At 43.5% G+C, this 129,824-nt stretch overlaps 2 long non-coding RNA genes across 3 annotated transcripts; both read right to left on the bottom strand.

The window, feature by feature from the left end:
- Window positions 1-16,653: 16,653 nt before the first annotated feature.
- LOC133214193 (uncharacterized) lies at window positions 16,654-28,199 on the bottom strand. Its single transcript, XR_009726030.1, has 4 exons — window positions 27,488-28,199; window positions 27,033-27,190; window positions 24,432-24,516; window positions 16,654-17,241 (listed from the first exon to the last, which is right to left on the bottom strand). It is a non-coding gene; the product is annotated as an uncharacterized LOC133214193 (long non-coding RNA).
- Window positions 28,200-28,837: 638 nt separating this feature from the next.
- On the bottom strand, window positions 28,838-95,105 carry LOC133214117 (uncharacterized). Of its 2 annotated transcripts, none has more exons than XR_009725993.1 (5): window positions 94,947-95,105; window positions 44,959-45,153; window positions 36,275-38,214; window positions 35,669-35,766; window positions 28,838-29,028 (listed from the first exon to the last, which is right to left on the bottom strand). It is a non-coding gene; the product is annotated as an uncharacterized LOC133214117 (long non-coding RNA). The 2 variants fall into 2 exon arrangements; XR_009725994.1 differs by lacking the exon at window positions 28,838-29,028 and adding an exon at window positions 30,711-30,970.
- Between the last annotated feature and the right edge of the window lie 34,719 nt (window positions 95,106-129,824).

Raw genomic sequence — 129,824 nt, 5'->3', positions numbered from 1 at the left:
AAACAGGTACAGATGTGGGTTATAAAGGCACTTTCCTTTATCATTATATTATAATGTCATTATTATACTGCTATCAAAACTGATGCAGCAATAAGAGAAACAGGCAGTGTGTATGGGGATGGCAGAACATCCAAGCAGGAGGCTAGCTAAGCAGGTTTTTCCATCTCCATAGGGTGGGATGTCTACTTCCCTCAGTTCCAGTTCAGAAGATATGAAAGACTTTGGACCTCATAAATTTGAGGGGTTTTAGGTCAGGAAAAAGGTGCAGTACCCCAAAAGCCCTACACACTTCTCCCCTTCCTGCACGTGCTGATGGATATTATTGTATTAGTTATGTTCCCTACTGGAAGGAAAACGTTTAGTAAAAAGCTGGGTTGTTCCTCCCCAAAAAATGCACTTGGCACTAATGAAAGATCTCCAGAAATGGGATGGAAAGAAAAGTTCCATTTTTGAAGCAGTACATTACATGTTGGTGTTTTGAAGACAAATGATAGCTTGACTCCATAACCTACCACCCCTTCTCAAAGCCATCAGGCAGAAACCCACAATTTCGAGGTACTCCCTCAAAACTCAAACAGAATCTGTGCACAGGAGTAAGTACCCAGGCAAGATAAAGCAACAAAGATTGTTAGGGTCAGTACTCAGAGCTGGAATCGGGGGAACATGTCAAAAAGGAAGGTTTCTGTAGGGAACAGATGAACAAGGAGTGATGCACCTGAGGTGTTAGGTGAAGGCATTGAAGGAGAGGTTTTATGGAAAGAAAACCCACTTGCAGCCATTAGTGCATTTATTATCATAGGAACTGGTGGCTAAAACACTGTGAGCTTTGTAACTAGTCTGAAAATTTACCTTCCATTATCATGCTACCAATTGAGGATGCTGGTTGCTGTCCCCCTGTCCCTGAGTGGCTGCACCTCTGTACAGGCACTGCGGTGGTCATGGAGGAGGCAGAACTGGGGCTCCCCTTGCTGGTGTCCTGGTGCCTTTCGAAACTGGAAGGTAATGATTTGAGAGATTATTATTAGTTTAAAATGCAATTCTTACTTTTTTTGTTCATTCCTCTTTTTCCTCCTTTTTCTCTATTGCTTCTCTCTGTTGTTGTGTTGGTTTTTTTTTACTCCACACTGTAATAAATCAACATACAAATGCACTGGATTATTTCCACCTGGAATGCTGGAAGACAAATAGTACAAAAGATCAGTTTGGTCATTTACCATATTGGTTTAGCATGGTAATACTGTTGGGTTTTTTTCAGTTCTCATTTCCAAACTGTAAACAAATGGTGCAAGAACAGCTCAAATACTCCCTGCTGAAGACAGTGCCTTGTGCAGTGAAAAGATCAGATTTGGGTTTTTGAAGACCAAAATGCCCCTTTTTGATCGAGAAAAATCAGGATTTTGAATTAGCCCAAAACTGGAAGCTGTGTTTTTGCCAGGCAGCAGAACCAGATGCACCCACAGCCACGTTAAATCACAAACACACACACACAGAGGGGAGGAAAATGCACATTAAATATGAAAAAGTATTCCTTTCAGGCAGAAGATAAACAGCCCTACTACAAATTAGCTCTCGGCCCCGTCAGGTGTGAATCTCTCTTGTCAATACGCACCAAATTCCCTGAGATAGAACCACATGGTCATGAATTTTATTTCTCTCCTGCTTAATTCCTAGTACCACTCTCCCTTGTGGATTTACTCAGGGATGATTTACAGTGGGAAAGGTGACATTAAACACGTCATTGAGCATGCAAAGATGCTGCACTCAAAGCAGCATATGCTTGACTTTGTTAAAAGATGAATGCTGTCAACTCCGCAGTGCCCACCAAGATCTGGCCTCCTTTTTCTTCCCAACAAACTTTGAGGAAGAGGCAGACACGAGCCTTGACACTGAGAGAAATAAAAGTTAATGTATTCACGACATGATTTCACTCGCAGCCCGATTTAGCAACGTCTTGTCTAGTTTGGATCTGCTGTTGCTTTTCCTAATTTACTCATTGCACAAAGAAAATAAATAAATAAGTGTACTATAGTCTTATTTATCCTTCTTTGGACATTTCTTTACCAGGCAGATGGTCAATTAAGAGCACTAAACAATGACACTGTTTTCTCTGTAAACATTTTTTCTCCTAATAGCCTAACAAATGAGAATCTGTGCTGCCATACTGCTGAATACCATCTTGACTTTCTAATTACAAAGAACTGGGTCTTGATAGTAACAATTACAGCTGTAACAATGATGCTGGTGCTTGAACAATATCGTTGGAGGCAAAGTGCTTATCGGAATATTCACAAATAAAGGCTTACATTTATGCCAGAGCTGGAGATGGGAGGTTAAACAGTTGGGGGTGGGGAGGTGGAGGAGAAAGGTTGAAAACATTGGTTTAGTAGCTACAGATGTGAATTTGAATCCAATTACATGGAAGGCAGTGGGGGGGAGGGGAGGAGCATGGAAAGATGCTGTTTCCTTCTGTTTGGCTAATCAATAGGTTAAAGGGTTAGCAAAATTAACATGTTAATAACATTCATGTTGCTAGTTATGCACTGGTCATAGCATTTTCAGAGAATTATGTCTTGTAATACACACACTGTTCTGCTTGCTTTTCCTTTTTCCCTTTTTTGGCTGAAATAGTGAAATGGTCAGTATTTTTCTCCCCACAGTGTGATGGAAATTGGCTTCTCAAGTCCCTCATTTACCCTACCATTCTTACTTAACTTCTTAAACCTGATCCTAGATTTGGGTCGGTCTTTTTCCTTCTTTGTTTAAATGTTCCCTCTACCCCAAAGAAAAGGGGCAACACAGTCCCTGAGCTCACCACTCATCCCCAAGCATGATGGCAAACTGCTGTATAGTGGGTGCCACATGACTGTCTCCTCCTGGAGGAGGCTCTGTTCCTTCACCTGTCCCCTCATTGATTGTCCTTTGTCGCCCCAATGCCACAGACTCCCCCACCCCTTGGCATTGCCCTGTGCCCACAGGCAGGATGGATTTCACCTCCTCCACTCCTTCCCTCGCCCCCATTCCCAGAGCGCTCCACCCGCTCTCGGAGCCGTAATTTAGCCCACGCTTATTAATCAGTGCACATAATTTGTCTCTAATGCTGTCAATTTCAGATGGCAACCTGACTTTCTTTTTGGAGGGGGCAGGGTCAACAATTTAATGAATCTCGTCTGCATTTTAATTCAGACCTAATAATGTGCCTCTGGCAGTTTTCTTGGAAAAGTGCAACGTTTTCCAGGATTTTCTTTCATCAAACCCAGCACAATGGGATGTTTACCTTCCCGCCTTGGATACGTTCAGCACAGGGTAAAGTTGCAAACAGACCTACCTTAATCAAACGGGAACGTGGACTAAATCTACTGGTTTAGCCTTTGAAGAGTTTTCCTGGGCACGTGCACAGCACAAGAATAGGGAAACGTGGGGCTGTGCGGTCACTTCTGCACAGATTAGTGCACAGGTGTAGGCAGAAAACTACAGACTTTAGTGACTCACTTTGCCTCATGACATAACCCTTTCTTTACTAATGGTCAGAGCATCCAAGGCACAGGTCCAAAAGTACTTATTTACTTCCATGCTTTTCCTTTTTGTCATTTTTACTGTTAAGGGGGGGGGGGGAACGTGATGGAAAAGGAAAGAGAAGAGCAGGAAATCCAGTCTTACTGATGCCACGGTGCGGATGAGTTTATCTAATGGCCATGGCAGGAGGCTGGAGCCTCATCGAGCAGCTCAGTGGACTTCCCTGGGTCACAATAAATACAACTCCCCAAACAAGAGCCTCTCAATCGCAGTGTCAGACATAACCAGAATAGACTCTGTTATTAGGAGCGATGTGACTTTGCCCGGGCGGGCACTGCACTGACAGTAGCTCCTTTCTGGATTTCACTCAGCCGCTGTCACTTGCCTTGACAACAAGGGAAGTTAATGTATTCACGACGTTACTGCACACGCATCTGCAATCCCCAGCATGTTGTATTGTTTGCCCCTGCTCTTTCGTAGTAGTGCATGCAGTGATTTGCCTTCTAGCAGCAGAAAATTCCTCAACTCCAAATTTTACCCTCATTTTGTTTGCCCTTAATAGAAAAAGACCCCCCTTTCCACGGCGCTGCCACTCTGCAGCGTCACAAACAGGAAAATGTCATATCCCATATTTCGATCAGCAGTGTCTTCAATGTATTTTTATGCATATCCTTCATCTTTCTCTGCCACATTATTTTTTCCCCTTTAACAGCTGCTTAGCATATTTTATGCCTTCTGGACAGTTTCTAAGCAGTACTGGAAGGGCATTGATGCAATGTACCTGAGTACTGACGGTAAAAACAGAGGGGTTTTATGTCCTAAATTGTCTTCTCGTGCTGGTACCCCTGTCTGCCAGCACCACAGGGTGCTTCTGGGGCATCCACTCTTCCACATCCACTCTTCCAACCCAGTGGCTCTGAGGTTTTGGTGTGCAGGTGAATTATCTGTCATTTAAACTGCCTTATCACTCATATTCATTACTGTCGCCTATTGGAAAACGCTGCTAGATTCAGGTGTCTGTCCTTACCACAAGGCAGCCCCATCTCCATACCATTAATACCATTAAACTTACACCATTTTCAAACCTAAGCTCCAGGTCTGGTAGTTAAATGAGACATACATACATATATATATATATATATATATATATATAAAAAACTATAATATGGAATAATATATATTATCAATACTATTACATATTATTATAGATTACTAGATCATTATTACATATTTTTATAAATTAGTATATACAATATCTAATATAAAATATTATACATATTTTATATATTATGATATAATATAATATCTTTTATATTAGATATTGTATTGCTCTTAGTACACACATCTCTCAAACACAGGGGTAAATTCATTAGAAAGATGCAATGGGAAATACAGTGAAATTCTCTCATTTATGTTGCAGCTCTGCATTCAATAGGTTGGTATTAATGCCCTTTGCTTGAGCTGGGGTAGTATCAGCGTGACAAAATCCAAGCAGAGTCACTTGAAGTGGGCCCTTGTTTTAAGAATTAAAAAAGAGTACTTTTGTTTCAACTCTTTTGGCAATTTTAATGCTAAACCACAAAGTACATTGAAAATGTGATGGTTCAGCTGCTGCCCCTTGCAGAGCCCACATGTGTATGCCTCAGCACAAACTACTTTTATTCCCATTACATATCTTTCTGAATGAGTTTATCAATCCAGACCAAGTGTTGCTAACCTTCCCTTTGGGAACCTTGGCACAGCCTCCATTCCTTTGGCTTCCAACTTTCTTCCACACACAGTTCCTCAAAATCAGAGTCCAGGTTGGTTAAAGCAACACGTTACTCCAACAGCCAAAGCTCCATCTGAAGCTCCATGTCATGGGCTTCATCTCACATGGCTTGAACCATGTAAAAGAGAAGCATCCAATCTAAGCCCACTATTAACAACAGTGGATTGGGCAAACCCAGGAGGAGCTTCATCCTGTCCAAAAGTGCCTAAGATAATCAAGATGGATAGATTTCACCTTTGGTGGATCTCCCTTTGGCAATGTCAAAGTGATTAAAGAAGCAGCTTGGCTTTTAGATGGCTGAAGTGGCATGAGATGAGCCTCACTTTTAGGTTGATGGTGATGGTCAGGTTGTTTGGTATCAGCACAGCCCCTAATGAATACTGGAGCTTGACAAGACCATTACATGCCCCTTAGCTTAAATTTCTTTGGCCGCAAAAGTCCTGTTTTAGCTAAAAGCTTGAAAGTGAGACAAAAGTGCTCAGGTAGCACTGTGGAGAAGGGAGATTCAACTCAGAAGCCTTTCCAGATGCAACAGACTATTAAGTCCTTATTGAAAAGAGATTCCCTCCCCTCTTGTTTTTTTTTCTTTCCTTTAAAGCAAGAGGAAAATAATGCTGGGAATTTAGAAACATGAATTTTTAAAACCCAATAAGCTACACTAACAATCTGCACAATTCCCTTCCCTTAAAATATTCATTTGGAAATGCAAGATTTGTGACGAGGGCAGGCTGGGTAAACAGGCCTGAACACTGTTCATGCAGGGGTCTCAGCAGTACCCCCCAAGGCCAATGCTGTCCTCAGCCTGCCTTGGCTTAACCCTGTCACACTTCTCCACCTTGTGTCTCTACATGGTGGAAAATAACAGGCAATGAACTGCATTTATGAGCATGGAAAATACCATTTTATAGCTGTGGGGACTGTTGGGCAGAGAGAGAAGGAGCTGTGCAAGCAGACTGGAGGACTGGAGTGACCTGGAAATGGGAAGTCCCAAGCCTAAAGCCCTTCTCATAGCCCTGGCAAACCCCCAAGAGCTTCTCTAGAAGCATTCTTTGGAGGAATGCATTTCCCTGAAGCTAACTTGCATCTGACAGAACATTCACATGTTGATAAAGAGGCATATTCCTTGGATTTGTTTTTCTAGGCACCTACAGCCACACCTTTTGCAATGCTCACCGTAGGATCACTATGTCTGCTTTACTGCTAGTACAAAGAGACACTCAGAAGCTCTTGGGAAAAAAGGGCATTCACACATTTTAATGAAACCTCTAAGAAAAGGGAAGAAAAGCAACTCTTCCGTAGCTAGATAAATAGTTTTAGGCTCAATTTCCTTTCTTTCCTCATCTCTCTCTTGCCCTGGTACCAAATATATGCAAACTGAACAAACACTTTTCTGTAGCCTGCTTTATGCTCCATGCTTTTGTCTTGTCTTTTTTCTTTATTATATCTTTTAGCTGTCTTTTAGACCCAGCCCAGTTTTCTTCTCCCTCTGCCTCCCTTCCCTTATATTTTGGTTCTGTGTGACTAGACTCCAGACTTCTTCCTCTCGCTGTCACACACAATGCTATTAAAATTAAATCCTTTTGTATAACTCTCTATTTCATTATAGGTCTTCAAGCCACTGCTGACATCCCAAGCCAGCCTTTATAAAGTTTTAGTTCACCTAAAGGCAAACTTCAGCACACAGTTTGCTTTAGATAAGATTCCTTCTTACCCCACCAGTACATAGTTCAGCTCAAAAGACTGCCATGTGAAGCCATAGACTACCCACAAAGTGACCATACAAAAGAAAGGTGCATGTTCCTTTCTTGTAACACAAACTATGTACAGTATACACACTAGCATGAGAAATTTAACTAACAGGTAGTCAACGACATGAGTAGCTTGTGGTAAATGTGCTTCTGAGAAGTGTTTTAACAGGGGAGGCCATTCCATGGAAGCACAGATGGAGCCTGGAGAGGCAGGAGTCAGCAGACCTGGGAAATCCACTGAAAACATGGAGACAAGTGGTAAAAACACGGGTCTCATGGAAAAAAAAAAACCATTCCCTGGTCTCCATTGCTACCAGTGTATTTTTTGCCATCCTGAAGATGTCAAATTCTTCCATGGACCTAAAAAGGACTTCAGTGATTGAGGAGAATGAGGCCTGAAGGAACCTGACAAAGAAATCAGTGATAAACCACTTCCCTGCACCAGAAATCCTGCTTTACATTTATAAAGGGTGAAAAATGTTCAGACCTTGCTGAAAACATCATTGGCTCCCAAGTACCAACTAAATGATGCTTTCTGCTTTTGAAGGAGAGGGAGGTGGCAGTTTAACAACCAGGTAATCTAGGATGTACTCTTCATACCTGGGCAAAGTTGTCATAACTCACTTCATGCAGTAGAGAGGATGAAGTTTAGCTCGTACTGAATAGACCTAACTAGTTAGCAGGAGTAAAGCCAAACATTTCTCACTAGTCTTCCAAACCATCTGTAAGGCCCATTTATTTTCAGCACCAAGTCAATGCTGTGACCTTTAAGTCCTCAGCAGGCTGGAAAGTGGTGACAGAAGTCTCAGCTGATACGTACATGACTAACAGATTCAAGGATGTTCCTTTGGGACAGCTAAGATAAGGGCTCAGGGCAAAACTGTCAAGAGAAAGAGGGAGGGTTTGAATGAGCTTCAAAGAAAAAGACTATACTGAACTCACCAGACACCAAGTATTCGTAGAGTACTGTGCAAGAATTACTCTTCTTTTTTTCTGCAAAAAAAACCCTTTTCTTGGAACAATTGAAGGTAGCATTGGTGTTACCACTATTAATAATAAGCACAGGTAAACATATAAAATGGAAGGAAGTTGTCAGGAGAGAGGACAAAGATGAGGCCATTGGCTCATATGCTGAAAGCGGAGTAAACACGAGAGGAAAAGTAGACAAGAACCATGGTACTTGGATGCTCCCCACCTTCCTGTTTACAGTGGCCAAGTATGAGATGAGGAAAGTACGAGTAGTAAAATATGTACCAAAGACGATAACAGCTGTGGTTAGAAATAGGATATGGGACTTCTCAGTATGCTGAAAAACTGAATGCCAGCAAAAGCCTGCAGTACATAGGAGGGGAGCAAATGTCCAGGTGAAACTCATGGAAGGAAAACCCAACAGAGAGCAAGCAGTTGAGAAGGAGGTATATCAGAAAAAGGGTGGGCAAATACATAGCCCAGCACTGGGTGGGAAAGGCAAGTTCTGATTCAAGCTCTGTTTGATGAAATGGGAATGGGGAGGATTTCAGACACGTTTTGCAACAAAAGGTCATGGCTACTGCCCTGAAAATAACAGTTTTGAGGTGTGGGCTAAGTCCCACTCCATACTAGAAGAAAGAGGAGATGTATAGATGTCTTTCCTATACTGTAAATGTGTCAGGGATGCCATGAATTCCTTCACCTCATGCACTGTGTTGCAGTGAAAGCTGGGTACTTTGCAAGATGAAAATGTTGCAGAAGCTCTAGGTGCAAATGCAGCTTGTGCAAAAGCCCTTTTATTCAAAGTGTGCTACTTAACAAAGTGGCTTGTGAAACCATTTTCGAGCCTTCAGCAATTTTCCCTTCTTGAAGAGAACATTTTAGCATCTTCTTCATGGGTTGTTCATAGATGTCAAGCCTCAGAGTTCACCCCACGGTGCCACCTGAAAGGGCACTAGAGGCTGTGGATCTCACATACAGCAGAAGCAGAGAGTTCATTTCACGTATTGCTTGAGCCCCAGTACCTAGTTCTGGAAGGAGGTGATTTTGCATCTGAATGAGACATACTAGGTACAAACCACAGACTACTTTCCAGAGGAGTTAATCTTCCTATCCATTATCTAGAGTAATTCAAAAAGCACAAAAAAAAATGGAACTGTTCTTGAAGAAAGAATTCATGTTCAGGTAATTACAAATAACAGACACATCTGGTTATCTTGATTGTTTGGGAATGTCTCAATTATCTGAGAATGTTTTCATAAGGACTCCCAGACAGTAAAACTTTCTCACGGCAGATTGCATTCACTGATGAAGAGGAAATTCAGTCGATCTAACACACTGAAGTGTGCTTAGACCCAGAGAGCACTTCCAGTCCCGTTGCCAATGGGCTTTATTTGCCTTTAAAAAAACAACAGACTATGCAATGAGAAATGGCAAAGCCCCACGCAGGAAGCAGCATCACCTTTCCTTCCCTGCTAGCTGCTGTTCTTCCAGCCCTATGGAAATGGAGCTGCTTTGTGTACTGATGGTTCAGCCATCAATGACAGCAGTGATGTTTTCTATAGACATCTGCCCCAAAGAGAGGTGAGTCAAGCAAAGGCCCTTGTCCTGCCGGAGGGCAATGCAGGTGTTCGGTGCCTGGTGAGTGGCACCCCTTCCCTTGCAGAGATCTCAAGTGTCTCTTGCCTGAGGCAGGTTCACTGCAGAGCAGCTCAGAAGCTCCTGCAAAGCTGAATTCACCTGAACAGGGCACCAGCTGCTCATGGGGGACCCAAAGCCAAACCCGACAGCCAAACCCCAGTGAACAAAGCCATTCAAGCACCTACAACAGACCCTCGCCCATCAGTGCATGTAGTGTCCTCCTGTAGACCACAAAACCCAGCAATTAGCCATTTGTTAATTACCTCCCCCAGCTCCTGAGCCTCTAAACTACATGTGTGCCAGGGTGCCTGCTCCCCCCACAGAGAGGCTTTCTTACACATCTGCCCCACAATTCATCCAGCTCTTCCACCATGGCCACAGGTACCTGGCTTTGATCTTTTCTGATAAGGGCTGAAGAGCCTCTCAGCTCGCTTCTGCTTGTAGCCTAACTAGCACCTTTGTGTGGAAGACATGACTGGGGTGAAATCCTGTAACTGCAGTGAATGTACCCCTGTGGCTAATCAAACCAGCAAGGAGGGGTGGTGCTGGGACTCCACACAAATCCCAATCAATATTATTTATCTGGCTGAACGTGCAAGCTGGTCGCGTCCCTTCCACCTAATGCCCACTCCCATCCCCTCCACCCTGTGGGTATCAGCAGGAGGGAACCTGATGTATGCTGGTAATTATCTGCTGCTGAAGAGAAGTGCTATTTCTCTTATTTTTGTAATGCAGATCAATGCACATGTCACCACTGAAAAGCTATGTCATTTAGGATGGAGCATTAACTGCTAGGAATGGATTTTGAAGCTCCCCACTTGTGGGTGGAATATTTTCTGGAGGAGCTGAGCCTTTTGAATTCTGAATTTCATTTATCCCACTGCCTCTTTAAGAGTAGTCAGTGGAGGAGAGGGTGTTTGAGAAAGTGACAGTTTGTCATCTCCTTCCCCAGCGAGCTGGAGCTGGGGACAAAGTGGTAGCAGGGAAAGAAGGAAACTGGCACGGGCAGGTTAGTGGGGGACACAGCAGGCTTTGCTGCAGGAAAGCAACAGCCCTGCAGCGGGCTGCAAGAAAGCAAACTGCAGGAGATGGGGCAATTCATGGGGGAGAGAAGGAAGGCTGTGCCTGTGAGTGGGATCACGGTAAGGCGCCAAGGGAAAGAAGAGGAGGAAGGCTTGAAAAAGGCCAAAATGGGATGCTGCACTAAGCGGGTGCAAATCTGGGAATCAACATACACGCAAGCACACAGACACACACACCCTTTCTGCATCCCCACACCCCTACTGCCAAAATTGCCACCTAGGAGCTGTGCTAGCATGGATTGTCCAGAAAGGAGCTGTTTGGTTTGAAGTGAGAATGAAGAATTTTCCAAGTTTATTTCTATTTCATATAGGAACGAAACAGAAACTTCTCCAGGTACTTGCTGAGAAAGAGGGAGCAAACTCTCCTAGTGGCCATCAAGCCCAGGTAAAGAGGAAAACGTGATGATCACAACTGGGGTTCGCTATGTGTACCAATAAAAACCCCCAAGTCTGTCAAAAGGAAAACTATAGTCATGTAAACACAAACTCTACTCTTCCAAACCTAACCGTTCTATGATCCTGTGATTCTTTCAACTGGGAATTTTTATTAGCTCTCCCTTACACCTCCAAGATAATCTGGTCACCATCAAACTAGAAAGCCACACAGTCACCCTAAAGTAAAGCTTGTGGCAAAGCAATAACGCAACTGCTGCTACAATACTGCTGTTCTGCACCCAAAACTGTTGCTGCTTCGATGAATGTGAGTCTCCCCACACAGGCTGCACACTTCCCCCTGACATGCAGATGCACACAGCCCACATTTAGGATGTTGACAAAAGTGGCTAAACCTGAGGCACGCTAAGCATTAATAAAATGTGACCCATACCTTTACGTACTTGCTATTTGCCATTGTTAAAACAGGCATTTGCCTTACTTTGCAGCTATGATTTTCAGAGCATATGTTCACTATGTACAGCTCCTCTTTGAAAGTTCTGTTACTCTTTGGAATTGCTCAAAAATGTCAATATTCTTTTGAGTACTTGATATTTACAGTTTGATATTTAAAGTGTGCAATTTGTTATCTAAATTGCATAGCACACATTCGGCTTCCCGACTGAATGACCTAACTTCTCCGAACCTTTCCAGCTTCCCCAGGAAAAGGTTTTGTTTAGACACGAAACACCTTTCCATGATTAGACAAATATCAGCTACCTCCAAAAACCACTGCGTGCAGGGTTATGAGCAAAGAGAAATAGAAATTATATATAGAATCCCACAGACATGCAAATAGTTATTCCTTCATTCACCTACACCCCATACGTGGTGCCCAGATTGGTTTTCTTTTATACTGATGTTGGGCTTTTTTCATACTTAGTCAGAAGAGAAGCCACATGGCTAGTTTGAAAGCGGATCAGATCCCTCGTTCATTTGAAAAGCTTATTTCTAAATAGTACTTGCAAATATGCGATGAGCATAAATTTGGAAAGTGCTGAAAAACGAGTTCTATGTGTCATAACACAGGGTGTTGGGTTTTTGAAGCATGACAAAAAGGCAAAGTCCTACCAAAAATCCACTTAGTGATGACCGACCAAAGGACTGGAGAAGTGACATTATTTCTGGCCACATTCCATGTTCCTTTTTGCTCAAGTAGATGAGCACATATGACCTCTTTGCAATGATTCAGGGTTTCAAAGCTGTCTCCTTAAGCCTCTCGATCACCACTTGTCCCTCCCCATTGACAAGCTGAGCACTTACAAGTTTTGAAGCCTCCTTGGCTTACTTTTAAATTTTCTTTTCCACATCTTATGCCAGCAGTTACCCAGAGGGAGAGAAAAAACCTCACCATATCCATCCTTCAAAAACTCTAACTTTCACTCTGCTAGTTCTAATCCATTATCTAGGCCCACTAATGTGTACTACATCATCAGAGGAGCAATGCTCTGATGATGTAGTACAGCCCATGTACATGTACATCATCAGAGTTATATCCTTCTGATCTGCCTGTGGGTTTAATAAGCATTCCAGATGGCTTGCTATGCCTGAAGCAAGAATGGATAATCACACAGCTCTACCCTCAAAACAATAATAAAATAAGGACACAGTAGCATAGGGGCTCATGCCTGCCAAAAACATTCAATAGACTGTATAATACAATAGTCCAATGTGATTGGTGAGGCACATTTATACCCTAGCTATTTACAGGTGAAAGAGACCTGGTTTTAAATAAAACAGAGGTTACAGATATGTGGTGTTATTGTTGTTATATACTGCAGTGAGGCTGCCGTGCCTGAGCCAGGCCCAGGGCTGTACCCTCAGATGTCCCCTATGCAAAGACACAGCTTCGGATTGGCAGGAGGAGGACGGCCTGATCTGAATGATGGCACAGCGGTGTTCCTCCAGAGCCATACAGTACCTGCATGTCTATGCTGTTATCTATTGGACTTGCAGGGTATCCATCAGCCCAGCGACCAGCCATCAAGTACAGTAGCAATAAGTGTCACAAAGCCTTTCTTACCCAAGTAAAATTACTCCTCGGTGGCGTTGCTTACAGCAGTGTGTGCCTGGCTGCTGATGTGCCTGGCGCTGCCATCCCAGCACTGGTTGTTGCAGAGTTGCTCCAAAAATGGCATTTTCCAATCGAAGATTATTACCCCTTTCCTTCCACGTTACTGTGCCACGACCAGGCAAGGCATGGAGTGCTATCCATTAGGTCCCAGTGATGTGCAGAATAAGCATCTCTGTGCTATTTAAATACTTATAAATGAAAAGTGTGTGTGAGGGGATGTTGTTTGTGAGAGGAGGGAAAAAAGTGTGTATGGACAAAAAAAGAAGAGATGGAGGCTCTGTTCTCTTAATCCTTTGAAAGAGTGAGAAGTGGAGGAAGAAGAAGCAAAGAAGCACTTTGGTTCAGTCTCCAAGAGTACCCTCTCTAGTAATAGGGTACATGGGACAAGGTACAGGCACAGTGGCTTGTACCCCCTCACCAAGAGGGGAGTGCACCCTCAGAGCTGCTGGAAGATGAGTACAGGGGTACTTTGATATCATAGAATCATAGGATGGTTTGTGTTGGAAGAAACCTTTAAGTGCACCCAGTTCCAACCCCACCATGGGCAGGGACGCCATCCAATCAAGAGGAATTTTGATGTGAACTCTAGCAGGGATAGGATTTCCATCCAGGGTTGCAGAGAAAGACCAGATACCCAGATAAGTACATCTTGTCTCCATAGGAGGAGAAGGTAAATCATCCCAACCCTCAACAGCTTTAACTCAGAGAAGAGTAGCCCGTCAACCATTTAGAAGTAGAAGACATCAACCATTTAGTGCGCCGATGGGTATTTTTTTCCCTGGCCAAACAAGTGGGTTCGAGTTTCGTTTTAACATTAAACGCTATTAAATGAAATGAATACAGCATGTTTCCATCGTACGTGTCGCTGAAGCTGCTGTGACAGCTACGAAGCTGCTAGGCATGATGTGTCAAGAAAATGTACCAGAAGAAAAGTACATGGAGCTACTGTCAAAAATACAAGCAGGACTGCAAACAGCATACGGCTTCATATGCTGTTGGAATCACTTTTTAATTGCACCTGTATACCCAGGCAGATCTTTAAGGGTTAACTGCACACAATGTAATGAATTCAATAATGATGAGTTAAAAAAGGTCTAATTAGCAAGTAACCACTTTATTATGAAAGGAAATGGTAATGAATTTAATAGCTCAAAATCATTAACAATATTTAGTTTGCTGGTACTTGTTCTCTATTATCCTCATTAATATGAACATTTAATATGTTTTAAAATGGATTTGTAATACTTTCTGTACCATGAGGTTACACTGACAAAAAGAGTGTAATTAATCTGTTAATTGTAATCTCTGTCTGTTTGTGCCCCAAATAGTAGCATATTTAGGTGTTAATATAAAAAAAAAAAAGAAAAAGTAATTAAAAGAAGGAAGTTTTTAAATGTAATTAAACAAAACCTCTTAAATTATAGGCTGAACCACTGTGAGGAAAAAGTTTTGGAAGTGAGACGTCTGAAAAACAGTTTCTCCTACTCAGATCTTTTCTCTTTCCTCATTAAAAGAAAGGCAGGGGGGGAAGAGAGAGGAAAGAAAGGAAAAGGAAATAGAAGCATTACTATTCTTTATGGACCAGAATATTGAAGCCTTCATTTCCTGAGCTGGAAACAAGGCTCAGGATTGTATCTTCTGGGACATCTGCTTATGAGTGGAATGTCTGGCAGGTGAAGGTGCCTCTCTGATGCTGTTCCACAAGTCACAATCCATGTGTGAGACCCTGTGGCAGCCCAATGAACTGGTTCCCCATAAGACACCCAAGAAACACCATTTCTTCCCACAGAATATCACAGCAATCCCCTCTGATCATCTAACCTTCTCCAGATCTCCCGCACCTCCTCTTCACATTGTAAACATCTCCCTCTATTTCCCCAAACCTGCTCTTGCTGCTGGCAATACCCCCAGTGCCATGGGGGCACCAAATCTGCTTCTGGCTCCAGTCCCCTTTCCCTCTAAGATCCTTCCCAACAAAGAGGAAAATGAAAAGCCAGACCCAGTCTGCTCTGTTACATCTTCCTTATTCCTGTCACACCTACAGTGGCCACAGTGCTGTGGAGCACAGTGGTCCCAGAGGCATGGACTGACACAAGATGTCCCTTCTACAGCATGTACCCCCTGGGTTCATAGAATCATAGAATGGTTTGGGTTGGAAAGGACCTTTAGATCATCCAGTTCCAAACCCCCTGCCATGGGCAGGGTTCAGAGCAGGCTCAGCTGGTGCTGGGCCCAGGTACAAATGAAAAGGTTTACAAAGCAACAAGAGTGGGAAGGACAGGAAAGAGCAGCCAGGCATTGATAGCTCCAAGGAAATACCTTACAGAATGAGGGGTTCCTGTGCTGACTTTCATTCTCCCTCTGGTACACATTGCCAGACAGGGTGACACAAGAAACTATGGCACAGCAGGGCACAGTACAGCATGAAAAGGCAAGACAAGGGAGCATCTGCCTTACGTAGTGCTGCCCTTTCACTCAGCTGTAAGGAAGAAGTTCCTGTGCCTGTTTTTATTCACTAGACCTGTCTCTAGTGAGCTGTATTCCTGTTTATAAAGCCAGCTTTAGCCAAAGCAAATCCCGACAAATTTTCTTTTGTGCTATATTGCATGTCAGTTTCTCCTTAATCCATGTGGAATTACTGCTCTGCCATTACCGTTTCCTTTATCCACCCTTTCCCTACCACATCCATTTTTAATGGCTGATTATAACCAATTAGGACCCTCTTCAAAATCCGTCCCATAAAAATGAAATCAGTGCTCAACCTTCCTTAATACCAGAAACTTTCGGAGCTGTTTGCTCTGTTTGCAGCACCATCTCCTCATTGAAAAAGGCCATTCCCATTACTTATCCATACACTGGTGGGCAGAGCACGGAAGGGCAGCATCCTGGCATCAGTGCCCCATAGGTGGGTGATCCACACAGCTTGGCACAGCACTAGCACCTTCCTATCTCTGGCAGTTGACTTGATAGGCTGATTTAAGGTGCAGTCACAGGGAGATTTCAGCATTATTCCTCTGAAATACTCCAGATCATTCAACCTCTTTGTTTTGTTTTGAACAGTGATGCTTGTGGTGCTTGGTGGAGGTGGGAGCAAAGTGCAGACACAGACACATGGTTACCCATGTTCATGGCGGCTCAACCAACTACAGAAACATTTAGTTGTGCGTGTTCCTGTGTCACTGTTCATGCTCCAGAGCATGTGTCCTGACCAAGAACCCATATCCATTCCACGCGGGCAGGCAGCCGGCAACAGGCCATTCTGTGTTTAATGGTTCTTCTAAGAAAAGGATCTAAAAGAAATGGTTGAAATTTAAGTGAAATATCTCATTTGCCTACAAATGACATATTTCAACTTTCCATTTTATGGGGGAAAAAAAAAAAAAAGTTGTGAAGGATTCTTTTTTTTTAAAAAAACTTATTACAATTTCCAATATTTTTTTTTTTTTGGATTGCCAGTGAAGAGAAAAATATGTGATTTGCAGAGCTCTAAAAATAACGAGTTAAAATAGTTTCTGCCTCTCAAAGGAGGCCTCTTAGTCCTGTAATTTCTGCAGATTTTGCCTTGCAGGATGGGTATTTTAAAGAATGATATAATGTCATTTCCATAAGTATCGTCTCATAATCTGCTGCCACTGTTGGAAATACAAGTTTAGAGACAGCTTGAGCAGTAGAAATACCAGCTCACCCAGCTCTATTAAAAAAATAACGTGAAACACTTGAAGAGGAGGAACAGGATATCTACTCCAAAGGTAAGCAAACAGTGCCAAACATTTCGAGACTATTTCTTTTTGATATCTGTCTTTGGCTGCATTTGCAACTCTTATGTGTTTGTCTGCTGCAAACAGCTCAGCAATGCCTGTTATAGGCTTGTTTATTCCTAGAAAGAAGATTTTAGAAAGAACACTCACATTTGGGCTGAAAGAATGCATAAAGTGTTAAAGTGCAGAAATAATACCAAGTGTCCAGCTGTAATAAAGGAGTGTTGCTCAAATTGGGGGTATTTACCTTCAGCTAATAGCAAAACAAAAGAAAACCAGCAAAGTTCTTAAAAATTCAAGTTACTCAAGCAAAGCATAAGAATAATCTATCTCCTGTCTAGTCCACCCCGTCTCTCTCACATCTTTCAACTTAATCTAATCATCTTTGCTCAGAGGGGACCTCCCTGGCCCCATTGCCCAGGACTCACCCCCAGTGCAGGGATGAAGCAGGAAGGGTCTAAGGGGAAGATGGGGCTTTGCTGCTGGAGGAGACCTCACCACAGTGCTCGGGAGTGAAACCACCACTTCCTGCTGTGTGGCCAACAGAGCAGACCTGCCCCTTCAAGATTAGCCACTTATGAAACAGCATTGGAGGCCCAAGAGTGTGCCTGAGAGAACAGCAAACATTTGTGGGTTGCAAGGAAAGAGGAAGAAGGCAAATACCAGATGGAGGGGAAAAAGAGACTAAAAAAATGCTGTCCTGATGGGAAATGGAGGAAACCAGACAGGAAAAAAATGGGGTGAAAAAGCACCTGATGTTTCAGCTACCATTTGTAATGTTTCAGGCAGACTTGCCCCCATGCACACTGGTTGTGCATTCCCATGCCCCAAGGCTATGCAAGAGAGCAGTGGTCCTGCAGCTACTACCAGGCTTACTCTTAACAGAGGGTCTTCCATCAGGTAGCACGTAACAGACCAGTCATCCAGATCTGTTTGAGAGCACAAGCACATTGCACACTGACCAAGCTACCCCTGCTTTCATAACTCAACCTTGTCATAAATAGAAAGCTTGCCCTAAAATTGTGGGAATTTTGGGAAAGAGCCTAAAGATTTTACATTGGACAGCTGAGCTGCCCTTCCTGGCTCCCTGCTCATGCTCATCACAAGAACCGCCGATCATGTGAGAAAGATTCAGGATTTATAGAAGGAAACTGAGCTTGGACCTTAAGTTCACTTGGAAAATGGAAGGTTTGTTCTTGGTAATAGTGAAAACAGATGCAGCTACAGCCAGAATGTCTCCCCCTTTCCACAGAGGAAAAATGACAGGGAAAGCCAAAGGAAAAAAACCATTTCTCTTGGTGCCAGCAAACCTCTGTTCTCTTCTGCAAAACAAGCAGGAAAGGACATAATATTTCTGCCCTGTGTTCAGATTTTATTAACTAAGATATAGGTATATATTATGCTCAACCTTTGCCTTGCAAGAGCACACTGAAATGTGTGGTTTGTATGATGAGAACAGTTTCTCCCTGACAGGCAGTGCTGGTTTCCAGAGATGGCTGATAGCCTGTTTCCTTCATAAGAACTGTTGCTCTTTAATCCTTGCAGTTGCTTTCCTTATCCTACCTAAAAGAAGGATCATACAGAGAGATGAATCCTTCCCTGTAGAGACACAAGACTATCTCCTCAGGAAATTGTACGAAAACCCTTATTGCAGAATGGGTGACCCTAACAAAATCTCTCTGCTTTGCGAACAACAGTGAAGAATCTGTCATTTACAGTAGTTTTCCTAATGGAAATAGCTCTATTTCTTAGACAAGAGCTAATTGAAAACAAACACCTCCTCCCCAGCTTGGGATGCCTCTCAAGAATGCAGATCCCAACAGTTTTCCCAAAGAAGAGGGGCCCCCAATGGCTCCTTTTCAGGGATACCTTTCCATCTTCTGAAGCACTCATGCAATGCACAGCCCTGAGCATCCCAACATTCAGATGACATAAGACAGGTTGTTCAAGTACAGCAGTCTCTCTATATCTATTTCCAAGCAAACAGTTACTGTTGTAGATACAGCAGATCTATTGTTCATCTCCAGATAATCACACTTATCTTCAGCACCTGCATAAGGTCTAAATATTATGCTCATTCTATGGCTCACAAACTTAGTTTAGTCGTTGATCTCTGGCTATGGAGCTGTAGCTCCTACTCTAGCCCTCACTAAAGCAGATTTCCCACTGAAAACTGAGTGATCAGCCATCGGAATTCTTACGTAAGCCCCTTTACTTCCTTCTTTTCCTTTAAGTCATAACTACCTAAGCTAGAAGAAAATGACAAATATCGGTAGTTTCTGAAAAGACACTAAAAGATTCCCCTCCCCAGCAATAATTTATTTTAAGCAAAAATACATTCCATCTAGACTTGCTTAAGACTCAGAGGTACATTTAACATACAACAGCATGAAGCGAAGGAGCAGCACAACTGTGCACTTGGCAGTGCACAAGTGTAATAATTTCCAGGGTAAATGGACTGGCAATTTTAGCCACATGGATAATATCAAGGCCAAGATGGCTAAATTCAGCCTGGCCTGCATCTGACTGAAGAAATTTGTCATAAGCAAATAGACACAAAGATGCATGTTGTTCCTGACTCCACCGATGACATATGCTAGCCTCCATCCTTTGGGTTATCAAGGCTAATTGTGAGCCGCCAAAACCACTGCAACATTGCAGGGTATTTATTTGCACAGTGCTATCGTGTGAACGGTGATTTCTTTTACTAAGATATAACTACCAAAAAACACCAGGAAGGAAAACAGAGTCATAAAGTTGCATAAAGCAATTAAGTCAATTCCACTACTCATGCCTAATCTGTCTTTGCATGCTGATCATTATTAACTTTGTTCCTTTCTGGGTACCCAACAGGGTCTTTTCAGCCTTGTTGTCTTATGTATAAGCCAGGAGAAGGTGGGAACACCCAAAGGACAATATCCCTTGCAAAGCTTGTATCATCAATGTAATTTCTCCGCTCATGGCAAGGCAGATTTTACTCTCCAGATCCAGATGCATCCTTGGGTGACTGCACTACCAAAGGAGTATCTCATATCTCAGCGTTTTTGTCGGGCTGATACAAGAACTGTTGCCTCAAGCAGTTTGGTCCTTGCACATGAGTTAATGTGAGTAAGGACTGTGCCTCCCTGAGATAACACAGGGATGATGGGTCCCCAGACTCACCGGTGATGAGATTTGTCTCATGCACTAAAAACACCTCTTAAAACCTCCTTTTTACAATAGAATACCATTAAAACACTGATGCATATCAAGAGGAGTGCTAGTCCAGAGGGAAATTCAGTGTTTCCAGTCTCTCTGGGAGAAGGCAACCACCTTCACATCCTTCTCACTGTATGTAAAATGTACCCCAAAGGAAGTACAACATGCATGCCCTTCTGCTGCTAGCTAGTGAAAACGCATGGAAATGCCATGGGCCCACCCCTCACCATCAAAGCATGCCCTATAGAATTTAATAAGCCATTACCATCTTCCTACTAGCTCCTTTGGTTCCCAGGGGAACCTACCAGTGACTCACAGGGTATTTCCAGAAAGTCTATGGAAAGTCTCTCTCACTGTCTTTGTAATTCCAGAGTCTTTTAAGGCAGTTTCTCTAACACGTTCCTTTATCATCCACTGCTCTGAGCATGGGCACATTGTGTAGGGCTTCTCCACAAAGCCTAGCAGGCAGGGGTTGTGATCCTGGCACCTCCACCAGCAGTAGTGGCTGCATCCTCAATCAGAGGATGTATGTACTCATTATCTGATATGTGAATAGACATGGCTGGTGGCAATGATTAGTATTTTTCTTTGGCAAGGTCCGTATTAACAGATCAAAATACTGGATTTAAATATCTTAAAATATGTAATTTTGTAGTAAATATGGGGCCCTGGTCCAAGCCTTCCATAGGTAGTGAAATGAGGTACTTCTAAAAGACGTATTTGGTGCCATGACCTTGAATTGCTCTCTATACACAGAGGAAAAATTGTGAATCTGTCACAGAATGTCTCGTGTTAGTTTAGTATGGTTTTGCCATATACATCTACATAAAAGTAATTCAATACTTTCTCTATATATACACACAGAGAGAATCCACAAAGGCATCCCAAGCACTCTTGAGTCATTTCCAGATTCCTATGTGCGGAGCAGGAATTTCAGTGCTCTCTTGGTGCAATCAGCAGCAGCCTATACCATAATCAGGGGGGTGAGGGGGGTCGTTGGTAGTCTTCTAAAATCTCAATCTGCATTTATAAAACCAAGCAACTACAGACTGTCTCTTATGGCATGAAGCAGAAGGAAAACCTAGACTGGTCACAGGCAGTACTTTACATAGCATTTGGGTGGTCTCGGACCAAGGGTATGTAGAAAAGGCTACATTAAACACTCTTTAATCACACAAGCAGTGTTTTTCTTCAATCACAGGTAAGAAACAGTGGAAAATTTGTCTCTGGTTACCAGCAATGCAGGCTGAACACACACCCCGAAAGGACTGCAGAAAGTATTTTGGTAGGGAGACTGCAACACCAGGAGAGACATTTACCCATGTATAATTTATACTTTTTAGGACACTCCTAACAAAGTATGGCTGTTTGCTTTTCCATTAGGGAGCATGGGAAAGGGGAGACCTCACGTGATTGGAACACCTCCTGTGTTTCAGTTTTCTCCTTTCTCTCTACTCTGTTCTCCACATCTCTTGGGGTTCTGATCACAGAAGTCTTTGGGAAAGTTTATTTTATCTACCCACAGAAGCTTTACCCATTGATGAAGGACTCATCTAGTAAGTTGACATCATCATGTTTTCATAACCTACTATTCCCTGAATCATCCTGGTCCTCAGCAGGGATTTTCATGGCTTGATAAAGCTAGTACTTATATGAATATGCTACCTGTGATAATAAATTAGTTCCTATTTAAGGTTTCTGATTAAACTTTGAATAAGGGTCAGGATGGGTTTTATAACTGTTACTTTCAAATGCAGAACAAGAGTAACATTCAAAGAGGTGGAAGCATAAAGGCGCTATTGTGTTCTTTATCTATACTATACATCTACACCACCCTGCAAGGGGCAATGCCTACAGACACCTCTACCTGGATGGCTGGAAACAGTTTCTACTAAGGTGTATTTTGAATATCTTCCAAGGCAATATCTGTTCTAATGAAAATTAGCAAGACTCCTTTCTTCTTTCCTCCTAAGGTGAGCTGTTTGTACAGTTCCAGTGTATCAGGTCCTCTTCGGGCACTCCTGGCTACGAAACACTCTGTTTCCCAGAAATGGAGGTTTACAGCTAGCAGCAAAGAGCCACGCAGAAATAACCAACTGTGCAAAAACACAACTCCTAAGTGCTCCCTACTTTCAACCATCAAAAAACCCCTGTTAAAAAAGCACAGGGATAGCACAAACAGATGTATCTTAATTCTCTCCTTCACCTCTGTGTTTAAACCCAGCCAGAATTAACACACTGCTGGTATCCAAAGGTGCAGACCTTGTTGTTCTAAACCTCCTAAAGTTGTATTGCTCTGGGAAAGGACAGGAACCATAAAAAGCCTTAGCTGGGAGGCAGCTTTTATACTCGTGTTCAGGCCTCTAGTAAGTTGTCCCACGAAATGTAATGAGACCTCCTGCTTAGCCAGGGCTCTTATTTCCATAGCCTGTGCCTGCAGTGCTCTTATATTTTATAAGCCATATTAACTCACCTCTTGCACCAGGAGGTTGGGGCAGTGGCATGCTGTCTAATAATGGAACATATTTGTTAATACTAATAGACATTTGTAAAACTACCACATGCCTTTTAGCCTTCAAGTCAAAGCACAGGATGCTTGCGAGGGTTGTGAAATGTATGATGTAAAACTGGGGATGTTTTGGTTACAACATATCTCATTTATTTTGACTGTCATCACCCTCCCTGGTATATAATACCTGCTGCATGCAGAGTGAAATATTGCAGATGTTTTCAAAATAATTCTGGGCTGGTGGAGAAACCAAAAGGTCTCTTGTGCTTAAGGTCTGGTTATTTTCAATTCAAAACAACCAGGCAACACAGTTTCTGTGTGCTGGTATTTTAAAAGGCCTGGATTCCTCTGCGCTGACTCATGCTTGCACTGCCCACCCAAAACCTTACCTCTGAGAACTTGTGGAGAGAGACTCCAGCCATTTTAATACCCTCAGGAGTGAAGAATGAAGAGTAAAAAGATAAAACTAGTTTTAACTATTCATTAGTTTTGGGTACTTCAGATAATTTGTGCAATGGCTTCGGGGGTTTAATTGAATCACTTTCCCCACCTTGTCTTAATTTTAATTATACAGCAATCATTTTTACCAACCTGTGCAAAGGAGCCATGTGAAAATGTGACATATGACAATATACATTTACCTAAGCTCTAGGACTACTCTGACCTACAGGCAATTAGCTACTGCCTCCAGCACTCAAACGACCAATTAAAGAGTTAACAAAATGCCCTCCAAATCACCTACATGTTCAGGTTTTTGGACTGCCATGAACATTATACTTCAACTGATGTAATTTTTGACTGACTGATTTACTAAGTCTGCATCTGCTCAAATTCTAGAGCCATGACTGGGAAACCAAGGAATCAGATTTGATGAGGTGCTTTCATTGTCATTAAAGTCGATCCCACCTTAGCCCTTTCCCTAACAAGACAACCTTGCAGTAGTCATTACAAGACGTGATCCCAGCTTGTCATCAGGGGGAAAAAATGGCTTGCTAGGTCAATGAGGACTGCACTAAGTTCATCTCAAGGATGTAAGACATCCCTCTGAATGGCTAGCAGCCAAGAACAAAAACTTAAAGAGTCACAAAGGATTGGGTTTTCCAAGACATGTCTCCCAAAGTTTTGCAGGTAGCTGATTTCGGGAATCCAGAGGGATTGGATCAGTAGTCACGAATTGACACCTTTACATCTGTTCATGATTTACAGTGTACTAGTGAGCATTCCACTGCAGACAACAGATCATTAACAGCCAGAAGTGCACGACAGAAGTGATCCCAAACCAGACAATTTCAAAGAAAACGTATTCAAGTGTGTTCTTGCCCTGGAATAAGGGAGACCCAGGACACTGCTAGTTATACCGAGGGGGAAGTGAAGACTAGTAATCTGTCCAGGAAATCCCAAGTTCCAGTCCTGCCTCCAACAATAACTCAAGTTGTGGCTTTGTAATCTCCTTTCCTCGGCTAGCAGTGGGGGATAACAACATCTCTTGACATATATTGTACATGGTGCCATGAGGATTGACATTGCTAAAGTGCTTTGAAAGTGAATGAATGGTCTGGGTGACCCACCAGGGTCTTGCATGTTGGGTATTCTAACATAATTCAGAAGAGTTCTGCCTTCTGTGAGCAATGTGGTTTCATAATGGTAGAGATTGATTTGCAAAGCCATCATAGCTCCTATGCAAGAAAAGCATGACTCAACAATAGAAAGTGCTGATCTATGAGGTTGGTACAGACCTGAGACTTCTATAGAGATTCTCAGCTAAGCTGATGCTGCTTCTCTGGAGCTGATTCACATCATCTGTGCCATGATCATAATGCTCTGAAGAAACTTTTCCTGGGTTTGAACAGAAGTATTACTGATTTGTCTTCTCTGGCCACAGAGAACCAAATTCTGCCCAGATTTACACCAGTGAAGTTCTGATGGCTTTGCAAGACCCAGTAGATGCTGCTCTTCTGAAACTGAAAGCACACCAAAAAGCCAACCCAATCTTTTGGGTGCCATCAGAACCTGAACATAGAGCTAACCAATCCAGAATGGGATTTCTTTTCCACCCTCTGTACTTTCATTACTCAGACAAGGCCTTCAGGGCATGTTGGCCAAACAGCTTCACTACACAAACATGTAGTAAGGTGAAGAGAATGACATTACAGAGATAAATGAATCAGCCCAGTGACTTAAGGCTACTTGTCTTCTTGCCTACTATGTGGGGTAACCAATGCCTGGCAGTAGCAACCTTAGCTCTCCTGTTTTCCAAGTCAGGGAGCATCACGGAGGTGATACACTTGGCCTTCAAGGGTTTGGGGAAATCAGTACTGGCAACATGAAGGACACTTAATGACAGAGTCAAAGAATGCTGTTTTATCAGTGGAGGACAGTGGGAAAACAGGTAGTTATCAATGGCCAGATAAGAAGAAGAAGAAAAGCAGAACAAAAAGCAACCTACAACCCCCCGAGTGCTTTATTTTGTTGGCTGTATTTGCTCTACAGTCCAGTGAAAGTAAAAAACATCAACTGCTTGACACCAGGGGCTTCTCTGCTTTGAAAAACAAGTAGACAAATTCAACAGTGAAGAGTCGGGATTCCATAGGGTTGTTTATGTATGGCATACATGCAAATGCATATGATTATGTAGAAGTGTGTCTGTGTGTAACGTAGCATTAACACCAATTCTTACAGCCTTATGAAATGGTATATTAAAAAGAAAGAGAGAAAGAAAGGAAAAGCAAGCTAGGTTTCTTTTTCCTCTTTTACAAATATGATGCAGTTTACAGAAGCATGGTCCTTTTTTAGGAGGAATTCTAAATGCATCATTCAAATATTGTTTGAGCTGAATACATGATATACATATCATGAATACATATAATCACAGCACAGTCTTTTGTGGAAGTTCTGAAAATAGCTTTGGAAAAAGCTGACCATGAGTTTCCATCTAAGGATTTGCATTTGGTTAACATGTGTGAACCGATTCCATTCATTTCATCCTCAATGGGAACTATCCTGCTGAAAAGTTTGGCCTGAATGACAGGAATCATTTATGTGAGTCTGATGTCAAGGACAGCATCTACAGCCACTAGATGAAATTGTGAGAATGAACTGGGGAACCCCAATGATCTAAAAATCCCTGTACTATAATAACTACTGTACTGCAAACTGCAGTCAAAAAAGATGAGGAGCCTCATGGCAAGTGAAGTCTTAAGTAATCTGCTGATTTTCCTATCATTTTTCCACCAGTTTCCCTTCAACAGGGAATGTTAAGATTGCTGGGAAGGCTCAAACTTCCTTCTCTCCAGCATCAGTCTTGAAGGATGTAGCCTAGCTTCTCTATTGCTCCCATTGCAGACTGTTGGAGAAAGAAAAGGCAGGGAAATGGATAAATTACAGTAAAAGGGGCAATGAGATGGGTGAATCAGAACCTCCACAACCACTCAGCCCTCAGCTGGGTGCATGGGGCTGCTGGGAAGCATCACACTGCAGCGGGAGGTCCACACTGAGGGTGTCTGGGGGTCAGAGGAGACATCCCTGCCCTCTGCAGATGCTGTGGGAACGGGTGAAACTGGAGGATGCGGGAAGGGTGGCAGGGAGGGCTGAGCGCTCTAAGTACCATGTTTCCTAGGAAACATGCTTCGACAGCAAATATCACATTAGTCCTGCCTTGTGGCCCAGCTCATGTGATGTCAAGAACAATTTCTCACAACTCAGCTCAGGAGGTTAGCAAGACTTGGTGAAATGTTCAGTGATTCTGGCCTGACTTCTCCAGCTGGGACTGAAACAAGAAACTGAGGGCGTTTGCATCGTTTTGGAGGTTTGTGACAAATTCCTAAGCAAACCTTTGACTTATTTATTTATTTGAAACGCTATGGTGGATTTCTCTCGTAGCCTCACAGGTTTCCAGAGACTGCAATCACTATGTTTACTCTTAAGCACTCCATTTAACAAAAGAGATATTCCAGAACTGAAAATATAGGGGGGAAAACGGAAAACCAAGCAATCTCATGGAAAGCCTCAGAACAGTTGGATCACTGTTTAGCTTGTGAACTGATTTAGAAAGCTCCCTCGTAGACTTAGGATATTACAAAACTTCATTTACAACTATCCTTACTAATTTCTGTCAGGTGTAGCCTGGAAATATCCATAGCCTGGCAGGTTTAACTAAGACAGGCATAAGCCCTGGCAGAACAACTCATGTATTAGATGCACATCAAGCCTCCAAGAGGGCTCCCACCAGCTCCTTAGGCTGGGGTTCAAGTACCTTGGACTGGGATGCAGCGTTTTGCATCTCAAGGCTGCACAACATTCTAAGGTTGAGTATTCTGGGGTTATGTGGTACCACAGACCACAATGGACCTGTTGTACACAGCTTCCATTCTTCTTCCTTGAATTCCTGCAAACAGGCCCTACTGGAAGGTAACCACAATGTGTTGCAGAGAAGTCCCACTGTGCTGCCATTTCTACTGGCTTCACATTTGTGGCTTCAGTGGAGTTTCTCTGACTTCTGTTTAAGAGAAAAAGAGACTAAAACTGAAAAACCTTCCTCTGGTGACACACTTCATCTCATACTTAGTGAGATATAAAGACCTTTTTAATAGAAAGTAATATATTTAAACAAATTAAAAATAGCCGCAGTAATTTCTTTTTAATCATAAGCTAACTTAGGTGTGTGACCTCTTTATTTCCTTTTGCTGTTTCTTATCTTCAGTGATTTGAGCCCTTGCATCCAGGAGGTTTTTTTTCCCCTCCTTCCCAGGGAAATGAGAGATGAATAGAAAAAGAACAAGACTGCTTGAGGTACCTGAGAAACTCCAGCATAGAAATAGGTCCATCTCTTCCTTTCATCCCATTTTAGATATAGGAGGCCTGGTGGATCAGCTTTTCCTTCAGGAAAGCCAGGATTAAAGAGGTCAGGTCAGCAGTGTGAGAATGCCTTTAAGAACAGTGTGGGAACACAAGACTTCCTTATTAGCACATTAATGTACTGAACCTGAAGCTCATTTAAACAAGATGGAGCCAGCTGACTTCTTCCCTCCTCAGCCTAAGTCTGCTGTGTCCTTAGAGCTGTTAGATCGGGCAAGTGACAAACCTCCACAGCCGAGTGCTAGTGGAAATCTCATAAAACAGAACAAGCACAACATTAGGATTTACTGACCACCGTAAAGATTTCTCTTAAGATTCAAAAGCAGAGGTTTTACAGGTGGGGAGCATGACAGCAAAGGGTCCAGCTGAGATTACACAAGGTGAAGATATACTGGACTGTTCAGCAGAAATGTGAGTCCCCTTGACCCGCAAGCGGCTTTGCAGGCAAACAGCCATTCCTCATGGACATGGTGCTCAACCCACACCATCATCCCCTCTGCTCCTGGCTCCCACAGCACATCCCAGGCTCCATCCCCAGCTTGCCTTCACTTTCCTCTCAGCCCCATGCCTGTCCCTAATAGTAACACCATCTCCTCAAATGAAGGTGGCTTTGTGGAGAGCTGGAGGCTGTGAGGAGAGGTGGGAGCTGACCCTCACCAGGTACAGATGATTCCACATGGGTCCCTCACCTCAAGGCAGCACACTGCCCCTCTGGGGAGGTGGAGTGAGGAATAGGCCTGTACTGAATAGTGCAACAGCAGTAAAATAGGAATAATAATAATAATAATAATAATAATAATGCTGTTTCTAATGTGAAACACGTTTCTCTAGATGTAAAATAAGACAGGGGTAAAAGGCTTTCAGATGAAAGAGGGGAGACTGAGATAAGATAATAAGAAGTTCTTCCCTGTGAGGGTGCTGAGGCACTGGCACAGGGTGCCCAGAGAAGCTGTGGCTGCCCCATCCCTGGCAGTGCTCAAGGCCAGGTTGGACACAGGGGCTTGGAGCAAGCTGCTCCAGTGGAAGGGGTCCCTGCCCATGGCAGGGGTTGGAGCTGGATGAGCTTTAAGGTCCCTTCAACCCAAACTAGTCTGAGGTTCTATGAAAATCAAGGACTTTAATCTTTCCCAGCTGACAAAGCCATGCTGCTTTATCTTGCATACTCTTTTTGAGCCTGGGCTACCCACCCTCACACACATGTACTGTACACATGTCATATCTCTGAGACATGCAAATGTTATCTAGCCCTGCCTGCGGGGATGAAAGGGCTGAGCACACCCACCTGATGAGGCAGCATCTCCAGAGCAGTCAAAGGGAGAAGGCTCTTCTTACATCAAAGTTGTCAGATGGGGTTGTTTTCTTCATACAGGCATCAACTTTTCCTTTCTTTCTTTTCATTTTCTTTAAAGTTAATTATATCCCAGAGCAGTAAACAGATCTTGTAGCACTTACAGCAACTGCTACTCATACATTAAGGACCTGAGCAAATGAAGATTTAAACTCTGGTAATGCATAAATAGACATGTCACATTTACCTGAGATACTTGGATAAACATGCCCCTTTTCTTCTCAGCTGCCTACAATAAAAACTAATACCTCATCCACAGGATGAAATGCATCCACGTGCACATGAAACCTTTAGGGTCCCTACCAGCATGTTTTCACCTGTTGAAGTACTGAGATGGAGAGGCAAAGAGCTAGATTAATACTAATGCAGACCTAAACAATATCTCAGTATCTTATAGATGAATGATTTTCAAAAGAATTATCTGTCCTTATCGTAAGGAAAAATCTATAACTCATTCTTAGCCTTTCATCACTAGGAGGAAATATACTGCAACTTCATTATCTGTTCTTATTTTTCTCTCTATGTGTATTTATCTCTCTGGCTCATTCTTTATCTATTCAGCCACCCGCGATCACACAAGTGCAAAGTTCATGTGGGGCCCAAGCCAGCCCTCCCATTTGCTCATCTCTGACCTCCAATAAGCAGCATACAGCTTGTTTTCATACTCTACACTGCATTTTTCCCTAGCTGCAGCTGAAATCCCATCCTCACACGATGTCTTTTTGTCCTGATGGGACACTGTGTGGTTAAAATCCACACAGAATCAATCTCAGCACTATAAATCTCAACAGGAGGGGCTGGAGCTGAGCCTTCCACCAAGCCCGTACATGTCCCAGCCTGGGGCTTTAGGTTGGGCATATTTTGAATTCCAGCTTGTTAAAGTTACCTGCTCCTGCACCCGTCTCCCCTCCAGCTCCCAAAGAGGGTCTAGGGCTTCTTCCAGCCCTTACCTCAGTGTTTTCCAACCTAATGATTAAGATGTGCAGGTACATTTCTGGCTTCCTGACCCACGAGGGCAGTAACCCTATCCGTACACCTTCTTCCCCTAGCGCACTGCACTGCTTACCCAGAAGAGCCGAGATCCCTCTTGTGTGCACACATGCGCCTTGTGGAACCTGAATCACTGGGATTTTGCAGTAAGATCAAATTTCAGCCCTGATAGTCATTCATTCACTCATTCATTCATTGAAAAGGATACATGGACTTCATCCTGCCCAAAAATGAAAGCTGTTTTTTTCCGGGGCGTATTGCATGCTGCAGCCAGTGACTGGATGCCCTGTTTGGGACATGTGTCCTTTGTAGAAGATTCCCCTATTACATCAACTCAGACATCAGCTAGCGAGAAAAATTCCAAGTGGGAAAGCATATGATTTCCAGTTTGGCACCGTGATACTACTGCTAATACAAAGAGTAAGCATTTTCTGCTATAGCCTGGAAAGAGTTTGCCAAAAGTCAGGCTTTTGTATAAAAATAGCTGCATGTCCACATCGCTTAGTTTCTCTCAGAAATATACAAAAAATACAAGCATTTTTTGATAGCTTTACCCTGCACTGCCCAGCCACATTAAGCCACAGTAAACTACATTCTTATGGTTGTCATAACATTTTGCTCTGTGTTGCTTGTGACACGGATAATCTATTAAGATATATAAGGTGCAGAATGGTGCCTTTATGTCTCCAAGTTCCTGCAATCTGCTGCAAGAACCCAGCACAATTACTGCTGGAGAGGTGCAGGAGCGACTCCTCGCCACTGCTGCAGCCCACCAGAGGGTCTGGGCCAGTGACTCCAGGCAGGCATGGCCACAGCCATAGGGGCTGTGGGGACCAGCCTTCCTCCCATTGCACTCACCCTCCTCCTCGCCTACCCCAGCCTGTCATCAATCTTACTAAAATGACAGCAGACAAATGTTAGCCTTTGCAAAGATCAAATGAAATCTATGGCTTTAGGGCTGTTCACCAAGGAGCAGAGTAGTCTACACCAGACACGGGCACCAGCAGTCACCTCCTCTGCATCAACCCGCCTTGAATCAGTTTGGCAGCCATCACAGTCATCTCTCCACAGGCAGCCCGAATCCTGAAATAGATTGTGACAAACTTTAATGTTTTAGCCTCTCCATAGAGTTGTTGGGGGATTTTATAGCAAGATTGCTCATTCGAAACTTTTTTGGGTGAGAGTTTTGAGTGTGTTTGGGGTGATGTTGGGAGGGGGATTGCGTTTGCAGTCACATTGACAGGCAGGAATTTGTTCGGGTTTAGCTCTCTGGGACCTTACATGTTCAGTAACCTGAATTCTGCAGGCAAAGGGGAGGGGAGGGAAAAAAGGAAAAGGGGAAAAAAAAAAAAGAGATTACTCCATGGCATAAATATGCTGTATGTGCCCTTGTCTCATGCAATTTCTTTACATCGATGTGCAGGAATATTTATCCCCAGTAGAAATGTTTAACTAATCTGGTAAATGTCAAGCCATATGGTGTACATTGTAAGGATTTCATCAGGCCTTTTTAACTCTTTGTGAAAGTCTCTCCCTCTCTTTCCCTAAGCTTCCCCCCTTCCTCTTTATTTTTCCCCCTTTGTTGCTGCCCCCCAGAGCCCATGAGGAAGGAGACAGTGTGCGGAGTGTTATTAAGATGAGTTAGATCAGGGGGGTGATACTCATGTTTTATAATATCAAGCAATATTAATCAGAAGTGCAACTCATGGGGCATCTTTTTTGCTGGGCAAAGAGACCCACTGCATGTTTTATCAGCAGTGACCTGCAGAAGAAGATCACTAATACTTATTTCGTTAGACAAACTCTCCACCCCAACAATACACAAAGTTCCGAGGAGCTACCTCATCTCTTATTGCTTCCTTTGAATAATCGAGTCTTTACAACAAATAAGCTGCACTTTCAAGTAAAGGAAATGTTTCTGTACAGTTACTATCTAGTGTATATCCCAAAAAGAGTGCGATTTACAATAAGCAGTATCAAAAAGGAATAAACCGTTCTATTAGTGCCAATCCTTGTTCATGGTTTTATAATAAGACATATCTGTTTTCTTCCTATAAATCTTGACTCTATTTTTAGTTTGCAAATAATGATTCCAGTCTTTGGCTGCCTGCCACTTCTGTGGAAAACTAGAATAGCCACAGCGCAAGGCGATAATATATAAGGAATAAAGGAAATTAAAGAAGAGAGGGATCTTGTTGAACTCTGTGTAGTCCATACCAGGACAGACCTGTTCGAGATAGTGATAAGTGATGCACATGAGCAGAATGCATCAGGGAAAGCAGGAGCAGGCTGGATATTCGGTCCAACTTCCACACCTATTTCAGAATCCTTTTACCCAAAACAAATCACAATGGTTTGTACCTATATGGGGTTTTTGCTGCATCACCAGTGCGTGGTCGCACCCAGCAAGCCCCTTCTGGGCACCACTGCTGCCTTTTCATCTTAGGGGCCACTGAATCTACTTTCAACATCTGAGTGCAGAGACAGAATCTGCAGGCAAAGGATTACAGAGCATTCCTTGCTATAGTACAGCCCAGGAATAAAAGAAATAACAGGAGAAACTATCACCTTCAGCCGTGGCCTCTGGACATTTTAGAGCTGTGGAAGGCTAGGGAGGGGGAGCTGCAGGTCAAGGAAAGGATAAGATCTGGGTGTCTGGGAATGGGGAGGGAGAAAGAGGAATGTGGTGAAGGAGGTAGAGAAGGAAAAGCAGGGAAATGACAGCATTCAGATAAATTTAGCTCAGAATCCAAACTTCAGGGGGAGGGGAGGCGTTTCCTGCCCCAAACCTCTGAACTTTCTGAGACTCTCCCATATCACGAGTGATTTACCTGTAAAGAGAACTGAAAAAGGGGCGGGGGGAGAAAAAGAGAGAGAAAATGGAAATAAACAGTTCTCTGGTGTTTAAACAATCCTTCCATCCTACTCCCCCAGGGTCAAATGTTCACGCACAAGGACACAAACAAAAAAAAAAGCCAAAGGAAAGAAAGGAAAATCACTTTAAAAAGAGGATTTTTACACAAATGCATTATCCCCATTGTACCAGCTGTTAACACAACGCGCCTTCCCCACATACCTGCTAGTTCCCTAGCTCCAAAGTATTTACTGGTACATCCTGCTTCACTTCACATCATTTTTAAGGGCATTGGTGAGTAATAGTATGACAGCTTTGTAGTTATCAGAACTTTGTTATGTGCAAGCATTTTGGAAAACACACAACAAATGCAAGGCTAAGCTGTAAACACACCAAAGAAACAGAACAAGAAAACAAGTATTAATAATGAATCAGAAGCACTAGCCCAAGAATTTTACTGTGGAAGCTATAAGGTGAATGTATCTATTAGCCGTATATATATATATATGCACATATGTATAATTTCTCACACTATCTGCCTGTATAGGCAGACTGTATAGCAGCCTCTCAGTATGCAGGAACTTGTTGACAAAGACTTCTGCAATAGCCTGTGTGATTTTGCATTATTTCCTTTAACTGAACCAATAAGAACTGCACTACTGCACTCCTGCACTCCTGACCTTTGCTCAGAAGGCTAATTTGAGATTAGGGTAGTCTCAGAGTAAGAAATAGGAGGTGCATTTTTAAAGCATAGAAACATTTGTATAGTAATAGAAGATTAAGGTCAATTCAGTACCAGGATCCTTTCAGCCCCAAACTGCTTTGCTCTTAAAGGGTACTTTGGAAGGACTTTGGTGAGACAATGTAGTATCTTAATATCAGAAAAGTTAAATTCACTCAGCTTTGTCTTTGTGCTGAGTGTTTTAGGGCTTGTAATAAAGATGCTGCCCATGACTTTGAGTTCTTGGTGTCTTTACAGTCACCCAGTAGGACATTCAGAAGTCCCTTAGGAAAACTTACACAAGAGCATAAAATATGTCATGCCAGATAAATGACTCTTTGTGGCTCTTATATTATTCTGGACTAGGACTGAATGTTGCAATACTTAAACCATGTGTAGTAGCCAGGGAATGAATGAGACAGGCTCCTCAGTGGGAGAAGGAGACCCCAAGTGATTTGGGAGAAGATAGGAGGAAAAATGTTTTGATTACAGCTGTGAACATTATGCCAATATACTAGACAGAGCCTGCTGCATGACTCTGTGCCAAAACACAGAGCAATGACTAAGGCCCAGATGAAAAAAGGGACCGAACAGCGGGGGGAGAGTGTGTGGTTTTAATATGTGTGGATTTACTCCATGTGTTCTCAGGCACAGTGATAAACAAATAGAGAAGCTGCATGCGGGGCCAACGGCAACCCAGGCTCCAGCGTCTGCTCCTGGTTCTGCTCCTGCCTCTATAGATTTGTGGCTGCTTGGGTGTGCTGTGCCTTCAGCCTCACCAGGATACACCTGAGCCAGCCATGACTTAAAAGAAAACCTAGTGAAGATGATAAGGAGTTTTCTTCTCAGGTTTCCCTTTCCCCATGTGCTCCATCAGCTTACATTTTCTCATGCAGAGGCTGGAGAGAGGGCAGAGCTGTGCTGTGCTTTTCACTGGGAACAGGAGGCAGAGACGAGCTGTTGTGCTGAAACTGTTCCCTTTGCCATGTAAAGAAGGGACAGGATGAAAAGAGCGAGCTGGAGACCAGATAACTGCACTGCCTTTCTGCAGTGCTGTATACAGAATACTCATATTCAGAGCTGTAATGTTCGAATAGGGCTGATCGTGCTGTCCTACACAAGGGCATTCATGAAGTCAGAAGGAATACTTCAAGCAGTGTGGCTGCAGGTAAAAGACCAAACAGTCACTGCTGCAACGTGGATTTAAGGTCTGTTCCCTCTATTTACACATGTAGATATTGTAACGCTGCTATGCAAACAGTCCTCTGTGGACTTTTGCTTGTGGATCTTATTATAACACGTTCCTGCCTATGAATGGCACCTTTTCCTCTGCAGTATCTGCTGTTGTGCCCTTTGTGCTTTACCTCCTGACTCTCTTCTGGTTTTGTTACTTTTTGTGCTGGCAGGGTTTAAAAAGTAGGAGATGAACTTTCCCTTCTCTTCTCCAAGTGATGCTCACGGCGTGTGAGCTGCAGTTGCATTGTATTCCCTGAACTTTGCAGCCACTGGAAACACGAACAGTATGTCAACTTGTTCCTGTCTTTGCAAGAGAATTCAAGGTCAAGCTGACCAGTGAACTCTCGTATTTAAACAGGGTAAGTCAATGCTCATCTACAGCACAGAAACTGCCTCTAGGAAAGATGTTAACCCTGTGATGGGCCTCCAGACAGCACAGGCCGTGTCATGGCTCTTAAAGCAGTTTGCTGCTGCTGTCAATAAGAGCTGGACATACTGCATATGTCTACCAGGCCTGAACAAGTGTCCCTTCTTTGGATGTGCACCGTGCACTGGAGGCCCTCAAGGGGTTAATACATGCCATTCCCGAGTTCAGTGAAGGGACAGGGAGAGCCGAACAGCGGGAATTTCAGGATGTTAATAGCCTCTTCTCTTCCGATTGGCCCAGAACGAATGCAGGGTACAGTAAATTGTCCTTGTCAGCTTAGCTCACATGATGATATGCTTTATTTCTTGACATGCCTTGAATCTGTCCCTTGAATTTATGTTCAGAAAATAAACACTTCCAGACGGCAATAAAGCATTCGGTTGTAGCTGGCTGTTGCACAGGCTCAAGCCAACCGAAGCCATTTGCTTTAGAGTTTCTAGAGCTTGCAAAGCTTCAGCTCTGTGCTTGTGCTTCCATCAGTTCCTGCCCACGTTAGCAAGTGCCCCCCTCCCTCCTCGGACCTGAGGGGATGTCCCAACTTACTTAGGAAAGCTCCAGAGAGTTTCACTTCTTTTCCATGCATCCTGAAAGGTGACATCAGGCACACAGACCAGCCCTCTCATGTCTCATAGAAGGCAACACTGAGAGAAAAGAAATAACTTAATGGTAGCAAATTGCACCATGAAGATATCAATGATTCAGAATATTAATTCCTTACCATTAAATCCCCCATAAATAGATACCTTTTTTGTCTGATGTGGCTGAGAAAACAGTCAGTGGCTGGAAGATGTTTAGGAATCTTACATGCAATAATCCCCAAGTGTTGCTGACAAACACCCAAATAGAGCTGCAGTGTTAGTTTGCAAGCAGTGATTTTATGGCTATCCTTTCTCTCCTCAGTCCCCCTCGATAACAACAGTTTATAACTGCATAGTAACAGTATAGGGGAGTTTGGCAAAAATCGATGGTAAATGCGCATAGGAGACAACAAAAGAGCAATACAAACAGAAAGAGCCTCGTTACAGCTTTAGTTTATTAGAGATGTGTGGATATTAAAATGTTTCCTTCAACCCAAAGGCACTAGGAGAAGAAATACCGAGTTATATCCACCACGTTTAGGTGTGGGCAGCCAGCACCCAAATACTATACCTGGAACACACCTGAAGAGTCCCATTCATGGGTGGTTTTCATTCTTCTTCCATTTGCCTTCACAATTTCTGTTCAAGCCCATTCCTCCTCAAAAAAGCACCCACGCAGGAGCCCACATGGGGCCAGAAGTAGCTTGTGTGTCACCTGAATGTGCCTGATAGTGAAACTATCTGGCAAGGAGTCTGGAGAACAGCTGGGCTACTGTTCTGTTCTAGATTATAAACTCATTAGGAGATAAGGAGGCAAAACCAGGAATGCTTCAGGTGGGCAGGAGTAAATTCCCATGGATTGCTTGTTGGTGGGAACAGCTGCTACAGTGCTAAACAGGCCAAAGAAAAGAGGTGACCACAGAGGTGGTGAATCTCCCATCTCACAAGTGGGGAGCTGGATGGAGAGCCAAAGCACCTAACATGGGGGACCAGCACAGAAGCTAGTAGTGGGGGACATTCACTGGGACAGTTTCCAGGCAAGACACACACTAGAAAGCATCCAAACAGAGGAGGTAAATTCCTCCTGAACCATTTCTTTCCTTTTTCCCACCACAGCACCAGACTAGAAGCCTCCCATGCATCAGGGATGTGGAGAATGTTCTTGTAGCTGGTTCAGCAAGGATGTTCAAGAGCTTTTATAATTTCACATGAAGCCATAGGGCAATTATGCTTAACCCCCTCCACCCTTCCCTTTTCTCTGGCTATCTTGCTTTATTCTGTTTCTCGTTCCCATCCTTCCTTTTCTCTTCTCTTCCCTTGATCCCATTCAGGGACTAATTCAGCACAGCACTGGCAGAGATAAGTTAAAACAATGAGCAGATTTGCAATTACAGAGCGTTTTAAGGACTGGAAATTGTGTGTGTTTTACAGTCATCTCTTGCCTGTGATGGGGACATTATCTTTGGTAGATACAGCTCCTTCCTTAGCTGCCGCAGCCCCACCCTTGTGCATCAAGTGAAATTCCACATTCACACTAAAGCGCTGCTGTATTTCAAACACATCCCATCGAAGAAGAACCCATATCAAGTTTTAAATGTTCGCTGTACTTTGGCCAGGGCTGATTATCAATGGTGTACATGCCTTCAAAATCCTTTGTTAACGACATACCCTTATTACCATAATCAAACACGCTTAGAAACTTGTCACAGATAAGCAAAATTCTTTACATTCTTTGCCCTGCACTTTCTCTTAGCATCTCTTCCCCATCCCCCTCGGTGACTGCTTAGCTTCTGAAGGTTAAGGGCTGGTAGTGCTGGATACTGAAGTCCTCTGTTTACCCACACAAGCGAAGAAGCAGCAGTCAGAGCTTCCTTACCCTGCCGCAGAAATGACCTGAACAGCGACCTGAAGAGACCACCCTCCTGAGAGAGGAGAGGTCACCCAGCCTCCACGCAGGCTCTGCTCAAGGCATCCTCTGCAGAGAGAGCGAGGGAAGAGACTGCAAATCACCCAAACTGTGCCAAATTATGTGTGAAGGTTTTGTAATGCAGACCGCGGTCCACCAGGGACTAAATTAAGAACATCAAAACCAACACACAGAGAATTTCATTTTATACTTAAATTCAACTTGCAGTGTCCTATGGAATGCATTTATCAAACCCTGTGTCCCAAAGCATCTCGCCACCCAAATAAATTGGGCAATTTGTGCAGAGGGCCATACAAATTTAGCATGAAAGACTCTTGCTTTTAATTTGTTCAGACAGAACATGGACTCAGCCACCCATTCAGGCAGCGTTCCTGTTCGTTCCAGAAACCACCTTTTCTCCCTGTGTTTACAGAGTACCTGTCTAAATAGCACAAAAACCTGATTTAAATGTGAGTGCTCTGACATGAATCAAGTGATTGATAATTAGAGCAAAGTTAGAGATATACTCATCTCAGACAGGGGAGCTTGCACATCACTACATGTCAGCATCCAGTGCTTCTTATCCCAGCGCTGGACCATTTCACCTGAAATTACAAGCCACAACAGCATTTCTCATAAATCTGACCTCTTGTTACATAAATATACAACTTATTACTTGGGGGGGGGGGGGGGGGGGGGTTAGCCTATGAAAAAGGTTCTGCTTTACCCTAGCCTTTAACATACAGATTGTCTTAATTGTAGATTAGAGAATGTTTCTGTGAAATTACTTTTCAAAAGAGACAACCTGCAAAGGTAGTAAAAAACCAGACTAAAATCTCCTAGGGAAGGGCATGAGAACTGCACGGTTTTAAGTACATGCTGTTTGCCTGGTACTCTCTGATGGCTACATCAGGGCTATAATAATATATCAAGCACATTCTTAGGGTTCAGTTAACCATTATGCAACTGGGAAGGATACTTAGCTGCACCATAGGAAGCATACTTAGTCAGAAACAATATTTATTGCCTTTTCTGAAGTGTGGCAATGGAGGCCAAGGTTGTAGGACCTTGTCTTCATGTTGTCTGCTTGGCTTTCAAAGCTGAACCTCCCTAGATTCTTTTCCTTTAGTGATGTTACCAAAAGCTTTCCAAACAGCTATTTGAGCTGGTGTGGAAGGAAAAGGAGTTTCTTCCTCTGGGCAACTGGCATCACAATTAGGCCTATGAGAGATGTGTGGATTCCCAGCAGGCCACTTACAATGACAGCTTTCTCTAAAACCACCCTTTCCCAGTCTGAGAACAGCAGGTTAATACTGAATATATCTTCATGTTACTCACAGTAGTAATGTATTACCACTAGCTGGGAAACTGAGGTATAAGGATTAGCCTATGAAATAAGATTATGGCAATAATAAGAACCTTAAATAAGTCATAAGTCCTGAGGACTACTCCAGCTCTTTACTGCAAAATCAAGCTGACTTTTCTGCAGGTCTTTCCTCTGAGTTAAACAAACAAAAGCCCCAAAACTCCCAAGAACAAAACAAAATCTTGGGCTGGTAGACAGGAGGACAGCACAAAGTATAAATCTGAGAAAAAGTCACTCTCCTGAGTATATGAATATTTGATTACTAAACTTACCAGAATTCTTGCAATGGGAGGCTAAATGTGTAAACAGAATATGTTAACAGAAAAGAATACTGCCCAGGTATATGTAAATATATCTAAGTTATATCAAACAAACATATTCCAGTTCTCCAACTAGTAGGATTCAGTTATTCACCAGATATCAGTACTCATTAGCACTCCCACTGTGGTAGCTGAGCATTAACAAATGTGTGAAGAACAGCCATTGAAAATATATATGTTACTTTAGAAAGTCAAACAACAACTCCTACAACACAATTATTATGTCATTAAAACTCCTGATACTCATCTCATCCTCTGTATTGATCCATTATGACTGCTCATGACCTTGTAAGGCAGTCAAATCCTATCATTTTCTATGACAGGGGACCCATTCCTGATCTGGAGCTCTGATCCAAAATGTGGTTTGAGACAGGCTTTTGCTTCAATAGCCAAAACACTCATGAAAGGCTACATGGATTGGGCCTTATAATCTGACAATGGACTTGGCTACAATACTGTGTTTGTCAGGAGTTACCACACGCTTATAGGGATGACTGTAGTATCTCCAAAATTACAGGGATGACTGTACTATCTCCGACAAGACTGTGTGGGAACTGCAGGTTAATGGTATCTCTTAATGGTGATGGCTGTAATGTAGGTTAATGGGATCATCTTTTCTTTTCCCTGGGAGAATTTGTGAATTCTTCCATTCACTGACATTATTTTTAGCAGCAAATGAAGGATTGGATTCAGACCTGGAGATGTTTTTACCAGGAGGGTTTTTTTTAAGTGAAGACCCCACTCTAAATGAAACTAAACCCGGTCCAATTTCTCCAAGGGGTGGTGAGGAAGGCTTATTGCACAAACTGACACTGGTTTGTCCAGCATGTTCAGTGCTGCCCACATTTTGGAGGGTCCATCTCTTATGAGATGCCACAGCAACCCCTGACAGCACTCCTGGTGGCAAACACACTGATCTGAGCCAAAACCCTGTATGCATTGAAATCTATCGTGTGGGACATCAGAGGGTTTGTAAAGTACTTTTTAGCTTACAGTTGAAGTTTATCGTTGATCTGAAGGCAGATATTCCCAGCCATGTCCCTGTCCCTGCTTATTCCTGTGCTGCCCGCTCTGTCCTGCCCTTCAAGCCTTGCTGGCGAAGATGCTGGAGGGCACGGGCTGTTTGTCCATATGAAACCCAGACTTTGCTGAGTTATCAGAACAAGGCACGCCTGGCTGTCAGCTTATCAGCCAGAGGAGAGGGGGAAAAGAAGACAGACAAAAAGTGAGCGGAAGAGCACATGGCTCTCCTTTCATTTCTAATGCGCACCACTATGGCCCTAGGGGAGGGGGGCTGATGGTTCTGCAGTGGTGAAGTCCACATCCTGGCAGCTCCAGCACCAAGGACCGTAGCCGGTGGTCTAATTCCCCCCCCCCCCCCCCCCCAGTGAGGCTTTGGCTGTGTGTTAATTGCCCGTATTCCAGCCCCATCTCCCATTTACTGATCTCCGATGTGACCCACGTGAGCGAGCGAGCGCGCCGGGTCAGGGCTCGCGGGGGCCAAGTTCAAGGGCACAGGCTGGTACAGACATATAAACAAGGGAATGGTATGTAAGCAATAAAGACATAAAGGTTAGGAGCAGGGCTAGCAGTACAATAAACAGCTGTGATAACCCGGTTTGTTTATAGATAAAGAATTTACTGTAAAACCCACAATGCGCAGGATACATTTGTTAACACTTTAAGGGACATATGATTGTAGATCCTTTTTTTAGTTATTGCTCTGTGTGTTGTGTAAATGTCTCCAAACATCCTATTTTTCCTGTTTTCTTTTAAATGCACGCTTATCACATTACCTAGAAATCTTTCCCTTCAAAACTCGCTCCAAACACTGTTCCACAGGAGTTTAAAACTGCTGATAGCCTGGTCCTTAATACTTACAGCTTCCTATTAAACCCCTCATGTTTCAAGCAAGGAACATCCCTTTACATCCCATTCTTCCTAATTCAGTTTTAATACAAGTAAGTGGAGTAAGTACAATTTCATTAGGGCTCGTGTAATTCTGCACAGCGTATGTTTTGCCAACTTTACTTTTGAAATAGATTTCTGAGTGTAGCCAAGCATTTTGTGGAATTACCACGGTGCTTCTTAACTGTCCTGTGAGGCTCCCATCAGAAGCACAATATATTGTACTGTAACTATTGATCCAAATGGCTACATTTCTAAAGCAGAAAATGATTGTGTAGTGAAAGCAGTGCAGAGGTGCAGTAAAATGCCCTCAAGTATATAAAGACATAAAGATTAAAGTCACCCTGCAGATTCCCTTTAACTCCTGCAAATCCACTGTGTAATGTGTTCTTTTAGGATAAATCACAAACGTTGTACAAATTAACATGGCAGGTGCCTGTGTTCATAAATAAGATTGCTCCTCCCCATCAGCAGGCTGCAGGAAAGTTTACTTTGCTTTAAATACATGCAAAAGCTGTTCAATTCCCAGATGACCCAAAAACATCTGAATACCTAAAAGGCAAAATAACACCCCAAAATTTGTCAGCCAGAACACGTATTCAGGATCAGAAATTGAGACTTCAGTACACAGGATGCCCTAGAGTGTTAATACCAACAATTTTCCGTTCTGTGGCTAAGTCTTCAATAAAGTTTAGATGATCTTAAAGAGAAAATACATAGGTGGACTCCGTCACAGACTCGTTCTCCTCCATAGCACCAAAGTGCCTTTTCTAAACTTTGGAATACACTTTTTAACAGTGTAGTTGTTGTTAGTAGCACGTATGTTATATATGACTTGTAAAAGCCATTTGACTGCAGGACAAATACATCTGCCCTTGCGTTGCTTTCACAATCATTCTTGGGATACTTTTTGGTACCAGGCATCTTTAGCACCTTTAACCTTCTCCTAATGACACCCAAAAGTGGGATACTTGTTGGAGGTGTCAGATAGGGCTCGTAACACACTTGAACAGCATAATCAAGTTCTGACTGTAAGCAGGACTCTTCAGCTTTTCTTTAGCCTGACTAATAAATAACAATGGTATACCAATAAATGATACAATTTAATGCCTGCTCTGAGCCAAATTCTTCTTTGGCCTGTTTCTGCTTCCACTGTAGTCAGTGGATAAACACTCAGGGTGAAATATTTCCCCCAGTCAAGCTGATGGTTGAATTCTCCAGGATTATAGGGAACTGGTAGAACCTAAACAGATTAATCTTTGAAGAAGGAAATCTTTCAGTTCCTGGCTCCTAGCTGTTCCTGTACACAAATAAGGTATTTTGTGTCCGTGTATACTTCAGGAGCTCTGTCACTGAAATAATCATCAGTTGATCAAAACATCCTTATAAGTCAAAACTCTGGCTTTCTCTAGCTCTGGTCAAAAGACAGATGGATGAAAAGGCATTGCTAATGCAAACCCCTATCACGCCTGGGGCCTTTCCCCTGCACAATTATCCTGCCTGGATTACTCCTCCAGGACGGTGGCTGATTTACACACTACAGGAGTGTTTCTCATCTGGGAAACAAGTGCAGCTTTTTAGTTATTCTTTGCACCACAGTATCACCTGCAGGGTTTTGATTGGAGCTGCTGTGCATGGTGCTGCACTTTGCAGGAGGACAGGATGCTCCCTGCCCAAATTACTTCCCACCTCCTTACAGGTGGGGCAGAGAGGTAACACAAAGCTCTAGTAAAAAGGCTGCAGTTCAAATAATACAAATAACAGGCAGTTGTTGTAGCACCCTGCCTGTCTTGCCATCTTCAAGGGCTTTAGGAATCACTGCCCAAAAGAAGCTTGAAGGAACACCAATTCAGTGTGAGAGCTGTAGGGAGCTGCACAGCAAAAGCCTGACAGTGCTGGCCAAATTATTACCTGAAAGCATAAATTAAAGGACAGTGGGCACTCCACTTATGTGGAGTGTGACAGGATGGAGGCAGCAGACAGAGGGCGCAGGAGATGGCATGGAGGCATATATCCTGGGCTGGGGATGTAGGACACTGCTGCCTGCTGGGGTGGAAGGAAATGGGGCTATGCAAAAGCACTGTGTGGGCCATCCACCTGCAAAGACCCTTACAAACCAAAACTACCCATTGCAGGTATGACAAGCAGTGGTAACAAGGAATTAGTTTGCGACAGTCTTGGTCCCTACAACTGCATCTTCATTACCATCAAGGAAAAAAGCCTGACAGCCAAAATAACACCCTGCAAGGTTAATCACAATTCATTTCCAAGGGCCCTGGTCACTACTGATGCACCTGAATTGTGGAGAAAACTGTTTGAAGTGGGGTAATATACTTGTGTCCTTCCACCTGGGCCACCCCCACCCCAACATCTCTGGACTAGAGTGGGGACAAGCACATAGGACACAAGTTGGACAAGATGCCTTCAGGTCCAAGCTCCAGCAGATGCTTTCATCCTACATGTCTGAGAAAGAAGAGAAACCCTCAATGGCTACAGGAGGCATCACTGGAGCTGTGAACTGGCCTTCAAATTAGTGGTTTTGCCCTTCAAAGAGATTAAGAACTGCGAGAGGAAGAACAAAAAAGAACAAATACTCAGTTCTGGTCTGCTCAGACGGGTCACGTATGGAGGGGTCACACGTGTGCTGGGGGATTGCACTGCATTTCCCTTTTGAAACTGGCTGCTCCAGCTCTTTTGTGACTATTATCTGTGGATTCAGATTTACAAGATTCCTCTCCTGGCCAATAAAACCAGGTGGGAAATATAAAGATGTCCATAAATGACATATTTTCATGCTTTGTGCAACCCGTCCCTGCAAAGCGCTTCTGAGCAGCTAAGCAATTTACATCTAATAGCAAAGTGTTTTTTAATCAGTCGGATCAATTTGTGAAGAATTGGTACATTAGGTACAGCCATATAGCAGAGATCCTTATAGCCAAGGTTTAAAAGTAATTGCTCCCTGACCCACTGAACACAGTATTACTATAGAAGTTTGTATTCTATTAAGAGTTAATAAGTGACCAAAATCTAGACTAATACACTGTCAGGGTTAGTTATCATTACAGGTTCTTGCTATTTTTCCAGTGCCTTTTGCTCTGCCATTCTCACTACGTATGGAAAACCTATATCAAGATGGTTGTCATGGCAATGAAAAGATTTGCATGTGTCTTATCTATCTATTTAAATACCTTCTTATGGTTTATAACTACTATAATACATCCCTCCAGCCCTGCTCATTGCTAATTTAGAGCTAGCCCAATGTGTCTGAGGTCAGCGATACCATCGGAAGCATGTTGTCTAGACAACTCTGAAGCTACTGTCCAGGGGATAATTGTTTTATGCAAATTTAAAAGTACAATGGTGACATGCTCATCCATGACTTGTGCAATCCACTTGTGCTGGGGCTGGACCTGCAATCACATACCCAGCAAGAGCATTTTCTGCTGCATCCACCTCATTGATTTGATGGCGATTTCTTCTGGTCAGGCCTGAGGGTGATTTGAGATGAGGCTGATGCTCTAAGAGTCACAGTAAAAATCTGCTCTATAGGCATGCCAAAACCTCTCCCCTGAGAGCTCTCTTGGCACGCAGTCATGGCACAAACACATCAACATTTGGGTTTGGTACCAAGTGTCTTTTGGGAGGGTATTAAATTTAAAAACCAACTTGGCAAAGATTTCAATGGGTTGGACTAAAATGATCCAGACCTTCTACCTGCACAAATCTGAGTTCTTCTTTTCTCTATATCTTCATACCTCAGATAGTTCCATCAAAATACACTGGACTGAGTGTGCTCTTTGAAAAGATCTTGTGGAAGACAAGGAAATCTTATGCATGCAGAGCAGAAACCACTCTTCATCAACTGAGAGATTAATACCTGCATTACCCTGCTCCCCTCTTTTCTCGTTTTCTCCTTCAGGCATTCATGCTTTGCTGCTACATTCAGATGGCTGCAAAGGTAAATACGGCTATTACTGCCTAAATCCATAATGCACACAAGGCAGCGTGCAGTTTGAAAACACAGAGAGGTAACAACAACCACCACCATGAAAGGATACCTCTGAAATCCAGCAAACCAGACTCTTCATTCCTGTTTGACATCCCTGACTCAGGGTTGTGGCTTTTCATGATATCCACAGATTAAAACTACTTTTTCAAGTACATCAAGATCTTTGGGTTTATTTTCTGGCAAATTGTATATTGTTGCTACCAGAGATTAATACTAATACTGCAAATGTTTAATAATTTGGTAGTTGACTGATTTGTTACAAGTATTTGAACCGCTTGACCACACTTCCAGGTTAGAAATGTCTTTTTCCTCAAGATAATTTATATTGGTATTCACAGTCTGAGGAAATGCCACCTATTCCTGCAGCACTAAATCAGGAACCATTTACCCTGCCAATACAGTTAGAAGATGTTTACATGCAGGACTACGTTCATTGTTTGACTAATCTGGAAGGGGTAGATTTTCTATTGCATTTCGATAGCTCATCTGCTCCGGATTGTTGTGAACTTTCTAAAGATGTGTTTTCACTTGTAATAGCAGATCTTAGAGTGTAGTAATCCGGAGCTGAAGTTTCAGTGGCAGATTTATTCAACTAGCATTTTTGCATGAGGCATTACAGCAAACATCATTTTATATGTGCGAGCGCGCGTGTGAGCGTATAAATATATTATACATATATATGTATCTGACAAAAGCTTGCAAAGATGATTTCTGCAATTCAGTAAACGGAGGATTTCAAGTGAAACCTCAGTTTCCGGGTGTTTTTCATAATGGATTTCACAGCAGATGACCTGACAGCTAATCTCATGGTCTGAATTGCGCTCTGCCGCACATAGCCAAACAAACGGCCGCCAGACCCTCAAAGCATCATCCTGCTTTCACATGCCATGGCTGCAAGTCTGCGCCACTAATGTCCAGGGGTCCAGACTGACCTCCTCACCCGCTGTCTGGGAAACATTCCTCCTCCCAGCAGCTCATTCTTGCCGACAAACAGAGCAGGACCAGTGGGCACTTGCTGAAAAGGGACAGGCGAGGGGCCGTGAATGGAGCGTGTCTGGTACAACAATGCCAGACAATGGCTGTGAATGGGGTTGCAAACCGTGCTCCTGTTAGAGGGGCTGCCAGCAGCTTCCCTGCCCCCTCTCCCCTTCCCTTTAAGGGTCTGTTCCCCTTTCATAAAGGTATTAGACCTCAAAGCCATCACAAACAGGTGGGCAAAGTCAATGGATGCTGTGTTTCAGAAGGGGAGGGCACTTGTTTGCAGTGCCTATGGCTATACGATGTCTCCATTGCACCTCCCTCCCCATGCCACATGCTCTGTGTGCCATTAGAAAGGGTGACAAGGACAAAAGCAAAGCAAACATTCAAGTGCAGGCACTGCTCTTGCACCTGGGTGAGGGCAACAGCATCAGCATCGCTCTGGAATGGGCCACTGGCCCTTGGTTTTGGCCTCTCTGAAGAGCAAGACAAGCGCACCACTAATGAGGTGTGGGGTTCAGACCTGGCTTTGTTTCTCTTTAGTTTGAGTCATGGTTTTGGGAGGAAAATGGAGGAAAAAAAACTCACATGTATCTACACTGACATACTTCTCCCATCTAAATCACAGTGAAGGCAATGACTTACTTAACAGTGAAGATATATGCAGAACATGCTGAAAATGTTTAACAGGATACAGCTAAGCTCCTGTCTCATTTATGCTCATCCAAATCAAGGGTAACTCTTCCACAAACAGTGAAGGGAGTCCAGATCTTACTGGTGAAGGCCAGCATCCTGTCCAGAGTGCTAAAGAACTGTGGAAAGTATTTGGGTGTAAATACTGCCTTTTTTGGCAATATCATATCTGAGAATACAAAACTTTTCCTTGGAAACACTGAATTAAACAGAAGACATATTTCTAAAACTTATTACTAGTACTAATCTTTAGTGATCATTGTATCTACAGGACAAAAAGCCTTTGGTATTGCACTTTCCCTCTAGTCCACAGTGGTGCAAAAATGAAACAAAACCAAGAATTTATGGAGCCACACAGCAAATACAGTGTGAAACCCTCCTCCCAAGAGCCTCTGTGAGCTTCAGAAAGGCCAGTCTGGGTATTGAATCAAAAGCAGTGGGAGCTACATGTCGGTAACCCCCTGTATACGCCTTAGCAATTTGGGATTTCTAATCTTGGGAACCCACTGGTAGCTCTTGTACATTTGCAGATGCCCTTTGGGAAGGGAGTGACTGGGTCAAGGAGGATGATAGGGATGGCTGAGACTGGGGATCTTACTAATACACAAAAAACCCTTCAAAGACTGGGAGCTTTCAGGATCAAAGGCACCCCGGCTGACTGATTTGTCCATCTTTGCTTCTCTGTCTGCAGAGTTCTGCATGGGTCTATCTGCAAAATGCATGGGTCTATCTGCAAAATAAAACTTCCTGCCCATATTCTAGGCTGTTTCCCAAAAGCATATTTCCCAAAAGCATATTTCCCAAAAGCATATTCTGGATATTTTGGATAACCACAGCATATAGGATGTGGTTGTCCTGACTGACCTCTATCAGCAGCTAGTTCAAGCCAGCTAACAAAACTGGGGGTGGTCATAGTGAGGGGCAGACTGCAAGAGCAAGTGTGCTCCTACTTGGGTCAAGGCATAGAAGGCATCTACTAGATCCTCTCCTGGTGTGAACAGGAGGTCAGCACAAAAGCCACAGTTTGCTGGGAAAGCAGCCTGGCAGCGTAAGGAAAAATCGAACCTCAAATAAAGTAAAAAGGCACTTGGGCTGCAGAGCCCAGTGCTGGCCCCAGCTGCATCATGCACAGCAGGCAGAAAAACCCAACGTGACCATCCATGGGGTGAGCCCCAGACGAGAGGGTCCCAGTGGGTCTGGTCCCACAACATCCACCTCCCTTGGGCATCGTCCCCCCCTTGCCAAGGAAGAGGCTGGGATCTGCCATGTCCGGCTGAGCCCTTCTGCTAGAGCATCCCTGGGGATGGTGGGCAGCTGGGGGTGAGATAAAGCAGACTCGAGGCTGTTTTCTCTTACGCAGGGGGCTGGCCCCAGGAGCAGGAAAGCGTAAAGGTGGTTTAAAAACCACAGCTTTTCCTTTTTGTTGTTGGGTTGGGGCTTTTTTTTTTAACCTTCTCTGAACATCTGGGCCTCTCCTGGAGTGTGTGCTGTGGGCAGAGCAGATCCTCTGGCCCTGAACCTGCAATGCCCAGAGGAGAGCCAACGCTTACGCGACTGCAAGCAGATAAAAACACTGGAAGGGGGGGAAGGTTAAAACAACAAAGGGAAATTTGTATTTAAAATGCATGCTCCTATTTGTTTAAAACAAATCTTTCTGCTATAAACAGATTTTAAACGCCTAACAGGAGCTAGGTTTGCTGTTTAATTCAGTGAGGTGCTGGTGCATTAGTCTAGGAATACGCCAGACTGGAGGAAAGTAACGCAGCTCTACCTATGCATTTGGAGGTTACACCCCTGAGCAATAGTGACCTCTAAAGCCTTACATCCTGTGGACAAAGTGACCTCCCTTCTACCCTGCTCATATACCCTGCTCTACCCAGCCATCAGCTCCTATCACCCTGGAGGCGAGACAGGGATTGAAGGAGGGGAAGAGCCTTCCCCCTCCTCCCTGCGCTCCTAACCAGCTAAGTTTTTGTCTCGTTATGCCTTTTAACACAAGTAAATCCAAATAACTGGGCAGTAATGAATTATAAATGGAACAAAAATGAATATACTATTAATACTACTCCCAGAAGGGGATAAAAGGGATCAGCAGCTTTATCCCGTGGTGCAGCTGAGAACTGACAGGCAGGCTGGGCTGACATTCAGAGGCCACTCTGTTTTCATAAGGGAAAGAAAAATCCCTGGCGAAGACAAGGTGATATTTTAACCCCGTCTGCAGCCCCGTGCACCATGGCTTGATCCAGCAGAATGTGGCTCCTTCCCCAATATTGCTGTTTATAGGAGTCAGAGTGCTAAAATGGATGCAGAAAGGATGCTCGCTTTGCAGGGGAACGAGCATCCCTTGCTCCTTTGGTGAAATATGCTTGTGTAAAAGAGGGAATAAACAGGATTTGGTGCTTAACAATCCCCAGGGCTTTCAGTACTCCTGCAGACTGACCCCTGTGGCTGCTCCAGGGCGGTGGGGAGGAACAACAAAGCCGAAAGCACAGCCTGCCCCAGCATTGACCTTCCCACAGCCAGGTGCCGTGGGGCACCCGGGCCTCCGATAACGCCCCGGCACAGCCGGCGCTGCTGCGGCTCTGGAATGCCGGGAGATAAGGGCAGTGTTGTCTGAGTTATTCCCTACAGCCAAGTTCAAGAGAGGGGAAGGGGCGCAGCTGCATGGTGAGAGAGCCCTGGCCTCCTTCTCACTCTCCCCAGAGCAGTTAAGGGGATCCATAGGGATCACCTCTGGTTTTTATGTTTAACTCCACTTAGAAGGATGCATCCAGAAAGCACCGCAGACCCCTCTAATCCTCAAGCATCGGTGGAAGCGAACTGGACACACAAACTGTGTTACACACTTTAAAGCGTAGTTAAACTCCATCAACTGCTGAAATCTGAGAGGCTTCAGTCCAAGGTACAGGCACTTCCACAATTTTTCACTTACTCAGATTCCAGGGAAGTGTTTGCCCTGAGAGTCTGCGGCAGAGGCTTAGTCCTGCTGCATTAAAGCAAGCGTGAAGCTTTACCTTGACATGGGTGGGACCGGGATGGAGACACCAGCAAATTCAGTTCAAAATGGATTAAAAAGTTTGGAAAGCAGCCAGGGGTCATTTGTGACTTGGCTAATTTGGGCAGAGAAGAAAGAGGTGCTTCAGTTTGAGGGTGTTTAACTGGAAGTGCTTGAAAGGGGACAGATTTTCTTCTTGATGAGCAAATGCTTGGGCAGAAATGAGCCTCTCCAATGCACTTTCATCATCATCTTTGTCTGTGACTTGGCATGATCAATTTTAGGATAAATGGATCACTCTCAGGTTAATCTTTCTCTCCCCTGCCCCATGGCAGAGCAGGCATGTTCTGCCTGCCAGCACCCCAAGGAGACACTGAGATAAATAACCACATAGGGATTGAAGTTAGATCATTGGTAGCATTTTGAGCAAAGGGGGTAAAAAGAATCCTCCAGCCACGTCAGATGAAGACGATCCAACACTTCCCAGAGCCCTCGGTGACACTAACGCTGTTTACTGTTGTGCTTATGTCACTCTTCACCCTTACCAGGATTAGATCATTTGAAATAACAAATTGCCATTCCTTCACCAATACTTTGGAAGCAGCACCAGCCGTGCCTTTGCTCCTGTGCCTCGCAGCCCACTGATATCTATGCATGGCTGATCATTTCATGGCTAGCATCAGGCCACTGTAGCAGGGAAGCGTACACACAAAACGCAGGCAGCGCCCAACCAAACTAATGCAGGGATAAAAGCAACCAACATAGCTCTTTTCACTGCCCAACAACCAAGAAATACAAAGCTCACCTTCAGCATCTAATGCACAAATTTGAATTAAAAACCTCTTTATCAGGTGCACAGTTTGCTTTCAGGTCTGACCTTACCCACTGGAGCTTTTCTTGCTCAAGAGAAAGCCACCCCTGACCATCAGGATTTGCTCACTTCAGCACATTCTGCTTCCTATTTAAGCATCTGTGCATGGGTGGCTGTAAGCAGCTTCTCTTCCTGCAGCTGAGGTGCAATAGGGTTCATGGGTCTGGTGAAGAGCAGGTTGAGCAGGTGCAGGTTTGCATCACATGAGCCGAACCAAGATGAAGTACCTGTCTGCGATGCTTGCTGGTGGTCTTGCCCCTGAGCTTCCCTGCCCTCCCAGAGACATTCCCACCTGCACGGTGGTGGGACACTGCCCCTGCCACTGCACGACACAGGGTGACACAAAGGGAGATGTTTGGAGCCAGGTGATTAATGGGGCTGGATTCTAGTCTCTGTGCCCGCATGGAAACTGGGGGCCTCATGGAGCCAGGAAGAGATGCTTTGTACCCTGAGGCTGGCAGCAGTGACAAACTGTCCTCCAGATGTTGCTCATGACCTGATGTCCCCATCCTGCTACTGTGCTCAGTCGTGCCCTGCTGCACTACAGCTCAGCTGTCCCAGGACAGCCAGGTACCCCCAGCCATCAACAGCAGCTCCCCATCCCACAGCCAGGGTACCACCGTAACCATGGAGACCAGCCCAGCTATGATCACCATGGAAACACCCAGCAGTGCTCAGGTTGGTGATGCTCAGGCACCGGGGGGAGCAACAAGAGGGCTGTCCCCCCACAAACCACACAGGGGTGAGAGCAGGACCCCAACCCTGAGTAAACCAACAAAACCCAAGCAAGCATCGCAGTGGAGATGCAGAAATACTGCGTGTCTCTTTGTCCTCCCTCATGTGACACATTCTTCCACCAAGATTAAAGAAACCCCAGAAAGAGGAAAGAAAACATGGCTTTTCTTGTCAACACTGAGTGGTACCATAAAACTTTGTTCCAGATACGCTGGTTGGCTCCAGCTCAGAGCAGCACGGTCCAGTGCTGCTGTCTTGCAAGAAGAACAGAGCCCTCAGGTCTAAGTAAGTACATAAAAAGCTTAAAAAGCTTTTAAAAAACTTTCTCCAGAGGATACTAAATGCTAACTGTCACCACTGCTGCTCTCACCCATGTTTTGCATGAGAAACAAAGTACTCGTTTCCACCAGGATAGAGTCACTGAGGGTTCATGTTAGGATACATACGTGTTTATGTACTGATGGATTTAGTTACTACTTTACTGGATGTGCACCCAGCCTTAATTGTCAGCCTGTACCCACTTAGATCATGGAAAAGTGAGTCAGAAATTACTAGGAATAAAGTAATTTCTGAATGATATTTCTATTACAACTTAAAGAAGCCGTCTATACTCTGGGCTCTGTCGGTAGCACAATATGGCATTGCCCCTGACCATGGGTAGCAGGGGAATATTCCAGTAATTATATCAAATCCCCAGTGCGTTTTGAGGTGAACTATCTAGAATAACTGATTTTAATAGCAAGTTACTCTTCTGTGTCATGAGAAAGGAGTGAATGGGCTGCAAGTGATGCAATGGGGGGACCTGATTATGCCAGGACTGGGGGGTTACCTGCCTCGTGAGGGATTTTATTACCAGGATCTATACACACACACATGCACACAACTTGGGGCCCACCACCACAAATATCCCGATCCTCACCTCTCTGCCTGAGGTTGCTGCTTTACCTCAACTGCCTCCTCTGCACTAACCTGCCAGTCTTTCAAGGAAAACGGCATTTCTTCCAAAAAGAAAAGTGAAACAGAATAAAAAATGTCAAATTTGAACTTAGGGCACTAAAACCTTGGTTTATATTTTAATGGTGAAAAGGTCTCCTTTGCTTGAAGAATCAAACCACGTACCCCCACCTGGAGCCCTCCAAACCCTACAGAACTTGAAAGAGATAAGGAAGTTCCGTTTTCTTCCTCTCTGCACCCAAATGTCTTCTCCTGACTGTAAAACCTGCAGGGACATCCTTGTGAAATCCAAATTCACAGAACAAACTTCAACGCATTTAAGCTAATATTAGCATTTTTCATAACATTACAATGATTGTATTGTGCTATAAAACCTTACGAATTATTTAAAAGGCACTTTTTTCCTGCTAATATTACCAACTAGGCAGATGACTTGCACGATTTCAAGGCTACAAGTGGTGAACTGACCAGTTGAACCAGGGTTTGCTCTGTTGGCATCTACAAGATCATTGTTATGACAGGCAGCCTATAGCCATGTACGTTCCTGACAAATGTTATCTTGCAGGGATTCAGAGGTAGATTTAAGACAAAATATTAAGCTATATCAGGTGCAGAGTGATGCTAAAAATCACCATCCACATAGTGGCTAAACAGATCCTCAATCAGTCAGCTTAGAAACAAAGTAGCCCCAGAATCCAAGTTTTCTGGATCCAACTACAATTCCTAGGACAGGATGGAGTTTAATCATACATAGGATTTCTACAACCAGAAAAAAAACACCCCTCAAAACAACCTTAAAACACTAATCCCTAATTTTAATATATTTTACGAGCAAAAATACCTTTTTTCTGTTTTTATTGTACAGTGCAATATTTACTGAATTATTTCAGTAGTAAAAGATAGTTTAGCTTAAAAGAGTATTTGGTGCATCCTCTGCACTCAGTACTTTTACTACCTACTGGTTTAATTACATAGATCTTGTCCACAAGGTCAGTAAGAAGAAAATTAAAGGGAGTCTGATCCTGGTGTACTGTGACTCTCTTTCCCCACTTTAGTACTGTTAAAACTGGTTTTCCATTGCAGTATAATTTGTATTCACTTTAGAGATACTTCATGGAGCATGGAGAAATGTGGGTTCCATTGAAGATGGTGCAAGCAAGTTCTAGCTAAAAGGGTTTCTCACCTGGCATCAAGGAGCTGTGTTATTAACTGAAATCCAATCTGGAATGACAGGCAAAACCCTAAAAACTGGTTATCCTTAGTGTTGTGTGCACAAATTTCCTGATTTTCTGCCTGACTTAAAGAAGTAGCAGAAATTAAGACTTTTGCCTTGTTCTTCCTTATGTCAATTTGATCCTATGGACAATGCTAGTTGTCCAAGTAATTCACAGGACTCTTGACTGTGGTGTGTAAAATTTGACATGCTGAATCCTAAGGTTGCCCCAGGGCTGCGAAGAGTGACCATCACGGAGTAAGGACACATCAGCAGCCCTGTACCTTGTCAGCAGTGTTGTCTTTACCAAGGGCAGATTGATCCACCAAAGGACGGCTTTGGTCAAGGAAGAGGGTCCAACATCTCCTAAGTGGCCTTTGGCCAGCGCAGTGCTCTAAAGGCTCATCATCACTGAGGTCTTGTTTTGGAAAGGCGATTGCAAAGCAGGTGTCGTGGTTTTCTGCAGGACTATGGGGTCAGGAAGGAGAAATTTTCCAAAGCAAAATAATCAGAGTGAAAAAAAACCCTTAAAAAGGAAGCAGGCTGCACGCAGGAAAGCGTATTTCTTTGAAAACACCTCAGGAAGTTATGTTACTTTAAATTTCTCAGCTGCCGCCCTCTGAAGAAGCACGCGTTTCACTTTATCATGTAAAGGAAAGAGTAGATGGAGCACCATAAATCGGAGTTGTGCTTACGGCGAAGGTGCTGTTTATCTGCCTGATATTTAGACTGACCTTTGCTGGGTTGTGGAGTTTGTCTGTCTGCAAATCCTCAAATCTCAAACAGAGAACACTCTGCCGAGAGCCAACTGACCCGCGGGGAGATGAAATATTATCTCCTCCACTGTATACAACTTCTTCCCCAGGAGCCTCACCAGCGCCATGGTTTGTCTCCAGCCTCTCACAGGGTTCTGTCTGCCTCCAGCCATCACCCAGGGGTGCTCTCCAGCTCTGGTGATTCCCTCTGTGCCAGCACCATGGTTTGTGCTTGGGCTGTTCGCTTTTGTCTGTTTGATCAGCAGACACAAATCCTGGCACATGCTCACCATGTACTAACTCCAGTCCCAGTTTATCCCTGATGTTGCCCATTTCTGCTCCCACTGCTTGCACTCCGTTGCAAAACCTTGGTAAAGCCCCACAGGGGGAAATGTCAGAAGTGAAAACACGCAGCTCCGATTTCATTTTACCAGCTCCATTTTCCCCAGTGTTGTTTCATTCCCTCCTTAAAACACTGTAGTGTTTGTTAAATCATCCCTTGGAAGATGATCATCAGACAAAGATGGCATCGGCGCTACTTTTGTTATCCCGAGGAAAATGTACTGCTGTTTTTTTGCCAACCATCTCCATTGCCAGTGCTTAAGATTCAGTGCTGGAGCTCGTGCCTTCCCCTTGCTTAGCCTTCCAAAGCCTTTTGCAAACATTTAAATAAACAGCCCTAGGAAGTAAGTATTAATAAATACATTTTACAGAGCTCGATTTAGTCCAGCCAGTAGGAGTTATGCACACACGAATTAGTAGCAGACTCGGGAAAGCAGTCCATGTGCTTCGAGTCCAAGTGCTGCCAGACAAAAGCTGGCTCCAGTCACTTCCCAAGCATCCCAGGAAAATGGGCTCTCACTTCACCAGCCAGTCCCTTTGCAAACTTCTTTCAAGGAGCATGACCTCCCATGAAAAAGTGAGGTTCACCAAACTGAGCTGAAATCAGCAGTACCCTGATTTCATGAATGGTTAGGGCTGGAAAAGACCTTTACAGGTCATCTAGTATTCGATCCATCCAGGAAGCTCCATCCAGTGCAACACCTCAGGTCCTTCCTGCCAGCTGCAGGAGGAATCCCCTAATGAGTTAACAATAAATGAAGCAACAGGCAAGATTTGTGAATGAACAGGCCAGAGGACTGTCAGGCCAATCTTCACACAATGATGGCTTATTCACAAAAACTGGGCTTTGAACAACCTAATTAGTACTACGAATACATCATCTGGACAGTACTGAGAAAAGTGAAATATGTCGCAATAGCCAAAGCTCTTTCTATTGTTCCCAGATATCAGCTGAGCAGCCAACAAAGCCTCCTTCCCCAGCAGGAAAAGGGCACTGCAGGCTCTGTGTGCTTCTGCTTTTATAATGTGGGGACACCCCAACAAATACCCCAAATGGATGTGCATCCGGGCCCTTTCCTGTAGTGCAAACAAGCCCATGTGTGATACCCCCATCCTTCAAGGGCCAGCACTGGTGATGGCCACAGTGATCACTCCACTTCCTAAAGCTAAAGCCCAGGACTAAAGCTTAGCCTTAAAGCCCTTTTTAAAGGTGTATTTGGGGATACAGTGCCTGTAGGCAGCAGTTACCCAACCACCCATCAGTCCTTGATCAAGTCCCTTCAGCTGATTCCCTGCACCAATAGCAGTGTGGGGCTGCAAGAGGGTTATTGCATGCCATGGGGAGAGAAGGGACTGCAGCAGTTTCATCCATCATCACAGCAATCAGAGAGCTGAGCTCGTTTCCTTTCCCACTGAGGTTTTCCCTGTCCACTCCTCCGCTGGTAGCTTCCCTGCCACCAGCCAAAAGTCAACATGGCAAGACCCAAGTGCGAGATGGAAGAGTTAATCCCCAGCATTTAAGCCCAGGTGGAGCTAGGGAAGACTTTCCTTCTTTAAAAGTACAATTGTTGTTCAGTTTCCCTCAGGTACAGATTCATTAGCTCTTAACTGGCTTCCTTGCTTGCTGACTACTTGTGGAAAAAGCCATTTACCCTGGTGAATGTCAAGGTTAGTTCAAACCGTCCTTGTCATCAGCCTCTCTGGCAGAAGGTCAGGGAGAAGCTTTCCTCAAATGGGCAGCATCAAACAAAGCAAAGGCTGACTTAACTCACTGAAGGAAAGGAGACCTTCCCTGGGAGGTGATAAACATTCCCCTGGGCAAAGAGGACAGGAGATTAACCTCACTCTGTCCTCCCAGCTCTTGTTATACTGCTTTTTGCTAGCAACCTGTGTGTCCCTGGGGCTGACCGCATCCTCATCTCCCTTTGCTGGGCAAGATCAGATGCACCCACCAAACCTTGCAGGGAAGATTCAGACTCGAAATATGTTATCCCAGCAGCAGCTTATGTCCCTTTTATTTAGATATTTAAACTTTTAATTGAATTCTTACACCTCCAGCCCCACAAGCTTCATCACTAGGTCATATGGGAAACATTACAGCACAACAACAGCCACCCGTTTTATACCAGTTAGCTTTGGTTCCTATAGTACACGCTGTGATGTCTTCAAGGTGGTGGAGAACTATTCTATATATGCAAAGAGAGGCACATGTGGTACTTAATGAAAAAGAAGAAATCCTGCAAAGCCTCTGTACCCTTTTGTGTGCTGTGAGTAAGCTGGCTCAAAGGATAATTAATGTTAAAAGGAAATAGTTTTTGAAGTAACACTTTTGATAAGAATACTATGGGCAAATTACAGGAAAAGCTCTCCTGCACCTGGAACGGGTTTCGTCCACAGGGCTTTAGCATAAGAAAATGAATGGGAAAACAAGAGGGGAGACTTTCGGTGCTCCTTTCATGCTCTGCATTCACATGGGAAGAATTAGAGGAATTTTTTCAGCAAGAGGGAATGTGGGTAAATTATAAATGGCCTCCTCACAGCAATATACTGAGGTTTTGACCGCTCCATCTTACAGCATTACCAGCTCCTTCTAGGGTTTCACTCTCAGCTCTGCACCTTTTGAGGCCACAGCATATGTGCCAGCCCCAAAGGCCAGAGAGCTACCTCTGCCACTCTGATGCCCATCTGAAGGGCCTGGGACCACAGGAAAGCAAAGGATGTATGCATCCTTGTTGCGGAAGCACAACATAGAGCATGGCAAACACTACAGACACTGCAAGGAAGAATAAAGACTAAGGAAGTAAAGTCTCTGTTTTTTAGATGTCTTATAGCATTTCTCAGCTGAGAGACCAGCAGCCCTCTTGTAAAAAAGATCATTAGAAATCTTAACACAGAAGGAAAAGCTCTTGCAATTATGCAGCTTCAACTCAAAATCTTTTCAGAAATCGTATTAGCTTTTGAGTTCTCTCATTCACCTGTAAGACACTGGAGAAGCTTGGTTTGAGAGTTGTGCTGCAGAAGAGCTCTCTTGTAGAGAAATACTTACCTACAGTCAATTAGACATTAGCCAGTGCTTTGAAGGTTAGAGACTCTGAAATTCTTCAAAGCAAGGTCTATTTTGAACCAGTATTTCAGCCGAGGTCAAACATGACACCCAGACCTCTCCTCAGACGTCTCTGCCCTCGCGACAACAAACATGGTTTGTGGTATTTCTAATTTGTGGAGGTTTCTGAGAGATGAGCAGATCAGAAATGTAAATGGCTTCAGCCCTCAGGTCAAGCAGGCAATCTGTGCCAGTGTGTGAAGGAAACGAGTATGACAGTTCACAAAACGTTGCTCCCAGGAATAAGAGCCCTCCTTTCCCTAATAAGCTAATGGCTGGCTTAAAGAGGACGTGGTGAATCCCTTGCTCCCTCCAAATTTCCTCTGGGTTGCAGCTGGAGAGCAGACCCTGCAACTGCACAGCCTGTTAGGAGAGAGATCTGTCTACCTGAGGGCCCAAGGCTTGAACCTACTTTTGGTCACCGCATGTTTCAACATCTGTCTGAATTGCCGTGGATGGGATTCAAAAGAGCTCGAGTATTTTATCCCTGTGCAAATGAGATCTTGCAAAAAAACCTTTCCCTGGTTTTACTGTCCGCAAGACTCTTTCCACAGTAATTCTCCACTTGTAACACACCTCTGCAAAATGAAGCCAGAGATGTACAAGACCTGTCCTGTCTACTTCCATTAGAGGTGGGGAGTACGCCTATCAGATTGAAAGTAGGTCGAGGCCTTTTCATGTTCATTCAGTTTTCAGGTTTCATTTTCATACACGCGCATATTATAGGTGGGGCTGAGAGCACTGTTGATTATTAAGGTTGGATGACACTTCCCATTATAAGACACTCTTTCATTTGCTCATAACTTTGCCAAACTCAAACCAGACTTGTTCTGTAACCACAGGTTCAAGCTGCTGGAAGAGGGGCCTCGGAAAGAAGAGTGGGAATTGGTTTTCCCTGAGTATATCCAGGTCTAAGTGACACAGAAAAGGAAACAACCTCATTTAATGGGGTTAAAAAAGGACATTTGAGGAAGATGGTGATGATGGAAAGAAATTCATGGGATAACAGGTCAAGCAAAACTGAAATATGGGATGGGAAAGATGGGTTATAAATGGTCTTGCTGGGTGGACATGGACTGTACGGTGAGGAGCAGAGTTCACTCATCCACTAAATGATGAGTGGAAGAGTAAGACTGGTTGGGTAAAGTAATGAAATAGAAACACTTGTAGGAATTTAAAAGAATAAAGAGATAAACGCTGCTTGGCCAAGCAAGGAGACTGGGAGTCAGCTAGTGGCAACAAAACTGTGGAGCTGGATGAGGACATGATGGTGGGGCAGGATGGGTGGGGAAGCAGGAGTGAGATTCAATTGAAGTACTTGGACAGAAGGTCACCAGCTCACACCAGCTGGTCTGTGTCAATGGGAAAATGTCAGGGATGTCCCACAGTAAAGGAAGAACTTTGAATGAACATCCCAACCTATCGTGGAGAAATGAAAACAGTACAAAGCTGAACTCAACAGACACGGAGTCTCCTTTGCTTAGAAACAAGCACTATTTGTGCTCGTCAGCCCATATGGCAATGGAGGTGGAAGAAGTCTCACAAGTTCTTCCAGCTCCTTTATCCCAAAACTGCATCAACTTCTGCCATTCCTGCCAGCATAAACACTGAGTATGGAAAAAATTAAATCATACAACTACCATTAAGATTAAAACAATTCAAACAGCTCTCATTATTCAAAACAAACTGAGAAAATGCATTGACACCTAGATAATAACAACTAATTTTTCTCACCCACAAGAAGGCTTACTCTACAAGAAAGAAGAGGCTACATTGACAAAGACTACCTGACAGCATAGGAAAAAGTGCTACCAAAGGAAGCCAGCCTAATTGGCAAGCAGTCATGAGCAAGTCCTCACCTTGAGTGTCACAGTGTCCCTGGAAAGGCAGCTGAGAACTGATGTGCCCCAAACCCATAGTCAGTTCAGTAAATGCAAGTAAAGGCTTCCCTATTGTGTCACTGTATTTGTAGATATAACTCTTATAGACTATTTGCATAGCCTGGGATTTAAACAATATCTATTAAAAAGTGAGATCATTAGGCAGAATGAGACTGGGTGCAAATGGGAGAAGGTTAAAACTAGTCCTTTGCCTTCATGCTTGGAGCTGGGAGAGCATCTCATGGTAGGAACACACTACTGTGGAGATAATTTGTGTCAAACCGAAGCTCTGCATTGACAGATAGCTAAGTACAATAACAATTACAATAATAAAAGCCAGGCCCTAGTATATGCTGAGTGTATGGACATTTCTTGCCCTTGAAAATAGCAAGAGAACAGTAGAGCTCTACTATCACTTAGTAAGCTAAAAAGTGCATAAGCTAAAAGTGTGTGTGTGCTTCCAGAGGAATTAGAGAGAGGACTTTACTGATGTAAAGTCTTAAATGCAGGTGGTGAATGGCAAGTACACTGCAACACATTGGAAGATGTCACCCTGAGTTTGTGAAAGGAACAAAATGCAAGATATTACTTATAAGGATTCATACGTTATATAGAAATGGGCAGCACTTACAGATTTTTCTTAACTAAGTGGCATTTAATGTTGCTGTTTTAAGGTGTTTGCTTCTGCTGTTGGTGAGTGATTGCTAACAACTCTTTTGGATCACACTCTCACCCCAGAGCTTGAAGCAGACCCCAGGAATACTGGGATCACCACATTCCTCTGACACATTGGGTAATGGAAATGGTGAAAGGCTGAAATCTAAAACCAAAGCCACTGCCAAAAAGTAAATATAAAGCAGGGTTTGGAAGGAATATACTAATTATTCCTGAGGGTTTAAAACAACCTCTAACTACTAGTGACTTAGGTGAAGTCTTCCTGTGGAGAGTCTATTCTACATCTGTACACATTACTTCTTGCATCTTCCTTTGGTGCATCTGATATAGACTAAATTCGCTGCCCATCTGATGCAAACTGTATATAACAACCTGAAAAGTCACGTTGCTCCTTCAGCTGTAAGTCATTCCCCAAGGGCAGCAGATAAAAGTTGCACCCTCTGTCCCAGTGGTAGCATCTGTGCTGGGAATTTACAGCTCCTGGGTTAAAACTCAGACTGTGGCTAGAGGTGAGCTTGGCCACAGAGTATTGATACGCCATCAATTTCTTCAGATTGCATGCAAAAGGAGGAATAATTGGGAAAAAAAAAAGAGTTGATTTAAGTCAAGTTGTTGAACTTTAGGAAGCGCCAAACGGAAAGTTGCCTGGTCAACTTTAATTTAGGCTCCTGCCTTATACAATGGAATTTTGATTCAGTCTTTAATTACATGATCACTTAATGTTTGTTTCACAAGATCATTTCCTCATTCAGTGCAAAGCAGTTGCCCAGGCAACCTTCATCTTTGCATTTTCAAATTTTGAGTGCTCAATTCAACAGTCTTTAAAAGAACAAGAGAAAAAGGGAATATTTGCAAGGAGTAAGTGCAGACCTGGACTAGTTTGTTTCCTTGGGGATGTACATTGCTTCTCTGAGAGGAATAAAGTTATCTGGGAAAGTGCCTGTTTTTCCATGCTAGCTGCAATAATTGTTCTGGCAGCCGACTGCTCCTCCCCTTCCCCAGCCAAAGCAACCCTGTGGATGACAAGCACTGCTGAGCCACGCTGCGTGACATCTGCCTCCTGAGGTCCATCACAGCAGAGAGTGCTTATAAGCGCTTAAAACATGCTCAAGCCCATCTCCAAATGCATGAAACCAGCCTTCAACCAAAATAATGAAATCATTGTTTAAGCTACCAGGGAGGGTGATTCCCCAGCTCCCAGCATTCATGTCTGACTTGGGCAGGACAGTGGATGTGACTGGCGTAGAGTGAGATATGCTTTTGGCTATCACAGCACTATGTTAGTTACTGTTCCACCCTGGCCCCCAATTAACTCCCTGCTCCAGCCTCAAATCAATTAGGTTTATGCCCCTGCCCAGTTCTCAGTGTGCTCCAGTCTCACATCAATTCTGCCTGCAGTGATTTAACAGTGATTTAGCCCCTGTCTCAAACGTACCACTTACCCCCCATGACATTGCAATCGTTCTACATTTATTTTCTCCTCTTTTTCATGCTTCTCCCCACCTCTCCTCAATATGGGAAATTTGTCAAAGCACACCCTTTGCCTGGAGTTGTTTTGCTTTCACAAATTAGCACTTCCCAATAATAAAATGGTTAGCTTAAAAAGAAAAAAAAAGGAAAAACATAAAAAAATCCCCTTGCAGCCTCTGGTGAGAGCTCTGTGGCCTCGGTTCTCCTTCAGCTGAGGATTTCCCTCTTCAGCAACCTTTTGCTGCAACACTTCTCCCTCCTGGCTTTCTTGTGGAGACTTCAGTACCAGTGGAGGCAGCAGCCCCTGTGTTTTCTTATGACGCTCATCCCTTTTGTTTTCTTTAGTTTGGGAATGCGGGAAGGTTTGCAATCTAAACTGACTGCATGCAATTGCACCTGAACTGTCGCAGGTAGAGCTGCTAGCAAAGTCAGCCTTGCCCTGGGTTTTCGTGCATGAGTATCAGCTTCCGAGCAGGCAAAGCAGCTGGCTGGAGACAGCAGTCCGGGTGTTGAAGTAATGCTTGAGTGGCAGCATAAAACTAAGGAAAATAAAGACAATTTAAGAGCAGAGGACCAACTCCACCTTTCCCAGCCTCAGACTCCGGGTTTTGACAGGAAAAGCCTATGGGTGCTTTGCTCTCATACACTTGAGCTTTACCCTGGGTCAATCACGGCTGAAACAGCACAAGGTCACAATGTCTGCTCTTGGTTTTATCATTATTTGGGTTCTCCTGTGGCTCTGGGGCAAAAAAGGGTTGGGTAGTGGGATAAATACTGACCCAGCTCCACATTTGCCAGGCTTTGCTCTTCTTGCACAACCTGAGTGGACTTCTGGCCACAAATTTAAATCTGAATGACTATGGCCATAAAAGGCTCATTGTCAGTTCACTGGGACAGTGAAATGAGATTCGAGCCTTGCTGGGAGGAATTGCGTTGGGACTGTGCCCCATGGAGCATGTTGGCATTTTGGGAAGGTGGAGGTGCTGTTGTCCGGGTTTGGGATGGATTTTGCAGGTTTAAACATGAACTCATTCCCATTCCTGACACACACAAAAAGGAGGGGGGGGGGGGAACCTTTCATATTCTAAGCCCTGTCTCAGCACTATTCAAAGTTTCCAGCCCACTATGACAGCTAAAGAAGGCATCTGAAGCTTGGGGCATCCAAAACTGTCCTTCGCCGAGGGCTGGGGACGAGCTCACAGCTCGAGGTGCTGCCTGGGTGGAGGTGATGCTGTGATGGACGGGTGTCAGCCCGGCATCGCCGGCAGCGAGCACTGCTCCGCGTGCGGCACAACTCATTCACAGTTGCACAGATTTAGCGTAAGCTCAGGCTCCTCTGGTCCTACCAGCCCGCCTGCTTCCGGAAACTTCATATATTATATTTCAGGGTGCTAAAACATTTGTATATCCCTGCCTTATAAAACATGCAAAAATGCCATCTGCAGTTAGCATGACTAACTCCAAGCACGCAGTCCTACTACAGATCCCCTTGCAGCTTTCTTCATTTCATTGCTAAACACTTTTCAAGAAAGAAAGAAAAATCCATTTTTAGTGCTAATGCCACCTGCAGGTTGAAGGAAAACAGTTGCAAGATCCCTGAAAACTGAACAAACATGCCTGGGTTTTTTTATCCCTTCTTTCCTATCTAACCACAAGGAATGTTATCGTGCAACTGCACCTTTTTCTGGATGGAAATCACTTTGTCCATTGAAAAAGTGACCTTTTCTCATTGCATGGCTTGTGTTATCTGCTCATGGAAATTAACCTTGCTGGTAGTTATGGTTTATGGAAAGGCTAAAATAAAATATCCATCAGCAGTTTTCTCTGTTGTTTCTTCTGCTCCAGTAGCTGCTCCCTGTTCCCCTGCCCTGATGGGATATAGGGATCCCAGTCAGCAACAGTCAATCCCCAAAATGTCTAATTCAGATGGATGCTCAGACGTGGGCTTATCCACCTGTAGTTTCACTGCTAAGATAATGACTAGAGAAGCATAATACTGTATTTGAACGCTGGATGCAAATACTTCTGTTGGAAACATGGACCCAATCCAAAACATGAAACCGGGATCTGCAAATTCCTGGCTTTGACACTGAATGGTTTTACCACGGTGCTTTTGAGTTTCACCTCAGTTGCCACTCCTTGAAAGTGCAATTATCGACCCCAGCAGATCCCTACCTGGAAGAATCACCCTGTTCTGACGAATAAAATAACACTAAATACACTTAGCCAGCCTCATGCTATTTAGCACCACATTAGTACCAGCATCAGGACCACCAGTAGCTGCTACCTGCAGGGACCAATCATGCTACATGTTTTTCCCTCCATAGAGGCCCGTTCACATGTTTCCCTCCTTGACACAGGCAGCACAGCTTTAAAACCAACTCTTCCCCTCCAAAAATTGCTGCTGAGAACCTCACCACTATCACTTGTTCGCCCTTTTCGTTAGTAGTAGTATGTTTTCAATTGCACCACGGACCCTGCTCTCAGTTATACAGTCATTTTTCCTGCTGCACGAATTATATGTGGGAAAGAGTGAGCAGAGTTGGAACAGTCAAGTGTATTTGACTTCTTTCCCCTGCGAAAAGGGCATCTTGGACCTACATTTTGTAACCACTGGGCTTAAGTACACGAGACTGCACAACCTCTGACACGATGTAAGGCTGAATACGATGACATAATGTTATAAGAACAGGCAGAAGTAATGTGGAAAAGCCCTTTCTGGATCTAATAGGCAGCTGGTGACACAGGTGAAACACCTACTGTACCACTTAATAAAATTATTTTAATTTAGAATGGGAATGAAGAAATGGAGCCAATTACCTTAGTGGATCTGACAGGCAACCTTAAATGGATCCTCAGCATCCTCGGTTTGGGCAATTTTTATCCCTATGAATAATGATAAAATGACTCAGAAGAGATGCCTGAGGAAACACTGCGCGCTCCCAGCCCAGATAATATTAATAAGGCAAGCTCCCAGCTGCAGAGCAAGAAACCTGAACAAATGATCCTGGTTTTGCTTGTGCCCCCTTTTCTTTGACTGAATTAGAGGAGAGATGGGTGAGGAGGCAAGGGGAAGGGCAGAGGATGGAGGGGACTGCCTGAGCGATGTCCCTGCTGGCAGATGGAATGTTTGGGATGAGTGCTGCTGCTGCCAGGCAGGCTCCAGAAAGAGTTTGCAGCGTTTCCATGGGCAGGAGGAATATTTGTGGCTGCACTGAGCTGAGTTGAAAACCAAAAGTTTCAGGGGAAAGAAACCCTGGTGCCATAGGGTGTAAAGTGGCTGTCAGTCAGGAGCAAGGAGAAATCCTGCCCCCCATCCCCATGATAACTAATGAGTAATTGCATTGGGTGCAAGCACAGGGGGAGGGATTTGCTCCCCCCATGCGTGGGTCCAGGCCGGCGGGTGGACAAATGGCCTGTTCCACGATGGCAACTCCTATTTTCCTGTGAAAATACAGATTTCATGGTGCGAGATCAGTTCTGTCAGATTAAATCAAAACACAATAATCACTGAGCAATTGCTATCTGATATCTAAATATCCCCACCAGCCTTATCCTACTACTAATTTTAAAGCAGACACCTCCAAGGAGGAGGATTTTATATATTTATTTATTTATTTATCTTTCCTAGGGAGAGGAATAAAAATCCTCTGAACTGATAAAAATTAATCTCAATCCATGTTACTTTCAGTGACAGCGATTATACCAGGCGCACAGGCTGTCCGGCGGTATTTCTGGGATGAATCCTGCATCTTAAAATAGAGGAGCCCGAGAGATGATGTTTTGGAGGAAGATTTCCCCCCCCTCTCCCTTCTCCAAAAAGCATCTCCCACTACAACTTGTGGGGAAACAGAGGCCACGGGAACTGCTGTGCCTTTAAGACCAGATGTAACTTGCAGATCAAAAGGGCACAGCATTCACCCATGTCATTGTCCCCCCTGAAAGATCAAAACCTCATTATATACTTGGTGCAATATCTGTTCTTTTAAGGTAGTTTACAGATTTCTTCTCTTTTTATATATAAATATATATATATTTATTATTATTTTCTTTTCCTTACAGCCAGCCCCCACTACTCCTTTTCTCCATCTATTCTTATCACTTTCGAATTACAGAGATCTATTTTCAGATGAATGCACTGAACAAAACCTTCATCTGGGTTGGGTGGTGTGTTTTTTTTTCCTCTTCTCTCTCCTTTTTTTTTCTCCTCCCTTTTTTTTTTTTCCCCTCTTTTTTTTATTTCCCAACATGGCGGTACGTGCTTATGCCCGCTATCTGCATAAGTCTTTTGTGTATTGCTAATGGAGTGCTGGAATTGTGGCAGCTCTGAGCAGGGAATACATGTGAGCAACAATATGCTGACAGACCCCTCGGTGGAATCTAATCTGTTCCAGCTCATGCACTCCTCAGAAACTATTTAACTTTCATTAAACTGTGTTTGATATCAGCTAAATAGAATGCATACGGCACCAATATAGCTCATATGGTCTCATTCATTCGATCACAGCAGTGCTTTTTTCTTATATTTTCCCCCCACTTGTGTCACTACCCGGTATAGCTGGGTAAATAGGAGACCTTTGAAGATATAGTTAGTACTCAGATTTCTTTATTCTTTTGTGCTGGTTTCTTAGTGTTGAAACAGTGATTCATGTATGTCTCAGACAGCCTCCATTAATTTCATGTAATGTAGCTTTTATCTCGTAGCTGGGACAACTATCTCCAGCGCTGTCTCCCTATAGCATCTCTCATACAGCAGCCCACCGGCTTCCCACCCCCCCCCCCCCACAAGCACCCCCTTATTCTCCCACGAGCAGCTCATTTCTGGAGAATTTACTTTTGTTTTGTTATGTTGTGTGTAATGGGGGGGGGCGGTGGAAATCAATAAAGAGGCTGAGATTGCGGAGGAGAAGTAAGGTAAAGATCTTTCTGGCCGCGTGGATGTCTTTATGGCTCACGTAGGGAGGAAAAAAGGCAGGGGGGAGCGGAGGAGGGAGGGCTTTGAGGGGAGTGGGCTAAAATATCTTTCGTGGCAGCGGCTGGATAACAGTTTTTTTAACCTATTCACAGCGCACTAATTTGATTATGAATGCAGCACAGTAGGAGCATGCAGCTTCTGGGGAGCAGGAGGAGGGGGCGACGGGCACCGGGTTGACAAGCCGGGGCTGTTCAAAAAGTTTGAACAGTCAAATGCGCCTCAAAGCTAAAGCAAAATAAATTACCAAGACCAAAAAAAAAAAAACACAAACCCACCAAAAAACATCATTTAAAACCCTAAATCCCCTAAAAAATGCACAATTCCCCAACACCAAACCATGGAGCCCTTCGAACCAAAGGGAGCTGCGCGCGGGTCCATTAAAACCACAAATAAACATTGTGATTCCAGTTGTAAATAAAAAGGGGGGGGGGGGATAAAAGCCAGTTCCCTCTGTTTTTGTTTTGCCTCTTGAAAGCATTAAAGACTTCTTCACCTTCCAAGGAGGATGGAAGAGGCAAAGCAACGTCTATTTGATGGAGGAAAGCAAAAGCGATTACCTGACGTTTTCTTTAAAGATCTTTTTCTTTCCAATTATGTTTTATTAAGTCCAAAGGAATAATCACAATTTTTTTATATATACTGCTTAAGAGGAACAACATGGGGTCCTTCGGTAAAGGGAACCCAATTATTTGGGATATTATTTTGCAAAACCTTTTCATTTTATTAGTATACCAGAGGGTTTTCACATTCACGAGGCTAAATCCTGGCAATTATTACTTTTTGGGAAAGAAATGTCTCACTGGGACAATTAATTTTATACATTAACACTATTCGCTGCTGTGTCGCATGGTTTTAAGAAGAAGGAGAAGGAAAAGCAAGCTCCTCGCACCATTTATCATTCAGTTCAGAACGGGGTCACCGATGCCAGCCCAGGTAATACAAAATGAGCTTCTCCGAGGGAAGATTTTGCTGTGCAGCAACTTTGGAAAGTCCTGGACTGAGCCAAGTTTAGCGGCACTTTGAGCACAAGCCCTGGGTCTATAGGCAGCGTTAGAGCAGTAGCTGCCAAAGGGAAAGCAGAATCCTGCCCTATCTGCTCTCTAGAAATCAAATCCCACTGCAGTAACTTTAGTCCTGAGCCTGGTGAGGCTGCACAGAGAAGGGCTTACTGCTACCAGTCAAAACCTATGGAGATAAGCTTATTGACGTTTTTACTGTACATTATTAATCTTATTAATAGCCTTCACAAAGGCTAATTGAAAATGCATCTGCTATAATCACATTAGTCTTCATTTTAGGGCATTTTTTGTCAAAGGAAACTAGAGAAGAGTAATTAACACTGCTGTTATTTACCCCCTCTTTTGGGGAGGACAGGCTGATTTCACCAAGCACCACGCAGCCCAAATTCAGAGGCAGTGAAATTAATGGCTGTGGTTTCTTGTCCCATGAGCCTAAACATAAAACCAGCTTTGATATTGCAGGGTGACTGTGTACAGGTCTAGGGGTAGCAGAGGTGATGCTCACCTGGCTGCATCCAACACCGGGTGCCTAGACCTGTCATCTTTATGCTACAGGTAGGCAGCAAAAGCCACAACCTGCCCTGATGCTCTTACATTTAAGAGCATGCTTTAAAAGATATTCCTGTAGGATAAGGGCAGGGACACACTTGGGAAAGGCAATGGCTGGAGAGCATTGATCCTTTTGTCCCTGCTGAACAGGAATGAACCAGGAGCAAAACCTACGTGGCAGCTGTACAACTTTGCACCACTTCACATGGTGCAACAGCACCATGAAGCCTCTCCCAAGGGGATGGTGACAGCACAAACCCCAGCCACACACATCACAAATGGCCACTGGGGAGAGCCCCCTGCAAAACCCCAGCCAGATCCCCTTGGCTCACAGGAGGAAAAGCACCACTGGCATCATTGTAGATCCTCCAGCTTGCCCTGTCCCATGGCTACCTCAAATAACACCGCCTCATGTGCTTTCAAATTAGAGCCAGCACAGCCCAAACCCATGCAACAGCCACCCCATGGGGCTCCCCACAACACAGGGAAGGGTGATGAGTGCAGATTTGTCCCTTCTTAGCTTGCCTGGGAAATGCACCACATGAAACGTGCATGGTCGGGGCACTCAGACCCGTAGTGCTACTCCTCTCTATATGCTCCTTTCTATTTTATTTTCCTCTTCTTTGGGGCAGTTTGGGAAGCTCCACTGAACCCCCCAGTGCAAAGTGATAACTTTTATAGTGCAGAAATCCAAGGGCTTTGCAAAACCAAAAGGATCACATATCTCCAGACTCTCCCCCATCCCTGCCACAGGGGAAATCACACAGCCTATGGTGTTTGCATGCAGCCCTTCAGGACTCAGAAGAATTCATACCTCAAAGCCAAAAAGAAATCCGCAGCAATGTAAAAGCCCTTTTTATTATATATATAAATATATATATATGCATGTATTTATTTTTTCTGTAATATTCACTTTTGCTCCCATGCACCATTGCCATCAATAAATGACAGAGAGACACATAAATAGCCCACACTGGACCGGTGGGAAAGTAGGGCAGCGCCGAAGAGCAAATGCCCAAATGCTTTGCCATCAGGTACTGCTAAGAGAGGCGTCTCTGATTCATAATCTCTGCTCAGCACTTCTCTTGTGCTCTAATGAAAATCATGGCATATTGGTTACTCTCGCTGCCAAGTGATATGGCCATGCCCTCTCCACAGTATCCAGCTTCAAACACGCTTGATGGGCACTCTCCAGGGGGACTGCCTGTGCTGGTTTTACATTGCTAACATATGTAGGTACACCTGAAAGCTACAGCCTGCCACTTCTTGTGGACCTCGCTGGGGTACCTTTGCTCTTTTGCCACCAAGGGTTAATTTTCTAATGGCTGCTTTGCTGCTGAAGCTGGCCAAGTTTTTCATCGCCTGCAGAGCACCACAAGCTGTGATTTGGAGCCAGAAAACACCATTAATTTTCTAAATAGGAAGGATCACATATGTAAACTGTCTGGGTCTATAACCAGTTGGGCAGGTAGAAGGCAAAGAGAAGGAAAGTGGTTTTTTTTTCTCCTTTCCTCAGGCACTGAAGCAAAATAAACCCGAGGCTGGTGGCTACATTGAAGTTTCCCAGCAAAGCTGGGCTCTCCCTTGCCATCCCCCTGTACCCCCACCACACACACACACACACACACACACACACACACACACAGATATACACACTTGGTGTCACCCATGGCAGTGCTCGTTTTTACTGGAAAAGGTCAGGCTGATGATTTATTGAACAGTTATTGAAGTTTTTTTTACATGAGGCTATATGGAAAAGTTACTGGAAAATTCAGGCATAGACCATAGGAAAGTAATTCTTATGGTTCATATCAGAACTGAGCTGATAGCTTTTCACATACCAACATGGCCTAATCCTGCCCAACACATCACTGCAAGCACCCACTTTGTGCCCAAAGAGGGTGGCCTCAGACCTTGACTCAAGCAAAGAGCTGCAAAAGTGCAATCCTGGTGTTTGCTACTACATTATCCTCCTCCAAAATACCCACAGCCGATGGGTACCACAGAGCAGGCACACAGGTCAGAACATCATTGTGGTGGTGCAGAGGGAAGGGATGAGGTCCCCTGGGCTCCTCTGCCCTGGGCACATCTGCCTGCATGACCACAGGCTGTGCCTCGGTTTCTCTCTTTATAAGCTGATGTGCAGATACCGACCACAGAGGGGTGCTCTGGGTCTTAATTAATTAATTAACGCCTTGTGCAAGCACTTGGAAGGCCTTTGGAGGAGGGTGCTACCAAAGTTCACATTATTAAATGGGTTTAAGGAAAAATAATAATAGTTTTTCTTTTTTTGTGTGTGTGTGTGGTTGTTTTTCCAAGCCTTTCTTGCAACACTTGGCACTCTGTGGTTGAGGTTTCCACCTTTTTTCCCTCTCCATCCCTGGCAGTGTTCCTTTGTGAGCTGAATCAGGAATATCTGCGGGCAGGACCAAGGGCTCCCTCGACTGGCAACCACCATGCTTGGTCCCAGCGTCACATGAACAGGGATATGACAGCTCCCCAGGGCAGAACAAACCCTCAGCCCAGGACCAAGTCACAAGAATTAAATTGTTCCAAGTTAGTCAATACATCTAAGACACAAAGGAATGAAGTTATTTTTGCTTCCAGGTGCCGTGCAAGTACCATAGCAAATACAGGATGGATGAGGCTATGACCGCATCGCAACCTTCGAGGTCCTCGTTCCGCACTCACCACTACAACCATTATCCCAACCAGATGCAATACCCACTGCAGGATTAGGTCCTTAATTAGTTCAGTATTCTCCCCCCCCCGCCCTCCCTTTTACCACCTTCCCTCCCAAGGAAGAGTATTATTCATTAAGGGCTCAGTAGAGCCCACTGGAGCTCATTTTAGCTGAGCTCTCCCTATGATCTTCCCAAGCCTTTAGCAGGGAGCGAGCCTTGGACTCTGTGACGGGCTGCGTTGTGACCTGGCTTCAAAGTGTGCAAAGAGGTTCCACGGCTCCCTTTGTGCAGCGCAGTCTCTTAATTGCACTTTTAAACACAGTGTAATTTTTGTAATTAACATTATGGTTTCAGAGGGCAGAGAAGCCTGCACTATGCTAATTACAAACTGGAGTAGTCGGAGTAGAAATTCAAGGCTCTGGTTGCTGGGGCCGAATGCAGTTTTTATGAAGGATTTCAAAGCTCCTCCGTGGGCTCTGTGTTCTGAGTTATCATTAGCATTTGATAACATAAAGAATTTTTATAACATGTGACAGATTTCAATGTGAAGATTTCACCTGATAACTGGAAAATTTACATAAAGACCTTCATTAGCTCTCTGCTCACATTACTGCGAGCGGAAGAGCTACAGCACGCTGCCTCCATGTAAGATGGGGCTTGGGAGCCGAAGAATTTGTGCTTTATAATAAAATTTATAGTACATTACAAAGGGAGGTTATAATAATCCTCAATGATGTTAGGAACAGGAGCAATTCAAAGAGTGAAAGAGCGCAAGAGGTGATGAGAAAGGATATTTCAGCATTGCCATGCAGAAGGAGGACTGCGGGCTGCAGCAAAGGAACTACGAGTGGGAACATAAAACATCCCAGAGCAGATGCTCGAACTATCACCACATCAGGGCCAGCTCCCAAGCATGGGCTGGGACCCATTCGAGCTCACTTACATTGCCATTACAGCAGTGTGGGGCATCTTTCTGAATGGGGTAAACAGTATTTATCATCATTCCTGCTGCCTCCCTACTTGCTGCTTGCATGGGTGGTATCTCTGCAGGATGCATAGTACTTCACAAGGCATGCATTTCCTTTGTGATTATGGATATAGCATATAGCCATGTAGCCACATCATCACAGAATTCAAACTACACAGAAACCATTAGGAAAAGTTTATCAGTATCTCCCTTATGGTTATGGCACCCTAGTGGAAGGTGCCCCTGCCCATTTCAGGGGGGTTGAAACTAGGTTGCTTCCAACTCTACCCAGTCAATAATCCTATGGCTTCTCCTGGGACAACACATTGTTTCCCAGGTGTCTGCACAGCTCCAAGACTTTTCCATTGCCTCTTGAAGGCTGCCTGGCTGCATCCTGTGGACATTTTATTTTGTAACAGTTCATGTTTATTACGATCTCCAGTCAATAACTGAAATTGCTCACTGGCAGAGTAACACACTGGTCACAAACTCACATAAGGAAAACCACGAAGCAGCAGATGATGCGCACGGAGATGCTCTGTGGCACAGTCCTACCACACAAAACCAACCAGGGATGCTTCAGATGGGCATCTGAGCAAGGGGAGGACATAGCCAGACTCAAGACACTAACCTCACTATTACTGGCTTCTTCAGAGTCTTTCGATGCTATAGAATCATAGAATGGTTTGGGTTGGAAAGGACCTTAAGATCATCCAGTTCCAACCTGCCTGCCATGGGCAGGGACAACTCACATTAAACCATGTCACCCAAGGCTCTGTCCAACCCAGTCTTGAACATTGCCAGGGATGGAGCATTCACAACTTCCCTGGGCAACCCATTCCATTGCCCCACCACCCTCACAGTAAAGAACTTCTTCCTTATATCCAATCTAAGCTTCAGTTTTAACCCGTTACCACTTGTTCTATCACTACAGTCCCTAATGAAGAGTCCCTCCCCAAATTGAATCAGTTTCTGAGTTCCTTCCAAGGTTAAAAGGCCTCAACTTTAGATAAGTAAACCATCTAGCTCTTCCTTGAGGAAACCCAAGCAATCTCACCAGCTGAAGCATAAACTTCATTTCTTGAGCCTCCAAACAGGCTGCTAAAACCACACGACATCCCTGACAAGCCTCTTTGGTCCTGTTGCGTGAGGAACAGACACATGGGGTTTTCAGAGGAACCTCCCTTCTCTCTACTTTTGCCAATCCAGTGGTTGGAGAAACCAAAGAGCAACCTTAGATCAATGATCAAACTTTTATAGTAGATGGCTTTTATTTTTACAAAATATTTGCTTCCAGCAGAGTGTATCTTAATTTACGAATGCAGAAATCTGTCATTAAGCTTTGACCCAGCTTCATGGCATTGTCAAATGCAATAACGTATCTTTTAATAGTTTTATATCAAGTAAGGATATAACATATCATTAGTTTAAATGTATTTGCAAGCAATTACCCCCACCAGGATATTTGTGAATGCTCATGCAAAATTGATGAAATTCTGACATGCTTAAACATTGTTCATTTAGCTCTATTCCTTATGTATAGAAAAAATAGAATAAATAATTCTGCTGCCACTTGCAAACTACTGTGAGGCATTTTCATTCTGTTCCTGGTTTCTGTCCTGCTTTTAAACTATAGCCCTTGGTGATCATTTGGAAAAAAACAGTTTCATATATGTTTAATTTTAAATAGATGTACTAGATTATTCATTCCTCTTATTATTGTTCAATGCAGTAATTTAAACATGGACTAGATTTACTGCATGTCAGCTGCCTTTCTTTTGCAAAATGGGATAAATTATTAAATGAGTAGAGGTTGTTTGACAACGGGTTTTCCAGTACTTCACAAAAGAAAGACCTTTGACATTCAGCTGTCTTTTGAAAAGAATAAAGAGTAAATCAATTAAGTTTCTGTGCTGTGGTTCAAAAACATACTGTTATGGCACATTCTTGCTTACCTCGAAGTTGACTTGGGAAGACTCAACCCATTGTAGACGTGCCACTAGGTAAATTATTGATTTAATTGTCTGAGTGCCTTGCAAGCAGCACATTCTGGTCCAGTCACCTTAAACAGAGCCACTACTACAACTTCTCTGCTCATCCCAAGCTTCAGAAAATCATTTGTATCAACCTCTGATGATATTTGCCACCAACCTGGAAGACCTTTTTACAGGTATTTATTTTTGGCTGCAACTAACAGAGGCTCAGCCTTTCCAAGAAATGTGTTGATTGACCACATTGAGGAAACCTTGAGAGTCTGTGTGAGAAGATCTTCGAGAAAGTGGAAGGGATGTCAGGTCTAGATGCTAAAAGCTCAGATAAAAAGCTTGGGTATCAGGATATTCCCTGGCAGGAAAACCTTGAGTTCATGGGAAACTGGACTGGCAGACGCAAACAGTGCTAGTGTTTTCTTTCTCATTTGGCCTCTACTAATTGCAGTATTTACTGCAAAGCACTTTTGATGCTTTGGAACAAAAAGAAATACGTCAGTTTAAGATACCACATCGGCCAACTGATCCTAACCCAAGCAGGACGTAACTACAAAATAAAAATAAGTAAAATATATAATAAAATAAAGAAAATAAAAAAAAAATGTAACCAAAGCCTTATTTTCTTTACCTTGCTTACACAGCACTGTGGTGGCATCAATTCTGTATCAACAGTGTAAGGGAGTATGAGTATATGCGAGGGGATTTATGCTTTGCAACCCAGGCTTGGTGTGGTTAGAATTTATGGATATGTCTATTTATTAGACTTATTGGCTCTGCAGAAACCAAAGATGAGTGTTTTTTCTCTGTCAGAATTAAGATTTCCTTAATTTCACTAAACATTCATCTCTCACATCTTTTTTGCTGTGCTTTTCCATTCCCCCGTGGCACAAACATTTTACACACTAAGGGCCTATCCAAGAGATGAGCAGAAATTACTGAAACTACACATGGAAACAGACTACCCGGCTTTGGAGTCTCCCAAGTCGCTTTCTCGCCTGTGAAGGATGTTCCACTGCTATCTTTAGGTTGGAACTTCATTCAGTCAAGTTGTTACATACCTCCCAAGTGGCGGGATTTTCATTAGCTCCCCTGGGGATTGCTCCTGCCAGGAATCCTTCTGTACTATTCAGCTCTAGCTTTCTATTTCTCACTTTTTCCTCTAGGAGAAGAGCTTTTTGAGCAGAGTGACAGCTCGCAAGAGGTCTTTGGGCCTGAGGACTACCCCAAGGCCACTTGCATGGAGGAGTGTCAAGGCTACGGGTGCCACCATGGAAGAGGAAGGTGCACGCATTTTTGAGCCAGAGATTAATCTAAAGATAAAGAATAAGTAAAAAACCACCTAAAGTTGTGTCTTTCAATAAATCCTTACCAGGCTGCAATATTTTTTCTCATGGCAGAAGAATGAAGGCAGCAGATGTGGGGTTTGCACCTGCATTTTGTCTTGGGGGGGGAGAGCTTAGGAAGCAGCTCACCAGGATTTGGCAGTCTCCTGCAATCCCACTTTAAGCATTGCTTCCTGAGAAAAGGTTAAACGAGGTTTAAGCACAATGTAATAAACCTTCACTGTTCATAAAGTTGTGTGATAAATGCACTTGTGGTTACTTCAGATAAAAGCACTGAGGTCAGCAGGCAAAGCTGGGAGGCAACAGCCCCACAGTGCCAGATCCTAGTATCAGGCAAGCCATCCTTCAGTGGGGCAAGATGCTCACCTCCAGCCCATCCACAAGATGGAATGGGCTGGGATAACTCCTCACCCATCACAGACACATTGCTTGCAAAAAAGCTTCTGACATTTGTGATTTGCTTGTGACTTTCAACCCAAGTTTCCTCCTGTGTGCTTGGTCCTGATGGGGAAGCAAAGCCACCATGGTTTCTATGTTCATATTGAAGCTGGAACTAGATTATCTTCAGGTCCTTTCCAACCCTAACCATTCTATGATTTGGAAACAGGACTTGCTGAGAGTCCAAAGCTAAAGATGATTGCGTTGAGGTCAGATTCTTCTCCTACTTGGTCTGGAAAGCACCTCAAAGCACAAGAGGGCCCATGGAAGCAAACTGAGTTTGGTGCCACTGATTGTAGTTCAGGTGAGCAGAATGGAGTTTCAATTATTATTGTTGTTTTAAAACGAAACTCTGATTGCTGGGGGCATCCCAATTTTATTAAGCTCATTTTCCCTAAGTTTATCTGAATAACATGCCCTTTGCTTGCAATAAGGAGATACCATATACCCCATCATCATAAGTAGCAGTTTATATGAACATAACATTGTCCTGATGAGTTCAGGTAGGAACCTGTTTGCTTATAAAATTTCTCCACAATTTGCAGTATTTATGATTCAGAAACCAGACCAAGAGGGAAGCATCCTATATGGCAGGGAGGCATTGGGCCTGCAGATATGATTCACAAGGTATGGATACAGTCACAGAGTAATGATCTTGTTGGAAAAGAAATAGTAATAGTAATAAAAAAGCATAAACTTAGAGTGTATTCTCCTCCCTTTTGGTGCTCAGTGACTGGGTTTAGCCCTGACAGGATAAAATTCAAAGCCAGGGTGGTCAAAACCCCTCTTTGCCAGCACTGCAAGAATGTTAAACTGCTGCTATATGTGTATGCAACCACTGAGGGAAAGAGCAGGACAGGGACAGGTACCTTAGGTACATGAGATAACCAGCAGAGGCTGATCATCAACACAGAAGCCAAGAATCCTCCTTTGTAGCGCTGAGATACTAGAGAGATTGTGTTGGCCTGAAGATGTAGTAAAGTCTCATGAAGATTGGAGTAAATTGGAGAAAGATTTCATTCCTCAGTTATGCCAAGCCCAGACACTCCAGCTGGTGAGAAAGAAAAGGGATTTCTCCCGTGGGACATCTAACAATAAGAACTTTACATCAGCAGCACATCGAGAGACAATATTACTCTAAGTGCTTTAAGAAAAAAAAAGGATGAGAGTCCTTTTTAAGAGGTTTCTTCACGGATTGGACCCCTCAAAGCCAATGTATACTGAGACCGCGCACACTACTGTGGTGTATGTTAACCATGAAATGTCATGGTGTGGAAGATCAGCCATGTTCATGAGGGCACTTCTTTCCACACACTATAGGATGCCTGTGGCAGATGAGCCATAAAGCCAACACTTTATGATGGCTGGCAAATGGTTGCTTGCAAATAGAGGCATTCCACCAATGAGGCACTTGTTAGTGTAAGGGCCCATCCATAAATTGTGTTTTTACAATAATTCCCTTCAAATTGGATTGTTGTCATGATCAGAGAGCCATTTACTGGAAGCAATTGCTAATTACACACATGTCCCCTGTAGGGAGGATGTACAGCAAAATGAGCATTTTGGAGGGGATTTCTTGCATTTTGTAACTCCTACAGTTTCACCCATGGATATTTTCCAACAGGCCAGGCTCAACATTTCTTCATCCGACTTCAGCAAGAGTTTTGGCTCAGCACGGTCCTGTGAGACTCTGCTGTATATGTTTTGGTCAATTAGAAAACAAAACATGGAAACAAATACTCCTTGAATCACTCTAAAAATCCCATAGGGCATCTTGTCCGTCCTGCTGACAACTAAAATATTTTCCTTTCAGCCTATTTCCAGCATGGTTTTCCCTGGCCAGCGTGGCATGGCTTTCCTAGATCTCTTGGGAGACCAGTCCATGCATCACTAGATGGTATTTTTTCTCCCACAGCATCACTAAGTTTTTCTTAGCTCAGTATCATCCCATTACTCTTTAAAGTATCCCAAATAATTTCTCTTATTCACACACTAGTACCTTTCTTGTCTATCCAAACTCCTCACCAAGATGTCTTGGATTCTTCTGCTCCTAAAGAAGTCAACAAGCCAGATCAGCTAAAGATGAATTTCACCTTTGGTGAGTAGCTGTTTGAAGACACACATTTACTCCTGATTTCAGGTCCTTTACAGCTGCTCTAAGACCCTCTCGCATTGCCAAAGAGCCTTGGTGTAAGCCCAATGCTGGGTGGAAACTTGCCCTGAACCCAAGGCATTCTGGATCCTCACCACAACACCTACAGCACATACATTTCTGGGTTATGTGCCTAAAGAGAATGGCTATTTCCTCCTTCACATATGACAAAATAAAACAAATCACCCTGATAATTACAGCAACATGCTTTGGGGTCTGCAGGAGCTGTCTGTCTGCAGGAGTGATAAATCCTTTGGCCACACAGTTACCTTCTGATATCTAAAGAAACCCACCTGGATGAAAAGAAGGGGGTCAAATTTATTCCTGGAGCAATTCAACTAAAGGAAACTGGAGTTACTCCAGAGATTAATTTGAGCCGGTATCTGCAGTGCAGACCAGTTGTGTTGTATTTCCTAGCTGCAATTAAGAACTACGTGAAGTATCCAGGGTTCCAGAGCACTGTATTTTCCTCTTTGGCTGATTGGAATCCTCTCAATAAAGGTGTAATGGGGAGAGTAATGAACACCATTATTCTGTTTAGAGACTGGGGGAACGTAGGCAAGAGCTGGTCAGAGCAATTGGGGTAAAACATTCTCCATCAGGAAATGCTATTTTGTCAGATAAGAACTCTGTGTAGGAGCCAGCACGTTTTGATACGATTTCATTTAAAACAAAATCGAACCACGGTGTTTTGGCGAGAACTAACTCTAAAATTAAATTTCATTGGAACACTACGAGTCAATTATTCATTGCAAAAGAAAACGTTGTTCTGAACTCTTCCTTTACGTTCTATTCTTAATTATAAAAGAAAAGAAATACATAATTGGAATGAAACCTTTTGATTTATTGAACTAGAACATTTTGACTAATTCAAAATAACATGTCCCAGAAATGTGTTTTTCACAGGCAATTTCAACTTTGTGCTTTTGTTCCAATTCAGAACAAAACTCTAAATTTCGAAATCACAAATTTCCCACTTAAAGGGGAAAAATTCTGTATGAGAAAGCCAAGCAGCTTACACAAAACGGACGGCAATTTTACACCTAACTCCCTTTCCAGCAACTTCTGAACAGTTTCAGAGACATCTGAATAGGCAAAACAAGGCACTGAGCAGCACAGGATGAAACAGGATGATACAAAAGATGCAAAAGTCAGATAGGGAATATAGTGCTGCTCTTCAAGGGAGATATCAGGGGTGTGTGTGAGTAAGGATGCCTGACACTCTGGAAACCTGGGTGACTCAAAGCTCATAATTCAGTGGTCAAAACAAATGGCCCTCAAACAAATGGCCACCCCACTGTGGAGAAGTTATCCCAGGGGTCTCCACGCTGCTTTTCCTCTTCCAGACCCCACTTCCCACACAGCACAGCCTGAGCTGCAAGGTAACACACACCTCCATCCCTGTAATTGTTTGTAGTAGAAAGGAAAAGCAGTGACCAGGCTATTGAGTAGTTAACCACACAACTGTTACCTAATGGTCCTAATTTGCATGATTTTAATAATAATGAATAAAACCAAACAGTTAAGTTGCACTTCTACCTCAGCAAAACGGGGCTATAATTGTGTAGAGAGTAATTTTATGGGTGAAGTGTGCCCTATATTATAGGAGATTAGAATAAAGTGCTCTAATATTCAATGTCTTAGCAGGTGCAGGCACTTACCTGGGCAATTAAAGTCTTTTTAATATACAAATCACAGCCAATAAGACTACTGGCATGGCAAACTGGATCTTTCAGGATGTATTGTGTTGGCCTAAAATAGTTTTTTGTTTGCTAGCAAGAATTTCTCTAACTTTTGTTTAATAGAGAAAATGACTAAAGGCAGACTTGTTTGCAGATTCTTAAAACACTCAGATTGTGTCATTTCTGTGAAAGCATTTAACATGCACCTATCTTTCTGCAATACATGCATTAGTGCCTTTCACATCGTATCTCTTTTTGAAATACACCCCGTAACAATTAATCTATTTCAATATTATATCTGTTAGGGACTATTGGGATGGGTTGAATAGAATTTAGCCTTGAAATAATAATCAGATCATGGAAAGCATATGAAATTTAATTGATGAAGTCATCAAGCTCATTAAATGCTTTCTTTTGTGCTTGGATCATGCAGTAGATATGAGCAGGTAAAATAGGTGCAATGTTTCCTGTGAAATTTGCAGAAAAGCATTTTCCAGTTGCTCCTGAAGTTGCAACTTCAAAAAATGAGGAAAACCAGCACTGCACATAGAACCAACCTGTATTAATAGTTTCAGATCTTTGCTACCTTTCAAAACAGCATGATTTTGCATCCAAATACCAACCACAAGTGCAACAGAAATCACTTTTGGTAGCTTTAAAGAGCAAGGTTTGTCACTATAGCCCACCGCTTCTCCCACCCAACCCCATGGTAGGGTTCCACTCTACAGGAGAAAGGCAGGAGGTGCTAGATCACCCATAAACCTACTTCCCAGATTGCTATGACCCAAAAATGCGATTTAGGTGAGGATGGGAATTGTTGGAGTCTGTAAAATAATTATCCCTTTTTCCACAATCTCGGTGGTTTCCCAATGGAGGAACCACAGTGTGGCAGCTTCCTCACTCAATTCACACCTCTGCGTGTGCAAAGAGGTGCAAATTGCACCTCCTGGAGCTGCCTCACCATGGGGTGTTATCTTAATGGAGGGCAAGCACTGTTTGCACAACTACTCTTTGAGCAGCTCCTCTCCTGGAAGGCAGCTTGCATCCAAGGACAGTCCTCAACCCCAGCTCCTCAGCAGGTTGCACTGGGCCACTTGGATCCCAGAGGGGAACGACACAGCTCCAGTATTTGCAGTGATGGGTACATGCCAATCCCATTCTGGCTGCACCAGGAGGAATCACAGCCTTTCCCATCTTGGAAACAGACTGTGGAAGAGTGCCCTGAAAGAAGCTGGAATAATTTAGGGCTGAACACAGACTGACAGCTGCATGAGAAGTAGGTTGCACAAAGGCCAACAGGGACATGCTCAAACAGCACATGCAACCACAAAGCAAGTCCAATGATGGACGTTGTGCTAGATCACCATGTCTTCTAACATCCCACAGAGGCAACAGACTGACATCAGTTTACACACAGAGTGCATTCAGCATGCACCATACAGATGAGTATTTGGCTGGAAATTGGCACTTCAAACATTTGGCAGGTAACCTTATCAGTCCCAAGTGAGACTTCCTCCTTCTTGGAAGAGGTTGGTGGTTTCCACACAGCTTTGTTTTAGCATATAGGTGGAAAATACTCAGAGCATGGCCAGTTAAGATAGAAAACCATTTTGCAATATAGATGAACATGGGCTTTTCCACTTCAAGGGGGTTTAATAACATTTTAAACCATGCACCTTAAAAACCAGTTATATTTCCAAACTAGACTTCCCTTTCCAGGGAGAAACGGGCACCTGCAAAACATGAATTGCGTGCCCTGTACAGGACACTAACTCAGTAGCACAGTCACTCCCCAGAAGATGCCTCTCCCTGTATAATCCAAATAGGAAGAGGCTGGATACTGTCTTGGACATATAATTCTTAGATAGATAAACATTGAGTTATCACAGGGGGTAGAGTCACCCCCAAGGACCTTCTCCTGGAGCCCCTTTCCATGGTGAACAGCACTCCTTGCTGGAGAGCATGTACAGAGGACAAGCTGGAGAAAGCAGTGGCCACCCTCTTTGCTGAGAGGGTCATTTGGCAACCCCAGATCCCAAAGGCTGTTTGCAAGTCCAGATCTCCCACATCCCTATTTTTCAATGCTTATGTCATTAACCACAGCATACTTGGCTCTCCCCTTGTTAAACCATAAACATGGGAAAATCCCTGAAGTTACCAATGCCTTCAGAAAAAATAAATAGTGGAAGCCCTGAGCCTCTCTGCTCCTGCTGCAGAAACAATTTCAAATCAAGCTTTGGTTCATACCCAAGCTACTCCTTAAAGGAACTTAAAGCACTTCTAACATTCAGACGTACTCGTGCGCCCAGCATCAACATCTTGCCTTAGTCTCTTCCAAGTTAGGGGGGGAAATAAACATCTGCAACTGCTTTACATACTTTTTGCATTCTCATTTCCTAGGCCAAAAGTCTTTCACTATCAAGCCACAAATTAATCTAATTATTTGGATATTTAGGCCATTTAGGCTTAAGTCAGCAGAGAGTTAGGCATGTGTCTAATATTGCTCTGCAATGTAACTGCTGGGGGACTATTTAAAGATAAGCAGATGCCTAAACGCTGCGTTGAATTAAGCCTCAGTAACAGTATCTTCAGAAGCTGGCTTTAAACAGGCTGGTTTTAGGCCAGTAAAGGATTGCCTTGGAATAGAAAAGCCAGAGGATGGGAAGGTATTTACCAGGTGTTGCAAACACACTGTGAAAGGAATAGATTGTTTTTAACAAAACTACTCAACATATGGCTGAGATAGCTGGAATAATGATGAGAATAGAACAATAAAAACCAAAATATTTTTGTAGCTCATCATACGGTGACTTTGACAAGCCTGAGGAGGTGTATTTCACCTTTAGCATCGCCTTTGGAAAGGCTGGGCAACGATATATCTGCAGCTTTCTTGCGTAGCATAAACGTGAAGGTGTCCCATTCTGCAAGGGGTGACCATTAAGCTTTGCCTTGGCCCTCTGGTTGGCCTGGCCTGAAGAAAAGTGATTTGCAGAAAGGACCTGTGACCAAAACTAATATAGCACGAAACATGCAATACTGTAAATAGTTAAATGAAACAAAATAAGAGCAAAAGCAAACTGTAAGAATATCGTCTTTCCAACTGTAATGTGGGCATTTATATGCAATAAAAAAGCTAAATTATCCAGACCCATTATCCTGATGTTCAAATTTCACACATGACTCCATTTTGGGAGAACAGCAGGAATTTGACATCCCTTTGGGGACCATCCTGGGACAGCCACTGGAGGGGACACCCCAGCAGGGCATCAAGGGATGGGATCAAGAGGGAAACCATCACAGAATCACAGACCAATTTGGGTTGAAGAACCTTAGAGCTCATCCAGTTCCAACCCCTGGCATGGGCAGGGACACCTTCCACTAGAACAGCTTCCTCCAAGCCACATCCCCACTGTCAGGGATGGGGCAGCCACAGCTTCTGTGCCAGCACCCTCATAGTAAAGAACTGCTTCCTGATGTCTGATCCAAATCTCCCTTCTTACCGTTTAAACCCATTCCCCCCTGTCCTATCACTTCTACAGTGCATTTCCTAAAGCACCAATGGCCTCCCATAAACCAGCCCAGTAACACATGAGGTAATGGGTCACTACCTTTTCCTGCCCAAAGGCCTGGAGCCTCCTGCACCACCTTGCTGCAGCTCCAGCCTCCGCCACCCAGTCGCTGCGTGACCCCGCCAGCGTTCATGATACATCGTCCCGTCACCCTCACCGTTTACAGCAAAAAAGCTATTTAGCCAGTGCCTGCAACCCTTCAGCCCGCAAAGCCTTGACAGCAGAGGTTATAGGAGGGGAAAAAAAGGGAGAAAAAAAAAAGGGAGAGGGGGAGAAAAGGAAAGAACAATGTGCAATCGGCGCTGCATTAGAGATGGAAAAAGTACTTAAAGCCTGCAACATTCATCAAGGCTGAATACATAAATGCCACATTTTGAATAAGCCAAGCAAAAGACAATGACAAAGGAAAGGCGCGTTGCTTCAGGAATCTCTATCATTTTCATTTGCTGCTGTCAGGAACCTGTTTTTTGCCTCTCACTCTATCAGCCATTACAGCATTAATGAAGTAACCTCACATAGTTATTGACTGGCTTGTCAGAGTCCCTGCCTGATCCCTTAATAGAAACCATTGGTCTTCAGTTAAAAATGGGGTGAGCTGGGAGGTGCTGTGGGCATGTGCTGAATTTCAAGTGCACTCCTGAGGTTATCAAAAGCCATGAAATGCAAATTATTGTATTTTTTAAACACACAGATTTCATGCAACTGAGCATATAAAATTGACTAATCCTGTACTTTATGCATTCCTAATAATGTTTCCAAATATGCTCTGCATATGATCTTTCCCCAGAAAGTTGTGGGTGGTATTTGAATAAGCAGAAATGGGCCTAGTTTTATTCTGTGAATAAAGTAGTTTCCTGGATGTTGCAAGTCTCTGTTCCTGCTAATAGAAGGTAATGTTTATGCACTGTCTGTTCAAACAACATGGGTAATCCTTTGTCTGAATCTCTGTCTCAGGTCAAAATCATTTTCCCTTCATTTATATTTCCCCCCCTCCCTTTCATAAAGTCCCAGAACTAGTATATTCTCATTTACTAGAAATTGAGGGTTGGCAGAGGGTCTAGAAATAACTTCTTTTCCCAGAAGGTAATAAATCCAGGGAGTAATCTAAAACACCGAGTTGTTAATTCCAGTACTACCACGCCATTGCCTGTGATATGGGTACATTACTGAATCAGCCCTGGTTGACAAGCAATCATTACCTGCACGATATCTGTGCTGAGCGGGATGTGAGCGCATCCTCGTGCATCTGCTTGTGGAGGACACAGCATCTACAAAGACTTTGCCAGCTCCGTATTTGGTACCACACACGAGCAGGGAAAAGCTACAGGGTGACCTTTCATAAGCAGCTCCAGGGAGGAGCTGGGGCCTGTGCTCTGATTTCATTCTGGCTCTTAACGTTATGCCCAGATGTGCGCTTTGCACATCTGTAATCAGCTAAATTGTGGCCCAAGCATCACCAAGTCCTTTCGATGCATCACATTCCCAAATTCCACAGATCTGCCCCTTGTGAGAACTAGCTCAGCAAATTCAGCCAGTTTTCTGGAGTAAGGCTTTACTTGTGGGTAAGATTTTAAAGCCTTTCATCAATGCAGATAGCCCCAATAAACATGCTTCTCCCCTGTCTTTCTCTTCAGGAGAATCTCAAAGGTTAAACATTATGCTGATTTTGAAAACAGTAACAAGAAACCTCACATCTCACTTGGCACAGACAGCAGAGACAGGAATAGTTGTTCAGCCAGACCTGATTTGAGATTGTTCAGACCTCTTGGGTCTGCAAAACTGGGTTGGCGTTCTCTGAAGAACAGACTCCCATAATAATTGTGGTCTTCTCTCGTTTCTGATTGGGCTAAAAATTCCCTGAGAACAACTCTCAGGGCACTTCCACATCCCTCGTCTGAAATTAAGCACATTTTTCCTAATGAAAACCCTGTTTGTTGATTTGGTGACACTTTTCCCCAGTCTGAAATATTATGAAATCCTTTAATTCTCCCCCCTCACCCGCCTGCTTTCCCTAATTAATTATTTGCAGACTGTTTCCCTCCATAAAAGATATTCTTTACATAAAAACATTTGGTAGGTAGCACATCAGGGTTGTCTTTCATTTAACCTATTTCCAAAATACTCCCAAAGCCAGCAGCGCACTTGCTCATCCCCTCACATGGTCTTGGGAGAGTCATGAGGTACCATGAAGCCTCGACTGCTCCAGAACCAGGGGAATGGGGCTTGCAAGGCCTTTGAGGGGACCACAGCATCACTCCAGAGTACCGAGAGGGTCCAGCTTGAGACATCCCAGCTATTGTCTTGACATGCTAACACATACCAACTGCAGGGAGAATTTCCAAGACTGTCTTCATGAGGAAATATGATTGATTCGAACCATGCAGCTCCCTCAGACACTGGACTGAGAGAACATCCTCTACCAAAAGCATTTAGCATGGACTGAAACCCACAGCTCCTCCCCAAAGCTTAGCAACCCGAGAACTAAATCCTCATTGTCATCACTGTGAAGCACAAGTTTATTCTGGCTGAATATAAACAAAGTTTGCTCTTTGTATATGAAGAAAAACAATCCAACATAACACCACTTTCTAGTTGATTCAAGGTCCATGAGAGAATAAATGGGACCATAACCCCTGTGCTTTCCACCAAAGCTCAGGAAAACTTCAGATTGTTATTTTGTGGTCTAATTCAAAGTCCAAGTAGCCAACAATCTTCTGGGTTCACTCTCGGATCTGTGCTCGAGTGAGCTTGCATGCTAACAACTGCCAGCTAGGCAGAGCTGGGGGCTAACATTTGTTCAGATTCTTGCTTCCTGGAGTGATTTGTCCATCCCTAACTTGTAAGCTCTGTGATCTTTGGGGATTTCTTTCCTTTTTGTCCTTTTTCCCTTCAGGATACACTGATGCCATGTTTGCAGCATGAACTCCACCAAAAGCCACTCTTGCCCACAGCTCCTTACTCTGCAGCAGCAGCCCGTGTATAGAACATCACTGCCAGGAGCTCATCACTTCTGATCTTTTAATTGTGCTTAATGATTGCTGAAAGGAACCAAACAATCACGAGTGAACTTCAGCTTCCCTGGTAATTAATATTGTTATTACAGAAATGTTAATAATTATTAGACTCCAGCAATATAGGAAGCAGTGAAGATTTTGAGCATCTCCACTAACACACAGGCTCCCTCATTCCTGTTTCATAGCTTTGTTCTTATTTTGGACATACCGCTAATGCCCACCCTGGTATAAACCCAGAAAAGCCTCCTAATTGCAAGAAGTTCTACTTATTGCATAGCTTCAGTCTTGAGACAATCTTTATCTGGGGACACCCTCTGCGGTCCCAGGGAGAACCATGCACAGCTTTTGTGTGCTGCAGCTGCTGCTACGGGCAATACCCAGGCAAGTGCTGCACTGATTTTTCACACGAGCAGTGCAAGATCTACCTTATTCTTGAAGGCTCCTAAACAGCAAATTTGCTGTATGCAAACAGGCCTTGCTATTTGATGCGTCCTGGGGGGAGCGCAATAGATTTGGCATGCAAAAAGCTGTGTCTTCAGGGATTTTACTTTGTTTTAAATAAGTAGTCTGGACGTATTGTATGAGACAAAGTAATTAGCATTCCCTCAGCCCAGCAGGGCAGCAATTTAAACTTTTACAAGGAGTCAAAGTTCAGGATGCTGCCCTGCCATCAACTTTCTACATACAGAAGGGATACAGACTGGAATATCCAAATGTTTCAGGCTACTCTGGGTTATTTGAAACTCCAATAGACACATTACTATGGGGAAATTGCTTAATCTGCTCCAGGATTTATTGCTATTGTACGTTCAGGATGGAGGTCATGGAGGGTCAGAGAGGGCTACACTCAGTGCAAGTATTTCATACTGTATTAAAAAGTTTCCAACCATACTTTAATCCTCAAAATCATTACATCCTATTTTTATGCATATAAAAACACTCCACAGAAAGACTCTGTGTTTACACCCTGCTCACAATAATCCCATAGGGTGGGGGAAGGAGGGAAGCAAAGCACTCCGCTGCTCGCTTCGGTCCAGAAAGAGGCAAGTTTGTTGTCATATAAAGCAAATAAATAGAAAAGTCAGAAAAGGAGAAGCGAAGCGAGCCCTACTGCGTTGCATTGATTTAAGAGTAAGTGCCTGCTGCCAGAGAAATGGATTTTTTTCACCCGTTAGGCAGTCATTTTACAAACGTAGGATGCGAGTACTGATTAAAGCTCACAGAGAAGAGAGCTTTGCATTTTTCCTCTTTATTTTTGGTTCATCCTGCCCTTCACTCCCCATGGCACAGCCCTACTCTGCCAGGCAGCCCCTATCTGCTTGGGGTCATTGGCAGGGATAACATGAACCCCAGCCCCTGCCCAAAAGGAGGAGGAAAAGTCAGTGCTCCAAGGCTTGTGCAGGTCTGGGAGGCGACAGGGGGGACTGAAGCTGATCATAGGTGAGACAAATACTTTACCTCCCTTAGCATAATTATTTAGGGCTTTCTGAGAGAAACCAATAATGAATTATTTCTTTTTCTTGCTCTCCCACACCAGGTTTTCACTTGTAAGAGCAGGTAGAACTACCGAGAGAGAGAAGATGAGAAGGAAAAGCATAGCACCACATTTGTATAGCAGACGATTCACACTCGGTGAAAGCAAAACAACTTGAGCAGGAAGGAAACCTGGGTACCACAGACCTAAATATAACAACAAAACCAGTTGAAAAACAGTCTCATCTACTTGCCCTGAAAAGTATTGTCAGTGTTTTGCTGGCTTTATTTAGTAAAAGCGTTTAATAAAATTCAGTAGGAGTTTTAGTGTCCTCTTTGCACCTCACAGAAATACGTTCAAAAGCAAAAAAAGCTTGAGGAATCAGCGCATCAAGATTTTAGGTCTCTTGCAAGAACAAGCATCAATTATATACATCCAACCCCCACCCTCATAGGAGTTTCAAATTAAATGCCTTTTGTTTGCAAATAGAAGTATTATCTCAGTATTACCCTAAAACATGGGCTTACTTTGGACCTTATGTGCAAGAGTGCTCCAATGTCATCACCGTGGCAGGCACTGTAAATGGTGCACAAGGGAAGATCCACAACCACACGTGAGGATAAATCCTGGTGCAAACAGACCAGCGTGCATGGAAGCATCCTCTGGGAACAGAGAGGACATGCTGTAGACCAGCTCCTGCTGCAGAGTGAAGCTTCCTGTGAGCAGGGGGCTATTAAACAGCCGTTTGAGGGCAGGAGCCCATAAAGCCAATGAGGGGCCCATAAAGCCATGCTAAAGTCATATTTTTGCCTTTTTTTTAATTAAAAAAGCTTTAACTTTCCCTTCACCACTTCTGGGCTGAATTGGTTTGATCCAGAAAGGTAGTTATGCATAAGAGCAACCACTTTATATTGAATTAGGGGATTTCTCATGCAACACATCTCACCAATTACAAGGCAGGGATGCAATTCTATGATTTATAATACATTATACTGTTAAGTAATATAACATTATAGATACAATTTGTACCTATCTCTCCATGGATTAGAGAGGTGGCACATGAAGAGTGGATCATTAAACAGCAGTGCAAGGCCAGGGGCCAAGCACTTCTGTTTAACAAGCTGCTCCAAGTACCACCCCTCTAATCCATGGAGAGAGAGAATAAATTGTTCCTGTATCTTGTTATAAATCATGTTCTTTGGAGTTTTCTCTATTTTTTAATTACAAAAATAATAATTATTACGATTCCTGTTTAGGGCCATCTCTTTCCAGGGCTGAACTAGCTTAAACTGAAGGCACTTCTGTTCCGGAAAGGGTCTGAAGCCAGACTGTATAATTTACAATCTGGCCAAATTTGAGGGCAATATGGGAGAGTGAGAGGGATGCACCATCCCTCTGGATGAAGGAAACTGCTCTCCTGGTCAAGCCAGGCCAGCTACCCCCATCCTCCCTGTTGCAGTAACATGCCTGGACCACAGGCAATCACACAGGATAACCAGCACCAATCTGCTCTAAGTGAACAGGCTGCAAATGTCAAGCATACTCTAAAGAGGCAAGAGTGTTGACTACAGCCTTGCTTTATCAGGAAGGAGTGGTTCTGGGAGCACCCAGGAGCCCATCAACACCCAGTTTGTATGGCACCTACCCAATACATACCACAGCACCAACTTGTTCGTGGGTTTCTAACACTGACATTCCCCAAGGCTAAACAATCTTGTCACCATTCCCACGCAAACACCAAAAAGCAACTGTGGCCAATTAAGTTGAAGTCCTTGGAAGGACAGTTGACACGGTGCTATTTCAATGTGCTAACCTGCTCTGCTCAATGGCCATCAATGGCTGCTGAAGGTGAACTCTTTGACCTCTAACTCTTCTGTTTATATTACCCCTCTAGGGTCAATAAATGTAGATACAAACACCAGGCTCTATAGACAATACAGTGCTTTATAACACTGGTGCTGCTATTAGGGTTCCATGCCTCAGCTTCCAGGTTTATTAAACTCCATTATAATCCCCTTAGTGATGACACCACCTTTCTATAACAGTACAGTTGCTTGGCTCCCAAGGAGGGAAGCACAATGCTGAAGGCTGAAGATATAAGGACACTGTTAGGCTGCCTTATAGACCCTAACTCATCATGTGACAAGTCATTGATTTCTATCAACAATTTCATTGTCATGTCAGAGCATAACCTGAATCCATCTTTCATTCACTTCAAAAGTAAACAATGGCCCTTAGAATTGAAAAAAGAGCATTAAAATAACAAAAATAATAAGAAGCATCCAGTTTTTCCTCAAAAAAAAAACCACCCCAGAACCGAGACTGCTCAGCAGCTATGTAAAGCAGAGCAAACTATTAATAGAGAACACATTGACGAATTCTATCACTGTTTCAATTTGCAAATTATTCACAAATCTACTGTCATTCATTCAATTCTTTTCAATTTATGAAACTATATTGAATTAGCATTATTCTACAGAAACTATTTTCAGCCTCAGAGAAAAAAAATCTCCAAGTGCTATTTACAGTGTTTGCTGACAAGACATCATCACCTCAGCCATGACAAGGTGCCATTGCTGTCCCCTGGCTTAACAACCAGCTCCTAAATAAATAGGGGATCAACGATCAGACCTTCAATGCTGTCTATGTTTGAAAAGGAAGATAAAAAGGAAAGGCTGGCAGGACTTGGCATTGGCACTGCATTACATTTCTATTAATAAAGAATGGCAATCAGCTCTAAAATTAATGTGGATCTGTTATCTCTTCTTGCACACAAAGAACTTGTGTTTAACTTGTTCACATGGTCTACGATGCAAACGATGAGGCCAAGTCTTTTGTTTTCCTGTTTGATTACCTCTGTGCCTTTGCTCTGGTCTGGTTTTCTATGTTTTTCTACAGCAAAGCATGTATGGTCATGTAGGATAAAGATCTAACTGTCAGCATGGTCCCTCTCTTTGTTTCTGGAAGATAGGCGGGTATATTTCATATCCCCACGTATCAAAACTTGCCAATTTCTGCAGTTTGGCCACCTGATGCTCTTCACCACTACTATTTAATAGACGCAAGTTTGCATGTGGTGCAGGTTAAAAGTTTTACTGGGCTTCAGGAGAAGATACTTCCAAAGTCCTCCCAGTAGACATGCTGGCAGATGGGAAGGCTGAAGTACAGGTTTCCATACCATGATGAAAAAGAAAGAGACCCTGGGGCCTTAAAAAAATAAAATAATATAATGAAAATACACCTCTTCATTTCAGTTTCACGGGATTCAAGTGATTTACAACAATTCCCTAAGCAGTTTTCTTGCAGCACAGCTCCCTAATGAGGCTGGGGAACCAGCTTCTCTCCATATTACCACAAATAGTTAGATGGGACTGAGCAAAGCTTTCTTGGCTGGTCCAGGTCTGTGATGAGCATGAAAGGTAAATTCAGTTTTTCAAGGTGGAAATCATGTTCCTGATGAAAAGCTGCTGACCATAGCTTAGCCATCAATCAGTCACCTTTTCTAGTGATAGACCATCTCATTACATACTCTAAATGTGAAGACGTGCTCGCAGTATGCTAATATTGGTTGCTTTTTCAACTATGGTTACTTGGGTTATTGTTTCAGGTTGTTACCTTCAAACAGTCTAAAACTGAATGAAAAGTAAGGAAACCATCCAAAATTACCACTTGCACTATAAGTTCAGGCATAAATAGGGTCTCAAGGTATTTCATGATATTGTCTTAATCAGCTGGGGAGCACAGGATAGAAATGCTTCATAAGACCAGAGGACAAAAAAAATACAAAGAAAAGCCATTAGAAAAGGGAGGAAACAAACCAAATGGAAAACCTGACGAGGCATTTGCCAATAGGGAATTTGTGCTCCTTTTAAAACATTATCTTATGCATTGTCTGTCTTGTCTGTTCAAGTGGCATCTCCAGATATGGCCCATCTAGCTACTCACAAGCAAAAGACAGAGAGCCACCCTGGGATCTTGTCACATCCATCTCACACAGGGAGAAGAAACCTGACAGTGCCTGGGACGTCTTGGCAAGGAGAAGCAACAAAGAGCAGCCAGGAGGGGAAGCAGGGAAGAGCAAGGAAGAGCTGCATCTCTCAGCAGGGAAGAGCTGCATCTTGATAGACTCCCCCTCTCATTCTTCTCCAACCTCCGGGCCCAGCTGGACTCAACGTCCCAACTGCTCTCCCTATTAGGACGGGGGACGTGGGAAGCACACGGCTGGCAATACACCCGACAGGCTTGTAGGGATCTGAGAACACCCTCAGGTTCACAAGCACCCGGAGTTTGCCAAATCATTTCAGCTCATCTCTAATTGTCAGCGATCTCTATTAGCTCAGTAGTGTGGCTTTGACATAAGGATGAACAGAAGGGTTGTTACTGGCTAGTGATAGGAGAGGAGCTTCTAGTCCAAGGAAGAAAAGCATCTTCCATGGCAGAAGGAGAATCTTTTTTTCCTTCCCACATAGGCTATACTGTACGGAAGGCTAAGTAACAGCAGACAAAGGGACTACACAATGGATGTCCATCAGCTTTAAACTTTCCAAATATCACATAAAAATAGAAAAAGAAAAAAAAAGGCTTTACTGTAGTGTTCACAGTTTTAAGCACTAACAGAGCCATTTTATAATCATCTCCAGGGGAAAAAAAAAGGGTAAATGTAAAACGGAAATAGCACCATGTGCAGCTATCACAGTATAGCACAACTCCATTTGAACCTTCAGCTACAGGAGATGGCTTATTTGATGGTAGCAGCTCCTTCTCCAGAGCACTTCCCTCGCAGAAGACTGGCACCCAGTGCCACAGTGCAACTTTCCCCATGCCAACTCAAGCTAAATTTACGTAGACAGAAAGAAAAGGGAGAAGGGAAAGAAGAGTTGACTAAAGGGCTAAAAACTGCTCCGAGACAACGTTTTCTGGATTACATCAAAATTCTGATCTTTCCACATTATTTCCATGAACAACAGCCCAAGTTAATAGGACCTAAAAATACCCCAAACACATTTTTGGTTTTGCAAACAGCGTTTCATTCATGCATGTCTGCCTGGTGATGCATCATTACAATTGTAATGAGATAGCTGCCAACCCTGGAAGGGTGTAATGCTCAGTGTACTTGGAATGTTAAAGAGGGACTGAAGCCCTATATGAGATTAAACTGATTTTCATTATATAGAATCAGAGAGAGATTGAGTCAGGCCTGGTGCTAGAAGTTACATGAGCTTCCCAAAGCATCCAGGGCCACAGCCAACCCTGCTTTAGATGTAATACTTTGCCCAATACGTAACCATCAATCCTTAGATCCCAGGAGCTCCCTTTCAGATCCCAGGATGGGTCAGGCATTTAGGTGGCAAGTGCAAGCACTCACAGAGGCAGGCAACATTGCTGCTTGAGATGAGATGTACCACAAACAGGGAAAATAAACCAACCCTAAATTAAAGTGCCTCCAACACAACGCAATTACACTACATAATGTTTACTTATCTTATATACACTCCAAGGGAAGATAAATGTCTAGTAAAAACCACAATCCGCTATTAAACAGCTATAAAATACTTTGCTGTCTTCCCATTTCAAAAGCTCCCATAGTATAAATAGTGGTCAAAAGTTCAGTGAACTGTCTTGTAGTCTGGTGCTCCATTCAAACCCTGCTATTTCCAGAGAGTCTCCTGACACCGTATCTAATTTCCAAAATGAATATGCTTTAATTTTCCTTCTTCATGCATTGTGCTTTTTCCTCATTTAAAACAGCAAGAGCCTCTGGCAGTAAAGGACATCACATTTCTGTGTGAGATGAAGCTTTTTTCGCCTTATATGAGGGAGAATGGCATGGGTCAAGGGAGAAAAAATGTATGCAAAAAACATCACACCCCACTGACCCCAGTATATTTTACATTACAATTTTGCCATTTCCAATATAGGTTCATTTTGCAGTGGACCATATCAGCCATATTTCAGGGTTTACAAAAATATATATATATATATATAAAAATTCAGTACCTGGAGCACTGTCTGCATACAGCATGTCCTAACACAATATATGGATTGTCATATTAATGTGCAGTGTAGATTGCAGGGAACACACATACGCATGCAGAGAATACTTATGCATGCCAGGGAGGCAGCCCAGGTGTGTGGATTTGAATATACTTTCAATTATATCTGTAGATAATATACAAGTGTATATTTACATCTTAAAACCCAGACTGCTCTATGCTGCAGGTGAAACCCCTGGTATCAGAGGGATCTTTAGGGAGGGGGTTTATGCTATATAAGCCTTGCTCCCCTGAGCCACTAAAGTGCCTGTAATAGGGCACCTGACACAGATTCAGACATTTAAGTTGAGATTGCCATGCTTTCAGTGGGCAACACAAGTAGCTTTATCCCCTGGCATACATTAAAAGGCCTCGTTCCACCCCTTAGCACAGGCAGAGATAATTAATACAGAGCCTGATTCAAAAGGCACAGAAAGTTCTCGTAGCAACTCAGTACTCTGCAGCCATCCTTTACCCTTCGGTGGTGTAATGGAGTTCAGCTGTGACCACAAGCTCACAAACGAGTTTAGCTGGAACACCTGAAGCCTGTGTTAACCCTGCTCTGAAACTGCAGCCCTAGAAGAAAAGATGCACCTTTTGTTGTCCAACCATACTCCAGGACCAGACACACCAGGAAAAGGATGAAGCAGAAACCTGGGGCAATCCCTGTTTTAACCACGGATAAACGCCATGTACTCAACAGTACAGTTTTGACTTCATGTACTGCACAGACCATCATGCTCGCAGAACTGGCATGTCTCACCCTTACAAACAAAACCATCATTCACAATTTTGACAGGAAATCAAAAAATCTGACTTTCCTAAGAAGTACCAATTCCCACAAAACCTTGCTGCTATCCACAGCTAAGAGTCAGCTAAGAGTCACGAGAGGCAATACATGTGTACAGGCATCTAAAGGTTAAACATGCCAACAAAGCAGAACCATGTAACAGGAAATAAACATACATGTGTGTGAAGGGATTAAAAAGTAAAACAATCTTGCCACAAAAAGACAAAACCATCATCTTTCACATCAAGCAACTACTCCACCTTGCAACTGCCATGGAAGGAAGCAACTTCAGGTCCTACAACCATGAAACTATCTCTGCTTTTCATCTCATCAAAACCCAAAGCACTGTCATGCTACAAAGCTGTAAAACTTCAGGAATAACACAAAGACTTACCCAAAATTCAGGATAGGCCAAGACAACAAATGACATCCATGTGGCTGGATGGAGATGCTCAGATGGAAGGTGAAGCAAAGTGCAATAGAGCTGTGTGCTGGGGGAGAAAACAGAAGCTCAAACTGTGGAAAGAGCTCCACAGGTGCTTGGAATACACTAATTAACTTCCTTCAGCTCATTGGTTATAATTGCTCTGCATTCATCCCAGCCCTGACTCAGCATACCCTACATAGTGGTGTGGAGCTGCTTTGGGGGTTGGAGCTACTTTGGGTTATTTCAAAATCATGGCCAGGGCACTATAGGAAAGGGTTCCTTTAATGAGAGGTAGCTGGGAGCCTTTAGAGGCTGGGGATGGGAGGTGCTGGCAATGAACTTAAATGCAATTGCAAAAGCAGTGCTTTCTTACTGTTACTTTAAATAGAAAGGGCAAAACATGCAATATTTCCTTCAGTTGTTAGCTCTCTTTAATGTCACAGAGAAGCATCCTCTTGCCTGGCAAGTTGTGGACACGGGGCTCAACAGGTTTGCTTGCTTATTGTCAGCATTTACCTGAACTAGCTTTTAATAAAAGCCTTTGGAGAAAAGAAATCTCCTGCCTGAGACAAAACATTGGGAATCTGAGTGGCAGCCCCTGAGAGACGCTGAGCTACTCAAGTGGCCATCAGTTGCATCCCTGATATATCCTGTTCCTTTCTCACCACAAATCCCCTCTGTGATGCTCTGCACTGTGCTTTTCTATAAGCAGTTATTGGATGGGAACCTGAAAGTGGTGTTTACCCCTCCATAGTCTCAAGAATTTCAGTATGTCTCTGGCAAACATTGCTGTGTTTCAAGTGGCCAATTTGAGCAAACTAGATGTGGTTGAGGGCAGAACTCGGCCCTTCCTGTATTCATCTGGGGCTTTGAACTTGTCAAAATGAACCTTGATTTCATAAAATAATAATAATAATAATAATAATAATAATAATAATAATAATAATGTTCTCTTTGGCTTTAGAGCACCAGTTCCATCAAAGTACTGACTATTGGAAGTTCAACTGCTAATGGCAAGCTATCTTGAAAAGGGAAAAGTCTGGAGGCAAATTATGAGGGAAAGAATAGATATTAATCATTTTTAAAGTCATTCTGTCTCAGGCATTATTTTCCTTTTCTTTCATTATTCATGATGAGTTTTTTGCTTGAAGGCCAAGTGAATTCAGAGGGCCTGACCCATCCAAACACAACCATGACTGTCTGAACAATGCAGCCCAGCTGAGTCTATAGATAAAAAAAAGAGTCCAAATGGGAACTAAACTTTAACAAAAAAAGATAATTTTAAACATTGGATCTAAACACACACATGTAAATATAATTTTCCTCCTGTTCAGTTTATTTCCCAGTGCTTGGTCCATGGTGTTCCTATTGCATCTATCCTTTTGGGGGATCTGTGGTATGGGAGTCCCAACAAGCAACTCATTGTGTTTCCTGTTTCTCTCTGACCCTACCTTCCTGGCCTCCAAAGCCAGTTTGGTGGTGTCAAGCCTCTTTCTGTCAAGGCAAGGCCTCTTACCTTTGCTTTTTTAGCTTAATTCCACAGCTAATGGAAACTCAGTAGCTTCACTCATAACTTGGGTAACCTGCACAGCCTTTTGCTGCTGCAGGACATGAGCAGGCACCATGAAGTGAGCCTAAAGCCATTTGCTGCTCCCTGTACTGAGAAATTAAAAGTATCATAGGAAAATATCTCTATCCAGGAAAGGGGTTTTTCCCCCCCAGAAAAAAAACTCCCTCAGGAAAGATTCCCATTTTGCATGTAGAGAGCACCAGGCAGACATTAGGACACAGATGGGCAATGTGTCTGTGGCAAATTGCTCTTACCCAAAGGATGACAGGGGCCAGAAAGAAGCTTTCAAAGCAGAAGCAATGACAATTCATGGACCCATTTTCTCCTTCTTCAGTAATTCTCAGCACCCCCAAGTAGCCCCATCTTTGCATGCTGCCTGTGAAAAATGGCAAAGTTCCCTTTGCTTCAGGGAAAAATAACCCTACAACATTGCTTTGGTGAATGTGTATTTGTAACCATGTTCCTTGGAAGACAGGAGTTTGCCATGGAATATCTTTGGCAAACTTAAAGGTATCTGGTGTACTTTGCCTACCCTGAAATACACTCACCAACATGTATCCTCTCTCAGACTCCACAGATGCGTGCATCTGCAGGGTACGGTGTTAATAATGAATGTAGTCCTATAAACCCCTCAGTATAGAAATACACAGACAGAGCTTCACATTTTGCCTGCTTCTCTGCAACAAATACCCAAACTGAAACAAATTTAACGAGATACATTACACAAATCTGCAGACAGAAGTTGTATCAAAATTTCAACTATCTTCAGCAAGAAAGCGCTTCTATTTACAGTAACGCTGGCAGCATATACTGTAGCTAGGCAGCCACATTTATTTTCAATTATCATTTTTGCCTTTTTATACAGCATAATGAAATGCCTGGTAAATTATACATTTTTGTAAAACACAAACTTGTCTCTTTATTTGCAGCTCAAGTCTTGCAGCATCGTTTTGTCTGCATTAGTTCTAGCTCTTTTATGAGAGGCCAACTACTTTTCTTAGCTGTAATGCGCAGCGTGTGATATCTTACTTGCCAGTTCTTGCTGAGACACAGCCTGGTGCAAAGTGACCATGTCCAAAGCTCAAACCTTCAGAGAAAAGGGTGAAGAGTCTCAGAACCCTGTTTTGCCCTAACATCACTCATACCCATTTGCTTCATCTTCAATATTTTCAACCCATCCCCTCCTAAACAAAAGCAGACTTTTTAGGGGGGGAGTGTGTATAGCTGCTCCCCCCAGTTTCCCTTTAGAAAGATGCTCTCATGGCAGATGGATCTCAATATGCTGTCTCCCAAATCTTAAGCAACTCTGAAAATATAAAGTTCACTTATACCAATGGGCCATATATATCCATACCTCTCAATTCTCTGTCTCTTTAACTGGCACTTTGAACTAGTGAACACCTCTTTAATCTTGCCCCATTATCATCCTAATAGTACCTCCTATATTCATAAATGTCTAGCAAGACTTTCAGCTATTTGGTATGAAGAAGAAATATCCAGCTAAATTGAGAAGATTACCACATCACCACATAAATCAGTGACAGGCTGCGTGTTATTACAGTTGATTTTTGTTGACAGTTGGCTGTAGGCAGTTGTGTTTCAAATGCCTTTTTTCACTGGGAAATTAAACAAAATTCCATGCAAAATACAGCCCTCCAGTTCAAAAACTGTAAATCCAAAATTAGCATTTCATACTTTAAAAGGTAGCACGGCACAATTTTCCGTTGAAAGATCTGTACAGTTGTCACAAATGGGTGTTTCACACATGACACTAATGCTACCGATGCCTTTTAAGAAAGCCACCTTTCTCTGATATTATTTTCTTCTCCTCATAATCTGCATACACTATAGTTCATCCCTATGGAAAAGAAAGAGAGCTCACTTACTTATCTCTCATATGGGAGCATTATGCTTTCAGCAATTCAGACAGATAGGCTGGATGGGAGGGGGGAGGGTTGCCAAATCCTCCCTGATAAGAGGGAACGAATTGTGGCCAGTGAAAGGTTAATCTTCCCTCTCCAAGTCCCTCCTTCTGTCTCAGCATAACCTGAAGAGCAAAGAAAAAGAGAGACTTAAGGAGTGAAAAGACTCCGGCACAAAACACTGTTCCTACTGGATCGTGTAGCACTTCACATACAATGGCCACGCATGACCTAATTAACAAAAAGCTGTTGCTAAAAGTCAGGAAAGCAGCTTGGGTGATAACAGAGAGGACCAGAACTTGCGAAGGAGTTTCTGCTTCCAGCAGCTGCTGATCTGCCTTTTCTTGGCTCGGATATTGCCTGCTGCTAAGCTAATTTTTTCAGGACTCTGGTGTCAGCAAGTTGCCCAAGCAGCAGTAGTTGAGACAGAGCTCCTTCCCCTTCCTCTCAAGGCAGGTCCCTGACATCAGCTCTGCCTTGGACCTAGCTTGGAGACCACCACCATGAGAAGTGTACAGTTTTGGCTGTACATGACACAGTGTATTGAGGTAGAAAACCGGGATGCATACTCCTGGGCACAGGGACAGACATATAATGCAGTTTGTCAGCCAGAAGATGTTAGGCAAGTCTTCACACAAATACTTTGCTGGCAGCTGACTGGCTTCTGGCAATGGAGACTCCAGCTTCCTCTGGCTTCAAAACCAAATCACCAGCCAATTGCATCTGGTTCATTTTCCCCCTGTGTCCAAGGGCAAAGGTGTAAGGCCATAGGGATGATGGCCTGTGTTAAAGCTTGTCCTGACTCCCAGCCCTGTCCTTAGAGGGCAGCTGAGGATGGAGAATCCATCTAGTTGATCTTTGACCTGGGTTATCCCACTGCTTGTAATTGAGAGGAAAATATGTTTGCAGTAGTCAGTGCAGATAAAATTAAGTATTTCAGTCAATACTGAAATGGTTTCATTTGACTTCACCACCAGGCATTTTAAACAGCTGCCTCTCTCACAGCTGGGTCAAGGTTTAGTTTTTACAGCACACACCAAACTTTTCCCTGGCTTAGCTCTGCTGACAGAACCAGACAAGATGTCTGTGAGAGCCTAGCCCAAATCATCCATGACTGTTGTGTATGCCACCCGTAGAGAAAAACTCTTGAAACTCTACTAATGGTTAGATTTGCACCTTATTACAGGCAATGACTGCATGAATTGAGACTAATAATCAAAGTAAGGTACTGGTTGCTCACCAGTTGCTCTGCTGGGGAAAAAGGGCCTGGCCAAGAAGGGTGGAAAATAGCAGCATGATCGAAAAGAGTGAATGTGATGGAGCAATCCTGTGTTGTCTACTGAGGAGAGGTTGGCAACAGGCCTAAGCTTTGCTGTGGAGTGAACTGTAGCCTATACAGAGTGATTGAATGGTTTAAGGTGGCACTTGCTTAACACATGAAAACATTTATACTTAAGACCTGTATGGAGCACTATAAACGCCACTATGTTCTCTTCAAACTTTGTGCACATGTAATATCTTAGAATCTCATTTCCAATTAGTATTTCTTGTGAATTTTCAAACACACAAGAGGTGACCTCCCATGTCTGCTTGGGACCAGCTGCTCAGGAAAACCAGGCAGTAAGACACAGACAAAACCTCATGGTCTACAGGGGAAACACAATTTTGCAATCAAAAAATGCCCAACACAAACAGAAAGCACCAAAAACAAAAGCAGGTTTTAAGCAAAAAGCTGCCCATTCTGATAAAGATGGGAAACCAAAGTGCACGATCACCAGGGAAAAGAGGCCGAGCTGGATGAGACTTTATTGCCAAGAATAACACTTGAGACTGTGTATGACAAGGACTGCAACTTCAGGCAGAAGGTGACTCAGCTTGTGTACACAGGCAGGTATTTTCTGTCGCATGAAAAGCCTGAAAAACATGTCATCTACCTGTCCCTTCAGAGAGAGACAGGTTGCTCACTCTATGGTACAAGGGAGTCTTCCTCATGGTCTGCAAAGGAGAACACAGAAAGGCTGATCAAGATAAGGGAGATTTGGAGGCACATTCTCAAATACAGGAAGGTACTGCAGGTACCAGGATATGATAGAGACACAAGAGCTTTGCTTGAGGAGAAGCCCAGTGGCAAAGCTCAGCTACAGCATAGCTAATGCTGTGCCAAGACATCAAATGGCCTTGCAAAACAAGTCAACAAACTCACACAAAGAACGTGTCAACAGCTGAAATTCTCTTTAAATACAGAAGATGAGGCAATGGAGTAGGTGAAGGAAAGGAAGAGCTGGAAGCCCATCTGGCAGTCATAGAGGAGCAGGTCGCTCCAAAGAGCCTGCGCAGCTTTAGAAACAGAAAGTCTTCTCCTGCTGTTCTCTGACATGCAATTCTTCAAGACTTTTGTTTCTCCAAAACTTTTGGGTTTGGCATCGCTGCAGACATTGTGTAAAGGGGAGAGTCACGGGGTTTGTTGTTTCAGCCACCATAAAGGGTGCAAGGAACCCCTCTGCTCATCTGGCGTCACTTTCTGCGCAGCCCAGGTGATTGCATCTCAACAGTAATTTTTGAGCCCAGTAAGATGTGATGAAATCACAGTGCTGCTTTCACAGAGACATCCGGCTTCCACTGAGAGATCGCGCTCAGCTTGAGATCGTAAGCCCAGGGATGTCATCAGAACAAGTTAATTATTCCACAAAAGAAGAGGAATACTGTACAAATTTTAGCTGAACTAAGTAGAGAAGAGAAATAAATCTGCAAACCATCAAATGCTGCGTCTGTTTGTAATTATTATCATGCAAGAAATATAATGTTAGTTGAGCAACATAATTCTTTTTGTGTTTTGGGATTTCCTACTTTACATCTTTTTGCCTACAGATCTAGATCTCCAGAGCAGATCTTGGGATTTTTTTTTTCCTGGTGCCACATATAAATGCCTCTTGACAGAAATTATTTTCCTTCCAAAGCATTGTTCATGTGGCTGTATTTAAAAATGCAGCTCAAATGCTCTTCTCCAGTTTATTCTTACAAGTTGTGAGTAATACCCAGAATCATTCACATGGAGAGAGCTGCGCTCATGACAGGAGTCTTGAAACAACTTCAGCTGGCCGTCTCTCACAAGGCTTGAGTATTGCTGTCTCCACTGATTCCAGGCTCATTGCTATTAGCAGCTGAATCTGGATCTAACTGCTGGCCAACTAATAGAGGTATGCAGGCTCAATGCACTGTCTTAAGCTGAGGTGCCCAGAAAACGACAGGAAAAAAAACCCAACAGATTCATAAAATATCCTAAGGGATACAAGAATCGGAGCTGAAATTTAGTATTTTCCAACTGCTCTCACCCTTCCTCCTGGGATTGCCGTTGATCTTTGATCACTTCCCTCATTTACAAACGCTGTCATCTCTTCATTCTCCTCCTACTCCGTATCATTAATACAAATCTGGAAACAATGGCTTTCTCCCTGCTAAAACATTGCAACATCGCACTATTTGTTTCCTCTTCTAAAACGGAGCATTCATTATAACCCATATCCCCCAAAGAATTTTATCACTTGAAACCTGTTTGCAGTGAATCTAAAGTAGCTGGGAAATCATCTTCACAGGAATTCCTGCATACGCTGGAGCCGACTTCTCCTGGAAGCCCAATAAAGTGCCGAGTCCCTCTGCAGGCAATATCCATTTTTCTTCTTTCTGATACAGCCTCCAGCAGTAACCCCTGCAGCTGTGCACGATCCATTTTTTCTGCTGCTGAGATTCACTGCTCAGCTACGTTAGCTCTTGTACCCACTTCATCCTGGAGAGTTGTGATAATTACCTCCTTGCTTCAGCGTTCCCACCACCTCCATGCTTATCGCAGAGGTCAGCTTCTCTTTTATCTCTCCTATAACCAACTCATTATTGGCTGCTTTCTCTTGCAAGGGACAGGCTACTGCTCCCTGGTTCCTGCCCCATTCCAGTTTTTGTAGTGTTTGTGCACCTCATTTGAACACTTCTTTCCAGAAGGACACCTCTCAGCACTTGGATGTCGGATTTGACTTTGTTTTCTATGGTCCCCAGCTTCAGAGGGTTGGAGTGAACACTGACCAATGTGATGGAGTATCACCAAAACACATAGACCTGCTGTTTGAGAGCTGTGTGAGCAGGGATATTCCCAAAAGATCTGGACAGCCATTAGGATAGTGGAAGGATTTTTGTAATAAACTAAATAAATGTAACACGTTCACTGCTTTTTAGTTCAGGAAGGTGATGCAACCTAGTGATGTAGTGTTAAAATGTATTAAAGGCAAGTCTTGGGACCCAGGTTGCTTAAGTGCTGATGGAAAAGAAATGCTGAATATAAACCAAAACACTGCAGAAAACACTGAATGCTGCTAATGGTGAAGGTAGCTATGGCTATGCAATATTTACCATTGAGGAAGCCCAGATCACATCTTCCCTTTGAACTAGTCGCAGTCAAGAATAAATCCCAATGTCAGTAGATCCATGGGTGGAAATTTAAAGTTTATGAAACCCCTCACTGTTTTACAAGTCACTGAACTATCTAAATTCCACTGGAGACCTTAAAAAAGATGCAGATGTTCAAATTCTGGGCTAACACATAGAATAGAGGAAGACTTTTTTCTTGGGACATATTATGTCATGAAATAACTGCAAGCTCTGGACTACTGAGGTGAGAGTATTAAGGTCTGGAAAGCTCAGGCAAAACTGGGCTTACTAAAATCATCCTGAGAGTGTTGCTCACAAATTGTCACCAAAGCCCTGTGAGAGGAGTGCAGACAGGGAAACTTTTGCAGAGATACTAATGACACTGCGGCTGCCAGGGGCTTTCAGCGGATATTATGTGCCCGCTTCCCCATTTGAACACGTGCCTCTTCATGTAAAACAAGAGATCTTCACGTTTTTAAATAACACAGCCACTCATGTAAAGTATTTCCTTTGCTTAGGTGAACTAGCCATCGAGCAGTGGTGATGCTGTCTGGAAATACAGGCATTTTCTGGATCTACAGGTGTTTCCAGCTTTTCAACCCACATCAGTGCAATGCAGCTGAACCTCCTAATCGATTATAATTCACTGTAATATGAACAATAAGACACATAAGAAAGCAATTCCTTGCTGTTGGTTAATGCTAGCAGGAAGCCCGCACAGGCTGAGTGGATACATGATCAGGACCAAAGACATGGTAGAATGGCTTCATCCTGAGCCCACCAATTCAGCAGACAAGGTAAAGTCTATTCCACATCTGCCACTGGCCATCCCAATAACCTTGAGTCACTTTGCTTTTTATTTTTCTGCTCCCAGTATTGTCTATTTAAACCTGAATCTCTGCAATATGGCAAATGCTTTTCTTCAATGGGGTGTGCATGGTTCCGGCCACAGTGGGACCTGTGTCTTGGCTGGGACCTTGAGGTACCACAGTAAGAAATCAAGCACAATCATAGAATCATAGAATGGTTTAGCTTAGAAGAGACCTTCAAAGCTCATCTGGTCCATCCCCCATGCAATGAGGAGGGACACCTTCAACTAGTTCAGGTTGCCCAGAACCACATCCAGCCTGACTTCGAATGTCTTCAAGGATGATGCAGCCACCACCTTTCTGGGCAGCCTGTGCCAGTGTCTTATTACCCTCACTGTATAGAATTTTTTCCTCATATCCAGCCTGAATCTCACTCTTTTAGTTGAAAAACATCATCCTATTGCAACAAGCCCTGCTAAAAAGTCTCTCCCCATCTTTCTGGCAGCTGAGAGGCAGCACTTCTTGACCTGAGCAGAAACCTGATTTCAGAGGTGGCTTGTTTTAATCCAAGAAAGAAAAATACACTTGGGTATCATCCAAGTTTGAGCATCCTTTGCTATCTCCATATTTTGAGAGGAGTGAAAAGGCAGCCTTGTGGTACCATGATGGGGAATTTGGGCTTTATAAATTACCCTATTTCTTTGTCCAAGAGAGCAGGTTGGGGCCACCTATTCGCAAAGGTCTATGAGCACAGCAGCTGCCTCTCACTTCTCATTTTGCTTTTAGGAAACAAACTCTAGACCACACAGTGCCACACATTAACATGTGTCTAAGTCTCCTAAGCCCAGTGGGACCTCAACCACTGCCACTTGAGTAGCAGACAGACACCAGAAAAGTCTGAAGAGCTACCGGGGCTTGCGGTGTCCTCTCTGTGTCCGACACCTGCAACACAGAGCCTGGTGGAAACTCCCGTGGCCAGCATGGCCAGCAGTCCCAGCAGCAGGTTTGCTGCTGCACCCTGTCTCTGCTCAACCCCACCATGGAGGGGATATTCAGGGCCAACTCTTAAGGACAAAACATCCCAAGCATAAACATCTCCCTGCACAGGTCCCATAGGGCAAATCGTGCCAAAGCAGCGTGAACTGCCCCACAGCCAGCGGCAACAGGGATGCGACAGGAGATGTAGTTCATTGCTTCTTGCAAACAGAGCTATCAGCCATGTGCCCAGAGGAAGAGCACAACCCACCAAGCTCATGCCTGTGGCTAGGGACAGCTGAGCTCCAGCCTGGCCAGGATGCTCCTATGGAGCTCCTTCCCCCTGTGCCTCATGTTTGGGGCCTCCACCGCTGCACGCAGCACACTGGCAGGGCCCCATCATACTACTATTTATATTTGATATGCGTGGACATGAGGAAGCCCCACTTCTCCCCCAAGTACTTCTGACTTTATACCTGTTTCCGCCTCCGAAACGTGCGGCTGTCCCTGCGGATGTGAGCAGGGTGTGTGTTCAACTTCTCATCTGAACTATTTGCATGAGCAGCCGGTTTCCTCTTTGCCCCACTGGGGAGAGAAGGATTTTTCTCTCACTTCTCTATTTCGGCGTGATCTATAGAAGAAAGTTCAAAAGGGCAGGAATGAGGGTCTGACATCCTGATGCTTCGACTTGCCCTCATGAAAAGTTATTGGTGTCAGTGCAGCTACAGCTGCTCGCTTCCTCTTTAATTTCTGTTCCTTTGCCACACTTGACAATAAACAATAATGAGCTTTTACATTCCCTCACTAACTACTTTATGTCCCACAGTCACAGGAAAACATATACACACCCATATATTTATACACATACACCACACACAGTTTATCAGTTAACTTCTTGGGGGGGGGGGAAATGGTATATCTACTCTGAAGATATGTGTAAGTTGTGGCCTTCAGCCTTACTGGCTCTTAAAAAGACAGATATTGTGATAGCTTTTACTGGATTAAAAACTTTGGTGCTGAAGAGCTTTTTCTTCCTCATTTTGTGCCAAAGACCATGGTTTGCACTCTACATTTTTAATCCCAATGAAAGTTGTGTTATGCGTGGTACCTTAAATCCCCCATTCTCCAGCACAGAGCAATCTGTCTCTGTGTATCACACTCCCAGCCTGCACGTCTGAGTACCCATAAAGAGACTGCCAAGTAAAATGTTGTGAACGCTGCTCTCCATTCTCACTCACTAAAACTTTGTTGAATTTGCCTAGTTTTACACCTATTATAGCTCAAAGACTGTTTTCTTCTCCCCTGCAGGGTTGCGGAAGCAGCAAAAGTAGCGGAGAAGGAAAATCTTCAGACCAGCTCACCACTTTCTCCCTTTAAACAGCTCAACAGAAGTATTAAGGTCTCAAAGTCTCATTTTGCTCTGGTTTTGCTTTTCTTAATGCCTGGCTACTACAACTCAGTGCCTCGTCTGCATCAGCAGCTTTAGCCACAATGATAATGCAGATTTCCAGGCAAGATACCCGGAGTGAGCCTTCTCTGTGGTTTTAATTCTGACACCAAGAGTACAGGAAATTTTAATCTAACAATTGACTCCATTCTCATTTGACTTTTCATTTTCTCCAAATGGCAGGAGGAAAAAGAAAAAAAAAAGGAAAAAAAAAGGGAAAAAAGAAAAAAGAAATACAATTTTTATTGCATGGAAAACGCCTGAGGCAAATGAACTAAATTCAGCACTAACTTGCAAAGGCAGATTTTAAAGTTGCAAAATCAAGGCATAATTTGGCCCAATATTTTGTTTCAGTGTTTGGCTCAGCGGAGAAACCAGGACATGTTTTTTCCTGCCTGGGAATTATTGTTAAAATGAAAAATGACTTTTCATAGACAGAAAAGTATCATTGCTGCAAGCAAGCATGAACAATGCTAAATCTTGGTCATGCGTAAAACCCAAGATGTGGCCAAAAAAGAGCTTTTCTGAGAACGCTGGCAATCCCTGCTGGAAAGTTGTGTGATTCCCTACGCCAGCTCGCTTTACCAGCGCCTTCTGTGGAAATTGCTCTCCTTGAAATGGCATCTACCTAATTTGTAGCAGTTAATAACTAACGGCCCATAATTTTAAATCCCAGCAACACTTTGCTAGTTCCTGCTTTTAATTAAACCTGACTCATAACGATGCGGGAAGTGGCGATTCGATAGGTGTGATGCTGGAGCTGCAGCCTGTGATGAGCAGGGCCAGCAGCGGTGGTGTTATCTCATGTGTGTTGGCATGGGCACGCCTGGCAGGACCCCCATCCTCTTCTCTTAAGTATGCATATTAATTCAGAGTCCTGTCAATCTGGGCTCGTTACTATGGTAATGGTGGGCTTAAACTAATCAAGAGCCACTCACCCTTCTCTGCGAGTATGGGTGAAGTCCATGGTCAGAATCCAGCCATACAGCCCCCTAGACCAAAAAAGCAGGAAAGGCATGTGATAGGGAGCTAATGATACATTAGAAATGCATGCTAATTAATGAGGTTTTTAAAATCATAGCTTTTTCTTGCAGCATAAATAGTGTGCATGTGACAGAAGGGCTGGTCACAGGTGGAGTAGGCAGCTACCACCTCCTCACTGCCTGGCATGGCCACTACTTCTGCTTCTGCAACCCCTACACAGCCTCTATCAAGGCCAGGAAATAAAGAGTCCCCTATGTTATAACGCATCCTGAATACACTGTGTAACAGCAGATTGGACATCGTTCAGGCATTAAACCAGAGATTTTCATAGGCCTAAAGCAGTTCTGTGCATCTTACTACCAATCTGAACCTCTGTGTAAGAAAATCCAGAGCAGTTTTGACCAAAGGTCCGTGGCCATCAAACCTCCATCTCTCAGGAGGCGGCTGAGATTTGGCATGCAGAGTCTCGAGGCAATTCTCTATCTGCTCCTGAATTTGTTTTGCAATTGCAGTATGTCTCTGTCCATGTGCCATTAAGAGCTCAATTCTTTTATTCGCCCCCCCTCCTCGCCTTTTTAAAACATCATGTTTATGCAAGTGGACAGGAGGCTCTCATATCTGGGTCACACGTTTGCTGGAGGTCATTGAAAGGCTACAAAATGGAGCATGCCTAATTCTGCTATTTCAGAAGTTTTCTCACATGTACTGAAGACAATTATGCCTATTAAAAGAGTTCATTAAATTGCAGAAATCCTTTGAAATTCTGACATACCAAAAAAATTATGCTTAACTCCTTCTATTTCTTCTAACACCTCCTATAACTGCTCTAATCTGAGGAGGTGCTGGGGACTGGAGCTTGGCTGCCAATGTATTAAGCATGTCCTGTCTCCATTGCAAGCTGAATAAACTAAGTAAACAAAACAGAGCACAGAGGTCCATCAAGTGACTTTTTGCAGCATCACTGTCATTGGCCCAAGTGCCACTCCACTGAGAATAATTTAGAGACACAGGATAAATGTCACCAAAGCTCTTTAAAATCTGTGGGGCTTGCAACAGGATGGGACACATGAGGCTTTTCCAGGTCCAAGAACTGGCTCTGTGATGAGCTGCAAACTTCAGGGATGCAGTAGGAAAGCAAAGGCAGGCTCCATGGGTGCTTGTTGTCAACTCCTCTACACTGCTCTGGGGCTGCTTCATGGGATGTCCTGATCTCTGCCTTCTCCCAGGAGCATGGGGAATGTAGAAGGACATTTCTTAGACTAAGCTACACATAGGACACAACTGAGTTGTGGAGCATAGGAGGAACCATCCCATTGGGAAACAGATTTTCCCCACAAAGAAATGTCCTGATCCTCAAAGGTGCTGAGCATCAATAACTGCCTCATGAATAAACAGGAGCTGTGTGTGCCCAGTCATTGCAATTACATCCCACAAATGCCTAGGTGCCTCACACTAACTTGCGAATACTTCCTTGTAAATAGTGCAATATATCAATACACCAAACGAAAGTTAATACTTTTTTCGTCTAATGTTTATAATACACAAGTTAATCCTATCCCCAGGTCATGGGATTGGTTTGGCACCAGAAAGTTCTATGAACCTACAAAAACCCTATACTCTAAAATATTGCTTAGGGTAGCATGCCTCTGAGCAGCACTGTCACTGCTGGGCAACTGTATATCCACTGCAGCAATTTGGAAATTAAAACGTACACAAGATGATAGCTCATTAAGAAGTGTTTCTTTTCGGTGGGTAAGAGAGCATTTATCATAGTTGGCCCACACCAACAATCAGTTTTGGACAGAAGCCACCTTTCCTAATGAATGGGAGGGAAGAGTTTTTAATCTCTCCGAGATCTCTTATCAATTGATTTTGGATGATGTATGGTAGGTTTTATTCTCCAAGAATTACAATACTCCTCAAGTGCCAGAAGAGGCCCAATATTACTTACTTTTTTGTACAGCTCTGTCTCCTGACACTGTCATTTCATCTTGACACCAGTGGTCTCCCTGCAGACCCTCTGCTATTGTCTCCCATTATCCTTGTCTCCCTGGACTCACATTGTCCGACCTTGCCTGTGATCACACTAACTCAGATTTAAAAAACAGGGTGAGGAAATCAACCAGCTTTGATTAAATTTTAGCCACAAAATATTAAACAAGATGGTCAGCAGTGCTATGTATGCTGATACTGTGAGAATTAACTCACATGAAGCCCTTGAAGGCTACCTGCATATGCTGGCAGCCAGAAGGCATTATATTGGCATTGAAGAGAAAGAGCCTTTGATCAGGTCCTCAGGAAATACTTCCTCTGTCTTCCTGAAGTGTAACTTCAGGCCAGGCTCTGCCAAGGCCACTTCACTCTTTTGTGTATCCCCTTGAGCTCACTGGTGAATGAGCTGAAATCTGTTCTGTTTCCTTTTCTAGGTGGCATGTGTCAAGGATCCCTACGATCACTTTTATTACTTGCTTTATCTAAAGAGCTCCTTGCAGGAGCCTGGAGTGTCAGTGGTCACAAAAGAGCATAGCTGGAATATAACACTATTTTACACCCTCTGGGTCAGACAATTAACTGGGACCCATTAGCAACTCTGTCTCGGGCCTGGATCCGGAGCAGTAGCAGAGATGTCAGGTGTCCCTCAGGAAAGGGGAAAGATGAGTCTTCTCATGGGACTCACCCATGAAAAGAGGGAGAAAAGTTGAATAAAGCAACACTCTTTGCTGCTTCTACCATTCTTTTGAGACTTACTCTCGATGGAAAGCTGCTGAAGCACTGTTGTGCCATGTGCTTACAAGGAGAGCAGTGGATACTTTAAGGGCCCTGGGTGGACGGAAGCTTCTGTAACACACCTCCTAAATCCCCCCAAATTACTCTCAAAAATCTAACTAAGGGTTCAGTCCAGCTCCTTCATAAACCAAGAGAAATTATGTGACCAGTGCTGTTGGACATACTGTTAGGTCCTTGAACTGGCTCTACCAGTTTTCCCAAGATCAACCACCAAGGATTTGGTTCCAGGTTAAAGCAAAGAACAAGGGAATAGCAGAAAAAGGGGGTAAGAAAGAGAAATCAAATGTTTTCCTTTGGTCAGCTGCTATGGATTTCAGGATTTGATCCCAGTATAAGAAGAAGAACCATGCTTACCCTTCATAAGGGAAATCCCTACAACTCCTATCCATAAAGACACACATGGAGTGGAACACGTGCTCCAATACGTGGATTTCTATGTCTTCTCATTATAATTGGCTCCAGGAGAATAATGTCACCGAAGATGTCAAAAACAAGAAGCAACATGTTAGAAGAGTGCCACTTGGAAATAAAGCCCTGCTTTTATTGGATAGCTGATCTGCTAAAAGCAGTCATTTGAAATATCTGCAGATCGTTGGGATCCGTGAATAATTGCTATCTGCACATCTCAAATCCTTTACAGTTTTGCTGTTACATAGCTGTGCATGTCTATAAATAGTAGAGCAATGTCGCTCACTGCATAATACAGTCTCTGTGTTTTTACAACTCATCATGAACTTCTATGTAATTTATTTTTTATTGAAGAATTCCAATTAATGGCTTCCTGGTGATTTTAAAGCCTCAAATTATCAGTCTCTGAAAACAAAGCAGAGAACATAATTATCATAAACCGAGAATTTTTCATTTTGAAGCTTATCTGTTTGTGCTAAGTATCTTGTCTGTAAGTAATTAGTGCCTTGATTTTTTTTCTTCAGTAAAAATAATGACCATTCTATGCTGCACATCCCAATTTTGTTAACTGCTACATGGACTGTATACATGATGTTTGAAAATGCACCACCTTGGACTGGCTTTAAAGTATTTTGTCAAATGATAATGGAAACAACAAAATACATCTGTTTGTCAGAATAAATTATGTGGCATATTAAGAAAAAAAAGCTATTATATCTTTTTCTTTTCTAAGAGTAAAAGCCTTTCGAAAATATGCACCTCTTATTTATTACTATGGCTGCATAGCAGGTGCTTTTAGGCTATTTATAATCCCCAACTGCTGATCAGAAGTGATCAGCTGATCACATATAGTTACAGAGCCCCCTTCACATGGATGTCTCAGTCTTTATCAAGACATCATTGCATTGTGTTTAGCACATGCAGGAGTTCAACGCTGGGAGCAAACTGATCCAAAACGGGGAACACCAGAGGTAGGCAACAGGAGAAATCTGTAGCACCCTCTCACAAGCACTCCTTGTAAGGAAGAAATTTAAACCTGACACATGACACAGTGAAATCTTGCTCCTGATGGATACCTGAAGAACCAGGGTGGAAGGGGAGCATGTATATTTACAGCCACTGTAGTGCTAAGAGTAGATCTGTGCCACTTATATTAGAGTTTTCTGTGCTGTCTCCCTTGAATATTTAGCGTTCATCTGTGTTTGCAGATGGGATGACTTTTCCCAACTCCAGGCAAATCAGTTTATGGCCCATAGCATGAGGGATTGTCCTGCTTGCCATCATGTAATTGTTGCACACACCCCCATTAGACTCAAGCAGCTTCTGTACAGGCCCCCCAGATACATCAGTATTTCCCTACAGCAAAGGGCTACAAGGATAGAGGGACACCTTGGCACAGGTCTCTGGTCCCACCTTTGCTCTACACATCTGGAGCATCCTCCAGGCCGCAGAGGAGAGTGGGTACCAAGCCCTAAATGACAATGAGTGTGCCATGCACTAGCTATACTCAATAGTACCACAAGTCTAACAAACACACACTGCTTTATTTCCGTCTTCTACAATAATGCCTTTTCTATTATGGCTCACATCAAGAAAAGAAATCACATAGTCAATAATCCGGTAGCAATACATGCTGGATAAAGCAAGCAGGAATGAATTAGGAAGGCAATGAGGAGACTTCCCTACAAGAGTTCATTCCTGGTGATGTGTGGACTCTCCACAAAAGCAAGCTCTTTTCCAGGTTACTCCAAACTGTTAATCAGATAGCCTAAGATAGGCTACTAGCCCCTTTCCCTGACCTTACCAGCCTAAAATAGGCTGGTCTCTACAAGACGCTGCACACTCTCCAATGCCTGCAAACAGGTATGAAGCAACTTCCTTTTTTTTTACTTTTATAAAGAATCCTGCTGATTGCAGGAGAAACTTCCTAAAGAGAGTGAAATTTGAAATGAGCCCAAGGAGAAATGCTAACTCCATAATTATATGCCATAAACAAACGTGCCTTAAAACTCTTAAATCAGAGTAACATCTCTTATCAGCTCCCCTCTCATCTCACCGGCCAGCTCCTTGCTCTGTGACCCTATTTCTTACACCAGCCGAATGATGAATGCTCCCTTGGTATCTGAAAGGGGTTTAAGGTCCCTTCCCAGCCTGACCATGGCACAGATCAGAGCTGGTGATTGCCCAGCCCCAAGCTCACATCTCCTACATCTTTGATCCAAGATCCTCAGCTTCACTTCTGAGTTCCCTCTCACTTTGGCAGGCATCCAGGCCAGCTGCTAAAATAAATCTGTTTTCTCCCTGTGAGCCTTGATGTTCTCCTACTGGCGAAAGGTAGCAATAGTGGTGGTGTTTCTTGGCTTTCATCCTAACTGCAATCCACCCCGAGCCACCTCGCCCCACGTCTCCTAACCGCATAGGCAGGCTGCAGGAGGAAGGAGGGAAGCGCAGCAGCTTGCTGTCCGCCTCGCAGTCTCTTTGCTTCCAGGCACTAAGTAAATGTCAGCTTTTTTTTTTTTTTTCTCCTGTGTTACATACATTGTTAATTTTAAAAAGAAATCCAATATCATTGTTTTTCATGCTAGCTGAGGTGATTCTGGAATTTAATAAAAATAGAGGAGTTTTTCATTAACGGCAAGTAGGGTTTAAGCTAGCACTAGCTTTCTATAGCGGCAAGACAGGAGAATGGATAAAAGGAGGTCATCCTCATCTTGTTACTTTACAACTGTTCTTCAGCCACTACTTCAACGGTAAAGAATTTGAATTGCTATTGCTTTATTGAATTAACATCAAAAAACGGGTGTAATGTACCGTATTCAAAGATCCTACAAACACATCAGGGACAGGGACTCCCCAAGTACCTAAAAATATATACTGGCCATGTCACAGGCAGCCTGGAAATATATTCTATGAGACAAAAATGCAAAGGTCCAGCCTGTGGTCCTTGTTTCAAATAAGGTCTTAATTTCACATAAGGAAATAATGTGAAATAGTTTTTACTGGTTGGGTGTTTCTGTTGCTCCAAATCTGGCAGGGAGATACATGAGAGGGGTTATTAAAGTAGGAACATGGTCAAAGCATCCTGCAGACTCACCCTGCTCCAGTGGGAGCCCATCCTACAGAGAACCCTTTCTCCAGTGGGTCCCCAACTGCATTACAGAGCCAAGCAGGGAAATGCATCACTCATGAAGAAATAACTACACCGTAATCTGTAGTATCTGTATATCTAAAGAGTAGATGCCAGTAGGACTTTGCCTTCCCTGACTGCAGCTCTGTGGTCTGTCACCACCACATTAAGGAGGAAAACTAAGGGGAAGAATGTGAAAAAAGTATTATGCTTCCAAAGAATATTTCCTTTATGGCTGCTGTTGGGAAAAAGAAATGTACATTGAAACTATGCTGTGTGGTATTTCTTCTGACTTTGTTGTTGTAGAAGAGCTCCCCAGGTCTCACCCATATTTCAGGCCAAAGTAAGTAAGGTCCTTCCTTCCCCTGACTCTTACATTACTAAGTCAGCAGTTTATCATCCCTTCTCCCAAGGCCACCACTGAGTGGCCACCTTACAGCATGTTTGCAGTCAGAAGAAACATCTGGAAAGTCAGCTAGTGACTATTCGCACCAGGATGAACATCAGCAAGATGCCCCTCCATCTCCCAAGCAGGTCATCCATTGGGCAAGCAAATGCTTTTCCTGGGCCTGCTTATGTTGGTACATAACCAAATGAGTACCGAAAGCCAGAACAATATCTGTTCACTCTGCAATGATGCTATCCCACCAACATTTGCAGTCCCTTTTGTATGTAAAGATACATATAACAGTGCCTGAGGTTGGGAGGGGGAGTTGGTTGAAAAGCAGAAAGCAGACAACCCGACAAAGTTGTCTCCCAAAGAGCCTGCCCAACTTCAATGTCAGACATGCTTTTATTTTGGCACCTACATCTTCCCATTAGCAAAACCTTAGTTTAACAAGAAAAATACACCTCTTTTCCCCCCTCTTTTGCTCCCGAGTCTGGCTTCTTGATGTTCTAAAGCCAAATAGATCCCAGAATCCACTTCCTATGAGCAAGAATACAGGCGGAAGTTTAGCCTCAGGTTTTTGCTCTCCCAGCACTACTCTCAGAGATTACAGAGAAACCAAGAGCAGAGCTTCTGCAGGAAGAGTGAGAAATATGAATGACTCTTTGCAGAATGGCCCTTTCTTTCTGCAGACTTGCATTTCTAAGTGAAATTTGTCACCTCTTTTCCCAGGTTGTCACTGCAAGCAAGGAACTTACTGCAGCAAGAATTTCACTGGGTTTTCCCAATTACTGCCCAAACAGTCATTGCTTTTCTCCCTGAGCATCACCACAGTGATTCAGGGCAGAGTTTCCAGTCTGGCAGAGGGCACTTTGTGCTGGATTGCAGCAGCAGAGAAATCACTGGAAACTTTGGAGCTGGGAATGGAAATTTGCAGTAATATGTGATAATGAGGAAGACGGCTCTTGTCTCCGCTGCAGAAGCCTGACCTTTTAACAGAGCAAATGTCAGGGAGACATACACAAATATGTTTAGACCAATATCAGTTGCTTCTCTGCAGGAGGTGCTCACGCAGGCACAGGTACAGCAGGGGATTTGCAGCCTCTCTATGTGCAGAAGGGGCATGGTGCTGCAGGCTGCTAATGGAGAAAGTAGCTCTGGAAATCATAATGCTAGGTGTGAGTAGAGAGATCCCTACAACAGAACAAGGACCATGCATATCCCTGTTTTGGAATACCCATGGAGGCACCTCAAACACCAGCTCACACAAAGCACTGTCTTTCATTTAGTCAACTCATCCTTTTCCATCTGCTTCACCTGAAACACTTCTGGTTTCAACAGGTGCAAGAATGGACTGAGCCTGAAAATGGGTCTGAGAGTGATGAATCAAGTTATGGACCATAACCAAAAGCCGGAAGGGCAGCTGGCTTGCATAGGGATGTAAGTCCATTGGCTATGATTCAAGGCCTAGTTTGTGGCCCATCACCTGCATCTGGTTCATCAAGGTGCCTGCACATACTCTTCTCAAATGCCCTTTGGTTCCCTTGTCAATCAAGGAAGAGACACCATTATTCTGAGAGGAAAAATGAAATAAAGAACTTCTTCTTACTCATCCCACACTAAGATGGGGACATCTGACACAGTAACAATGCTATGTGATCCCAGGTATCACATCCATCTCTCCTCAGTTCTGGAAACAGAATACATTGCTGAAATCCACATACTGGACTCAAGGAAGCCCTTAAATCAAGTTAAATCATAGAATCACAGAATAGTTAGGGTTGCAAAGGACCTTAAGATCATCCAGTTCCAACCCCCCTGCCATGGGCAGGGACACCTCACACTAAACCATGTCACCCAAGGCTCTGTCCAACCTGGCCTTGAACACTGTCAGGGATGGAACATTCACAGCTTCCTCGGGCAACCCACTCCAGTGCCTCACCACCCTAACAGTAAAGAATTTCCTCCTTATATCCAATCTAAACTTCCCCTGTTTCAGTTTGAACCCACTACCCCTTGTCCTATCACTACAGTCCCTAATGAAGAGTCCCAACCCAGCATCCCTATAGCCCCCCTTCAGACACTGGAAGCTGTTCTGAGGTCTCCACGCAGCTTCTCTTCTCCAGGCTGAACAACCCCAAATTTCTCAGCCTGTCTTCATATGGGAGGTGCTCCAGTCCCCTGATCAAATGCATCCACCTCCTTTCCTATAGGAGATTCACCTACATAAAGAAGACCAGCACAGCTGGTCCCTTAGCACAGTACCTGTAACAGTCCAATCAATAACTTGCCATCACAGACCAGAGGACACAACACACCTTTTGGCACGAGTTCTGCTTAAGTTCTCAGGTACAATTAATAGGTAGGTGAGTGTATCTCACTATTTGTGAGATAGGTAGGTGAGCTGCACCTTTAAACTACGTAGAAGGGTGCACATAGAGTCAGCATCATTCAGTTCCTTTTGAGCAATGCCATAGCAAGGCAAGAATGTCAGTGCTCAAGTCTGAACGCTGCAAAAGGTGGCACCCCAGAAACCCTCAAATCCTACACCAGAGCTCCCACAACCACATTCATTGTGCTGGGGAGGCTAGCCGGTACAGCAGAGGACCACATAACTGGCCATTAACTCTTTGCTTTAGCCTCATAGAAGAGATGCTCTCCTTGGGAAGAGGCGAAAGACCAAAGACCCTCAGAGTGCTTCCTAGACATGGTGTGGGGAAGTGCACTGGGTAGCAGTAATGGGGTATGGGTGGTACAGCAAGGGGCTTGGCCGGTTCATCAGGAACACAAGAAGCAGCACCTTAAGGCTGCAAGCTGAAAGTCCAACAAGTCAGCAAAGTACAGTTACAAATTGTTGTGCTTCCCGATTTATTAATGCTGTTGGGGGGGGGATAGGAGAAGGTAATAAGCAGAATTTTCTAGGAAGCACGCTGAAAATAAGGTACTAAGAAAAGTCACTGGAAATGTCAGGCGAGCCAACAGGGAAAGGTCCAAGGAGCGAGCAAAAGCACAGCATATACTTTTTCATCTATTCAATCTGACCCTGGGCCCAGTGCCACAATCTTTTTAAGGTTAGTGGTGGGAAAGCTGCCTTTTGAATGTTTGCAGAGGCCTATTAACATCCTGTGCTGAGGAACCTTAAACCCCAGGTAGTATTTCAGAGGAAATGGACAGCACAAAACACAGACTGAAAATTAACCACAGCAGACCCCAGGCCTAAATAAGTTCCACTAGCCCTTTCTGAAATCACTTAAAGGCTTTCCTTCCAGTTGGACTCCTGCCCAACCACTTTAATAGGTGCAGCAGGCAAGGGGAAAAAAGGGAGTGAGGGGGTTAGAAAGGGGAGAAAAATAGAAGGGAGAAAGGAACCTATTTGGCTGCGTAATTTAAACATTCTTTGCAAAATAATAATAATAAAGTAAAAAAACAGCTTAACAAAAACTGCAAGTGCAGCAGGATCAGGAGGGTAACTTGGTGAAATCCTCTGTGGATGGCTGCAAACCTCTAATGGAAAGTTGTGTAAGTGGCTGAGGCCAAAGTAGGCATTAATTACAATGAAAAATCAGTTTAGTGCAGGCCACAACTAAATTGGAAGCTGGTCCTCTAGGTAAAACAAAGAAAGTGAACAGAAGCTTTAGATTTGATTACATGGCAATACAAGAAAAATGTGCTGTATGTTGTCTATTATTAAAGCTGCTTTTGGGCCTTCTGTGTGTGCCTAAGGGATTTTAATAAAGAATTAGTAATAGCCCTGCTGCCCTGGCTCTCCGCGGCTTTTGGCGGGTGTGCGGGTACAAGGCGAGTTCTGCAGTACAAATTAAGTCACTTTAGACAAGCAACCTTGAAAGCATTATGTGATAGCAAAGTTCAAGCGGCACACTTCTCCTCTAAGAGGACACAGTCCCTTGCTGGAGGCCAGCTCTGGGTTTAGAAGCTGCAGTACAATTTCATCAGGAAAGAAACCCTGCAACCGTTGTGTTTGTCTGTGATTATTCTTGGCAACGCTAGAAATACATACCCAGGTTCATAAACACTATATAAGTGTATAAAATACTGCAAAAGAGTGACTTGACAGCAAAAAGCCACCATTAACAGAGGATTTCAGGGTTTTCTTTAAACAAATGCTAGCTCTATAAACTTCTTTACATTGATGTAATGATATTAATAATGTTGTCTTTACTGCTAAGATCAGCACTCGGTCCTTGGCATGACTGGATGCAAGTAAGCCAGGAAAGTTCACCTGGATTAATTTAGGATGCAGAAAGCCCCATTCCCCCAAGTTTATAGAACTGACTTCTCTAATCCCTTTCCTAGAGATGCTTATTTTGAAGTGAAATCAGTTATGTTATTTAACCTCCAGAATATCCATACTTCAGTGGATCTAATTCTGCCATTAAGCCCCTGGTTACAACTTCCTGTAAAGGCAAAACTTGCTGTGTGCAGAATTGTCTAAAATCCAGGGAAATAAAGGCAAAAGGAGAAAATACTGGAGAGCTAAAGACGCAAGAGAACACCGAGACCACCACAAGCAGCTTACATCTCCTTGGCAGCAGGCTGCTGCTATTGGCTGCTCCGAGGGGTCCCTATCCCTCCAGCACTGCCTGTTGGGGGTGAGGGGTTGTACAGCTCCTGGATGGGTGAATATTGGGGATTTTTTAGGTCACAGGCATTGGCTATGTCCTGGAAACACCACCCAGCCTCAAACCCCTGCCTCGGTTCATCTTTACTCCTGCGTTGTCAATGTTTGCTATTTTACTATGCATGGCATCAGCTTTCTGTGATCTGTGCTAAAGAATCTCCTACTGGGTACTTTCCTCCTCAAGCCCAGGTTTGCTGCTCTTTTTCTTTGCAAAGCCTAATATGGAGGAAGCATCCAGCTCCTTCCTAAAGTTATCAAGCAAGGGTAGGTGGGAAGAAACAAGAGAAGATCTGCCACTGGCTTAACCCCACAAATTTTAAACCCAGCCCATCATTTAACTCACGATTAAGTGCATGAAGCTGACAATGTGGCAGCTCTCATCCTAAGCCCAGTGGTACAGTGAGCTCGTCGCAGGGCCAGCAATGCTAACAGTGTGCAGACCCGAGCTCCCACTGCCCAACAGTGTGACACAGCAATGACCCAAGTGCTGTGACAAGGAAAAGGGGCTCCTCTCTGTAGCATGACCTAGATATGACCTAGAAGAGTGCTGGAAAGGAAACAACTTTGGCTTTCAGCCCCTTGTCACACAGAGGAGTGGGGCTTCAAAATCCTTTTATCCCAGTCACATGTGGCTGCAGGCAGGGATTCATGTCACCATGTGCCATGCAGTCCCGACTCCTACAAACACCTTTCTTCTTCCTGTGTTTTGCAGTGTCAGGCAAGGCTGTCACAAGAAAGGACTATCCCAGTTCATTGTTTTAATGACCAGAAGAGCTCTTTTATAGCACATAACTCACGCAAACCCCCAAATACTTTACAAAATAAAAGCTGCAACATGAACACTGATCTCCAATTCGGGCTCTTTTAAAAATAGGCATTACAAAAAGAAAACAACACTGAGGAGCACTGGGGATGGGTTGCTTGTCCCCATGACGCACAGACTGTCCCCACTGCAGCCTGTGCCTCCTCTTGATGAGAGCATGAGGAGGGGCAGAAGGGATCTCCTTGGGAAAACCTACTGGGATTCCATATAGCCAAGCACCGGAGTGCTGAGTTTGCACTCAGTGAGGAAGGTGGGGAAAAACAAACCACTGTGCCTACCATTTCCCAGCAGCTTTCTTGAGCTCACAGCAAAGCCTTTTAATCCATTACGAGTGATGAGCTCACTAAGTGATGGCTTGCAGTGGCAGCAGCCAGTGCCAGACAGCAGCCCAACAGATAAACTCCATGTCTGGCAAGCAATGAACCAGGGCACATCTGCCAATGGGCATTGGTAGTAAATAGTCCCGTGTAGCTAGAGTATTAAACATGAAACAGTCCTCTTTACATATAGTATATATCAACATATATAGATATTTCAGGGCCCTGAGCAACCTGGTCTGGTAGGAGATGTCTTTGCCCATGGCAGGGGGTTGGAACTGGATGATACATTGGTCCTTTCCAACCCAAACCATTCTATGATTCTATATACACACATTTTGCAATATATCTAGGTTTGAAACCTGTCAGTGCGTCAATGCTTGCAGACATCCCTGGAAGGTATACGCACATCCCTCCTCTTTCTTTCCAATCCTGTTTATTTTTCCTGATGAAAAACCTCAGCCTTTGAGGCAGCCTGACATCACATCTGCTCAGTGAGTGCAGAAGTGGTCCCCAGAACCAGGTCTCTTTCTCCACTATCTCTTAAGCTAAGATCTGTGAAAAAACAGCATGAAATAATAAAATAAGGGGGGGGAGGGGGAGAGGAAAAACCCCAAACCCACAACTTTTGTCTGTCGATTCAAAAGAGCCCTCTTAATGCCGGATTCATCTACATTAAATTGGTCATGACCTTCCAGGTGTCTTTAAGGTTGAAGTGTTTGCTGGACCATTTAAAGCTCCTCTCGCAGGCTCCTGCTACCCTCCTGACATGGAGAGCCAGGCTTTTAAGAGTGTAGCCACCTTGTCAATGCTCAGAGGTCACTAATAGCCTGCCTTGGGCCTTCCAGCGGGTCGCGTTCGGCTTGCTAGCCCAACACAAAGGAAAAGGAGAGGAAAGATGGGGAGGGGGGATAATTATCATTCTTCCTCTCCCCTCCCTCCCTCTTCTCCAGGCTGAGAGTTATGCTCCATGTCACTGTGTTAATGCGCTTGCATCCAGGGAGACACATAATGCTCCTCTCAGCCCTGTTTATTAGTGAGATCCATTTGCGAAAGGCCCTTCTTTTGTACCACAATATGAATGTGCTTTGATGGCAAATAATTACGCTAGTCCTTTTGACATGAGGATCCACAGGCTGCCCTAGTTAAGCCAGTAATTAGCCTGTCCTCCTTTTTTTTTTATTATTATTATTGAGAAACTACAAATTATCCTCATATGAGCACTGGCCATTCCTTTCTCTCTTTTCTATTCTGCCTCTCTCTCTCTCTTCCTCTCTCCCTCTCCCTTGTATCTCTCAGCACTTTGGATAAGGGGAATGCAGCTGCACTAGAGCAAGATAAAGCTCCGCCATCAAGATGATGAACAATTTGGATGAAGAGGCTTCGAGATGAACACAAAAGCTGAAGAAGTGCGGCTGATGCAGACCCGGACAGCTGAAGAATGCTGCAGTCTGCAGATGAATAGCCCTCATTTGTGAATATACAGATTTTCCATGATGAATAAAAACTGAGTGTAGGTCACAATAAATAAACTTTTCCCCCCCCCTCTTCTTCTCAAATAATAATTCAGGTTCCCGGCACCAAACAGCTGTAAATTGAAGGTTGTGCTTAGTTTTCTCAACTCTCAAAGGGGATAATTAAGCTAAGCTCATATTGTTTGATATATTAGCGTAATGATGAGCTACTATATTCTAGCTTGTTTCGAGTTATTTTAGGGTTTTTTTTCTATTATCTTTTTCCTTAAATTACATTTCAAATACATTTTAAATGTAGAAACAGCATTTCCGAAACACAGTTGCCCTATGTTTGGGTCTATCTGAAATGTATTCATATAACATTTAATTAAAGATGCAACATCCCCTTTTCTGGAAAAAAACATGGAGGCAAAAAATATCGACATTATTTGACTGTTCCTGACACAATCTCACTCAACTGCCAAACCTGTATCCTTATTGGTGCAAGATAATTAGATGGGGCTGTATTCTTTCTCAGTACAGACAGTCATTAACCTTCTGAAACTTCAGAACTGGTATTTCTTGGCAACATAAAACCTCTTCAGCCCCATAATTTGTTTTAATAATTTCTACTGAAAATCAGCAGAAGGCAAATATAATTTCTGATTTTACCTGGAAACTGGGTTTTACACTCAGAGGCTGACAGAGGCCATAGTTTTAGGCTGGCTGACAAGGTTATGGGATCTCCAAGAAGTGTGAAATACCTTCAAGTCAAAGAGCTATCTTGGGTAGGAGAATAAAAGCAAAGGAAACACATGAACCTGAGTGCAGATGGAGAACAATGGTCCCAAACATGCTCATAAAAGTAGGATGCTCTACTTTAACAGTGCATATGGTGAAGCAAACGAATCATAGAATGGTTTGGAAGGGTCCTTAAAGCTCATCCAGTTCCAACCCCCTGCCACAGGGAGGGAAACCTTCCATTAGAACAGCTTGCTCCAAGCCCCTGTGTCCAACCTGGCCTTGAACACTGCCAGGGATGGGGCAGCCACAGCTTCTCTGGGCACCCTGTGCCAGCGCCTCAGCACCCTCACAAGGAAGAACTTGCTAATGTCTCATTTAAATCTCCCCTCTCTCAGGTCTTGCCTATTTCCAGCTGCCAAAGTTGGAAATACACAGTTAATTTCTCTGAAGTGAGTTTTCACCTAAAGGTACTGGAGAAGGAGTTAGAAGTCCTCTCAAGAAGTCCTCTTGTCATGTGGGACACTGCAACCTACATCACCCACTGCACATCCTTGGCCAACTGTTTGATACAGACCCAAAGCACTAAGGGGAAGAAAAACCAGTGCAGTCCCCACAACTGTGTTCACACTGCTGGGGACAAAATCTAGAGAAACTCCCATATCTTTAGTTTTGGAATTGATCAGGTTTCAACTTGAAGCTCTCATCTGCAGCAGGACCACTCATTAAAAGTATTTGTTTTCCCTGCCTAGGCTAGAACCACACATGAAGCCTTTTCTCCATATTCATAACCCACGAAAGTCAAACAATCTCCCATCTAAGGATCCTGAATTTAAGCTACAGATTATATTAGAGAAGACAGAAATAGGGGAGCAATGCAGTAATTTGACTTTGAGTTTTAGTATGAAGTATAAAGTTCTGCTGACCTAAGTCAAACAGGCTCTTCCTTTTGCCCACATTTTGAGAATTAAGCCCGACAGCACACTCTCTTGGTTTATTTTCTATGGCTATGGCACAGCTTCATGACATGGTAAGAAGAGACAGTTCAAATATTTCATAAAAAAATAAGATTATCTGACATCTTGGCTGGTTTCTGGAACCAATGTCAAGCCACATGTTTTTTATGGTTCAGAAATGTGTGTGAATTGTCCCTTTCATCTCTATCTTGGGATCAAAGGGAGAACAGCCCCTGTGATATTTACAGCATGACTAGAAAGAAACGCCAGAAATCTTCCACCAAAGCCTGTTCCTGTGAGGTTTCCCAGTTGCTTTGCACAGCCAAGATGCTCATTCATGTGCTATGGGTGGGCCAAGGTGCCAGTGCCAAACTTTCAGCTCTCCCAGCCTCAGTGGAGATGCACCATCCCAATTTCCCAGTGAGGAACACAAGTCCCACTGTCATTCGCTTGGTTTGTTTTCATACTGCAAGGAGGCAGCCCAAAAGGAGAGGATTTCAATGGGTTCAGGATCACGTTCCCCACCTTCATCAGAATCAAACAGAGATTTAGGTTAGATGTAAGGAAGTTTTCCCCTGTGAGGGTGCTGAGGTGCTGGCACAGGGTGCCCACAGAAGCTGTGGCTGCCCCATCCCTGGCAGTGTTCAAGGCCAGGTTGGACACAGGGGCTTGGAGCGAGCTGCTCTTAGTGGAAGGTGTCCCTGCCTGTGGCAGGGATTGGAGCTGGATGAGCTTTAAGCTCTTTTCCAACCCAAACCACTCTGGTATGGTCTGCTCTAAAGAGTTGCCTGTAATCCACCACCCTTGGGCTCATTCCAACAAACAATGAGATGTTGCCACAGATCTTTCCCAACTTTCTCCTCTGAGGACCATCCACCTCCACAATATGATATTCACAACAGTATTAGGAAGACCAATTAACCAGAAATTGCAAGGAAAATAAAGAAAATTGTTTTCTCCCCCACCTGGGAGAAGTTTCCTAGTGGAAATTCCAAGGAAGCACCACAGCAATCCTGATCCAAAGGCCATTACAGACTGCCAATCTCTCCTGCAAGCTTCAAGGGAGCTTCAACCAGGTCATTACTAAACTCTGTGAAAACTGAAATTCAGGGCTTTGCAGTGCCATATATCAGAGACAAGCAGGGAACCACAAACCATCCCTAAGGACCACAGCTCCTAGGCCCTGCAGGTCTCTTCACAGTGGCACTGATCATGGTCAGACAGTCTTGGATTATCTTCCTGAGCCCATCCAGCACTTAAACCCATGATGGATTTCCATTCATGCTTTCACCAAGGGCTGAACATTTATTAACTCTTTTCTCACTCATTATCTCCCTCCTTAAAAGGGTGCTCTCAGCAAAACCAGGATCAATAGGTAAGAAAAGAGAGTTTTTGTTTGACAGCTGTGTAAAAAACAGACCTTTAATTTCCATAGAGCTCTGTACAGACACTGTTTACCAAATAAAGATTTCTTTTTGCTTGTAACAGCCATGAAATTATTATTCGTATCATTTAGGACCCCAAATTCCTCACCAGAGATGTGTTGTGCAAGGGCCTGTATATGCCTGTAATAAGACAGAGGGAGAAAGCATCTCCTGCTCTGAAGAGGTTTCAATTTTAGCAGGCTGTAAGAGACAAAGAAGTGCAGATAAACCATTCAGGAGGGAGGAGGGGGTTGAGGACAAGGTAAAGGTGGGGAAAAAAACCCTGTTGTGTTGTAATAAGTTCAACCTTGGTTTATGCTATTATAGGATTTCAATATTTTTCAGATTATGCAATCTGATTTAATAATCAGTCGTTCAATACAACCATTGTTCTTCCTCGTCTCTCCCCAATGAGTTGATGGAGGGAAAAAGCACTCATGCCCTAGTAGGAAGCACCACTCTCACATTCAAAAGTTAAGACTCACCCAAGGGATCATCAATCAGTAACTCACTTTAAAATTCTCTTTAAAATGTTTTACTAGCTCACTTTACTTGGCGTTTTTATCACTATTTATATCTCTAAAGCAGTGATATAATTAGTAAAGCTATTAATGTTTCTTATGTTTAGTCTTACAAAAGCTACAAATATCTATAAATCTGGCTTATAGCAAAATAAATAATGACAATAATTCTGTCAAGCATCAATATAATTTGCCGGACAGCATTGTGTAAACCAAGCAAATATCTGAACCATTAATGAGCTTAATCTGTGCTATTTAACCACCCCTTCAGTAAATTGTTCTGCAGACCAGAGGAGTGCTCAGGTTAGCTACTTTGCAGACTGCTTCTCTGCCAGCATCCGCTTTCCCACAAAAGCAACTGGCCTGATTTTACCCAACTCTGCCTTACATTCTCCTATGACTTGAATCAAAAACTCTTATCAAATGCATAGGAAAAGGTTTTTTTTTTCCATCCTTGTGAAACTTTTAATCTTCAGAGATGCTGATGTTCTGCATGGATCCAGGTTCTTTAGGAGAAAAGCCAAAATGAAACAAAACAGAAAACCCACCACCAGAAAAAAAATGCCCTTTCCTTTTTTTCCCCTTACAATAGTCACTTTTGTAGTGGTGAGGGCATTCGCTTAGGACATGATAAAGTCAGTTATAAGCCTCTGCTCTGCATGGTTCAAACCAGTAACAGGAATCTGGGTCCCAACGTCTTCGCCTTAGGGTTAGGCTCTCTCATTCAAGCCAAAATTTATGCCTCAGGCAGGAGAAACATTTCATCTCTACAACATCAAACCAGGATGTCGCAGAGTCCTGCTTTGTGTCGTATTGCCTGTTCCCAAAGCAGGGATTTCTGTGAAAACTCTTGGATGGCTCAAGCCCTCAAGGCTTTGAACCATGGCATGGGCCACCCTTTATTCTGCTAATGCTTGATTTTCTTTAAAAATGAATGTTTTTCAACATATGCACAAAAAAACCAATAGAAAACGTAGACCATGTCTTGGCAAAGTAACACTAAGCTCCTGTTCTCCACTGCTTTGTACCCCATGGAAAGATTTTCCCCTCTTCAATGAGGTACACAGACACAACCCAAACTTCCAGAGACCGAGTTGGGCTGACCTTCAACAGCCGAGGGGAGATTCATGAATGCCCATCTAAATACAAAACCATTATCCACAGCATTACCATTTTCAATAAGAAAATAAATGCCTACACTCACAAGCCCCAAGTAATAGGCCTTTTAAGTAAAAGTATTGGAAGAATATATCAGCTGTAAGATAGAATACCGGCAACTACTACCACAGGATGGGCATTTTTAACTTTCACTCTAAAATGACTGGATGATAAGAGAGTACAATATATATTTTGAATTCAGGATGAGAAGATCTTTTTAATATAAGTGTTTTATGATGTAGTCATACATCATTTCTAACTAAAATGCTAAACAAAACACAATCCTTTTCTGAAACCCAGATAATGATGGATTTTTGTTATTCTGGTTTATTCCAGAAGATAATTTTTCAACCCCAACTTTTATTTTATTGATGGCATAAGAAGGTCCCAGTACATCTTCTTTCATATCTGAGACAGTTTCATGAAAACTGGGAGCTAAAAAATCAAATGTCATTACAGAGAAAGAATTTCTGGATACGTGATCATTTATCGGGATAGTCCCACACAGCGGGATTAAAGGAGATTAAAAGGACCAGGTATGTTTTGTTGATTGCTTTGGCACTTGAAAACCTCTCTGATCTCAGAGCAGGAGTTGTGTGGGTATTATTATAATAATAATGGGGATCTTGGAAGACGGGAGGTGGATAAGCAGAAGGGAACTAAATCCAATAATGTTTGTATTGTCACAAAGCCAGGAAGGTTTGGGATATGATTTAATCCTATGAAGCAGACCTACCCAACACTCCTAAGCAAGAGATAGACAAATAAATAAATTCAGTTAAATAGAAGTGTATCTGCAAAGTGAAATCCCTCATCCTTCTCCAGGCTAAATATCTTTTCCGTCAAGTCCAAAACTCACCATCAATTTGGCTGTGTGATCTGAGCAAGAATCCCAAGCAATCACTGCCCCCTTCCCTTTAAATCCTCAGCTAAACTGGGCATCCCAGGAACTGCCTGTGCCTTCTTCCTTTTCCTCGTTTGCTTTCCTGTGTATTACCAAAGCAGATTGTGTCAGTACCTATAAGGAACCAAAATATTTTGAGTTCTGACTACTGCAAAAATATGAAACACCTTTTTTAGTACTTGGTTCAAACAGAGGGATAAAGGGGGAAGGAAAATGGCATTTACCACCACTCCAGTGCTGAGGATGGCTGGTCCCTGCCTTTTCAAATGCCTTACCATACCTATCACAGGACAATAGTCTCTTGTCCCAGAGAGTCCCAGGATTGGCTTCCCATGCTATTACAGGATGGGAGGATGCTGTGCTCTATGCTACACCCCCTTTGTCTTAACATGTCTACCTGCTGTACCACATGCCTGTTGGAGTTTTCTTTTAAAGACTGTGTGTTAAAATAAAGACCTTTCCTGAAACAGTACATTTTAGAATAGCGACATGAGGCTCTACAAACTGTACCACTTCTATGTGCTTCAAGAAAACCTGAATTAAAACCTCCACTTGTAACACGTGCTGTAATTCAGTCTTCTCATGAAGTCAACAGAGCAATGCTGACTTAGACCAACCGATCATCTGGCCCATGGCAGACACATCTGCAGCAGAGACCCAGGGTCTGCTTTTATTGCTATTTAATAAACATTAAAATAAAGAAAATAGAGAAAAAGCCAGGCCTGTAGTCGTTCTTGTTTTGAGTTCTTACACTAACTACTTGGTCTATATACCTCCTGAAGCTTTTGGCTGTGGTACTTAATCAGAACAATAGCTCAGAAGAAGCCAGAAGTCCTGGTTACAATTAGCTGGGACTATTTTAACTACCTGTTGGGTTGTTATAGATTTAAGAAGGACTGGCTGGTAAGAAGAGGGTTCTGGCAAAAACATCTCTGCTGAGTTAGGGAGGCTTTGGGTTTTAAGTTCTGCTTCATAGTTTGGAAAGGCCGTTTTAACAGAGATATACCCCTTCCCTCCATTTTGCATGTCCTTTTATGACTCTCAGCTCTCCAATGCACTCCATACTCCTTATTTACACACAGTGGCCAGCACAAGAGCATCCTGTCCCTGGCTGGCCTTGGAGCATAGTCAGAACAGAAATACAAACAACTCGAAGAACAAGTGAATCACAGACATCAGTGTGAACTTCTCCTAAATCCTGGATAAAAAAAACCATGAAATCCACAAGGGAAAAGTCTGAATACATCAACTAAAGAAAAAAAAAAAACCCAGGTAGATATGTCAGAGAAGCTGCACTTAAAATAAAAGGCAGCAGAGACCAAACTGTAAGAGTCCAGGTTTTGACTAAGCTTTCATTATTCATTGAGTCAGGTTTCTCCTTTATCTTATACAGAAAGCAAAAGATTAAACCAATGCCAATGGGAGCAGAGATTGGAGGGTGGGTGCTGTGGACAGTTTGGCCTCAGGGAAGTGGGAGAGGGCGCTTTGACTGAGCTCTGGAAGAGGCTGCAGCACACTGGGAGCTTCACAGCACAAGGGTGCAGCAACTCAGCTAATTGGGGAAGATAAAAGGCAGGTTTTTATGAGACAGACGCCGTCATTATCAGGAATGAAGGATGAAAACTTGAGGAGCTACATGTCATTTTATCACTGGGAAGCCTCCGAAGGAAAAAAGAATTATCGAAGTTTTTGATAGCTCCATTTAACCACAAGAAAACTATGTTAATGTAACCTTAAAGGTTCGGCTTAAACCCTCAAAATCAAGGCAATTCAGAGTTCAGGCCTCAGCTTCTTCCCCAACCCACCCATACACCCATAATGCCCAAACTGTGTGAGACACAAATGATGCCTGCTTGGAGACAGTGTCATATATACAAGCAGACCATACTGCTTAACTCCTGTAACACCCAGTACAGCCCCACACTCCAGGAAAGAAGCACCCCATAGAGCTGCACATAAAATGGTCTTACATTTTATATGCTTTTTTGTTCTTTGCTCCATTTTGTCACATCAAAGCAATAAGCAGTTTCACCATAACCCAACCCAACACAAAACCTCCCTCTCCAAAGCACAGCCATGGTTGAGTTAAAGCAGAGCACCCAGGACCGAATCATTCTGAACTTCTCAACTCCTCAAATTAAAAGAAAAGCTGGATTGATTTCTTAAAGCAAGAACTCCCTGTGTCCCTGGAACCAACCAGGCTGCACCAGAGCCTGCTCAGGCAGGGAGAAGCAGGCACTTTAATGGCCAAGTTTAAAAAGCCCCGAAAGTCTGGGTTTCTAATGAAAATACTGACAGACCCTTTAACCGTGCAGCAGCGTGAGCAGGCGCCACCATAATAACCATTTAAGCCCTCTTTGCTCAGAAAGGCTTGGCCCAGCAGTGCAGGAGGAGTAAACAGGGCTGGTAACTTAATGACCTTTGAGCATTAGCAGATGGCCTTTTTACGAGCACAGATTAGCAGAACATGGGAGTTTCTAATGGCCACTAACAGGTGCCAAAGCTGCTTTTCCCCTCTCCACTTCTCCACAGCCAGTAAAGCTCCAAAGCACTTCAAATGGCATTTCTGCTCCTGCCCAGTCCTTTATTTCTGTTTACACCACAGCATCTTCAATGACACAGCAACATATGTCCCACACCAACCTGACTACTCTGTAGGGTACCAAAACCAAACCAAAGCATGTCACCTTTGGGTAATGGCCTCATCAGATGGGTCATTGTCATGATATTGCATCTGAGGTGTAGCTGGTTCCAGGGTGGTGATGGAAATGGTTTGTCCTTCTTTCTGGCATGAGGGAGAAGTGAGAAACCCCAGCAGCAGGTTCAAAGCTGTTTGAAAGCAGGAGGGAATCAAAGCAAAGATGAGGTAGGGGTTTCCCCTCTGTATTTATAACATCATTGTGCTCACCATTGACAACTCTCCTGATGCCTTCCCAACCCACCTCTCTCACCTGGTCTCTTTCTAATGCCCTTTTCCCTGGCTCTGCCCCATTAAAGGCACCTTAGTATCACCTGGGGGAGCAGTAACCATTCAATCGACATCTCAGCCAATATTCCCTCACCCAGCCTTACCCT

The sequence above is a fragment of the Neopsephotus bourkii genome, unplaced genomic scaffold (assembly GCF_033783945.1).
Source record: "Neopsephotus bourkii isolate Nb327-2 ecotype Australia unplaced genomic scaffold, CSIRO-AGI_Nbou_v1 NB_873, whole genome shotgun sequence".
Taxonomy (NCBI): Eukaryota; Metazoa; Chordata; class Aves; order Psittaciformes; family Psittacidae; genus Neopsephotus; species Neopsephotus bourkii.
Note: the sequence above shows the minus strand (reverse complement) of the source record. Positions and strands in the feature narration are given on the sequence as shown.